This window comes from Salvelinus namaycush, chromosome 38 (assembly GCF_016432855.1).
Source record: "Salvelinus namaycush isolate Seneca chromosome 38, SaNama_1.0, whole genome shotgun sequence".
Taxonomy (NCBI): Eukaryota; Metazoa; Chordata; class Actinopteri; order Salmoniformes; family Salmonidae; genus Salvelinus; species Salvelinus namaycush.
In genome coordinates, this window is record NC_052344.1 from 21202 (window position 1) to 165380 (window position 144179).

General features: G+C 42.3%; 1 protein-coding gene across 1 annotated transcript; it reads left to right on the forward strand.

The window, feature by feature from the left end:
- Positions 1-3125: 3125 nt before the first annotated feature.
- LOC120032059 (DENN domain-containing protein 2A-like) lies at positions 3126-63058 on the forward strand. Its single transcript, XM_038978003.1, has 20 exons — positions 3126-3440; positions 4505-4575; positions 15802-17124; positions 17250-17317; positions 17401-17498; positions 17808-18023; positions 19045-19138; positions 19229-19279; positions 19424-19635; positions 34695-34804; positions 36414-36483; positions 48920-48997; positions 49156-49296; positions 49541-49689; positions 57802-57979; positions 58125-58166; positions 58312-58420; positions 59896-60150; positions 60234-60320; positions 60459-63058. The coding sequence occupies exons 1-20, from the start codon at positions 3348-3350 to the stop codon at positions 60488-60490; spliced, it is 3477 nt and encodes a 1158-aa protein (XP_038833931.1). The 5' UTR covers positions 3126-3347; the 3' UTR covers positions 60491-63058.
- Positions 63059-144179: the final 81121 nt, after the last annotated feature.

Genomic DNA, 144179 nt, shown 5'->3' on the forward strand with positions numbered 1-144179 from the left:
AACAGAGACATTGCAAACCTCTGCAAATATTGCAAATAGCTCTCTGACAGCAACTACAACTATCTTCGCACTCTAATCAAACTGTTAGGACAACCTAAGCTTAGCCCCTATCCTATCCTACCCTCGTAACTCCTTCATCCACCTCAGGTAACCGCAGACTTACTAAGGCTATGGCGGCCTGGTACGACTGCCTCCTCTTGAAGGACAGGACCCTGACAGATTACGAGAAGGAAAAGCTGGACCGTGTGAACGTGAGAGCCGACAGCGCCGAAGGTGGCGATGTGACTATAGGCCCAACGGACAGTCTCTTCACCAGACCCATGTATGTGCCGTTAACGCACTACCACCATCTCGACGCCCTGTTAGCCATCATGGCGTGCTACGTCTCCCCGAGAGTGAAAAGTTTGTGCGACTATCCCGTGAGACATGTTCACATTGAACCAAGGCAGCTGCTCCATCACGCATCACAATCCCCCGTCAAGTCAGCGAGGAGAGGAGAAGAGTAAGCAAAGTATAGATGCGATAAGGTTAAAAAGAGAACATCACCATCCTATTCACACTACACACACACAAGTGGAAAGACACTGATCCAACCTGGACATGGTCCCCATAGCCTTATGTGGCCAGTGACCACAGCCATTGACGGAACAGCCAGCCCTCAAGACATGGACTCCACTGCCAGCTACCAAGACCTGAGGCTCATTTCAAATCGTTACACATTCACTGTACAGCATGTACTGATGAGACAGAATATGAATAAAAAGCTCAACAGCCTTTCTCACAGTTCAGTGCCTGTTGTTACATTGACTATTCATCTCTACCCCTACACCTGTCTTTCAGTCATTACTATGCAAGGCATACCTCACAGTGTTTCATATCCCCCATAGGATAGACTGTGCACTCCCAGCACTTACACAGACGAGGGGTAGCACTATGCATCACTTGCCCAACTCTATTTCAGGTACAACTTAGTGTTTACATTGGGATGGAAATGTAGCACATACCCCTGACAGACATGGTGAATTAGTCAGCCCTAGCAAGCAACTCCCGAATGCACTCTGTGAGACTGAGACAGAGTATCATATTGTAGCCTAAGCCAGGTGCATATATTATAGACACAGAGATATTTAGCCAGAGACTAGGACAGTGTGTATGAGAGACAAACCAATAGACAGGGGCGAAGTGCAGCCACTATCACCTACATAGGACGAAGAAGGACATGAAACCAACAGTAGGGGGGAGCGACGGGAAGGTACATGCCGAAACACACCGGGTGACAGGATGGTTATGATTACTATAATGCTCACCAGACACAGTGGTCCTAACCAAAAGATATGTTATTTCTATAGTTTTACAATACTTTTGGAAATAGTTAGTTGATAATCGGGGACAGCCTGTCACTTCGCACACAGGGCCCTTGCCCGTAATGTGGCGTGTGTGAATTCTGGGGCAGGATGTTTGACTAGTATCCACTTGGTGGTAGTGTGGTACAAGTAATAAATGTAATAATTATAGATTGGTAGCCCCGATTTGAAATTCAACTTTGTATTTGAAAAGCAGACAAGTAGGGGCAGATCTTATATAGCAGACATTATTTTCTGTAAAATGTTGCGAAAGGGGTCAAAAGAGCAGTTGTTTGGAAAGTTTCAAAAACACATGTTAGTGCATTTAGTAAAACTGCTGTAACGTAAGTTTCATACTGAAAAAAAAAATTCCACATTTGACATGCAAAAGTAGAAGACGGATTTAATCCAAAATATTTTTGTCTAACTCTTTGGTTTAGTGGTCAAATTGATAGTTGTTTTGAAATGAATGAATCTGCTAACTTCTGACATGTTTTACAGAGGCTTGAAAGACAGGCGATGGGTTACGAAAATAGCTCTAGTTAAAGATTGGTAGCCCCGATTTGAAATTCATTCCAAACAACTATCATTTTGACCACTAAACCAAAGAGTTATACAAAAATATTTTGGATTAAATCCTTCCTCTACTTCTGCTTGTCAAATGCCGAAACATGTTAAACCATTTTAATGAATTTGTGCAGATTTTTTTTCATATTCGTGACCCAGAAACGGTGACTCCGGACATACCAAACTAGCAAAATTCTGGAAAGGCCTAAATAAATATTTTCAAAACTATTTCATAAAAAAGTAAAAAAACATTTTTCTCATATTCGTGAGCCAGAAATGGTGGCCTTCTGTATAGGCCTAAAAAAAGATTTGTAAAACCATTTGAATGAATTTGTGCAATTTTTTTTTCATATTCGTGACCCATGCTGAAATGGCGATATTCTGGCAAGGCCTAAAAAATATATTTTAAAACCATTTTCACGATTTTTTATTTATTTTTTTCATATTCATGACTCCGGTCATGCCGAACTAACGACTATCCGGATAGGCCTAAAAAAAAGATTTTAAAAACTATTTCAGGAAAATGGGAAAAAACATTTTTTTCATATTCGTGACCCAGAAATGGTGACTCCGGTCATGCCAAACTAGCGACATTTCGGAAAGGCCTAAAAAAACGACATTCTGGATAGGTCTAAATAAAATATTTTATAACCATTTTCACGAAAAAGTGCAGATTTTTTTTCTTCATATTAGTTACCAAGAAACGGTGACTCCGGTCATGCCGAACTAGCGACATTTCAGAAAGGCCTAAAAAAAATATGTTAAAACCATTTTCACAAAAAAGTGCAGATTCTTTTTTTCATATTCGTGACCCAAAAACGGTGACTCCGGTCATGCCAAACTAGCGACATTCTGGCAAGGCCTAAAAAAATATATTTTAAAATCATTTTCACGTAAAAGTAGTATTTTTTTTCATATTCGTGACCCAGAAATGGTGACTCCGGTCATGCCGAACTAGTGACATTCCGGATAGGCATAAAAAAAGATTATAATTTTTTTTTTTAGGCCTATCCAGAATGTCGCTAGTTCGTCATGACCGGAGTCACCGTTTCTGGTTCAATGATCTGGCTTAAGATGAGAAGTGGTGGCGAGGAACCAGAACTTTCAGTTAGCTGGGAAGGGACCATTGTGTAAGAGTGGGAGGGGTCTGCAGCTATAGTGGGAGAGCGAGCTTAGGAGAAAGGGGTCAGCTATTCCTTTAGGATACATGGCAAATAAAGCATATAGAGGGAAATACTAAATCAGACTACTAAAGCCTTGGAGCTGCGTTGGACTTAATGCAACCTTTGAGATACACGTCTTCATAATAAGCCCAGAGATATTTTCCACAGTGTGTGAGAGATGATTGATGACTAGTGTTGGAGTCGTGGGAAAGGAGAGGCAGATCTTAGTATGACAATATAGAGAGGAGTTGACCTGCTTGTGATTGAGGATGTTATGGATAATGATGCTGTTGTATCAAGGGTCACTAATGTGGAAATGAGCTCCTGTTCCACTTGTAGACTCACAAGGTCTGTGCAACAGAGAAAGGTAAGGACGACTTGATGACTACTTGTACATTGGCTGAGTTTTATAATATTGTATTAATTTCTTGTCCTGTGTCAAAATTCTAGACCTCTACAAGGCTGATGAACGATAATAATGTGATATTATGTATGTCCTGCTGTATATCCAGAAGTTTGTGAACCCCTGGTGATTTTTCATCTTATCTACGACATAGTATACAGCATCAAATCACATTTTATTGTTCACATACACATGGTGGGAGTGTAGCAAAATGCTTGTGCTTCTTAGTTCCGACAGTGCAGTAATATCTAACAAGTAATCTAACAATTCCCCAACAACTACCTAATACACACGAATCTAAAGGGGTGAATGAGAATATGAACATATAAATATATGGATGAGCGATGGCCGAGTGGCATAGGCAAGGTGCAATAGATAGTATAAAATACAGTACATTCATATGATATGAGTAATGTAGGACATGTAAACATTATTCAAGTGGCAGATATGCAGTCTAAAAGGGGCTGCTTGGGAAACTCTACCCAAGATCTTCTCAGAGGCCAGTGAACTGAGAGACAACGCCCTGAGACCCGAAAGACAGAGACAGAGTTGACTCTCATAGAGGAGCGAGCTGGGTGGTTAAAACATTAATATTCGCCATTGTGACAGTGACGGGGGTTAAAAAGTATCAGTACTCCCACTCCAATAGTGATTTGTGACTCAAATGTTTTATTTGTGTGCTGACTTAGCCCCTCATGGGATCTGAACTACTTTTGTCATGGTTTTGTATGAGACTTATGTGGCTGTGCAATATACTGTAGGAAACCAGATGTGAGATGTGAATGAGAGGTGGAAAATCAGTTATAGGATATTATTCTTACACTGATCCAGTCTCACTGGGACAGAGATGCCTCCACTCTAGATGTCTGGCTAGGGATTTTATGGGCTTCATAGACATATCTACATGACTCTAGAACTAGGATTAAGGGAATCCAAAATATCTGATCTCTCTCTCTTTCTGCTGTATCCCTTTGTGTGTAACTGTAATTTAAAACGTGTCTCTATCTTCCTGTCTCTCTATCTACAAGTGTATGCTGAGAATGGAGTTTGCTAGCAGGATGACTGCAGGGCAGGACTGCCTTCACCAAATTGTCAACAAGTGAGTATGATGAGAGTGGGGACCTGTAATGTTGGGGGAATATTTATGGGTCCATTGAAAAAAAGATCACCAAGAAGATCATGGTTACAACGTAAAGTGGTTACCTTTAAGCCATACTATTCTTTCAACTACTAATACATTTCCCAATTCAAAACCCTCAACACACATACAACTAATTCAGTTTCTCTTTAATTAACGACTGTTACGTTTTTATTTGGGTGCAGAATGCTTACTTCCTCTATTTGCTTATTTCCATCTAAAACAAAACATTTTTAGATGTCTCTGGTCCAAGTGGCTCTGGTCCAAGTATGTGTTTGTTTACTGAAGATCTGTGAGAAGAATATGGTCAGTCACAGGCCTGTCCTCATGACATCTATGCTACCGCCAGCCTAAAGACCCTGACTTTCCCATCAATGACTGAACAGACTGGAATGTTCCTTAACTTCTTATGGCTGCAGGGGCAGTATTGAGTAGCTTGGATGAAAGGTGCCCAGAGTAAACGGCCTGCTCCTCAGTCCCAGTTACTAATATATGCATATCATTATTAGTATTGGATAGAAAACACTCTGAAGTTTCTAAAACGGTTTGAATTATGTCTGTGAGTAAGACAGAACTCATATGGCAGGCAAAAACCTGAGAAAAAATCCAAACAGGAAGTGGAAATTCTGAGGCTGGTCGAGTTTCAACCAAGATTCCATTGAAATCACAGCGAGATATGAATGAGTATTCGCTTCCTACGGCTTCCACTAGATGTCAACAGTTTGTAGAACTTTGTCTGATGACTCTACTGTGAAGGGGAGCCGAATGAGAGGAGAATTAGTCACCACTGCCATGAGGTGAACATTCTTTGACCATGCGCGTTCACATGAGAGGCAGCTCCGTTCCATCGCTCATCTGAAGTCAATGTAATTCTCCGGTTGGAACGTTATTCAAAATTTATTTTAACAACATTCTAAAGATTGATTCAATACATCGTTTGACATGTTTCTACTGACTGTTACGGAACTTTTGGACATTTCATCAGGTTTTAGTGAACGTGCTTCGTGACTTTGGAAATGTTTACCAAACGCGATAACCAAAGTAGCTAATTGGACATAAATAACGGACATTATCGAACAAATCAAGCATTTATTGTGGACATGGGATTCCTGGGAGTGCATTCTGATGAAGATCATCAAAGGTAAGGGAATATTTATCATGTCATTTCTGGTTTCTGTTGACTCCAACATGGCGGCTAATTTGACTATTGTTCTGAGCTCCGTCTCAGATTATTGCATGGTTTGCTTTTTCCGTAAAGTTTTTTTGAAATCTGACACAGCGGTTGCATTAAGGAGAGGTATATCTATAATTCCATGTGTATAACTTGTATTATCATCTACATTTATGATGAGTATTTCTGTTGAAACGATGTGGCTATGCAAAATCACTTGATGTTTTTGGAACTAGTGAATGTACATTTTTTTATATAAATATGAACTTTATCAAACAAAACATACATGTATTGTGTAACATGAAGTCCTATGAGTGTCATCTGATGAAGATCATCAAAGGTTAGTTATTAATTTTATCTCTATTTGTGCTTTTTGTGACTGCTATCTTTCGCTGGAAAAATGGCTGTGCTTATTGTGGTTTGGTGTGACCTAACATAATCATTTGTAATTGCTTTAGCTGAAAAGCATATTTGAAATCGGACACTTTGGTGGGATTTAACAACAAGATTACCTTTAAAATGGTATAAGAAGTTAATTATGGCTGCAATCCCGTTAACGGGATCGATATGACAGCCAGTGAAAGTGCAGGGCTCCAAATTCAAACAACAGAAATCTCATAATTAAAATTCCTCAAGCACGCAAGTATTTCACACCATAATAAAGATACACTTCTTGTTAATCCCACCACAGTGGCCGATTTCAAAAAGGCTTTACAGCGAAAGCACCACAAACGATTATGTTAGGTCACCGCAAAATCACAGAAAAATACAGCCATTTTTCCAGCCAAAGACACAAGTCACAAAAAGCAGAAATAGAGATAAAATGAATCACTAACCTTTGATGATCTTCATTAGATGACACTCATAGGACTTCATGTTACACAATACATATATGTTTTTTTCGATAAAGTTCATATTTATATCCAAAAACTTCAGTTTACATTGGCGCCATGTTCAGAAATACCTCCAAAATATCCGGAGAAATTGCAGAGAGCCACATCAAATAACAGAAATACTCATCATGAACTTTGATGAAAGATACATGTTTTACATAGAATTAAAGATAAACTTGCTCAACCGCTGTGTCAGATTTCAAAAAACTTTACGGCAAAAGCACAATATTCAATAATCTGAGAACAGCGTTCAGCCACAAAAGGAAGCCATACAGTTACCCGCCAAATTGTGGAGTCAACAAAAGTCATAAATAGCATTATAAATCTTCCCTTATCTTTGCTGATCTTCGTCGGAATGCACTCCCAGAACTCCCACTTCCACAAGAAATGTTTGTTTTGTTCAGTAATGTCCATCATTTATGTTCAAACAGCTACTTTTGTTAGCGTGTTTGGTAAACAAATCCAAAGTCAGGAAGCGCGTTCACTTAAAGCAGACGAAATGTCAAAATGTTCCGTAACAGTCAGTAGAAACATGTAAAATGATGTATTGAATCAATCTTTAGGATGTTTTTAACCTGTTTTGGCTCAAGGGGCAGTATTGAGTAGCCAGATAAAAGGTGCCCATTTCAAACGGCCTCGTACTCAATTCTTGCTCGTACAATATGCATATTATTATTACTATTGGATAGAAAACACTCTCTAGTTTCTGAAACCGTTTGAATTATATCTGTGAGTGAAACAGAACTCATTCTGCAGCAAACTTCCTGACAGGAAGTGGAAAGTCTGAAATTGAGGCTCTGTTCCAGGGGCTGCCTATTAAAGTCCTTGTTATTTATTAGTTTAGATGGACTTCATACGTCTTCCACTAGATGTCGACAAGGAGTGAGAGAAGAAATGAAGTGTGTAACATGATCTGGACTCGAATTACAGCCCATGGAATGACGTGTGCCCCATTTCCTGTTTTCAGGAAGGCGCGGAGAGGGACATGGATTTGCCTTTTGAAAAGCTGTCGTTATAGGCGACTACTATCTCCGGCTTTGATTTTATTTGATACATGTGACCATATCATCGTAAAGTATGTTTTTTCAATATAGTTTAATCAGATTATTGAATTTTTTTTCGGGAGTTTTGCCGTCTTCCGTTCTCTTCCGTTTGTTGACATGGAGAGATTCGTGCCACTTGGCTAGTGTGCTTGCTAAATAGAGATGGTAAAGAGTCCGTTCTAAATCCAAACAACGATTGTTCTTGACAAAGGACACCTTGTACAACATTCTGATGGAAGATCAGCAAAAGTAGGAAACATTTTATGATGCTATTTCATATATCTGTCGTACATGTGAACTAGTCGTCGGCGCCCAGCTTTTGGGTACTCTAGCTATACCGAAGCTGTATGCTGTAATGAAGTTATTTTTTAGAATTCTAACACAGCGATTGCATTAAGAACTAATGGATCTATCATTTCCTATACAACATGTATTTTTTAGTTATGTTTATGAATAGCTATTTGGTCAGAATATGTGTGTCAGAAAAAGTGTCTGAAAAAAATCCGGATGTTGTGGGAAAAAGTAGCTAAGTTAGCAGAATGTATAACCATTGATTTCAGCTCTAAATATGCACATTTTCGAACAAAACATAAGTGTATGTATTATAGAATAACTATCTTCAAAGTAATGACTCGGGACGTCGGGTTTGATATGAAAGCTTCTTTTAGTAATAATTCTTGATCACGTTACATTTAACAACTTTAGATTCTACAGAGCAATGCCAGTAAGATGCTAGCGCAAAGGAACCATCACCTGTTAATTGCACTTAACTAGCGCGTTCACTCTCTACTTCCTGTTGCAAGGCATTCTGGAACTTGCAGTCAAAAGCGTAATTCAATACTAACCAATACAATTACATATGTAAATAACTGTAAAGAAATATCTTTAGATACAGCTCAATGAATTAACTTAAACATTAACTCTGTAACACATTAAAGTTACAACATCCTCCCCCCCCGATGAACAACTTTGTTCATCTAGATCTCTAGGCAGTATATCAACTGAATAGGTCTCCTCAACAAAGTCCCTGAAACAGTACGAACTGAACATGATCTAACTAGGCCATCTCGGCCTGGAAACAGTTCCTCAATCTTTCCTAGTTTCCAGGTTTGTCTGGGTGTGTTATCTTCTCCTATGAGTACAACGTCACCCGCTTTCAGTGGGGTGGGCTGTGGTGTATCACAGCGGTGTGCTGACTTTAGATCCAGCAAGTAGTCTCTTCGCCAACTGTTCCAGAAGCTGGTCACAAGTCTCTGCCTGTACTTCCATCTGCGTGTCGTGTCCTCCTTGTTTAGCGTTGGGTTCTGAGTGTCAGCTGGAAATGGCTTTGGAGGCAAAGAGGTTAGTCGTTTACCCACCAGGAAGTGTGCTGGGGTCAGGGGTTGTGGTTCATCCACTTCATTGTGCACGAAGGTCAGAGGCCTAGAATTTAGAATTGCTTCAACCTCTGTCAGGACTGTGCACATCTCTTCAAAGTTGAGTGAAGCTCTCCCAAGAACCTTTCGCAGGCATGTTTTCACTGACCTGACAAGTCTTTCCCAGAATCCGCCCCACCAGGCTGCTTGCTCGGCGATGAACCTCCAGGTGATGCCCCTTTCTGAGAAAAAAGCCAAGAGTTGGGGCTCTTCGATTGCCTTCCACAGCTCTTTCAAGTCCTGATCAGCTCTCTTGAACGTTTTTGCATTGTCTGAGTAGATTACCTTGCATAATCCTCTCCTTGAGATGAATCTTTTTAGAGCTAACAGGAATTTCTCTGTGGACTGATCTGAGACCAGTTCCAAATGCACTGCTCTGGTTACCGCACAAGTGAACAGTGCAATGTATGACTTCTTCACAGACCCATTTTCTTTTACATAGAGCGGTCCTGCAAAATCCACACCTGTGACTTCAAATGGTGGCGATTCAGTTATTCTGTCTTTTGGTAAAGGCACAGTGACCCGGTGTCCGGCTCTTGCCTTGAATCTTTTGCACACTATATATCTTGCCACTGTGCTCTTGACTAGCTGCCTAGCACGCAAGATCCAGTATCGCTCTCTGATTTGTACTAGAGTGTCTCTTGCTCCAGAATGCATCACCTTCTCATGGTGGTACTGTATCAGCATTTCTGAGTATCTGTACTTGTTGGGCAGAACCCATGGGTGCTGCTCTCTGAATGTGAAGCTGGACTGTTGCAGTCTTCCTCCTACACTGAGTAGTTCGTGTTCGTCCAGGAACGGTTTCAGTTCTCTGATTTTACAGTCATTGTTTAGGCTTTTTCCTGCCTTCAGTAGTTTGATCTCCTGTCCAAAACTCTGTTGTTGTGTTACCTTAATCCAGTACTTTTCTGCATCGAACAGTTCGTCAGCAGTCAGTTCACCTTGTATCTTTATGGTTGTACGAGCATTGGCTATGAATCTCTTTATCCAGGCGGTGACTCTGAACACTCTTTTCAGTTTGCTGTACCTTTCAAGCTCCAACACAGGTTCAGTGATTGCTGTGCTGTTTGCTGCGAGTTGTACAGTAACCTGGCAGCTGGACTTGAGTTCTATATTCACCTCTTCCGGAACCTTGTTATCATCAGTCTCTTCGGACTGATTGGGTGATATCAGAATTCTGGGTCCATTCCACCATAGCTCGCTCTGTGTCAAGTTTTGAACAGTTTGTCCTCTTGTAGGGAGGTCAGCTGGATTAGTTTTCCCTTCAATATGTGACCATGACTCTGGATTGGTCAAGGACTGGATCTCCGTCACTCTGTTCGCAACAAACTGTTTCCATTTCTGAGCTGAGCTGCAAATCCAATGCAGCACGATCATCGAGTCTGTCCACATTTGGATCTGTTTTTCTTCCAATTTCAGTGTGGTCATCAAGTTGTTTGCGAGTCTCGCTCCAATCACAGCTCCCATGAGCTCCAGGCGTGGCAGCGTCATTTTCTTGAGTGGGGCTACCCTGGACTTGGATGCGACTAGACTTGTTGTTTCCCTGCCTTGTGATTCACCTTGCAAGTAAGCTACTGCACTGTAAGCCCTTTCACTTGCATCACAGAACACGTGTAGTTTCAGAGTGTGGCTATTCTGTGGCCGCATGTCTGTTCTGTACCACCTTGGTATGGTGAGCTGGTGTAACTGGGGTAGTTCTGAACACCACTGTTGCCATTCTCGTGTCAGATCAGATGGTAATTCTTCGTCCCAGCTGAGTCCCCTCTCCCACATTTCCTGGAACATGCACTTGATCCTGATGGTGAAGGGAGTTAAGAAACCAAGAGGGTCGAAGATACGTGCAGACGACTGTAGAACACTTCTCTTTGTGTTTTCCTTTTGCTTTAGAATGCTCAGTAGCGGCCTGAGATCAAACACAAAGTCATCCGTTTCCGGTCTCCATACTAAACCTAAAACCTTCAGCACTAATCCTTGTGTTTCTAGCGTCAACGGGTGGTCAGTTGTCGTACTCTCCTCCCATTTTGTTTTTAATTCAGGAGAGTTGGTCATCCACTTGCAGAGGTCCATGCCTGCAATCGACAACATTCGCTTTGCAGTTGTTGTCACAAGGTAAGCCTCTTCAACATTGCGTGAACTTGCAATGAAATCATCTACATAGAGTGACTCTCTCAGTATCTCTACAACTTCTGGTTGTTCTGTTTCATATTGTTTCAGGTGCTTCCTGATTGTAGCTGCCAGCAAAAATGGACTTGGGGAAGCTCCAAATACCACTCTTTTCATCCTCAGCACACGCAGCTCCTCTTCATTTTCTCCCCTTGGTGGGCCTGTGAGCCATAGAAATCTCACGGCGTCTCTGTCTCTCTCTGCTAGGGATATCTGCAGGAAAGCTTTCTTGATGTCTGCCATGAATGCGATCTCATGTAGTCTGAACTTTATCAGAACGCTGAGCAGATCCGGATTCAGGTTCGGTCCTGTGAGTAGACAGTCATTGAGGGATGGACAGCCATCTTCATGGGACGAGGCATCAAACACCACTCTCAGTTTTGTTGTCACCTTATCTTCTCGGAGTACTGCATGGTGAGGTAAGTAGTATTTTACGTTGTCTGCACTTGATGCGTTGTCCTTGGGCACGTCCTCTGCCATATCCTGTTGTAAGTAGTCCTCTACCACTTCATTGTATCTGCTGTACAACGTCACATCCTTCTTCAGTCTTTTCTTCAGACCTTCAAACCGTTTCTTGGCGATTCTATAGTTGTCTTTGAGTTCTGGCATTTCTCGTTTCCATGGCAACTCCACGTGGTATCGACCATCTTTGAAGGTGGTTGTTTCCTCGAACCTCTGTAGAGCCTCAGTTTCCTCTGGGTTCTGTGTTTTCTCGCTTATAATACCCAGAGACTCAAGCTCCCAGAATGCATGCAGTTGTTTGGAGACTAGTGTGTCTTCAAGTGGGATGAACATGCAAGTTGCCTCGGCGACACTTGACATGAACACGGGTCCCTGCACCGACCATCCAAAGGTGCTCTCTAAAGCAACCAGCGTCTCCGTCAGTCGCTCCACTCTGCCTGATACTATCTGCCAGTAGTAGTCTGCTCCTATCAGGACAGAGAGTTCAGGATCATTGTCATCTCCTGGAAAGTCTGCGAGCTGCAGTCCTTTTCTATTGAGCTCATGTCGAATCTGTTCACCAGGAACCTTCATCACAGCTGTGCACACTTGTGGGGTTTCAATTGCCTCTATCTCTATTCTCTGCTGTTTGTCCCAGAAATTCTCCAAGATGACTTTCACTGTGTTGCGTTGGGACGTTGCTGGGGCAGAGGAGCCAAACGTGTGAAGAGTGAGTGCCTCTTGTCTGATTACTGGTAGCTTCAAGCCCTTCACAAGGTTTTCATGTATGAAGCTTCTCTGACTGCCTCCATCTAGTAAGCAACGAGCTATCTTCCTGCCCGATGGGCCTTCTACCCATGCCTTTGCCGTTTGTAGCAACACAGTGTTCTGTCCATCTGGTTTCATCTTCACTGAATGGGGAATAACTGAGGAAACAACAGCATCTGCAGAAACAGTAGGGGGTTGCACCTCACTCCTCTTACTGGTACACACAGCAATGTGATGTCTGCTTCCACATGTTGCACATGACACATCTTTGACTTTACAGAATTTTGCTATGTGTCTCTGTCCTAAACATACAAAGCATCTTCCCATTTTCTTTAGTTTCTCTTTGCGTGCAGCAATATTGTGGTCAGGGCAGTTTTCTGATTTGTGGTCTGCACTGTCACAGAATAGACCGTTTTGTTCCTTCTGGCTGGCTGTATGCAGTGCTGCAGCAGAGGGCATGTTGGGTCTTTTTGTTTTCATTTCATTGGAGAAGCATGACTTGTTCCATGGTTTGCTCTCTTTCTGTTGGTTGCATGATCTTGTCATTTGTAGCGCTCTCTCCCTGCTCTGAACCTCCTTCTGTAGGAAACTGATCATCTCAGACACTTTCCATTCATCATCTACTCCCCTCTGACGACTATAGTCAAGAGCTATGTCCTCTGGAATCATCTGCAGTAAGATTGGGCATAGTAGGCTTCCATAGGTTTCTGACACTACACCCAGTGATTCCAGGCTCCTAATCTGAATTTCACATTCATCATATAGCTGCCTCAATGCATTTAGATCAGAGGATTTCTTCACAGGGGTGAGATTCAGCAGCTTTGACATATGAGCACTAATCACAAGATCTTTCCTTCCAAATCTGCTCTTGAGTAGAGCGATTGCATCATCATAGTTACTGTCTGTTAACATCAGTCCTGCTACTGCCTTTGCAGCTGGTCCAGTGAGATATGTTTTCAGATAGGTAAACTTCTCTTTATTACACAGTGAATCATTGTTGTGAATAGCAGTCTCATACTGGCTCCAAAACTCCTGCCACATACTGACATCTCCATAGAATGTCTCAATAATCAACTTTGGTAGCCTTACTGATTGTCTCTGTGATCTGTTGGAGTTAGCGTCACTCACCCGTGCTGGTAGTGGATTGAGATCCTGGTTTTTCTTTATCACTCGTTGTGCACGGCTCTTCAGCATGATCACGCGCTCTTTGTAATCCTCCGTGCATGCAATCTCTGCCTCCAATCCGTCCAATGGGGTTAACTGTTCAATTCCACGATCAAGTTCAAACAAACTGTTCTCCTTAGCTAACAGCAATTCCAACAATGTACTCAAGTGATCGGTATCCGGATTTGACTGGGTTATTTCCACGTCAATCTGATTCAAAATCCGTGTTGTGGCACCTCGAATGGTACCCCGCTTTCGTCTCATTCTTTCGGTTTCATGCCGACGTTCCTCCTCAGCCATTTCAGCTGCTTCTTCGTCGCAGCTCATATCCCGGGTTTCGGCACCAAAATATAGAATAACTATCTTCAAAGTAATGACTCGGGACGTCGGGTTTGATATGAAAGCTTCTTTTAGTAATAATTCTTGATCACGTTACATTTAACAACTTTAGATTCTACAGAGCAATGCCAGTAAGATGCTAGCGCAAAGGAACCATCACCTGTTAATTGCACTTAACTAGCGCGTTCACTCTCTACTTCCTGTTGCAAGGCATTCTGGAACTTGCAGTCAAAAGCGTAATTCAATACTAACCAATACAATTACATATGTAAATAACTGTAAAGAAATATCTTTAGATACAGCTCAATGAATTAACTTAAACATTAACTCTGTAACACATTAAAGTTACAACATGTATAACCTGATGTTATAGGACTGTCATCTGATGAAGAATATCAAGGTTAGTCAAAAATTATATATCTTTTACTGGTTTGTCACGATCGCTAACTTTTACTGCTGGGGAAGGGCTTGTGTTTCTGGCTATTGTGGTAAGCTAATATAACGCTATATTGTGTTTTCGCTGTAAAACACTTAATAAATCAGAAATATTGGCTGGAATCACAAGATGCCTGTCTTTCATTTGCTGTACACTATGTATTTTTCAGAAATGTTTTATGATGAGTAATTAGGTATTTGACGTTGGTGTCTGTAATTATTCTGGCTGCTTTCGGTGCAATTTCTGATTGTAGCTGCAATGTAAACTATGATTTATACCTGAAATATGCAAATTTTTCGAACAAAACATAGATTTATTGAATAACATGTTATAAGACTGTCATCTGATGAAGTTGTTTGTTGGTTAGTTTGGTTGGTTCTTGGTTAGTTAGGTTGGCTTTGTGCATGCTACCTGTGCTGTGAAAAATGTCTGTCCTTTTTTGTATTTGGTGGTGAGCTAACATAAATATACGTGGTGTTTTCGCTGTAAAACATTTTACAAATCGGACATGTTGGCTGGATTCACAAGATGTGTACCTTTCATATGCTGTATTGGACTTGTTAATGTGTGAAAGTTAAATATTTAAAAAATATATATTTTGAATTTCGCGCCCTGCACTTGAGCTGGCTGTTGTCATAAGTGTACCGACACCGGGCTGCAGCCATAAGAAGTTAACATAAATCTTCAATAATGTTCCAACCGGAGAATTCCATTGTCTTCAGAAATGCAATGGAACAGAGCTCCCTCTCATGTGAACGCGCATGGTCAGAACATGGTTAGCTCATGGCAGACCTTACTCATTCCTCTCTCCTTCGGCCCAGTAGAAGCATCAGACAAGGTTCTAACGACTGTTGACATCTAGTGGAAGCCGTAGGAAGTGCAAACTGACCCATATCCCACTGTGTATTCGATAGGCGATGAGTTGAAAACCTACAACCTCAGATTTCCCACTTCCTGGTTGGATTTTTTTCTCAGGTTTTTGGCTGCCATCGTAGTTCTGTTATACTCACAGACATCATTCAAACAGTTTTAGAAACTTCAGAGTGTTTTTTATCCAATACTACTAATAATATGCATATATTAGCAACTGGGACTGAGGAGCAGGCAGTTTACTCTGGGCACCTCTGGGCACCTTTTCATCCAAGCTACTCAATACTGCTCCTGCAGCCATACGAAGTTAAATGAGTCTTTTTATGTTGACTAAATAGAGAATTTGAGGTCTACAACATATTTAAAGTCTATTTTGCCTGAATTGAACATTCAAGGTTGTGTTTGAGGTCTAAAAGTTTTAGTTGCCTGTGTTAATATGGGTTTGTAGCCGTTGTGTTGACTACCATTTGGACTGATATTTCAGACCACTGCATCGTGACCTGCTGAAAGGGGACAGTGCACCTACAGACCCTAACAACAGGCAAGGGCAGTGCCAGGACAGGGAGGGGCAAACCGAGATGCCCCTCATCTCCCTAGACAACCTGAACAACAAGCTGGAGGTCCCAAGCATAACTATGCAGGCTGAGAGGAACACCTTGGCTGGGGGAAGAACACTCTCCAAACCTCCCCATGCCACCATCAAAGACAAGATCTCAAAGTGGGAAGGAAAGGAGTCTTCCCCATTCCCAACATTAACAACAGCTACAACTACGCCCACACAGAGTATTGTGGAAAGAACTGACTCCTTAATTAAGAGTGATTCCAAACCCACCATGGAGGACTGCAAAAGACCAACCAGCAGGGAGAAGCAGAAGAACAATGGGAAGGAGAACATAGGAAAGGCTGGGGATTCAATACATATCTCCCCAACAGTCCCTACAGTTCCTCTTGGGAAAATAACAGAATCCCTGAAAAAGATTGACGCCAGACCCACCATGGAGCACTGGAGTAGACCAGCCAGTAAGGAGACACATCAGAACCATGGGAAAGATAATGTAGGAATGTCTGGGAATTTGAGGAATACCTCGCCTGTGGGGCCTGTAAAGGACACTACTGTGAAAATAACTGAATCCCTGCAGAAGAAGGATGTCAGACCCTCCGAGGAGCAGCATAAAGGACACTGCAGCATGCTGGCCAGCAGGGAAAAGCAGCAGAACCTTGGGAAAGCGATCATAGGAAGGGCTGGGGTTTCTCGGCCTACTGTGGAGCCTGTGAAGGAGCAGGTGATGGGGATGCTGAAGAAAGACAACGGTAGGAGACTGGTGGAGCAGAGAGCTGTCTTCACTCTCTTCAAGAAGCTGGAGCAGACCATGAGGGAGGAGAACCCCAGCAAGAGTCCTCTAGAGCTACCTGGAAACTACTTCTGCCCTCCTAGCAGAGATGCACAAGTAGAGGCCAAGAGAAGAGAGATAGAATCCATTTTAGGAACATTGGACGCTGACCAGATGTTTGGGGAGTCAAGGCAAGGTGGGCAAGAGGGACGAGACCTACAGAATGTGTACACAGAGCCAGGGTCACCACCCATAAACCCGGTCCCCAAACCCCAGCGCACCTTCCAGCAATGTACCTTTCAGCATCTCTCCAAATTTGAAGCGAGGACCCGCTCATTACCGAGACATGGGAAAGGGCAGAGGAATCTGCCCCCACTGCCTTCCATCTTCCCTCCACCTCTGTCCAACCAGCCTTCCCCCAACATCTACAGGAGACCCAGAACAGACAGACAAAGAGATAGAGACAACCCCAAGAGGTAAAATAGCCATACAGAACAGACAACACTAAATTCACACTAACAGTAATTAATTCACTCTCATATAAACATACACACAATATATTCTAATTATTTTCCCCTTTCTTTCTTTTGTTCCTTCACAGGAAATCATTTGAGTTCGAGGACATTCCATCATGTCATCCACCTTATCATCATTATGAAATTATTACAGGTGAAGAATAAAATACTGATCGATCACAAATAATATTTGAACCTAAATTCAATAGTGTTTAATTATCTTTGGTCTTTCTGCAGACTCTTCCAAGGAGAACCCATATGAGGACATTGAGGTATCCAGTCATTGCTCATCACAACCTTCTCTACCTTCCTCTCCTGGGTCAGAATGCTCCAAGGTACATAACACTGTCTTAATGATGACAACATATGTCATCAACAGTCATGACAGTTTGTGTCAGTGTAGCAGATGGGGATATGTGATGCTCACTCCTCAGCCTGAAGAGTCCACATGCGCTGTTAGAAAGCCAGCTTTTCGGTGGCATGACTGGGTAAGATGGTCACGTGTGTTTGCGGGGCAGAGATCTGGGTTTGAGTTTTATGAGCCAAATCAGGAGGTACTCGCTAAGCAAGCAGTGTGATGTCCTTAACATTAGCTAATGACTTTACTTCACAGATTGATCTGATTATTTTTAATCTCTGTGCAGATCTCCAGGCCTGGTTTCTTCAGACAGAACTCTGGTGGGAGTTGCAGTTTCAAGCTTCCAGATCTGCGTAAGACCAACCACCACCGTAGTGATAGTGGAGGAGTAGCATCTCCCCCCCGGCTCAGCCCCCCGTCCACCCCTCACAGCGCAGATGAGCTGCCCCACTGGCTGTCTGGAGGAGATTCCTATAACCCCGCCTGCAGGAGGATACCAACAGTAAGAGACTGTGGGGGAATCTCAATAGTCTTAAGTGGCTTCATCTCCTCTCCTCGTTTCCTCTCCTATACACTGAGTATACCAAACATTAGGAACACATTACTAATATTGAGTTGCACACCCCCTCCCCCCTTTTGCCCTCTGAACAACATCAGTTCATCGGGGCATGGACTCTACAAGGTGTCGAAAGAGTTCCACAGGGATGCTGGCCCATGTTGTCTCCAATGCTTCCCACAGTTGTGTCCAGGTGACTGGATATCCTTTGGGTGGTGGACCATTCCTGATAAACATGGGAAACTGTTGAGTGTGAAATACCCAGCAGCATTGCAGTTCTTGACACAAACCGGTGCGCATGGCACCTACTACCATACCCCGTTCAAAAGGCACTTAAATATTTTTTTTGCCAATTCACCCTCTAAATCGCACATATACTACACAATCCATATATCAATTGTCTCAAGGCTTAAACATCCTTCTTTAACCTGTCTGTGTCACGGCCGTGAAAAGAAGTGGACAAAGGTGCAGCGTGGTGAGCGTACATTTTCTTTTATTTAATAAAAATGACGCCGAACTAAACAATAAACACTACAAAAAAACAAACCGTGAAGCTAAAGGCTATGTGCCCTAAACAAAGTCAACTTCCCACAAACACAGGTGGAAAAAAGAGCTACCTAAGTATGGTTCTCAATCAGAGACAACGATAGACAGCTGCCTCTGATTGAGAACCACACCCGGCCAAAGAAAAAGAAAACATAGAAATAAAGACACTAGAAGGCCCACCCTAGTCACACCCTGGCCTAACCAAAAGAGAGAATAAAAACCTCTCTATGGCCATGGTGTGACAGTCTGCTCCCCTTCATCTACACTGATTAAAGTGGATTTAACAAGTGACATCATCAAGGGATCATAGCTTTCACCTGGATTCACCTGGTCAGTCTATGTCATGGAATGGCATTCTTAATGTTTTGTATACTCTGTGCATATCCAATATTGATATTTCTAACATTCATTCTTCCAACAGGATGTGCTTAAAATCAACAGCATCTTCGAGGCTCGTGTTGGAAAGAAACATCTGAGGAGGGTCTATCACATTGCTGAGACCAGCTCAGGGAGAGGTGAGTGTGAGATTCTTTCAACCCCCAAAACTTGATTAACATTATTTTAATGCTCTCCATTTTGTAACACTTTTTTCATTTTTGTTGCAGTCACAGATGAAAAGACTGACTCAGAGAGTGAAACAGAGGACAGGGTTAAAGGTACTATGTGACCAACTGACATCTTTCACATTTCCATGAAGTGCTTCTGTCAGTATCAAATTAATATTCCCTTTATCTACCCCTCTCCTTCATTACCGTTGCCTTTCCTTCCTTTCCTTCCATACCCTCCTTCCGCTCTCTCAGCCCATCGGCAGCGTCTGTCCTCAGTCCAGTCTATCCTGAGCCAGCCGGCTGAGGGTCAGTACTGTAACAAACACAGCTCTCTGGACCTCAACAGGAATCTGAAGGAGCTACATCAACGCCAGCTCTTTGAGTACTTTCTGGTTGTGGCGCTGCACAGCACCAAGGCTGGCGTCCACTACCTGCCGGAGGTCACACAGCATTTTCCCCTCAAGGTGAGGAGAATGAAGGAGTTTGAACATGGAGCTGCCGTCTTAGAGGCTCCTGCTGTTTTTAAAATAATTGTCTATGCTGATCTTAGATTTTATTGCACATAATGTCTCCGCCATAATTTCCTATGACCGAAAACAGCTTCTGGACATCAGAACAGCGATCAATAACCTGCATACAAGGCCCTCCCTTGCCCTCCCTTTGGCAAATCAGACCATATCTCGATCCTCCTGATTCCTGCTTACAAGCAAAAAAACTCAAACAGGAGGTAGTGTGTTGTTTACCTCGAAGCGAGCGTAGTTCAATATGGAAGTGGTCTGACAAAGCAGATGTTAAATTACAGGACTGTTTTGGTATAGCACAGACTGGAATATGTTCTGAGATTTACAACATCAGTCACCAGCTTCATAAATGAATTCATCGACGTCGTCATCCCCATTGTGACTGTATGTACATAACCCAACCAGAAGCCATGGATTACAGCGAACATTAGCACTGAGCTAAAGGCTAGAGCTTCCGCTTTCAAGGAGCGAGACATTAATCAAGACGCTTATAAGAAATCCCACAACGACCACCGGTGAGCCATAGTTCAGGCAAGGCGCCAATACAGGACCAAGATCGAATCCTACTACGCTGACTCTGATGCTCATTGGAAGTGGCCATGAAATGCTTTGAAAGGCCGGTCATGGCTCACATCAGCACCATCATCCCAGACACCCTGGACCCACTCCAATTTGTGCACTGCCCCAACAGTGATGAGGGGTGGTTGTTTGACCGTGGACCCATAGCGGATGCAGGCAATGAGGCAGTGATCGCTGAGATCCTGACTGAAAACAAAAGATGATCATCCACAGATGATCTCTATTGCACTCCACATTGCCCTCACCTACCTGGACAAAAGGGTAAATACCTACATAAGAATGCTGTTCTTTGACTACATCTCAGCATTCAACACCATGGACCCCTCCAAGCTCATCATCAAGCTCAGGACCCCGGGACTGAACACCTTCCTGTGCAACTGAATCCTGGACTTCCTGACGGGCCACACTCAGGCAGTGCGGGTAGGGAACAACAGATCCGCCACATTGACCAACACAGGGCCCCTCAGGGGTGGGTGCTTAGTCCTCTCTTGTACTCCCCGTTCACCCAGGGCTGCGTGGCCATGCACGACTCCAACACCATCATCAAGTTTACAGATGACATGATGGTGGTAAGACTGATAACCGATGACGATGAGGCATTCTTTAGGGAGGAGGTCAGAGAGCTGGCAGTGTGGTGCCAGGACAACCTCTCCCTCAACATCAGCAAGACAACGGAGCTGATCGTGGACTACAGGAAACGAACGACGGTGCGAGCACGCCCCCATCCACAGCGATGGGGCTGTAGTGAAGCGAGTCGAGAGCTTCAAGTTCCTCTGTGTCCACATCACTGAGGAATTAACATGGTCCACATACACCCCACGCAGTTGTGAAGAGCGCACGTCATTAAAAGACTTGGCATGGCCCCTCAGATCTTTGAAAAGTTCTACAGCTGCATCATTGAGAGTATCTTGACTGGCTGCATCACTGCTTGGTACTGCAACTGCAAGGCACCTGGCCGCAAGGTGCTACAGAGGGTGATGAGCACGGCCCAGTATATCACTTGGGCTGAGCTCCCTGCCATCCAGGACCTCTACACCAGGCGGAGTCAGAGGAAGGCCCAAAGAATTGTTAGACTCCAGCCACCCAAGCCATAGACTGTTCTCTCTGCTAGCGCAAGGGAAGTTGTACCAGTGCACCAAGTCTGGAACCAACAGGACCCTGAACAGCTTCTACCCCCAAGCATAAGAATACTAAAACAAGACTGCTAAATAGCTAATCAAATGGCTACCCGGACTACCTGCATTGACCCTTTTTTGCACTAAATCTCTTGCACTGACTCTATGCACACACACTGAACTCTACCCACACACTAACACATACTTACGCTGACATCCTAACACTTACATACACACACACACACTACATATGCCCACACACATACAGTGCCTTCAGAAAGTACTCACACCAGTGGCGGCTCCTCAGAGGAGGAAGGAGAGGACCATCCTCATCTGTGAATTTCATAAAAATTCAAATTGTAAAACAAATAAAAAGTTATAATTTTTTGTTTAAACTATACGAAATATAATCACGTCACCAAATAACTGATTAAAACATTATTTTGCAAAGAAGGTCTACAGTAGCCTCAACAGTACTCTGTAGGGTAGCACCATGGTGTAGCCAGAGGACAGCTAGCTTCCGTCCTTCTCTGGGTACATTGACTTCAAAATAAAGCCTAGGAGGCTCATGGTTCTCACCCCCTTCCATAGACTTACACAGTAATTATGACAACTTTCGGAGGACGTCCTCCAGCCTATCAGAGCTCTTGCAGCATGAACTGACATGTTGTCCACCCAATCAAAGGATCAGATAATTAATCTAGAACTGAAAGCACAAGCTACAGCTAGCTAGCACTGCAGTGTATAACATGTGGTGTAGTTGACTCAAAGAGAGAGAAAGAACAGTTTTGAACAAATTTCTTTGTCAAATATAAAATATTTGAATGTCAAATATAAAATATATTAGATTTTTTTAACACTTTTTTGGTTACGACATGATTCCATATGTGTTATTTCATAGTTTTGATGTCTTCACTATTATTCTACAATGTAAAAATAGTAAAAACAAATTATAACAGTACACAATACAATCGAGGTGATGGCGTTGAAAACGCTTTTGGCTGTTAATCTGCTTCTGTTCTGTAGGTGGCACTGTGTGCTCTTTTTAAATGGTGGGTCCCAATCTCTCAAAGGCCCTAAGACCCAGGTGGACGGGGGGGTCTGCCAGTCACCGGGACGACAACATGAGATAGGGGGAGGTTTTAGCGGGTGGAAAAGTCAAGAACGATCGGAGGTTTTCTGAGTAGCAGTGCAAATATCATGGTACCGCTATATGGACACTCAATCATCATGGTACTTTTTAATGGTACATTTACAAACACCATGTATAATGGTGCCGAAGGAGAAGGCTGCCATCTTATCGGCTCTTAACCAACCATGTCCTTTTGTTCGTTTTTTTGCGTTGTTCGTAACTTGTTTTGAACAGGATGTTGCTGCAACCGTCTCTTATGAGAAAAAAAAGCTCATGGACATCAGAACTGCAATTGCTCACCTCAAACTGAAAGAAGAGTTCTTCTTCAATGAGTCAGATGGGAGGGATATAATACAAACACCCGACCAGGCCCAGATCCCCGTTATTAGCTGGAGAAAGATTTCACTGAAAGAGATCATGGTGTTTTGTGAGGATCAGGCAACGAGTGGCTAATCTTCCTTTCGTCCTGCTAGCTAACGTTCAATCGCTGGAAAATTGGACGAACTGAAAGCACGTTTATCCTACCAACGGGACATTAAAAACTGTAATATCTTATGTTTCATCGTGGCTGAACGATGGCTCTAAGAACATACAGCTGGCGGGTTATACACTATCGGCAGGACAGAACAGCAGCTTCTGGTAAGACACAGGGCGGAGGCCTATGCATTTATGTAAACAACAGCTGGTGCATGATATCTAAGGAAGTCTAGAGGTTTGCTCACCTGAGGTAGAGTATCTCATGATAAGCTGTAGACCACACTATCTACCTAGAGAGTTTTCATCTGTATTTTTCGCAGCTGTCTACATACCACCACAGACCGACCCTGGCACTAAAACCGCAGTCAATGAGCTGTATACCGCCATAAGCAAACAGGAAAATGCTAATCCAGAGGCGGCGCTCCTAGGGGCCGGAGACTTTAATGCAGGGAAACTTAAATCAGTTTTACCAAATTTCTATCAGTAGGTTAAATGTGCAACCAGAGGGAAATAATTCTAGACCACCTTTACTCCACACACAGAGAAGTATACAAATCTCTCCCTCGCTCTCCATTTGCCAAATCTGATCATAATTCTATCCTCCTGATTCCTGCTTACAAGCAAAAATGAAAGCAGGAAGCAACAGTGACACGGTCTCTAAAAAAGTGGTCAGATGATGCAGATGCTAAACTACAGGACTGTTTTGCTAGCACAGACTGGAATATGTTCTGTGATTCTTCCCATGGCATTGAGGAGTACACCACATCAGTCACTGGCTTTATCAATAAGTGCATCGATGACGTCATCCCCACAGTGACTGTACGTACATAACCCAACCAGAAGCCGTGGATTACAGGCAACATTTGCACTAAGCTAAAGGCTAGAGCTGCCACTTTCAAGGAGCGGAACTCTAACCCGGAAGCTTATAAGAAATGCTATGCCCTCCGAAGAACCATCAAACAGGCAATGCTTCAATACAGGACTAAGATCGAATCGTACTACACCGTCTCCGACCCTCGTCAGATGTGGCAGGGCCTGCAAACTATTATGGACTACAAAGGGAAGCACAACCGCGAGCTGCCCTGTGACACGAGCCTACCAGACGAACTAAATAACTTCTATGCTCGCTTCGAGGCAAGTAACACTGAAACAAGCATGGGATTATCAGCTGTTCCAGACAACTGTGTGATCACGCTCTCCGCAGCTGATGTAAATAAGACCTTTAAACAGGTCAACATTCACAAGGCTGCAGGGCCAGATGTATTACCAGGACGTGTACTCCAAGCATGCGCTGATCAACTGGCAAGTGTCTTCACTGACATTTCCAAACTCTCCCTGTCTGAGTATGTAATACCAACATATTTCAAGCAGACCACCATAGTCCCTGTGCCCAAAAACACTAAGGCAACCTGCCTAAATGACTACAGACCCGTAGCACTCACGTCCGTAGCCATGAAGTGCTTTGAAAGGCTGGTAATGGCTCACATCAACACCATTATCACAGAAACCCTAGACCCACTCCAATTTGCATACCGCCCAAACAGATTCACAGATGATGCAATCTCTATTGCACTCTACACTGCCCTATCCCACCTGGACAAAAGGAACACCTATGTGAGAATGCTATTCATTGACTACAGCTCAGCGTTCAACACCATAGTAACCTCAAAGCTCATCACTAAGCTAAGCATCCTGGGACTAAACACCGACCTCTGCAACTGGATCCTGACGGGCCACCCCCAGGTGGTGAGGGTAGGTAGCAACACATCTGCCACGCTGATCCTCAACACTGGAGCCCCCCAGGGGCGCGTGCTCAGACCCCTCCTGTACTCCCTGTTCACCCACGACTGCATGACCAGGCACGACTCCAACACCATCATTAAGTTTGCAAACGACACAACAGTGGTAGGCCTGATCACCGACAACGACGAGACAGCCTATAGGGAGGATGTCAGAGACCTGTCCGTGTGGTGCCAGAATAACAACCTATCCCTCAACGTAACCAAGACTAAGGAGATGATTGTGAACTACAGGAAAAGGAGGACCGAGCACGCCCCCATTCTCATCGACGGGGCTGTAGTGGAGCAGGTTGAGAGCTTCAAGTTCCTTGGTGTCCACATCAACAACAAACTAGAATGGTCCAAACACACCAAGACGGTCGTGAAGAGGGCACGACAAAGCCTATTCCTCCTCAGGAAACTAAAAAGATTTGGCATGGGTCCTGAGATTCTCAAAAGGTTCTACAGCTGCAACATCGAGAGAATCCTGACTGGTTGCATCACTGCCTGGTACGGCAATTGTTCGGCCTCCGACCACAACGCACTACAGAGGGTAGTGCGTACGGCCCACTACATCACTGGGGCTAAGCTGCCTGCCATCCAGGACCTCTACACCAGGCGGTGTCAGAGGAATTCCCTAAAAATTGTCAAAGACCTCAGTCACCCCAGTCATGTTATCTCTACTACCGCATGGCAAGCAGTACCGGAGTGCCAAGTCTTGGACAAAAAGGCTTCTCAACAGTTTTTACCCCCAAGCCATAAGACTCCTGAACAGGTAATCAAATGGCTACCCGGACTATTTGCATTGTGTGCCCCCCAACCCCTCTTTTACGCTGCTGCTACTCTCTGTTTATCATATATGCATAGTCACTTTAACTGTACATTCATGTACATAATACATCAATTGGCCCGACCAACCAGTGCTCCCGCACATTGGCTAACCGTGCTATCTGCATTGTGTCCCGCCTCCCACCACCCACCAACTCCTCTTTTACGCTACTGCTACTCTCTGTCCATCATATATGCATAGTCACTTTAACCATATCTACATGTACATACTACCTCAATCAGCCTGACTAACCGGTGTCTGTATGTAGCCTCGCTGTTTTTATAGCCTCGCTACTGTATATAGCCTCGCTACTGTTATTTTTCAGTCTTTTTACTGTTGTTTTTATTTCTTTACTTACCTATTGTTTACCTAATACCTTTTTTGCAACATTGGTTAGAGCCTGTATGTAAGCATTTCATTGTAAGGTCTACCTACACCTCTTGTATTCGGCTCACGTGACAAATAAACTTTGATTTGTTTTGATAGGCTCAATCAAGCTAGTCGTCTTCACTACTTTCTTATGTCCTTCTCGCTGGCACCAAAGGTTTAAAACGTGTTGATAGGATACAGAATGTGGTCGGACCATCAAATAATTGGAATATACATCACTCTTACAGAATTTCCACATGGGCGAGGATATTGGAAATGTAATCAAAGGCTATTGGATGACTTGTTTTTAACCAGGACAGAATAATTTACAACTGACTTTCCCAACATAGCATAGATACAGCAGATCCCATTATTGTATGGGACACTTTTAAATGTGTCTTTAGAGGTCATGCAATTCAATACTCATCTTTAAAACAAAAGCCATTTAGGTCAAAAGAGTTCATATTAACAATGGAAATAGTACAGATAGATATAAAAAAAAAAGTCTCAGAGACACAGAACTTTTTTTAGGAAAAACTAAAAGAACTGGAGGAACTTAATTCAAGAAGATAAAATATAATATACACTGCTCAAAAAAATAAAGGGAACACTTAAACAACACAATGTAACTCCAAGTCAATCACACTTCTGTGAAATCAAACTGTCCACTTAGGAAGCAATACTAATTGACAATAAATTTCACATGCTGTTGTGCAAATGGAATAGACAAAAGGTGGAAATTATACGCAATTAGCAAGACACCCCCAATAAAGGAATGGTTCTGCAGGTGGTGACCACAGACCACTTCTCAGTTCCTATGCTTCCTGGCTGATGTTTTGGTCACTTTTGAATGCTGGCGGTGCTTTCACTCTAGTGGTAGCATGAGACGGAGTCTACAACCCACACAAGTGGCTCAGGTAGTGCAGTTCATCCAGGATGGCACATCAATGCGAGCTGTGGCAAAAAGGTTTGCTGTGTCTGTCAGCATAGTGTCCAGAGCATGGAGGCGCTACCAGGAGACAGGCCAGTACATCAGGAGACGTGGAGGAGGCCGTAGGAGGGCAACAACCCAGCAGCAGGACCGCTACCTCCGCCTTTGAGCAGGAGGAGCACTGCCAGAGCCCTGCAAAATGACCTCCAGCAGGCCACAAATGTGCATGTGTCAGCATATGGTCTCACAAGGGGTCTGAGGATCTCATCTCATCTTGGAGTGTCATCTGATGAAGATCATCAAAGGTTAGTGATTCATTTTATCTCTATTTCTGCTTTTTGTGACTCCTCTCTTTGGCTGGAAAAATGCCAGTGTTGCCAATCATTTGGTGTGCTTTCGTCGTAAAGCCTTTTTGAAATCGGACACTGTGGCTGGATTTAAAACAAGTTTATCTTTAAAATGGTGTTAAATACTTGTATGTTTGAGGAATTTTAATTATGAGATTTCTGTTGTTGAATTTGGCGCCCTGCACTTTCAATGGCTGTTGTCAAGTCGATCCCGTTAACGAGATCTCAGCCATAAGAAGCTAGCTTGCTAGCTAAGTCCAATCAAAGCTATGCTAGATATAGCGTGATTTGACGTCATTTTATCTGTTGCCAATGAGCCTTCTTGGATTTGCACTTCTAATGTAACTCTATTGCAGCACCCAAAGGGCTTGAATTTTTGAGCTCACCGTATATTTTGCGTTGATGTAGTGTGCCCATGAATGACAGAACACTGAGCCAATCACAGCGCAACTAGAGAACATTACCAACCCCTATGCTCAGTATTTTCCGTTGGCTGCCCCACCACCATAGAAAGCACTGAGCTGGGCTGAAACACCTGCATTTTGGAGCTGCCTTACTCAAGAAAGCAAAAAAGATACCTTGTTTGCATGCGACTTTATTAACTCAATTGTTTTTTGTTTTTACATTGTTTGCAAACTGATATTTGACAAATCAATTTAAATCAAATCAAATCAAATGTATTTATATAGCCCTTCGTACATCAGCTGATATCTCAAAGTGCTGTACAGAAACCCAGCCTAAAAACCCAAACAGCAAGCAATGCAGGTGTAGAAGCACGGTGGCTAGGAAAAACTCCCTAGAAAGGACAAAACCTAGGAAGAAACCTAGAGAGTAACCAGCCTATGAGGGGTGGCCAGTCCTCTTCTGGCTGTACCGGGTGGAGATTATAACAGAACATGGCCAAGATGTTCAAATGTTCATAAATGACCAGCATGGTCAAATAATAATAATCACAGTAGTTGTTGAGAGTGCAGCAAGTCAGCACCTCAGGAGTAAATGTCAGTTGGGTTTTCATAGAGCCATTAAGAGTATCTCTACCGCTCCTGCGGTCTCTAGAGAGTTGAAAACAGCAGGTCTGGGACAGGTAGCACGTCCGGTCAACAGGTCAGGGTTCCATAGCCGCAGGCAGAACAGTTGAAACTGGAGCAGCAGCACGGCCAGGTGGACTGGGGACAGCAAGGAGTCATCATGCCAGGTAGTCCTGACGCATGGTCCTAGGGCTCAGGTCCTCCAAGAAAGAGAAAGAGAGAATTAGAGAGAGCATACTTAAATTCACACAGGACACCGGATGAGACAGGAGAAGTACTCCAGATATAACAAACTGACCCTAGCCCCCCGACACATAAACTACTGCAGCATAAATACTGGAGGCTGAGACAGGAGGGGTCAGGAGACACTGTGGCCCCATCTGATGATACCCCCGGGCAGGGCCAAACAGGAAGGATATAACCCCACCCACTTTGCCAAAGCACAGCCCCCACACCACTAGAGGGATATCTTCAACCACCAAATTACCATCCTGAGACAAGGCCGAGTATAGCCCACAAAGATCTCCGCCACGGCACAAACCGAGGGGGGCGCCAACCCAGACAGGAATATCACGTCAGTGACTCAACCCACTCAAGTGACACACCCCTCCTAGGGACAGCATGAAAGAGCACCAGTAAGCCAGTGTCTCAGCCCCTGTAATAGGGTTAGAGGCGGAGAATCCCAGTGGAGAGAGGGGAACCGGCCAGGCAGAGACAGCAAGGGCGGTTCGTTGCTCCAGAGCCTTTCCGTTCACCTTCACACTCCTGGGCCAGACTACACTCAATCAAATGACCCGCTGAAGAGATAAGTCTTCAGTAAAGACTTAAAGGTTGAGACCGAGTCTGCGTCTCTCACATGGGTAGGCAGATCATTCCATAAAAATGGAGATCTATAGGAGAAAGCCCTGCCTCCAACTGTTTGCTTAGAAATTCTAGGGACAATTAGGAGGCCTGCGTCTTGTGACCGTAGCGTACGTGTAGGTATGTACGGCAGGACCAACTCGGAAAGATAGGTAGGAGCAAGCCCATGTAACGCTTTGTAGGTTAACAGTAAAACCTTGAAATCAGCCCTTGCCTTAACAGGAAGCCAGTGTAGGGAGGCTAGCACTGGGGTAATATGATCAAATTTTTTGGTTCTAGTCAGGATTCTAACAGCCGTATTTAGCACTAACTGAAGTTTATTTAGTGCTTTATCCAGGTAGCCGGAAAGTAGAGCAGTGCAGTAGTCTAACCTAGAAGTAACAAAAGCATGGATTAATTTTTCTGCATCATTTTTGGACAGAAAATTTCTGATTTTTGCAATGTTACGTAGATGGAAAAAAGCTGCCTTTGAAACAGTCTTGATATGTTCGTCAAAAGAGAGATCAGGGTCCAGAGTAACGCCGAGGTCCTTCACAGTTTTATTTGAGACGACTTTACAACCATCAAGATTAATTGTCAGATTCAACAGAAGATCTCTTTGTTTCTTGGGACCTAGAACACGCATCTTTGTTTTGTCCGAGTTTAAAAGTAGAAAGTTTTCAGCCATCCACTTCCTTATGTCTGAAACACAGGCTTCTAGCGAGGGCAATTTTGGAGCTTCACCATGTTTCATTGAAATGTACAGCTGTGTGTCATCCGTATAGCAGTGAAAGTTAACATTATGTTTTCGAATGACATCCCCAAGAGTTAAAATATATAGTGAAAACAATAGTGGTCCTAAAACGGAACCTTGAGGAACACCGAAATGTACAGTTGATTTGTCAGAGGACAAACCATTCACAGAGACAAACTGATATCTTTCTGACAGATAAGATCTAAACCAGGCCAGAACTTGTCCGTGTAGACCAATTTGGGTTTCCAATCTCTCCAAAAGAATGTGGTAATCAATGGTATCAAAGGTAGCACTAAGGTCTAGTAGCACGAGGACAGATGCAGAGCCTCAGTCTGACGCCATTAAAAGGTAATTTACCACCTTCACAAGTGCAGTCTCAGTGCTATGATGGGGTCTAAAACCAGACTGAAGCATTTCGTATACATTGTTTGTCTTCAGGAAGGCAGTGAGTTGCTGCGCAACAGCTTTTTCTACAATTTTTGAGAGGAATGGAAGATTTGATATAGTTAGTAGATAGTTTTTTATATTTTCTGGGTCAAGGTTTGGCTTTTTCAAGAGAGGCTTTATTACTGCCACTTTTAGTGAGTTTTGTACACATCCGGTGGATAGAGAGCCATTTATTATGTTTAACATAGGAGGGCCAAGCACATGAAGCAGCTCTTTAAGTAGTTTAGTTGGATTAGGGTCCAGTATGCAGCTTGAAGGTTTAGAGGCCATGATTATTTTCATCATTGTGTCAAGAGATATAGTACTAAAACACTTAAGTGTCTCTCTTGATCCTAGGTCCTGGCAGAGTTGTGCAGACTCAGGACAGCTGAGCTTTGGAGGAATATGCAGATATGCAGAAGAGGAGTCTGTAATTTGCTTTCTAATGATCATGATCTTTTCCTCAAAGAAGTTCATGAATTTATTACTGCTGAAGTGAAAGCCATCCTCACTTGGGGAATGCTGCTTTTTAGTTAGCTTTGCGACAGTATAAAACTTTTTTGGGGGATTGTTCTTATTTTCCTCAATTAAGTTGGAAAAATAGGATGATCGAGCAGCAGTGAGGGCTCTTCGATACTGCACGGTACTGTCTTTCCAAGCTAGTCGGAAGACTTCCAGTTTGGTGTGGCGCCATTTCCGTTCCAATTTTCTGGAAGCTTGCTTCAGAGCTCGAGTATTTTCTGTATACCAGGGAGCTAGTTTCTTCAGACAAATGTTTTTAGTTTTTAGGGGTGCAACTGCATCTAGGGTATTGCGCAATGTTAAATTTTTGTCCTCTGACGTTCTTGGGTAGGCAGAAGGAGTCTGGAAGGGCATCAAGGAATCTTTGTGTTGTCTGAGAATTTATAGCACGACTTTTGATGCTCCTTGGTTGGGGTCTGAGCAGATTATTTGTTGCGATTGCAAACGTAATAAAATGGTGGTCCGATAGTCCAGGATTATGAGGAAAAACATTAAGATCTACAACATTTATTCCATGGGACAAAACTAGGTCCAGAGTATGACTGTGGCAGTGAGTAGGTCCAGAGACATGTTGGACAAAACCCACTGAGTCGATGATGGCTCTGAAAGCCTTTTGGAGTGGTTCTGTGGACTTTTCCATGTGAATATTAAAATCACCAAAAATTAGAATATTATCTGCTATGACTACAAGGTCCGATAGGAATTCAGGGAACTCAGTGAGGAACGCTATATATGGCCCAGGAGGCCTGTAAACAGTAGCTATAAAAAGTGATTGAGTAGGCTGTATAGATTTCATGACTAGAAGCTCAAAAGACGAAAACGTCATTTTTTTTTTTGTAAATTGAAATTTGCTATCGTAAATGTTAGCAACACCTCCGCCTTTGCGGGATGCACAGGGGATATGGTCACTAGTGTAACCAGGAGGTGAGGCCTCATTTAACACAGTAAATTCATCAGGCTTAAGCCATGTTTCAGTCAGGCCAATCACATCAAGATTATGATCAGTGATTAGTTCATTGACTATAACTGCCTTTGAAGTGAGGGATCTAACATTAAGTAGCCCTATTTTGAGATGTGAGGTATCACGATCTCTTTCAATAATGGCAGGAATGGAGGAGGTCTTTATCCTAGTGAGATTGCTAAGGCGAACACCGCCATGTTTAGTTTTGCCTAACCTAGGTTGAGGCACAGACACAGTCTCAATGGGGAAAGCTGAGCTGACTACACTGACTATGCTAGTGGCAGACTCCACTAAGCTGGCAGGCTGGCTAACAGCCTGCTGCCTGGCCTGCACCCTATTTCATTGTGGAGCTAGAGGAGTTAGAGCCCTGTCTATGTTGGTAGATAAGATGAGAGCACCCCTCCAGCTAGGATGGAGTCCGTCACTCCTCAGCAGGCCAGGCTTGGTCCTGTTTGTGGGTGAGTCCCAGAAAGAGGGCCAATTATCTACAAATTCTATCTTTTGGGAGGGGCAGAAAACAGTTTTCAACCAGCGATTGAGTTGTGAGACTCTGCTGTAGAGCTCATCACTCCCCCTAACTGGGAGGGGGCCAGAGACAATTACTCGATGCCGACACATCTTTCTAGCTGATTTACACGCTGAAGCTATGTTGCGCTTGGTGACCTCTGACTGTTTCATCCTAACATCGTTGGTGCCCGACGTGGATAACAATATCTCTATTCTCTCTACACTCGCCAGTTTTAGCTTTAGCCAGCACCATCTTCAGATTAGCCTTAACGTCGGTAGCCCTGCCTCCTGGTAAACAGTGTATGATCGCTGGACGATTTGTTTTAAGTCTAATACTGCGGGTAATGGAGTCGCAATGACTAGGGTTTTCAATTTGTCAGAGCTAATGGTGGGAAGCTTCGGTGTCTCAGACCCCGTAACCGGAGGAGTAGAGACAAGAGAAGGCGCCGCCTCCGACTCGCTGCTTAATGGGGAAAACCGGATGAAAGTTTCTGTCGGCTGAATGAGCGACACCGGTTGAGCATTCCTACAGCATTTCTCTCCAGAAGCCATGAGAAAGTTGTACGGCTGCGGGGACTGTGCGAGGGGATTTATACTACTATCTGTACTTACTGGTGGCACAGACGCTGTTTCATCCTTTCCTAAACTGAAATTACCCTTGCCTAACGATTGAGTCTGAAGCTGGGCTTGCATCACAGCTATCCGCAATTAGAAGGCATCATGTGAATGTTACTACTTAGCTTCAGCTGTTGAAGGTGCTGACGAACCATGTCCAGATAAAGCGTCCGGAGTGAAAAAGTTGAATGAAAAAAAAAGTTGTGAGGGAAAAAACGAAAAAAATATAAACGGTAATTAAAAAGTAAAAACACCGTAAAGTTGTCAGGTAGCAAAGTAAGGTTGGCAACAAAACGCACAGCAACACGTCTGCAAGTTGCCTGGTGGTGACCTATGTGACAGGTATTATTAATAAAATGACATGCAAAACAGGCAACAAAAATATATATTATTATTATTATTATATATACGGTCAAAAGTTTTAGAACACCTACTCATTCAAGGGTTTTTCTTTATTTTTTTTACCTTTTTCTACATTGTAGAATAATAGTTATTAAGACATCAAAACTATGAAATAACACATATGGAATCATGTAGTAACCAAAGAAGTGTTTTAACAAATCACAATGTATGTTATATTTCAGATTCTTCAAAGTAGCCATATTTTGCCGTAAAATGTATATAGGTTCAGAACATTTGTGAAACAGCACAGTTGAAAATATATGGAAAATAGACATCAAAACTGGATGGTCTTCAGAGATAACTAATGTAAAATAATGTAAAATATACTGTGTCCGTGAAATTTATATAGAATGTATATATGCAATATTAAAGCTGATCCACCCCCCTTTAAAGATACTGTTTTATTTTTCATTAATGTTCATTAATCTTCTACTTTGACATTAAAGAGTATTTTGTGTAGATTTTGACAAAAAAATTATTAAATCCATTTGAATCCCACTTTTTAGCACAATAAAATGTGGGAAAAGTCAAGGGGTGTGAATACTTTCTGAAGGCACTTTATAGCACGTGCACGCACACACTCATACTGACGTCACAAACACGCACGTACACACACACACACACACACACACACACACACACACACACACACACACACACACACACACACACACACACACACACACACACACACACACACACACACACACACACACACACACACACACACACACACACAAGCTGCTCCTACTGTCTATCATCTATCCTTTTGCCTAGTTACTTTATCCTCTACCTACAGTATATGTACATAGCTAACCTTAATTACCTTGTACCCCTGCACATTGACTCGGTACTGGTACTCCCGGTATATAGCCATGTCACTTTTGTCTTTATTATTATTCACTGTGTATTTATTCCTCGTGTTACTATTTACATGTTTTATTCTATATCTTTATCTTAACTCTGTATTGTTGGAAAAGGACCAATAAGTAAGGCTTTCACTGTTAGACTACAACTATTTTTTACGAAGCGTGTGGCAAATAGAATGTGATTTGATTTGAGTGCCTGGACAGAAAATGTGTCCTGACCTAGTCCCTTCTTCTTTTCGATTTGCAGATATAAAATTATGCTGCACAGAAATTGCACTTTGGGGAGTATAAAAATGTTCTGAATTTTAAAGTGACAGGATAGTTAGCAATCTGTCGATGGTTCTACTTAACCTTCCAATTGTCTTAGCATTGGGTAATCCTCTGAGATCTGCAATGGGTCTTCAGGAAAGTGTTTAGAAATTAAAGGCTAAGTGTTGATTTCGGTCGCGATTAGACTCGGTTTTTGATGGATTTCGTATTTTGACCCAGACTTATGCTGTTTTGTCCTGCTCTGTCTGCAGCTGGAGCGGAGCTTCAAGTTCATGAAGGAGACAGAGGACCAGCTAAGGATCATCCCCCAGTTCTGTTTCCCTGATGCTAAGGACTTGAAGCCAGTAGAGAACTACCCCAGGTCAGCAGGATCACACTCATAATGAACTAATCTAATATAACCTACATGTCTTTGTAATCATACACAGTTCTAATGTTTGAGAAAAGCACTTTATAGATAGAATGTATTTAGCTATTTATTATGGATCTGTACCATACTTTACTCTTATTAACCTCATAAACCAAAATACTGACCTTGGAGACTATGTGGCCCAGTAAACATTACGCCATTGGCCCCATGTCGGTATTCAGTGGGCAAGGTGGGCACGGGGCTAGCCCACAGCAATCCAACAACGTCCCAACACACTTAGCCCACACCAGCCCCAAACGGGCTATTCCACAACAAGCCCAACACAGGGTAGCCTACACCAACCAAACAAAGGTTATCCTACACCCATCCCACATCAGCCCAACATGGGCTAGCCTACACCAATCCCAAATCAGCCCAACACAGGCTAGCCAACACCAGCCCAACACAGGCTAGCCCATGCCAAGCCCACACCAGTCCAACACAGGCTAGCCTACAAAAGCCCAACACAGGCTAACCTACAACACCCAAACACAGGCTAGCCCACTACAGCCCAACACAGGCCAGCTCACACCAAGTGGCTCATTTCAATATTTATCGGGCATGGTTTGCACACAGTTCTTTTCGGGCAAATTTATAGTACCTGTCCTGTGAAAATCTCACTTTTAAAAGTTCATATAATGTTAACTCATAACAAAATAATGTTGTTGACTCATCCTATACATCCTATGTATTTGTGGCCAAAGCATACATTGGAGGGGGGAAAAAACACTTAAAACATCTCAAACTTGTATCTCAAACAGACCACTTAAAAATGCTTGCCATTTTGTCATAGATGAGCTGGCCAATCAGCGGTCTACTCACAGAAAAGCAGCTTTTTAATTAATTCAACTTTTATGAAAGGAAAATTATTTCACTCATACTGTAATTAATTATTGGTCATATTTCATAAAAATCAGAAAACACTGGACAGTGACTTTATGTTCTGTTATGTGAAGAGACATTTTTGGGGAATCTTGTACACTGCCAAAGATGAGGTCTATAAAATTACTTAAATAAGTGCCAAATGTGATATATGAGACACTTAACAGTTTCTCTTGTAAAAATATACTTTGAAAGCAACATCTTGGTCATCCATGATCCCTTAAATACCTTTAAGTCTTGACAATTATGCAATTTATGCATTGAAATAAAGTATAATTAATTAATTATAAATAAATATATTCCTATGAAATTGCAACAGCGTATTGGCCTAATGTGGGCAGCTTACATGGGGCCAATATTTTTGTCCGCATTGGGCCCACATCGTTCTAATATGGACATGTTTGCTGGGAAAGGACAGGCTTATTTCAGGCAAAGTGAGGGCTGCCCTCACCAGATATGGGCTGCCCACATTGGGTCACACTGGGCCAATGCCTTGGAGGCCAACGTGGAGCTGTTGAGCAAAGGCACATTGGCCCAATATGGGGAGTCAGCATGGAGACAATATGTTTGCCTGCAATGGGCCCACATCATACCAATGTGAACATGTTTTCTGGGGGGTTTATATCACAAACCAATAAGCATATTATACATACATTTATTGTATTTTATTTTTCCACAGTGAAATGTTCTCTTTTGTTTTGACTGGCGAAGATGGAAGCAGGAAGTTTGGATACTGTCGTCGTCTACTGGTACATTTTGCATGTATTCCTTCAGTACACATATACACTACTTGACCAAAAGTGTGTGGACACCTGCTCATTGAACATCTCATTCCAAAATCATGGGCATTAATATGGAGTTGGTCTGCCCCTCCACTTGTCTGGAAAGGCTTTCCACTAGATGTTGGAAAATTGCTGTGGGAACTTGCTTCTATTTAGCTACTAGAGCATTATTGAGGTTGGGCACTGATGTTGGGCGATTAGGCCTGGGTCGCAGTCGGTGTTCTAATTCATCCCAAAGGTATTTGATGAGGTTGAGGTCAGGGCTCTGTGCAGGTCAGTCAGTTTCTTCCTCATCGATCTTGACAAACAATTTTTGTATGGACCTCGTTTGTGCATGAGGGCATTGTCATGCTGAAATAGCAATGGGCCTTCCCCAAACTGTTGCCAGAAAGTTGGAAGCACAGAATCGTCTAAAATGTCATTGTATGCTGTAGCGTTAAGATTTCCCTTCACTGGAATTAAGGGGCCTAGCCTGAACCATGAATAACCGCTGCAGACCATTATTCCTCTCCTTTACCAAACTTTACAGTTGGCACTATGCATTTCGGGCAGGTAGCGCTCTCCTGGCATCCGCCAAACCCAGATTTGTCAGTCGGACTGCAAGACAGTGAAGCGTGAATCATCACTCCAGAGAACGCGTTTCCACTGCTACATAGTCCAATGGTGCTTTGCACCACTCCAGCCGACGCTTGGCATTGTCCACGGTGATATTAGGCTTGTGCCCGACAAACAGTTCTTGTGCTTATGATGCTTCCAGAAAAAGTTTGGAACTTGGTAGCGAGTGTAGCAACAGATGAATGTTATGTGCTACGTGCTTCAGCACTCGGTGGTCCCATTCTGTGAGCTTGTGTGGCCTACCACTTTGTGGCTGAGCTGTTGTTGCTCCTAGACATTTCCATTTCACAATAACAGCACTTACAGTTGACCGGGGAAGCTCTAGCAGGGCAGAAATTTTATGAACTGACTGGTTGGAAAGGTGGCATCCTATGACGGTGCCACGATGAAAGTCACTCAGCTCTTCAGGGCATTCTACTGCCAATGTGTGTCTATGGAGATTGCATGGCGTGTGCTCGATTGTATACACCTGTCAGCGATGGGTGTGGCTGCAATAGCCAACTCCACTAATTTGAAGGGGTGTCCACATACTTTTGTGTATATCTATAGTGTACCATACAGACAGACAGAGTCACGGACAGGAAGTGGTTATCTATGATGTTGGCTGAGTAAATAACCATGATACTGCAAATAGAGATGGACTGGTGGGAAAATGTTATTCCCTGAGATGGATTCAGCGTAAATATGTGTGTGTATGTGTGCGCTTATGTGTGTGCTTTACTGTGTGTATAGTGTTGTAGATGCTTGTGTGTTGTTATTTTTGTGAAAACATCCTCAGTCTCTTTCACCCTGCTGAAAAAAACAGCATAGACCAGCATACATTTCAAGCTGGTCAGTGCTGGTCTATGCTGGTTAGTGCTGTTCAGATGCTGGTCAAACTGGTATGACCAGCATGGTCTAACTGGTCAAGCTGGTCTGATCAGCATGGTCTAGCTGGTTATGCTGGCAGACCAGCCTTCATTGTGTTTTCGCTTGTGACCAGCGTTTGTTGTGTTTTTGCTGGTGACCAGCCTTCGTTGTGTTCTCGCAGGTGACCAGCCTTTGCAAAAACCAGCATCAAAACACATTATGCTGGCCAGCCAGAGTGGATTTTCGCAAACTACATTCAGAATAGAGAGCAATAGTAATTGCTTTTTTTTGTAGGCACTAACTCCGCCATGGCTCGTTGGCCAAAGCCTATGGGGAAATTTATGTTTTTTTGTAGGGTTTTTGAAAAAACACGGAAAATAAGATCTGTGGTAAACTCAGGCTTGGGAGATCTTATGCATTTCGTTCTATGAGATCATCTTCATCAGCTGACAGCACTTGTGAATTTTGAAGCATTTTGAAATCAAAGCAACCACATAAAGCACATAATGGCTTGAAAATTCATAAAGGTAATGTAATTTTTGGGGCTCCTGAGTGGCGGAGCGGTCTAAGGTACTGCATCTCAGTGCTTGAGGCGTCACTACAGACACCCTGGTTTGATTCCAGGCTGCATCACAACCGGCCGTGATTGGGAGTCCCATAGGGCGGAGCACAATTGCCCCAGCGTCGTCCTGGTTTGGCCGGTGTAGGCCATCATTGTAGATAAGAATTTGTTCTGAACTGACTTGCCTAGTTAAATGAAGGTTAAATAAAAAAAGGTAACTGATATTATTTATTAGATTGAGCCTGTGATAAAGGTGAACTGCACTGACTGATTCTGCATGTGTTTGTTCCGGTGCTCATTAAGAAATGCAGTGGTTATTACTGAAGCCCAAACGGGTTGTCTTTGGAGTGTGGTTTAATGTCGGTGTTTCTTAGGTCTGTCTTTGCCATTCAATCACAACAAACAAACAAGGGCAGTAGTGAGTAACTTAGTGACAGCGAGGTAAGCTATGCTAGCTTTGTTATGGAGTTAAGTTTTGAAGTTGAGGACTTCTCCTTACTGACTCGCCATCAGAAGATATTCTTGTTTTTAGCCAACTTGACAGCAGCTAGCTAGCTAGCATAGCTTGGGGATAGCTAGTATATCTAGGTAGCTGATATTTCTCTGTCAAATCACAGTTATGCCAAGATAGCAAGAAGTACCAGCGTCTGGAATGTGTTTCATGAGGCACTCGTTCTACAACACCTTGCTACTAAAGTAAAGTAAAGACATGTTACAGTGGAAACAATATCAACTGCCAACACAATATTCTACAACTGGCTAGTTACACTTTACCTATCAAATGAAAATAAGTTGTGGGTAGAGTACAACGATAGACAGAACAAGGATTATATCTGTGGTTATATTCTACACACAATTAAAATAAGTTTTGTGCACCAAATTCACCATATTCTTTTTTCATCTTCAACATAGAAATGCTACCAAAAATAACTTACTGAAACTTGTTACAAATGACGGAGTCATCCATGATTCACCAAACTATATTTTGAAAGAGGAAGCAAAATTACTTTAAGCATATGTTTTCGTTTCATACTCCTCCATCTCTACTAACCGAAGTTAATTGTATGGATTTTTTTCTATTAATAATGTAAAACTAACAGCCTTACAGAAAGACTCAGGTAAAGGCCAAATTACAGATGAGGAACTTCTTGATGCAATAGCAAAAGTGTGCAAAGCTGTCATCAAGGCAAAGGGTGTCTACTTTAAATAATCTAAAATCTCAAATATATTTTGATTTGTTTAGCACTTTTTTGGTTACAACATGATCCCATATGTGTTATTTCATAGTTTTGATGTCTTCACTATTGTACTACAATCTAGAACAGTACAAATACACGTTTGACTGGTACTGTATATCTTCCATTGCCGATACAGATACTGTAACTATCATAATTTTGTCTCTTAGTTGTCATCGTTTCGTATGGTGTCCCATATAAGACAGTTCTCTGACATGTTTGAAGAATACACAGGGTCTAGTTTGGAAGTTTTTTATATTTTTATTTCACCTTTATTTAACCAGGTAGGCCAGTTGAGAACAAGTTTTAATTTACAGCTGGGACATGGCCAACATAAAGCAAAGCAGTGCGACAAAATCAACAACACAGAGTTACACATAAACAAACGTACAGTCAGTAACACAATATAAAAATCTATGTATGGTGTGTGCAAATGAAGAAGAGTAGGGAGGTAAGGCAATAAATAGGCCATGGAGGCGAAATAATTACAATTTATCATTAACACTGAAATCGACACCTACACCACCCGATGTCACAGGAAGGCCATAAAGATCATCAAGGACAACAACCACCCGAGCCACTGCCTGTTCACCCCGTTATCATCCAGAAGGCGAGGTCAGTAAAGGTGCATCAAAGCAGGGACCGAGAGACTGAAAAACAGCTTCTATCTCAAGGCCATCAGACTGTTAAACAGCCACCACTAACATTTAGTGGCCGCTGCCAACATACTGACTCAACTCCAGCCACTTTAATAATGGGAATTGATGGAAATGTATGTAAAAATGTATCACTAGCCACTTTAACACAATGCCACTTAATATAATGTTTACATACCCTACATTACTCATCTCATATGTATATGTATATACTGTACTCTATAGCATCTACTGCATCTTGCCATCTTTATGTAATACACTTTAAACTATGCCACTTTATGTTTATATACCCTACATTACTCATCTCATATGTATATACTGTACTCTATACCATCTACTGCATCTTGCCTATGCCGTTCTGTACCATCACTCATTCATATATCTTTATGTACATATTCTTTATCCCTTTACACTTGTGTGTATAAGGTAGTAGTTGTGGAATTGTTAGGTTAGTTTACTCGTTGGTTATTACTGCATTGTCGGAACTAGAAGCACAAGCATTTCGCTACATTAACATCTGCTAACCATGTGTATGTGACAAATAACATTTGATTTGATTTGATTTGATGATTTGATTTGATAGTTGTGCAAATGATGATGTGCAAGTTGAGACACTGGGGTGCAAAAGAGCAAAAGGATAACTAGCAATATGGGGATGAGGTAGTTGGTGTGCTATTTACAGATTGGCTGTGTACAGGTACAGTGATCGGTAAGCTGCTCTGACAGCTGATGCTTATAGTTTCATAGGGAGATATAAGACTCCAGCTTCAGTGATTTTTGCAATTCGTTCCAGTCATTGGCAGCAGAGAACTGGAAGGAAAGGCGGCCAAAGGAAGTGTTGGCTTTGGGGATGACCAGTGAAATATACCTGCTGGAGCACGTGCCACGGGTGGGTGTTGCTATGGTGACCAGTGAGCTGAGATAAGGCGGGGCTTTACCTAGCATAAACTTATAGATGACCTGGAGCCAGTGGGTTTGGCGACGAGTATGAAGCGAGGGCCAGCCAACGAGAGTGTAGAGGTCGCAGTGGTGGGTAGTATATGGGGCTTTGGTGACAAAACGGATGGCACTGTGATAGACTGCATCCAATTTATTGAGTAGGGTATTGGAGGCTATTTTGTAAATAACATCACCGAAGTCGAGGATTGGTAGGATGGTCAGTTTTACAAGGGTATGATTGGCAGCATGAGTGAAGGATGCTTTGTTGCGGAATAGGAAGCCAATTCTAGATTTAACTTTGGATTGGAGATGTTTGATGTGAGTCTGGAAGGAGAGTTTACAGTCTAACCAGACACCTAGGTATTTGTAGTTGTCCACATATTCTAAGTCAGAGCCGTCCAGAGTAGTGATGTTGGACAGGCGGGCAGGTGCAGGCAGCGATCGGTTGAAGAGCATGCATTTAGTTTTACTTGTATTTAAGAGCAATTGGAGGCCACGGAAGGAGAGTTGTATGGCATTGAAGCTCGCCTGGAGGGTTGTTAACTTCTCTGGGATAGGTGGGACGCTAGCGTCCCACTTGGCATAAATCCAGAAAAAATGTAGCGCGCCAAATTCAAATATATTACTATAAAAATCAATCTTTCATGAAATCACACAAATTAAGACACCAAATTAAAGCTACACATAATGTGACTCCAGCCAACATGTCTGATTTCCAAAAGGATTTACGGGGAAAGCACACCAAACAATTATGTTAGCTCAGTACATAGCCACAGAAAAACACAGCCATTTTCCCAGCAAAAGATAGTAGTCGCAAAAAGCAGAAATAGAGATAAAATGAATCACTAACCTTTGATGATCTTCATCAGATGACACTCATAGGACATCATGTTACACAATACATTTATGTTTTGTTCGATAATGTGCATATTTATATCCACAAATCTCGGTTTACATTGGCGCCATGTTCAGAAATGCCTCCAAAATTTCCGGAGTAATTGCCGAGAGCCACGTCAAATAACAGAAATACTCATCATAAACTTTAATGAAAGATACATGTTTTACACAGAATTAAAGATACACTTGTTCTTAATGCAACCGCTGTGTCAGATTAAAAAAAAAACTTTACGTAAAAAGCACACCATGCAATAATCTGAGACGGCGCTCAGATTTAACAACATTTCGCCGTTGGAGTCAACAGAAATACGAAATTACATCATAAATAATCCCTTACCTTTGATTATGTTCATCAGAATGCACTGCCAGGAATCCTAGTTCCACAATAAATCGTTGTTTTGTTCGATAATGTCCATTACTTATGTCCAATTAGCTACTTTTGCTAGCATGTGTAGTACACGTGCCCAAACGTTCGCGCAGATGCAGGCAAACGTCGGACGAAAACTTCAAAAAGTTATATTACAAGTCGAATAAACTGGTCAAACTTAGTAGAGAATCAATCTTCAGGATGTTGTTATCATATATATCCAATAACGTTCCAACCGGAGCATTCCTTCATGTCTGTAAAAGTTATGGAACACAAGGCGATATCATGAGGAATGCGCATGACCAAGAACTGGCAATCTGCCAGACCAATGACTGAAACACCTCCCATCCGGCCCCACATCACACTAGAGGCTTCATTCAGCGTTCTACAGACTGTTGACATCTAGTGGAAGGCGTAGGAAGTGCAAACATATCCATATATTACAGGGAATTGAATAGGCGATGACTTTAACCTTTTCTCAATAGGGGGTGCTGTTTGCACTTTGTAATAATTTCGTTCCCAAATTAAACTGCCTCGTACTCAATTCTTGCTCGTACAATATGCATATTATTATTACTATTGGATAGAAAACACTCTCTAGTTTCTAAAACCGTTTGAATTATATCTGTGAGTAAAACAGAACTCGAGTTGGAGCAATTTTCTGGCTGTTCTGAGGTCGGTTTATTAATTTGCATGTATTCTATTGGTTGAGATGCACTGCATACGCCTTCCCCTGGATGTCAGCGAATAGTGAGAATTGGAATGGAGTTGCTAGGCAGATCTGAGGCCTTATAAATGGGCTGGCAACGTGGTGTCCTCTCCTTTTTCCCTTCGCCATGACGCAAGAAGGACCTCAGGATGGCGTTCTAGAAAGCTCCCGTTATAGCCCTTAGATATATCCGGCTCTGATTTTATTCGATATAGGTGTTAAAGACATCATAATGTTGTTATTTTAAACCGAGTTATATCAGTTTATATCAGTATATTGCGATTTTCGGGTATTTATTTGTGCTGCGTTCTAGGGAGTTGGGCACGTCTTGCCCACATGGCTAATGTTTACTGCTAATTCCAAAGTTGAAGGCGACAATCTACAACCGAGCAACGATTCTTTTGGAAAAAGGACAACTTGCCGAAGATTCTGATGGGAGCTCATCAAAAAGTAAGAACTATTTATGATGTTAATTCGTTGTTCTGTTGAAAAATGTAAAACTCATATTCCGCCATTAATTTCAGTGCGGTCTCGCTTTAACGCACGCTGTATGTCGTAGTAACGTTAATTTTAAAAATCTAACACAGCGATTGCATTAAGAACTAATGTATCTTTCATTTGCTGTCCAACCTGTATTTTTTAGTCAAGTTTAAATTTAGTTACTGATTAGATTAGGTGCCTCTCCCAAGATTTCTCCCGACATTTTGTTGGCAGCTTGGCTACTATTCTCATTGTATAACCACGATTTGTGCCGCTAAATATGCACATTTTCGAACAAACTCTATATGTATTGTGTAATATGATGTTATAGGACTGTCATCTGAAGAAGTTTGAGAAGGTTAGTGAAAAAATTTATATCTTTTGCTGGTTTATTCGTTATCGCTATTGTTGGCTTGAATCAATGCTGTTGTGTGGTTGGCTATTGTAGTAAGCTAATATAATGCTATATTGTGTTTTCGCTGTAAAACACTTTAAAAATCTGAAATATTGGCTGGATTCACAAGATCTTTGTCTTTCATTTGCTGTACACTGTGTATTTTTCAGAAATGTTTTATGATGAGTATTTAGGTAATTCACGTTGGTCTCTGTAGTTATTCTAGTTGCTTTGGTGAGAGTTGTGATGGTGGCTGCAATGGTAAACTATGATTTATACCTGAAATATGCACATTTTTCTAACAAAACATATGCTATACAATAAATATGTTATCAGACTGTCATCTGATGAAGTTGTTTCTTGGTTAGTGGCTATTTATATCTTTATTTGGTCAAAATTGTGATAGCTACCTATGCAGGAAAAAAATGGTGGGAAAAAAAAGTTGTGTCTTTTGCTATCGTGGTTAGCTAATAGATTTACATATTGTGTCTTCCCTGTAAAACATTTTAAAAATCAGAAATGATGGCTGGATTCACAAGATGTGTATCTTTCATCTGGTGTCTTGGACTTGTGATTTAATGATATTTAGATGCTAGTATTTACTTGTGACGCTATGCTAGGCTATGCTAGTCAGCTTTTTTACTGATGGGGGTGCTCCCGGATCCGGGATTGTGTGCAAGTAGAAGTTAACATAGACCAGTCTCAGAATTCTCACTTCCTGTTTGGATTTTTTCTCAGGTTTTTGCCTGTCATATGAGTTCTGTTATACTCACAGACATCATTCAAACAGTTTTAGAAACTTCAGAGTGTTTTCTATCCAATAGTAATAATATGCAAATATTAGCATCTGGGACAGAGTAGGAGGCAGTTCACTATGGGCACGCAATTCATCCAAAAGTGAAAATGCTGCCCCCTATATCAAAGAAGTTAACACAGTGTCCAAAGAAGGGTCAGAAGTATACAGAATGGTGTCGTCTGCGTAGAGGTGGATCAGAGACTCACCAGTAGCAAGAGCGACATCATTGATGTATACAGAGAAGAGAGTCGGTCCAAGAAATTGAACCCTGTGGCACCCCCATAGAGACTGCCAGGGGCCCGGACAACAGACCCTCCGATTTGACACACTGAACTCTATCAGAGAAGTAGTTGGTGAACCAGGCGAGGCAATCATTTGAGAAACCACGGCTGTCGAGTCTGCCGATGAGGATGTGGTGATTGACAGAGTCAAAGCCTTGGCCAGGTCAAGGAATACGGGTGCACAGTATTATTTCTTATCGATGAGGGTTAAGATATCGTTTAGGACCTTGAGCGTGGCTGAGGTGCACCCATGACCAGCTCTGAAACCAGATTGCATAGCGGAGAAGGTATGGTGGGATTCGAAATGGTCAGTAATCTGTTTGTTGACTTGGCTTTCGAAGACCTTAGAAAGGCAGGGTAGGATAGATATAGGTCTGTAGCAGTTTGGGTCAAGAGTGTCCTCCCCTTTGAAGAGGGGGATGACCGCAGCTGATTTCCAATCTTTGGGAATCTCAGACGACACGAAAGAGAGGTTGAACAGGCTAGTAATAGGGGTGGCAACAATTTCAGCAGATAATTTTAGAAATAAAGGGTCCAGATTATATAGCCCGGCTGATTTGTAGGGGTCCAGATATTGCAGCTCTTTCAGAACATCAGCTGACTGGATTTGGGAGAAGGCTTGGGCGAGTAGCTGTGGGGGGTGCAGTGCTGTTGACTGGGGTAGGGGTAGCCAGGTGGAAAGCATGGCCAGCCGTAGAAAAATGCTTATTGAAATTCTCAATTATAGCGGATTTGTCGGTGGTGACAGTGTTTCCTATCTTCAGTGCAGTGGGCAGCTGGGAGGAGATGTTGTTATTCTCCATGGACTTTACAGTGTCCCAGAACCTTTTTGAGTTTGTGTTGCAGGAAGCAAATTTCTGCTTGAAAAAGCTAGCCTTGGCTTTTCTAACTGCCTGTGTATATTGGTTTCTAGCTTCTCTGAAAAGTTGCATATCACGGGGGCTGTTCGATGCTAATGCAGAACGCAATAGGATGTTTTTGTGTTGGTTAAGGGCAGTCAGGTCTGGAGAGAACCAAGGGCTATATCTGTTCCTGGTTCTAAATTTCTTGAATGGGGCATGCTTATTTAAGATGGTGAGGAAGGCATTTTTTTTAAATAACCAGGCATCCTCTACTGACGGGATGAGATCAATATCCTTCCAGGATACCCCGGCCAGGTCGATTAGAAAGGCCTGCTCGCTGAAGTGTTTCAGGGAGCGTCTGACAGTGATGAGTGGAGGTCGTTTGACCGCTGACCCATTACGGATGCAGGCAATGAGGCAATGATCGCTGAGATCTTGGTTGAAAACAGCAGAGGTGTATTTAGAGGACAAGTTGGTTAGGATGATATCTATGAGGGTGCCCGTGTTTACGGCTTTAGGGTGGTACCTGGTAGGTTCATTGATAATTTGTATGAGATTGAGGGCATCAAGCTCAGATTGTAGGATGGCTGGGGTGTTAATAAGCATGTTCCAGTTTAGGTCGCCTAGCATCACGAGCTCTGAAGATAGATGGGGGGCAATCAGTTCACATATGGTGTCCAGAGCACAGCTGGGGGCAGAGGGTGGTCTATAGCAGGCGGCAACGGTGAGAGACTTGTTTTTAGAGAGGTGGATTTTTAAAAGTAGAAGTTCAAAATGTTTGGGAACAGACCTGGATAGAAGGACAGAACTCTGCAGGGTATCTTTGCAGTAGATTGCAACACCGCCCCCTTTGGCCGTTCTATCTTGTCTGAAAATGTTGTAGTTAGGGATGAAAATGTCAGAATTTTTGGTGGTCTTCCTAAGCCAGGATTCAGACACAGCTAGGTGTTCCAGTTTGGCAGAGTGTGCTAAAGCAGTGAATAAAACAAACTTTGGGAGGAGGCTTCTAATGTTAACATGCATGAAACCAAGGCTATTACGGTTACAGAAGTCATCAAAAGAGAGCGCCTGGGGAATAGGAGTAGAGCTAGGCACTGCAGGGCCTGGATTCACCTCTACATCACCAGAGGAACAGAGGAGGAGTAGGATAAGGGTACGGCTAAAAGCTATGAGAATTGGTCGTCTAGAATGTCTAGAACAGAGAGTAAAACGGCGATAAAATAGCTTCAAGGAATAATGTACAGACAAAGGTATGGTAGGATGTGAATACAGTGGAGGTAAACCTAGGTATTGAGTGATGATGAGAGATATATTGTCTCTAGAAACATAACTGAAACCAGGTGATGTCATCGCATATGTGGTGGAACTGAAAGGTTGGATAAGGTATAGTGAGCAGGGCTAGAGGCTCTACAGTGAAATAAGCCAATAAACACTAACCAGAACAGCAATGGACAAGGCATGCTGACATTAAGGAGAGGCATGCTTAGTCGAGTCATCATAAGGGTCCAGTGAGTAGAGGTTGGTTGGGGTCACGGCGATTCAGACAGCTAGCCGGGCTATCGGTAGCAAGCTAGCATAGGATGGAGGTCTGTGTTTTAGCCACCTCGTGCGTTTCCGTCGGTAGATTAGTGGGGTTCCGTGTGGTAGAGGGGATCAATCCAATTGGCAAAAAAGATATAGTTATAGTGACCCAAGAAAAATTGTCCGATAGACTTATTCAGATAGCAGCCGATAAGACAGCTAACGATTAGCGGGCCGCAGATGTGCGTTCAGGTAACGTCGCGACGGAGGTGCCAGTTGGATAGCTCCCTCGGGCAGATAACGTCGGTAGTCAGTCGTGAAGGCCCGGTGGGGCTCCGCATTGGCAGTAAAACTGGTCCGGATAGGTGATTGTAGCCCAGGAGTGGCTGATGGAACTCTTCAGCTGGCTAGCTCCGGAATAATTGATGTTTGCTCCGGGATTGACGTAAGCCAATAGTCACACGGGTAGCAGCTAGCTAGCTGCGAAATCAAGGTGTAAATGTCCAGAGCTTGCGGTTGAAATCCGGGGATAAGGAGAAAAATAGGTCCGGTATGTTCTGGTCTGAGTCGCGTTGTACAAAAGTGGCGATAGATTATCGAGCTAAAGGAATAGCTGATGACCACAAACCGTGGTTAGCTGAAATACTAACGTTAGCCAGTAAATTGGGTAGCTTCTGGCTAGCTTCAGCTTAGCTTCTGGCTAGCTTCTGGCTAGCTTCAGGCTAGCTTCTGGCTAGCTTCAGGTTAGCTTCTGGTTAATTTCTGGCTAGCTTCTATTGTGGATTTTCAGATTTGAGGTAAATAATACATTTTTTTTGTAATTGGTGAGGCGGGTTGCAGGAAAGTGTTTTGAAGTTGAGTTTTTGGAAAATAAAATATACAAAAGATATGCGAAGAAAGGTGTAAATATATATATATATATACGGGACACGACAAGACAAGGACAAAGGACGTCTGACTGCTATGCCATCTTGGATGAGACCATATATGGTTCTATGTAGAACCCTTCTTGCTTTCCAAAGAATCCATCGTGCCTTTCAAAGAATCATCAGAAAACCCTTTCCTCCAAAAACAGGTCTTATGATGTTAAAGGCTCTAGGTAGAACCCTTTGCCTTACAAATAATTATTCTCTTCCAAAAAGGTTTATTCAGATCCAAACGGTTCTTGCAGATGCTGGGGGTTTTACAGCAGGGACACGGCTTAGTTTTTCCTAGAGGGGCTATGACAAAGCATTAAAATATCCTCTTCTCGTCTCCCAGCCCAGTGGGAAAGGAAAGCGTCTCCCTGAAGTCTACTGCATCGTCAGCCACCTGGGATGCTTCCACCTCTTCTCCAAGGTATAGTGTACTGTACTTCAGCCTCCTGGTTGCCACCTCTCATCCTGTTTCCCATCAAGCGCAGGATTCATGTTGGCAACTCTTCCATTGTTGGCCCATCTCTCTAACGTCTAGGCTACCTGCTGATCTCTCTGTCCTGCCGTGTGTGTGTGTGTCAGATCCTGGATGAGGTGGAGAGGAGGAGAGCCCTGTCTCCAGCCCTGGTCCAGCCCTTCATGAGGGCCATTATGGAAGCTCCGTTCCCTGCTCCTGGCAGACCCATCACCATTAAAACCTTCCTGCCCGGATCTGGTACTGCGGTAGGTCCTTGATTTTACGTTTGTCGCCAAAGAAGACTTACAATAATATTACATACAGATGCCATGCAAACTGTTTGAGTTGAAGTTTTCTATGCTGCATCCGTTTTGTATTACTTAGTAAAATATGTCTCACTCTCCATTCACTTTGTCTCTCTCTCCTCTTCTCGTTCTCTTTCTTTCCATGTCACTGCCTGTCTGTTTCTCGCTCCCCCCTTCTTTCTACCCACCCCTCCACCTGTCTCAGGTAATGGAGCTATGTCGTCCGTCTGACTCTCGTCTGGAGCATGTGGACTTTGAGTGTCTCTTCTCCTGTCTGAGTCTGCGTCTGCTACTCAGGGTCTTTGGTTCTCTCCTGCTGGAACGTAGGGTCATCTTCACTGCAGACAAACTCAGGTGTGATGCCATTAGCCTGATAGGCTACTCAGCTACTGTATGGCAAAGTTAATAAGTAGAAAACAAAACAATTTGATGTATTATTTGACAATTATATTTTATTTCAAAGCATCCCCAAAGAGGGTAGTGAAACTGGGACTGTGGATTTTATAGCTGAGAGGAAAGATACAAAACAGAATAAACAGAGAAAATAAAATAGTGGCTCAGCCTCATGGTTCAAATGTTTTTCTTCAATGTGACAGGGAGATAATGAGTGATGCCTGCTGTTGTGTTGATTCTGTCCCTTTTAGAAATTGTTTATTTCTCTTTGGAAAAAGCCTGTGAGAGCCAGAGATGAATAGGGCCACTGGGGTCAGTGTAGTAGAGAAGAGGTACGCAGAATGGAATGACATTCAGAGCTGGGTTCCCCAACTGGTGGCCCACGGGTGATTACATTGATGGACATAAAAGACTGTAAAAGACTGTAAAAACAAAAGCAAATCAGCTTGAAGTTATTTTAATTGAGGAAATCTGTTCCAAAGTATTCCCACACATAATAGAGAGATATACACTGAGTATACCATACATTGCACACACATCCAATGCTTCCCACAGTTGTGTCAAGTTGGCTGGATGTCCTTTGGGTGGTGGACCATTCTTGATACACACGGGAAACTGTTGAGCATTAAAAACACAGCAGGGTTACAGTTCTTGACACAAACTGTTGCGCTTGGTTTGTCTTTCCCACACACCCTCTGAAAGGCAGATATACACAATCCATCTCAAGGCTTAAAAATCCTCCTTTAACTTTTACTGCCTCAGAAACCCGGATCCGGGAGCACCCCCCACCACCCCCCCACTGACTAGCATAGCTAGCATAGCGTCACAAGTAAATTGTAGCTTCTAAATATCATTAAATCACAAGTCCAAGACACCAGATGAAAGATACACTTCTTGTGAATCTAGCCACCATTTCTGATTTTTAAAATGTTTTACAGGGAAGACACAATATGTAAATCTATTAGCTAACCACGTTAGCAAAAGACACCATTTTTTTTACTCCACTATTTTTCCACTCCATCACCAGCTATCACCAATTCGACCAAATAAAGAAATAAATAGCCACTAACCAAGAAAAAACCTCATCAGATGACAGTCTGATAACATATTTATTGTATAGCATAGGTTTTGTTAGAAAAATGTGCATATTTCAGGTATAAATCATAGTTTGCAATTGCAGCCACCATCACAAATCTCCCCAAAGCGACTAGAATTACTACAGAGAGCAACGTGTATTACCAATTTACTCATCATAAAACATTTCTTAAAAATACACAGCTCACAGCAATGGAAAGACACAGATCTTGTGAATTCAGACAATATTTCAGATTTTCAAAGTGTCTTACAGCGAAAACACAATAAATCGTTATATTAGCATACCACATTTGCAAACGTTACCCGAGCATTGATTCAAGGCAAAATGAGCTATAGCGTTATCATCACCAAAATACATTAATTTTTTCACTAACCTTCTCAGAATTCTTCCGATGACACTCCTGTAACATCATATTACACAATCCATATAGAGTTTGATCGAAAATGTGCATATTTAGCGGCACAAATCGTGCTTACACAATGGAAATAGTGTCCAACTACTCAAGCAATCTGCCCGGCGCCATCTTGAAAATACAACTATTTTTATCGAAAACTATTCATAAACTTGACTAAAAAAATACAGGTTGGACATGAAATGAAAGATGCATTAGTTATTAATGCAACCGCTGAGTTAGATTTTTAAAATGAACGTTACTACACATACAGTGTGCGTTACAGCCAGACTAGTGCCGCAATAATGGCGTCACTAGTCGCCATTATTGAGTTTACATTTTTCCACATAAAAACGGAATAACATCATAAATAGCTCTTACTTTTCGACGAGCTTCCATCAGAATCTTGGCCAAGTGGTCCTTTGTCCAAAAGAATCGTTGCTTGGTTGTAAAACGTTGCATTCAACTTCTGATATAGCAGCTAACAATAGCTAACAATAGCTATTTTGCCCCAACGTGTCCAAATCCTCAAGACGCAATACTGAGGAAATTCCGAAAAATAGCAATATACTCGCATAATCTGATATAACTCGGTTTAAAATAGCTTCGTTATGATGTTTCTAACACCTATATCGAATTAAATTACAGACGGATACATCTAAGGTTGATAACTGAGCGTTTGAAAATGGCATCCTGAGGTCCTTCTCTGCGTAATGGTCAGCGTCGAAAAGAAGGCGCACCTCACTCCTTGGCCTTTTATAAACTCTGAGAGCTACGTAGAAAGCCCATTCCACTTCTCATTGGTTACTGACATCCAGGGGAAGGCGGGTGCAGTTCATGTCGTTCCATAGGATACACACAGACCTTTAAAACTGATCTGAGACCAGAGCTTCGCTCTCAGACCTTCGCAGTACCTGTCATGGATTTCGCTGTAGAAAGAGTTCTGGGTCACCCACAGACATAATTCCAACGGTTTATGAAACTAGAGAGTGTTTTCTATCCAATAGAATTAATAATATGCATATTGTACGAGCAAGAATTGAGTACGAGGCAGTTTAATTTGGCAACACCCAGAAAAAAAAAATGCTAACTGCTCCCCCTATTGACAAAACCGGTCTTCTCCGCTTCATCTACACTGTTTGAAGTGGATTTAACAAGTACCACCAATAAAGGATCATAGCTTTCACCTGGATTCAACTGGTCAGTCTATGTCATGGAAAGAGCAGGTGTTTTGTATACTCAGTGTACGTGATCGTATACAAATGTAAGCAAGTTTGAAATGATTGGGTTTTAGTCAAATTTTATATCTGCTTGGGCTACTTGTGGTCAATTTCCAGTCTACATATTATTTGTAATTATGTTCCGGCCCCCTGACCATCCACTCAAAATCAAATCAAATGAAATGTCATTGGTTACATACACATATTTAGCAGATGCTATTGCGGGTGTAGAGCAATGTTTGTGTTCCTAGCTTCCTAGCTCTGCAGTAGTATCTACCAATTCACAACAATACACACAAATGTAAAAGTAAAAGAATGTAATTAAGAAATATATACAGTGGCTTGCAAAAGTATTCACCCCCTTGGCATTTCCCCCCTTTGGCATTTGTTGCCTTACAACCTGGAATTAAAAAAGATTTTTGGGGCGTTTGTATCATTTGATTTACCTTTCGCTGCAATTACAGCTGCAAGTTTCTTGGGGTATGTCTCTATAAGCTTGGCACATCTAGCCACTGGGATTTTTGCCCATTCTTCAAGGCAAAACTGCTCCAGCTCCTTCAAGTGTGATAGGTTCTGCTGGTGTACAGCAATTTTTAAGTCATACGACAGACTCTCAATTGGATTGAGGTCTGGGCTTTGACTAGGCCAATCCAAGACATTTAAATGTTTCCAAATAAACATCTTGAGTGTTGCTTTAGCAGTATGCTTAGGGTCATTGACCTGCTGGAAGGTGAACCTCCTTCCCAGTCTCAAATCTCTGGAAGACTGAAACAGGTATCCCTCAAGAATTTCCCTGTATTTAGCGCCATCCATCATTCCTTCAATTCTGACCAGTTTCCCAGTCCCTGCCGATAAAAAACATCCCCACAGCATGATGCTGCCACCACCATGCTTCACTGTGGGGATGTTGGTCTCGGGGTGATGGGTTTGCGCCAAAAAGCTCAATATTAGTCTCATCTGACCAGAGTACCTTCTTCCATATGTTTGGGGATTCTCCCCCATGCCTTTTGGCGAACACCAAACGTGTTTGCTTATTGTTTTCTTAAGCAATGGCTTTTTTCTGGACACTCTTCTGTAAAGCCCAGCTCTGTGGAGTGTACGGCTTAAAATGGTCCTATGGACAGATACTCCAATCTCCGCTGTGGAGCTTTGCAGCTTTATAACCTAACCCTGATCTGTACTCCACAACTTTGTCCCTGACCTGTTTGGAGAGCTCCTTGGTCATCATGGTGTCGCTTACTTGGTGGTGCCCCTTGCTTAGTGGTGTTGCAGACTCTGGGGTCTTTCAGAACTGGTGTTGTGTGTGTGTATATATACTGAGATCATGTGACAGATCATGTGACAATTAGATTGCACACAGGTGGACTTTATTGAACTAATAATGTGACTTCTGAAGGTAATTGGTTGCACAATATCTTATTTAGGGGCTTCATAGCAAAGGGGATGAATACATATGCACGCACCACTTTCCTGGTTTTTATTTTTTTTAAGTAATTTTTTTCACTTCACCAATTTGGACTATTTTGTGTATGTCCATTACATGAAATCCAAATAAAAATCCATTTAAATTACAGGTTTTAATGCAACAAAAAAGGGAAAATACCAAGGCGGATGAATACTTTTTGCATGGCACTGTAAATATTAGGATGAGCAATGTTTGAGTGGCGTTGACTAAAATACAGCAGACAACAGTAAATACATATGAAATGAGTAACCCAGTACGTAAACATAATTAAAGTGGCTAATCAAATTTTATTTGTCACATTCACTAGAATACAACAGGTGTAGACCTTCCCTTGAAATGCTTACTTACAAGCCCTTAAGAAAATATTAACTAAAGTAAAAAAGCAAAAGTAACACAATAAAATAAAAATAACGAGGCTATATACAGGGGGTACTGATACTGAGTCAATGTGCGGGGGTACAGATTAGTCAAGGTAATTTGTACATATAGGTAGGGGTAAAGTGACTATGTGTAGATAATAAACGGCGAGGAGCAGCAGTGGAAAAACAAAGGGGATGTCAATGTAAATTGTCCGGGTGGACATTTGATTGATTGGTCAGCAGTCTTCATGGCTTGAGGGTAGAAGCTGTTAAGGAGCCTTTTGGACCTAAACTTGGCGCTCCGGTACCGCTTGCCATGCGGTAGCAGAGAGAACAGTCTATGACTTGGGTGATTGGAGTCTTTGACCCTTTTTTGGGCCTTCCTGTGACACTGCCTAGTATATAGGTCCTGGATAGCAGGAAGCTTGGCCCTAGTAATGTACTGGGACGTACGCACTACCCTCTGTAGTGCCTTACGGTCGGATGCCGAGCAGTTGCCATACCAGGCGGTGATGCAAATGGTCAGGATGCTCTTGATGGTGCAGCTGTAGAACTTTTTTTATTTTACCTTTATTTAACCTTTATTTAACCAACTTTTTGAGGATCTGGGGACCCATGAGAAATATATTGTGGGCCCTCTTCACGACTGTCTTGGTGTGTTTTGACCATGATAGTTCTTTGGTGATTTGGACAACAAGGAACTTGAAACTCTCGACCCGCTCCACTATAGTCCTGTCAATATTAATGGGGGCCTGTTCAGCCCTCCTTTTCCTGTAGTCCACGATCAGCTCCTTTGTCTTGCTCACATTGAGGGAGAGGTTGATGTCCTGGCACCACACTGCCAGGTCTCTGACCTCCTCACTGTAGGCTGTCTCGTCATTGTTGGTAATCAGGCTTACTACTGTTGTATCGTCTGCAAACTTGATGATTGAGTTAGAGGCGTGCTTGGCCATGCAGTCATGGGTGAACAGGGGGTACAGGAGGGGGCTGGAGCATGCACCCTTGTGGGGCCCATGTGTTGAGGATCAGCGTAGTGGAGGTGTTGTTTCCTACCTTTACTACTTGGGGGCGGCCCGTCAGGAAGTCACGAACACAGTTGTACCGGGCAAGGTTCAGACCCAGGGCCTGAGCTTAATGATGAGCTTGGAGGGTACTATGGTGTTGAATGCTGAGCTGATGTCAATGAACAGCATTCCGACATAGGTGTTCCTCTTGTCCAGATGGGATAGGCAGTGTGCAGTGCAATGGTGATTGCATCATCTGTGGATCTATTGGGGCGGTATGCAAATTGAAGTGGGTCTAGGGTGTCAGTTAAGGTGGAGGTGATATGATCCTTAACTAGCCTCTCAAAGCACTTCATGATGACAGAAGTGAGTGCTACGGGGCGATAGTCATTTAGTTTAGTTACCTTTGCTTTCTTGGGTACAGGAACAATGGTGGACATCTTGAAGCAAGTGGGGACAGCAGACTGGGATAGGGAGAGATTTAATATGTCTGTAAACACTCCAGCCTGCTGGTCTGCACATGCTCTGACGATGTGGCTAGGCATACTGTCTGGATGGCAGCCTAACAAGGGTTAATACGCTTAAATGCCTTACTCACGTCAGCCATGGAGAACGAGAGCCCAAAGTCCTTGGTAGTGGACCACGTTGGTGACACTGTGTTATCCGTAAAGCAGGCGAAGGTGTTCAGCTTGTCCGGGGGCAAGATGTCGGTGTCTGAGACATGTAATCCGTGATTGTCTGTAGACCCTGCCACATACGTCTGGAATCTGAGCTGTTGAATTGTGACTCCACTTTGTCTCTGTACTGACGTTTTGCCTGTTTGATTGTCTTACAGAGGGAATAATTACACTGTTTGTATTCAACCACATTCCCAGTCACCTTGCCGTGTTAAATGCGGTGGTTCACGCTTTCAGTTTTCCGCGAACGCTGGTCAGACCAGCGTTGAATAGACCTTAGCACGGGTACTTCCTGTTTGAGATTCTGCCTATAAGAACGGCAGAGCAGAATGGAGTCGTGATCTGATTTTACCGAAGGGTGGGCGGGGGAGGGCCTTGTAGCCATCCTGGAAGGGAAAGTAACAATGGTCAAGAGTTTTTGTAGTGCGAGTACTACAGACAACGTGTTGATAGAACTTCATTAGTGTTTCCCAGCTACAAGGAATAAATATGACACCACACTTTCTCACCAGTGGTGAAAATACTCAAATACAAACTTTTTAAAGAGCAACTGATGGCAATAAACATCTTCTCTGGTACAAAATGGCCTATGTGTCATTAATATGAGTCATTAAAATATATTCTAAATATATTCAAAATTGACTACAAAGTTTAAATATATAAAACAGAGATTTGCGAGATATTTAGGAGAGAAAAAAATTGTCACAGAATGAAGGGTAACCATTAATGTTTTTTGGGGGTTGGGTTTATTTCAATCCTGCTCACATGCCCGCAGCACCCAATTAATCATCAATTTGGAGCGCAGCTGCATGCGACCCGAACGTATTGCCCATGTACATTACACAATGTACATGGGACAATATTTTTCAATGTCAATAGCTTCAGATTTCAATGACTTAACCTCAAACCAAATATCAATTTAAAAATGCATATATAAAGATTGAAAGCATGTAGCCCTTTCCTGCAGTCAAATGACCAAAATAATAAACTTTTTTTTTTATCCGGTGTTTCTATGTCAAACAGTTTTGTTATAGTTCAGTCTTCTGTGATCTATATAGTGTAATATTGGAATGCAAACAAAAAATGGAATACAAATCAACTCTATATCTGACATGGTACAGGTGTTTTCTTTTTTTTAAGCCCATAACCATGTGTGTGAGGTGTATACTTTTGTTTCAAAGTAGATTTGTTTAAGACTACCAAGAAACACTGTGACCCTGATTTAGCCCACTGCAGTAAAAGGCTATTAATGAGACAACTAAAAGGTGTGCAACTATTTACATTGTGTAATTTATTGATGGTCCCTAACTTGCCTCGGAGCTAGACGTCCAAGGTCAAACCAGCTCTGCCACGGTCGCACACCAGCAGACTGAAGCTAATTGGCAAAATAAGTTGTCTAACCTAGGCAACTTCAAGACAGGTTAGACTGTTTAAAGTTAGTCTTTCACCCTTCCAGATAACTCTATACTGTTTTTTCACAGTGAATGTACAAACGCTTGCCACATACGAACACACACACACACACACACACACACACACACACACACACACACACACACACACACACACACACACACACACACACACACACACACACACACACACACACACACACACACACACACACACACACGAGGTCACCCACATTAAACCAAACCCCCAAGACAACTTTCATTTGGCTACGGTCGTGGCTGCTGCATTTCTTAATGAGCAAGCTAAAAAACTAGGCCAAATCATGACCCTTTTTTAGTATGCAGCAAAGAATACAGTGAGTATATCATGAAACCTGTTGTGATTCAACTTGAAGGATAACTAACTAACTGTTTTAACTTGAATCACTTACCATTTCTTTTCTCTGCAGTACTCTGTCTCAGTGCTGCCATGCGGTGGTGGCTCTACTCTACCCGTTCACCTGGCAGCACACCTACATCCCCGTACTGCCCCCTGCGATGCTGGACATAGTGTGTACCCCCACCCCCTTCATCGTAGGGCTACTGTCCAGCTCCCTCCCTCAGCTCACAGAGCTACCCCTAGAGGAGGTGAGAATACAACCCCTGTCTGGTGGTCGAATCTCAACAGGAGAATATATGTACTGTAGATATGTTTTGGGGTGCTGTAATCCTTCAAAGGAATTGAAGTTTGATGGCCAGGACTCACACCCTGTCTGCTTTCCCTACTCTACAGGTGCTGGTGGTTGACCTTGGAAACAGTCGCTTCCTCAGACAGGTACTGTTTCTTCACTGATTACCCTGAAAGACACACATTTAGCCTAGTTCTGGACTCAAATGCAGCTTCATTGAGTACACTTCATCTAAGTCTATGATATTTAGCTAATCATGTATACTGTATTTCTCTTGAATTTCCATGTCAGCTGGATGATGAGGACTCTATCCTGCCTTCTAAACTCCAGTCAGCCCTAGAGACAGTCCTGGAGAGGAGGAGAGAACTGGCGCCAGAGCGAGGAGGAGACGGTCTTAATGGTACAATTATACTGTTGCGATAACCCGCGCAACTGCTGCAGTAGAGAACCAGAGAGAAAATTGTCTCCTTTGATTACTTGTGATTGGCCGACGACAACAACAACAAGCTACACACGCCATTTTTGTGAAAAACCTGAGCAGCAGCATAAAATGGCACTAGCATCTGGCTCTGTGTGCCGTGGCAAACAAGTTAGGAGATCAATGGAAGATGAACTAAAATGACGGAATTAAAGTTAATGAGAAGGATAGGCTACAATGACCAAGAGCCAACAGGTAGGCTGCTACTTAATACTCTGAATGGAGTTGTTGTAATTGTGTAGGATGGGCAAAGAGCAGCCTATGTAGCCTCAGTTAGCCTACCCTACTAGCTAGGTAGCTAGTTTACGTAGCTTTTCTTCTGGGTTTGATGCAGTCAAAACAGTTACTATGTAATCAGATTGATGATAAATAACCTAGCTTTGGCAGCTAGAAGTTAGTAACTAGTGTGATTCAGCTTGGTTGCTGCTGTCTCTCTCCCTTCTCCAAGCTGCCTGCACCTCACGCTACTTACACACACTCCATGCACAGCGCCTCCCCCGCCTGCTGCTAGAATACCTCTCTCCCTCGGGTCCCGGCTTGTGCATTAACAGCTTAAGTTAATAGCCTACCTTAACTTCAGTTAAACGCTGAGTCTCAAATAGCCGACTGTCCCTAATAGCCGGGCAACGGCACACATTTCAGCAAATAAACGCCTCTTTCAAATAAACAACGGCAAGTAAGAACTGCTGAAATGCACAGTCAAAGAGGAGAATAAATATTCTGTCAAGGAAACTTATTTTTCCTTCTCGAAATAGAGGCATATTAAGACAAAAGAAATGTGACCGTGTGTAAATGATAACGCATTAGTGCAGGAAATGATAGTCCTCTGTGGCTCAGTTAGTAGAGCATGGTGCTTGCAATGCCAGGACCAGGAAAAAAAATTATCCACTCACTCCTGTAAGACACTCTGGATAAAGCATCTGCTAAAAGACAAAAATGTAAATTAAGAAATTGATAAAAATTCTGCAATGAAACAATTAAGTATGCACATTTGCTAAACCTGTGTGCATTAAGGATATAGATGCCTGACTCAAATAGAAGCGTGTCTCTAAGTGCCTGTTGTGTTTAGTGATTTAAGCAAATAAACACCAGGCTATTAATATTAGTTTTCGCTATAAGTCGGTAAAAATTGACTTTTCCTCTGGTTCCCTCACTTGGACAGCTCAGATCAGGTCTGGTCTGGACAGGTCTATACAGGGCTGGGTCTGGTTGTCCTCAGTGCCATTTGGACCGGGTCTCTATGTTTATTTATTCAGGTAGGGTCCGTGGAGGACATCCCCCGGGTCCATTTCAGAACTGGTCAAACTTTTTAGACCCTCGAGACCATTAGTTTGAGGTAGACAGACCAGTGTTTGGACTGTAGCAATTTTGACTCTCTCTCTCACTCTCTCACACAGACTCTGGCCACCTCAGCACCGTTGTGTCCGAGGCCTTTGTGCGTTTCTTTGTAGAACTCGTCAGCCACTATCCGCTCTTCATCACCCAAAGGGAGGTTGAGGCCTCCTCCCCCATCCCCTCTTCCTTCCAACGCGAGTCCTTCCGTAAGTCTGTGTCGTCTAAGAGTCTGAGGCAGTTCCTGGAGGTCTTCATGGAGACACAGATGTTTGGACTGTTCATCCAGGAGAGAGAGCACCACAGACAGGCACTGAGAGGTACGGGTCAAAGTTCAGATTCAAAGTTCTAAAGCTTTATTGTCCAACTTTAGATAACACAAAGTGTGTTTGTTTTTCTACAGGACTGTTTGATGTGAGGTTGCATGAGTATTTGGACTCAATTCATGGTAATGAGCATCGCAGGGTTAACAAGTTCCTCAAAGGACTGGGTAAGGATTACAACATTACATTGGAGAGTATGAACTGAGTGTTAATAGAGTGTGAGAAGACAAGCTGCTGCTCATATTGTTTAAGTATGTACCTGTGCTAAAAGGTGGCATGTTTTTTGTGGGTTTTTTTACCTCCAGGAAATAAAATGAAATTCCTGTCCAAAAAGTGATCCCCTCTTCGACCGATAATCTGTTAAACCAGTAGTCTACAGCCAGATGAAGATGGGACTGGACACATTAATGACTGAAGAACCAAGAGACCGACTGACAATGAGTTTGTTGTGACAGAGGCCATGTCTAGACTTGACAGTTAATGCAGTTTTTGTATTCTGATCATGGAATTTCGAATAAATAATTACATTTTATATAACTGTATTTAATCAGGGGGAAACGCATTGAGACCTAGGTCTCATTTGCAAATGTGCCCTGGTAACAATACAGAAATACAATTATACACTATTTAAAACACCAAATTTAATAAATAGAAAATATTACATAAACAATCAAACAAAAACAAACACATTTATATATAAAAATCCCCAGCCTTTCTCCTAAATTGACCCAGAGACAACAGTACATTCAAATGATTATTCCACACGATAGGGGCCTGGTAGGAAAAGGCAGATTTACCCAACTCTATGGATACACGTGGAGTCTCCAGCAGTAACCAACCCTGTGACCTAATGTTGTAATCCGCATTTCTATATTTCAACAATGCTGTTAAGTAAATTGGTAGTTTATTGAGTAAGGCTTCATAAATAAAAACAGAATAACGAAGTGACCTACGTGTTTTTAGCTAGGTCCAACCAACTTTATGATAAAGGATGCAGTGGTGAGTGTCAAAACTGTCAGATGTTATAAAACATGTGCTATGATCAATTGTGTCCAAGGGCTTCAAAACACTGGTAGCAGCATTCATGTATATAATATCACCATAATCTATAACAGGAATAAATGTAGCCTGAATGATCTGTTTTCTACTATTTAAAAGAAAGGCTGGCCCTATTCCTATTAAGCCCAACTTAAATATTAATTGCTTGATTAACTCGTCAACATGCTTTTTAAAAGATAGCATGCATCTACACCTACATTTAAATGTGTCTACCGTGTCCACATTGTGTTCTGGCTTGCATTTATGAGGCCAGCAAACGTTCCTCACACGCTAGAAACATAGTTCCTCCAACGTTATAATGAAAAGGTAGCTATCTCTGAACACAATCAGACCACCTGTCTTTTCAATCCGATCCTCATATTCTGATAGCAGAAGTCGCATGTAAGTGTCAAGTGTAGACATGCCCTCAGGGACACATGAAGCCTGCAGTGTGTACATGATAGACTCAACAGAGATAATCCTGTATACTGGGAGACTATATAGCACAGCCTGTAGAGAGACTGGTATTGTACTATATACTGTACTTATCCAGTCTAAATTATCCAAACTGCATTTAAGAGGCCACAGGAGGGCAGTAGTTCATTTGATTTTAACATGGCACTACAGTGTATGTATAATGTAATTGCTATGAGTATGGTTGATTTGATGAATACAGATACTTTGCCCTGACCATTGTTCTTGTGAATGAGACTCTGACCAGGACGCAATCAGATTGAGTGTTAGCCAGCATTGACCGATATCCACATAGCAAATGTATTGGTGGTGTTGGAGGTGTAACTGCAGAATGAGCTGACATATCGGTGAGCGGCTGCTCGCGTGTCACAAACCACTCCATTATTTATTATACCTATTGCGTTAGAAGTTCAAAACGGCGCTAGAAAGTGAAGGATCATCTATCGATCTTCGAAATAATGACTCTCAAATGTCAAACCATTGATGTTAGGCTAATGCATGTTGTCATGTTAATTTGGATTCGGAGATTTATGCCTATCAATATCATTTTAGTGTTTGGACTTGTAAAGTGGCTGTATGGGATTTGTCCTGCTGCCCTCTGACTGGAGAATTATTTGCGGACAAAACCAACGGCTTTTGTTTCCCTTGAATTCCTTTGTTTATTTCTGTGTTGTGTACAATACATGTCAGTACAGTGAGGGTCTAAAAAACGGACAACTTAAAATCTACTGTATGAAGTTGAAGATGCATACTCATTCCTAGCATGCATGTTTGTCAGCCTACATGTTCAACAGGCTACCTATATTTAGCTAGCAGGCTTAAAGTTGGCAGGAAGACGTCTATGTGGCAGACTGAAGCTGTGCTTGTTTAGGATGGCAGAAAGGCAGGGCATTATGCCACATTCATGTTAAGTTGGAAACTCAGGAACTCTGAGTTAAAATGAACGTAAGTTATTTGCGTAGAGCCTCCTATTGGTTGATTCTGGTATCTCCCAAGTGGGAAACTCGGGATCCAACTCTTCCTGCTAGGTTTGCAAGTCGGAATTTTCAGAGTTTCCGACATGACATGAATGCCGCATTAGCCCTGGATGGGTTATGTCCAGGTCCAACACGACAGCTGTATGGACATCCATCAGCTGTCACCCCATGGACTCTCCACCTCTCCTCTCCTCCTACTCTCCAGAAACATGGACAGTCCAACACCTATCCCCAGCACCTTCCCTTAGCACCTACTACTTCAGTGGTTGGAGTCCTGATTTGGAACTGGATATGTTTTAGTTCCAATGCGCATTGAGACAGAAACAGTTGAAAGGGTATTAGGTTGTTTCACAGAAATAGATGGCATTGGTATTCATAAACCTTGGAATGTGTTTGGTTGGAACTTAAAATTAAAAGTTTATAGTCTAACATTATGTTCTGGGCTTTGAGTCATTGAAACACAACAGATCCTCAGAGAGGATCAAATACTTCACTAGGGGAAAGCATTACATAACACAGCTGCTGACTGCTGAGTATACTGTTGTATTGTCTCAGCCACACGTCTTTACCCTTTGCCCGGTGAGCCAGCCTGTATGCCCCAAGGACATCCACATCAACACAACAAACTCACAGCCACAAGTTTGCACCGTAAAGCTGTCAGAGTATAACAAAAATTAATCGTACCATCAAATCAGACAGTGACGTCCATTACCTTGCTGCAAACTCCTCCCAGGATCCAATGAAATATCACAATAGTTTGAAGAAGATGAATCATCTGTTGAAAGAAGTCTGTTGACAGATGTTTGCCTCATTCCAGGATAAAATTATCTCTCTCTATAGCAGCCGGGTTGCTACCTGGTTATTCTATCCAATGCAGCACACCTGCAGTGCAACCACCTGTCTGTTTGTCAGTATGTCAGTTGTGGATTACTAACAAGGACTCCTGGTTCTTAATGCAATGCTAATGACCTGTTACTGAGGGCTCAATACAACATTAATACAGATGGAATTGGTTGTGCTGGGGTTTAGCCATGTGTAGACTACTGAGCTATAATATGGTGGCCAACATGTCTACATGTATGACATTCCTGTAAAAACTGAGCTGGTATTCACCCTTGACATGTATGATATTCCTTTTTTTTACCATTCATTTGTAACATTGGAAAGGAATTGAACAGTTTTAAAAAAGAAAGCGGGCTGTAAGCAACAAGGGCCACCAACTCAGTGCTATACAAAGCACACTATTACAGCCCATTAAAAGCACATTACAAAGGCATCCTATGCTGCTCCTGCTATACCAGAGATTTTCCACAGCCAAACTTTATTTCCAGAGTAAAGTCATAGGGTGCGGAAGAGCCTTGCTCAAAAGTTGTGCACTATGAGGAGAATAGGGTGCCATTTGGTATGCAGATTACTTAATTACTTGATTTATAAAGGGAGGTAGGGAAGATAACTAATCTACAACTACTGTATGATCAATCAATTACTATTTTATTGAATCTCTCTGTAGTGAATTGTACATTAAGTATGTCTTACTGTGTCTTGGTATGTACTGTTGCCCTCTTGACTGGCCCAAATAGCCAACCAATCAGCCTGTTACTAACCCTTAGTAAACATTTGGGGATAAAATTGTGTTTGAGCAGATGCAATGCTATTTTATAGTAAACAAATTGACAACAGACTTTAAAATCAAATCAAATCAGGCTCTAACCAATAGTGCAAAAAAGATATTAGGTGAACAGTAGGTAGGTAAAGAAATAAAACAACAGTGAAAGACAGGCTATATACAGTAGCGAGGCTATAAAAGTAGTGATGTACATGTAGATATGATTAAAGTGACTATGCATATATGATGAACAGAGAGTAGCAGTAGCGTAAAAAAGGGGTTGGGGGGACACACAATGCAAATAGTCCGGGTAGCCATTTGATTACCTGTTCAGAAGTCTTATGGCTTGGGGTAAAAACTGTTAAGGAGCCTTTTTGTCCTAGACTTGACACTCCGGTACCGCTTGCCATGCGGTAGTAGAGAGAACAGTCTATGACTGGGGTGGCTGGGGTCTTAGACAATTTTTAGGGCCTTCCTCTGACACCGCCTGGTGTAGAGGTCCTGGATGGCAGGCAGCTTAGCCCCAGTGATGTACTGGGCCGTACGCACTACCCTCTGTAGTGCCTTGCGGTCGGAGGCCGAGCAATTGCCAGGCAGTGATGCAAACAGTCAGGATGCTTTCGATGTTGCAGCTGTAGAACCTTTTGAAGATCTCAGGACCCATGCCAAATCTTTTTAGTTTCCTGAGGGGGAATAGGCTTTGTCTTGTCCTCTTTATGACTGTCTTGGTGTGTTTGGACCATTCTAGTTTGTTGTTGATGTGGACACCAAGGAACTTGAAGCTCTCAACCTGCTCCACTACAGCCCCGTCGATAAGAATGGGGGCGTGCTCGGTCCTCCTTTTCCTGTAGTCCACAATCATCTCCTTAGTCTTGGTTACGTTGAGGGATAAGTTGTTATTCTGGCACCACCCGGCCAGGTCTCTGACCTCCTCCCTATAGGCTGTCTCGTCGTTGTCGGTGAACAGGCCTACCACTGTTGTGTCGTCAGCAAACGTAATGATGATGTTGGAGTCGTATTTAGCCACGCAGTCGGGGGTGAACAGGGAATACAGGAGGGGACTAAGTACACACCCCTGAGAGGCTCGGCATCTGACCGTAAGGATCAGCATGGTAGACGTGTTGTTGCCTACTCTTACCACCTGGGGGCGGCCCGTCGGGAAGTCCAGGATCCAGTTGCAGAGGGAGGTGTTTAGTCCCAGAGTCCTTAGGTAAGTGATGAGCTTCGTGGGCACTATGGTGTTGAACGCTGAGCTGTAGTCTATGAACAGCATTCTCATTGTGCAGTGGTGTAAAGTACTTATTAAAGTACTACTTAAGTCGTTTTTTGGGGTATATGTACTTTACTATTCATGTATTTTTGGCAACTTGTAATTTTACTTCACTCTATTCCGAAAGAAAATAATGTACGTTTTACTCCATACATTTTCCCTGACACCTAAAAGGAAAAGGAAAATTGGCCAATTCACAGGAAAATTGTGCAATTCACACACTTATCAAGAAAACATCCCTGCTCATCCCTACTGCCTCTGATCTGGCGGAGTCACTAAACACAAATGCTTTGTTTGTAAATTATGTATGAGTGTTGGAGTGTGCCCCTGGCTGTCCGTCAACAACAAAAACAATTGTGGCATCTGGTTTGCTTAATATAAGGTATTTTAAATTATTTATACTTTTACTTTTACTTTTGATACTTAAGTACATTTTAGCAATTCCATTTACTTTTGATACTTAAGTATTTTTTAAAACCAACTACTTTTAGACTTTTACCCAAGTAGTATTTTAGTGGGTGACTTTCACGTTTACTTTAGTCATTTTCTATTAAGGTATCTTTACTTTTACTCAAGTATGACAATTGAGTACTTTTTCCACCACTGGTGTGTGTGTGTGTTTGTGTACGTGCAGGTACTGTATGTAACTGCATGAATACGTTGAGTTATCATCCACAGCAAATAAAACACCATTTAGCCTCATCATTACACCAGTAGTCTCAAGAATTCCTACATACGCCAAAAGCAACAAAATCTAATACATGATTACAAATTAAAAGCCACAGTGATTATAACGCCATACAGTATAGCCTACTGTGACCTCCTATCTGCACAAAGGATGCCTTTTACAGTAGTGAAACATGACCGGACCAGACCTGCGAAACCACTCTATTAGACAGTACTGACAGCTTTACAGGGGCTAGTGTGATATAAAGCAGCATGACTGACATGATTACAGTCAGACCATAATGACACGTGTTTTTCAATTATCATCAGGCTTGTTGCCTGGCTGTCAAATAAGGACATATTACGGGAGGCTATAAAGTAGCATACTGTATTTACCCTACACACTCACACTGGCCAATAAGACTCTGAAGTAAGTTATTTTAACATTTAACATACTTGTAGTTTAATTTAAATTTAAGTCTGTCAAATGTAAATGCAAGATATTCAAATATATATATTTTTAACATAGCTGGACTGTCCGCATGCCAGGTGTTCATACTTGTTGAGAGAGAAGCAATATTTGCAGAGAGAGAGAGAGAAAGAGAGAAATAGGGGCAAAGAGAGATTGAGAAAGGGATAGGGAAGAGAAAATTATACAGTACCAGTCAAAGGTTTGGACACACATAATCCATTCAAGGGTTTTTCTTTATTTTTACTATTTTCTACATTGTAGAATAATAGTGAAGACATCAACACTATTCAAATAACACATATGGAATAATGTAGTAACCAAAAAAAGTGGTAAACAAATCAAAATGTATTTCATATTTTAGATTCTTCAAAGTAACCACCCTTTGCCTTGATGACAGCTTTGCACACGCTTGGCATTTCTCTCAACCAGCTTCACCTGTAATGTTTTACAACAGTCTTGAAGGAGTTCTCACATATGCTGAGCACTTGTTGGCTGCTTTTCCTTCAATCTGCGGTCCAACTCGTCCAAAACCATCTCAATTGGGTTGAGATCAGGTGATTGTGGAGGCCAGGTCAGCAGATGACCTGGCCTTTGGGGCGGCAGGTAGCCTAGTGGTTAGAGCGTTGGGCCAGTAACCGAAAGGTTTCTGGATCAAATCCCTGAGCTGACAATATAAAAATCTGGCATTCTGCCCCTGAACAAGGCAGTTAACCCTCTATTCCCTGGTAGGCCGTCATTGTAAATAAGAATTTGTTCTTAACTGACTTGCCTAGTTAAATAAAGGTTGCACATGCATCACTCTACTTCTTGGTCAAATAGCCCTGACACAGCCTGGAGGTGTGTTGGGTCATTGTCCTGTTGAAAAACAAATAATAGTCCCACTAAGCGCAAACCAGATGGGATGGCCTATTGCTGCAGAATTCTGTGGTAGTCATGCTGGTTAAGTGTGCCTTGAATTCAGTGGAAGGGACAAATCAAATCAAATTGTATTTGTCACATACACATGGTTAGCAGATGTTAATGTGAGTGTAGCGAAATGCTTGTGCTTCTAGTTCCGATAATGCAGTAATATCTAACAAGTAATCTAACAACTTCACAACAACTACCTTAATACAAACAAGTGTAAAGGAATGAATAAAAATATGTATATAAATATATATGAATGAGCGATGGCCAAACAGCATAGGCAAGATGCAGTAGATGGTATAGAGTACAGTATATACATATGAGATGACTAATGTAGGGTATGTAAACATTATATAAAGTGGCATTGTTTAAAGTGGCTAGTGAATTATTTTTACATAAATGTTTCATTATTAAAGTGGCTAGAGATGAGTCAGTATGTTTGCAGCAACCACTCAATGTTAGTGATGGCTGTTTAACAGTCTAATGGCCTTGAGATAGAAGCTGTTTTTCAGTCTCTTGGTCCCCGCTTTGATGCACCTGTACTGACCTCGCCTTCTGGAAGATAGCGGGGTGAACAGGCAGTGGCTCGGGCGGTTGTTGTCCTTGATTATCCTTTTGGCCTTCCTGTGACATCGGGTGGTGTAGGTGTCCTGGAGGGCAGGTAGTTTGCCCCCGGTGATGCGTTGTGCAGACCTCACTACCCTCTGGAGAGCCTTACGGTTGTGGGCGGAGCAGTTGCCGTACCAGGCGGTGATACAGCCCGACAGGATACTCCTGATTGTGCATCTGTGAAAGTTTGTGAGTGTTTTTGGTGACAGGCCGAATTTCTTCAGCCTCCTGAGGTTGAAGAGGCGCTGCTGCGCCTTCTTCACCACGCTGTCTGTATGGGTGGACATTTTCAGTTTGTCCGTGATGTGTATGCCGAGGAACTTAAAACTTTCCACCTTCTCCACTACTGTTCCGTCGATGTGGATAGGGGGCTGTTCCCTCTGCTGTTTCCTGAAGTCCACGATCATCTCCTTTGTTTTGTTGACATTGAGTGTGAGGTTATTTTCCTGACACCACACTCCGAGGGCCCTCACCTCCTCCCTGTAGGCCGTCTCGTCATTGTTGGTAATCAAGCCTACCACTGTAGTGTCATCTGCATACTTGATGATTGAGTTGGAGACGTGCATGGCCACGCAGTCATGGGTGAACAGGGAGTACAGGAGAGGGCTGAGAACGCACCCTTGTGTGGCCCCAGTGTTGAGGATCAGCGTGGCAGATGTGTTGCTACCTACCCTCACCACCTGGGGGCAGCCTGTCAGGAAGTCCAGGATCCAGTTGCAGAGGGAGGTGTTTAGTCCCAGGATCCTTATCTTGGTGATGAGCTTTGAGGGTACTATGGTGTTGAACGCTGAGCTGTAGTCAATGAACACATAGGTGTTCCTTTTGTCCAGATGGGAAAGGGCAGTGTGGAGTGCAATAGAGATTGCATCATCTGTGGATCTGTTTGGGCGGTATGCAAATTGGAGTGGGTCTAGGGTTTCTGGGATAATAGTGTCGATGTGAGCCATTACCAGCCTTTCAAAGCACTTCATGGCTACGGACGTGAGTGCTACGGGTCTGTAGTCATTTAGGCAGGTTGCCTTTGTGTTCTTGGGCACAGGGACTATGGTGGTCTGCTTGAAGCATGTTGGTATTACAGACTCAGACAGGGACATGTTGAAAATGTCAGTGAAGACACCTGCCAGTTGGTCAGCACATGCCCGGAGCACACGTCCTGGTAATCCGTCTGGCCCCGCAGCCTTGTGTATGTTGACCTGTTTAAAGGTCTTACTCACGTCGGCTACGTCGGCCTCAGTGTTGCTTGCCTCGAAACGAGCATAGAAGTGATTTAGCTCATCTGGTAGGCTCGTGTCACTGGGCAGCTCGCGGCTGTGCTTCCCTTTGTAATCTGTAATAGTTTGCAAGCCCTGCCACATCTGACGAGCGTCGGAGCAGGTGTAATATGATTCAATCTTAGCCCTGTATTGACGCTTTGCCTGTTTGATGGTTCGTCGCAGTGCATAGCGGGATTTCTTGTAAGATTCTGGGTTAGAGTCGCGCACCTAGAAAGTGGCAGCTCTACCCTTTAGCTCAGTGGGAATGTTGCCTGTAATCCATGGCTTCTGGTTGGGGTATGTATGTACAGTCACTGTGGGGACGACGTCCTCAATGCACTTATTGATAAAGCCAGTGACTGATGTGGTGTATTCCTCAATGTCATCGGAAGAATCCCGGAACATGTTCCAGTCTGTGATAGCAAAGCAGTCCTGTAGTTTAGCATCTGCTTCATCTGACCATTTTTTATAGACCGAGTCACTGGTGCTTCCTGCTTTAATTTTTGCTTGTAAGCAGGAATCAGGAGGATAGAGTTGTGGTCGGATTTACCAAATGGATGGCGAGGGAGAGCTTTGTACGCGTCTCTGTGTGTGGAGTAAAGGTGATCTAGAATTTTTTTCCCTCTGGTTGCACATTTAACATGTTGATAGAGATTTGGTAGAACTGATTTGAGTTTCCCTGCATTAAAGTCTCCGGCCACTAGGAGCGCCGCCTCTGGGTGAGTGGTTTCCTGTTTGCTTATTTCCTTATACAGCTAACTGAGTGTGGTCTTAGTGCCAGCATCTGTCTGTGGTGGTAAATAAACAGCCACGAAAAGTACAGCTGAGAACTCTCTAGCAAGTAGTGGCCTGCAGTTTATCACAATATACTCTACTTCAGGCAAGAAAAATCTAGAGACTTCCTTAGATTTCGTGCACCAGCTGTTGTTTACAAATATGCACAGACCGCCCCCCTCGTCTTACCGGAGTGTGCTGTCTATCCTGCCGGCGCAGCGCGTATCCTGCTAGCTGAATATCCATGTCGTCATTCAGCCACGATTCCGTGAAGCATAGGATATTACAGTTTTTGATGTCCCGTTGGTAGGATATTCGTGATCTTACCTCGTCTAGGTTATTGTCCAATGATTTCACGTTGGCGAGTAATATTGACGGTAACGGCAGCTTTCCTAGTTGTCTTCTGCGGGTCAGGACGAGGCATCCGGCTCTTCGTCCTCTACGTCGCTTCCTTTTGCGAATAATTGGGATGTCTGCCCTGTGGGGTGTTTGGAGAATATCGTGTGAGTCCTGCTTGCTGTTGTTGTTGTTGAAGAAATCTTCGTCTAATCAGAGGTGAGTGACCGCTGTCCTGATTTCCAGAAGCTCTTTTCTTCCGTAAGATACGGTTGCAGAAACATTATGTACAAAATAATTTACAAATATCGCGGAAAATTGGTTAGGAGACCGTAAAACGGCGGCCATCTCCTCCGGCGCCAATTAGGTTTTCAAGAACAACCCTGCTGTAAAAGAAAGAACCAATTAGGATTTTATTGGATTTAATTATAATGACATTTTGAATCTATATCTTCATCCTGTTTGGCAAGTGGGAGATAATTTGGCTAATAATTGTTTTATGACATCATTCCTGACCAGCCAGGTCACCCGTGATACAAGTCAGTGTTCAACATCCAACCCCTCACCTCAGAGATAATGGCACCCTCCGCACCTGGGCCATCCCAAGCCATTAGTGGAAGCTGCTGAGCTGTTCCACATCTGCAGGGGGTGTCAGGTCAAATTAACGCTGACAGGAAGTGCTGGGAAGTCCTCTCTTCACACAGTACAGACTACCTACACTTAGAAAAAAGGGTTCCCAAAGGGTTCTTTGGCTGTCCCCATAGGAGAAGCCTTTTTGGTTTCTACCTGGAACCAGAAACGGTTATCCTATGGGGACAGCTGAATAATCCTTTTAGGTTCTAGATAGCAAAAACATTTCTAAGAGTGTACTAGCCATCTCGAAAAAATGCTGGGTTAAAAACAAGCCAGCGCTGAGGAAATAAATATTAGACAGAACACACGTTGGGTTATTTTTGACCCAGCCAGTTGGGCACTTAGTGCTCTATTCAATCAGATCTGCTTAAGCCTGAGATCCTGAGTGAAATCGACGAGTACCAACAGCTTTATGCTTTGGAGGAACAACATACTCCATCATGGAAAGATCCAACCACCTCACAAAATAACTTTAACCCAACAAAAAAAATAAAAACGATTAATCTACAGACATGGACGATTTACTTACCAGGTTTACTTTGAGGTAGAGGCTAGTGCTCTGGCTGGAATCCATGCAACACTGGAAAAGTTGTGTGAGGAGTTAGCAGGGCTAAGGGGGATTTGGAGTTCAGCCAGAGTGAAATTCTCACGCTCCAAAGAGAAAACAAGACACTCACAGCCAAGGTAAAAATCCACGATTCCAACATGGATTGTCTACTCAGGGAAAACAGGGTGATGAAGGAGTCGCTACTAGACATACAAAGTCGTAGCATAAGTGAAAATCATTTTTTCCCTGCGATTTCTGAGGACGCATCCAATAATCCAGAGGGCGCGATCAGAGAATTCATGCAATCCGCCTCGAAACTTCCTATAGAGACTGTAAACAAGGTGGCTTTCCACCGAGTACACAGACTTGGAGCTTGGAGCGACTAGACCAAGGGTCCCCGACCGATCATCGCAAAAGTTGAACTACCTACAAAAGGAGCTGATCAAAAGCAGGGGAAGGGAGCTTAATGGGACCAAATTCAGTCTCAATTACCAATTTCCAAGGGAGATAAACGAACTTCGTAAGAGACTGTACCGATACAAAGACAACAAGGGAAGGATGGTACATTTACATTTAAGTCATTTAGCAGACGCTCTTATCCAGAGCGATTTACAAATTGGTAGTCGTGCCTTTATCATTGTGGGCAAACTCTTTATAGGGGGCGGCAGTGTAGCCTAGTGGTTAGAGCGTTGGACTAGTAACCGTAAATGTTGCAAGTTCGAATCCCCGAACTGACTTGCCTAGTAAAATATAAAAATAAATAGATTGAAAGCAATTCCGAGACAGCTCCATAACACCGTGGCTGTACTAAAATCTACAGAGACTTCATGTTACTAAAAAAAAGAAGGTATGGGAACTATAAAAATATCTGAACATTGATGATGCAACAATGATGGTGATATAGTATGGATTACAATTATCATCATGAATATTAAGGCTATACGCACTACATGTTACACACATAGACACTCAAACATGCAAATTAGCAGAGTTATTATGTATTTGGACATCACACATTATACTCTTATACAGACATCGTACACACTCTCACTATATCACATCCAATATCATACACATCAACCTACTCAGATTTGCTACACACATAATATCTTGTCTCAATTTTCTAACATCTGTGGCATTGGCTCACAGGCAAACAGGCAAGGGAATAAAATAAATATCGCTAGAACCTATTTCTTGAATTCTAAATATCAAACATTTGAAAGCTCTAGTTTTGACCTTCATAATACCTCTGATGGCAGTAACTTTACAAGCACTAATTATGGTCAATCTAGACTGAAAAAAGTATCTAGTTGTGGTAAGGGGTGAAATAAGTATAGCCAGTTATAATTGTAACGGTTTAGCAGATTATAAAAAAAGAAGATCAGTCTTTACATGGCTCAAGGAAAAGGAATATAACATATACTGTTTACAGGAAACTCACTCTACATCCTTAGATGAAGTTGCGTGGAAAAGGGAATGGGGTGGTGAAATCATTTTCTATCATGGACAAAGGAACTCAAAGGGTGTGATGATATTAATTAACAAAAATTTCGATCGAAATGTGCAAATAGTCAGGAATGATTCGCAAGGAAGGTGGATCCTTTTGAATATGAAAGTGGACGAAAAAAACTTTTGTCTCATTAATCTTTATGGTCCAAATCAGGATGATCCACACTTCTTCGAAAACATTTATACCAATTTATTGAATTTACAGGCAACAAATGATCTAATCATTATGGTGGGAGACTATAACACAGTGTTAAGTACCTCAATGGACCGTAAAGGTAATCACTCTACAAACTATCATCACCGTGCCCTTAAGGAAATCACAAATATTATGGACACATTAGAAATAGGCCAACCCTCTAGGCGCACTTGGAACGGAACGCCTTGACAAACTCGTCAAAAACTTCCTCACCTTTGTCCGCGTTCCAGGTAAGCCCAAAGGACACTGAGACGTTCTTAACTGATATAGAGGACACCTTGGATGGCTACCCGAACACTACAGGTTCTGAAAGGCATTACATGTTGAAGCGAACGTCGAATAGACACGTGACAAGGTTCATTCGTCGAAAACAGCAACACGTGCAAAACGATTACGCTAAACTTGCCACGGCTTTGAAAATAGAATTCAGTGGTTCTGTGACTCGCAAATACGACAGCTCGCTGGCTAACACTGTCAAACAAGCTCGGAATGAACACCCACAAGCACACTATCATCGGCTTCGTTCAGCTTACTTTGGCCTACTCACTGAAACAGAAATGGAAGAGCTATTACCATTCAAACAAATGTTTCCATGTTGGTTTGCCAATCTCAGACCTTGCTAGCACAGCTTTTGAGGCATCAAAAGTATGCAACGCTAAGAGCCTTGAAATCTCGGGTTTCAAGATTGAACAGGAGCAGTCACTCCAGTTAGAGGGTGCATTCTCAGGTATTGGAGCATTGAGAGATGACGCACAACAGCGGTTTCTACCACGAAACCACGATACCAATCCCTGCCGTGGTCAAAATAACTGTAAAGTACGTTGCCAGCGAAAATGACTAGCACTAGAAAACCTGATCGCTACGTTTTGGTACCCAACCCACACAAAGTGTCAGAGCACAAGGGTAACAAGGGTAACAAAGGGTTCAATGACAATCAAAACATACACCGATGTTCTCTAGATGTTCTAGTACGTGAAGTGCTAAAGCGAGGAACGTTTGAGAAAGTTGAAAAAGGTACGTCACTATGACTAGACGTGGAATTGCCGGACAACAGGTCCGCTGGAATTAACACCCTTAGCAAGGATGTAAACAATCAAATAACTCCCGCTCTGACTCGAGACCCTGTCCAGGGCCCGCTCGGTCAAGAAACAAGCCCACAGGCTTTGTCTATAGACAAATGTTGCAAAGCAAAATGTAAAAAAACATTGCGATAGCCATTTCCACTCGAACCCGGATGAGTCGATCTGTCTTCACCATGAACACAAATGACACATCACGTCGTTACGAACAACCACTCCACTTTGTGGGCACTTTGTGGGCAACTCAAAGTTGCCATACCTGGATTAGAACTGGAGGACTGCTTCCCCGTTATGCGCTATTGATTCGGGGTCGACAACATCGCTCATCTCTCAAACGTTGTTCAATGATCTGAAATGGACTTTGAACAAAGCTAAACGTTTATTAAAAATGGAACAATGCAACACTACACTGAGATTTCACTCAGACTACCTCGCCTCTCACATTGAGACTCATGCTGAAACTGTCCTTCCAAGACGTATCGCTTGTTCACTTAGAGCAGACTTGATGGATCATTGGATGCCACTAATGGATTGGAAAACCAACCAAGTATGTTCACAGGTAACCGTGCCGTCTCCACTGACCACACTGTCTTCTCCTACCGCTAGGGTTAACCCAGTCATCCACAAGTGGTATCTTTCGGCAACACCCCTTGGGGAAAAGACGTTTCGAAACCTCTTGATGTAGAATCTGACCCAAGGAGATATTACAATATCTCGTCACATTCAATCAGCAAACCTGATTGATTATTATGTTCATGATTTCGAGCCAGCAGTCTCTGTGAATGAGCAACTTCCCTCCTCCTTGGAGTCATGCGATGCTGTAGCTGAGATTAACGTATCTTGTCCTTCGGACATTTCCACAAGCACTGCGGACATCCCAGGAATAAAAGCATCAACTTGCAGAGTGGACTCTGCTTCCAATGTTATATTTTCTCCTTTGAGGGGGACTGAAACCCCTTACAATGAAACTAACAGCGTCAGTCCGCAACTGACCTGATGACTCCCACTGGTGAAACGCTGTGCGATATTGCAGAAAGATATCCGTATCTCAGTTCGCAGGTACTGGAACGGTTGCCACACGGGGATTCTGTGGTGACTGCCAGGCCACGACAGCCACTAAGCGTTTTACAGCACAAACACTGGGAGATTTGGCTGAAAGGTTACAGCCAATCTAATAACAATGTGGCTGCTGACAGCTCGTACAAAGGGTCCAAACTTTTCATTTGTGCCTCGGACACCACCAACCGCTGGTGGGGGGGTCCCGAGACACAAAGGGGGGGAATACTAGCCCAGACCCACGATGAGCCTCGTCGAGGCTGGTGGGGGAGGGGGGTCGAGACTACATGCAATACCATACGAGACCGCCGGAGCAGGAAACAAATCTAGTTGTAAACTTCCCCACGAGAACAGAGAGGAGTGGACAAGCCCCTCAACAGGGATAACCTTTTGAATGCATACGAGGTATCACTGAGGTGTAAATAAGTCCAGTGGACTTTCCACCTCCAAAAACAAATGGTAACAATAGCCCTTCCTTGCCATGTGTAGTCTGCACTACAATGCAACTAGTAAAATGCTCTAATCATGTGTTCCGGTAGGATAACATTTTGGAATAAAATGGTCCCCTTGGGTACTAGTACCAATGCCAGCAACAGTCAGTACAGCCACAATCAGTAAGAAGGTTAGAGACCTAACAATTTTAATTGCCATTGATAACAGCAACAAAGGAGTTAGTAGTCACTCATATTGGAACACTTGGAAGGGAATCTCCAAAACACTCTTTTGATGGTCAACACACATGCCACTAATAAATAGAACCCTCTTTTCAGGATGAAAGTTATTAGAAGTCATGAACCATGTTCACACCGCGTTTGACTAGTTCACTGCTAGTCAGGTCCCCTTAGCATATGACTTGAGGTTGGCACCGACTCTTACTGACACACGGTCATTGGCACAGAAAATATCTGATGAAGTTAGACTCATTCTGAACAGGACACTTTCCCTTGGCATGCACGCTTGTGTAAGCATAAACGCACATGTACAACGGAACATTTAATGAGGATTTAGGCTAGGATCACTTAAGGGTTCGAGCAAAATACCAGCCTTGGTAGTTGAAAATTTACCCTGAGGCCTTTGACTCTCCAACTACTAAGTTTCTCCTCAGAGGTCCATAGGTCATTGTGTAGACTGTCTGAAGCTTGTGCATTACAGCTGTAGACTTATCATGTCGTAACTTAGGATAGTGCCCTAAGCAACACACCACTAAGTAGGAACACCCTAGATATGACAGACACAATACCATGATATAGTAATTTAGCCAAGACCGTGGACATACTGTATATAGAATACAGTCCAATTAGATGATTAAGGTGTGGTAATTATATTTTGTATATATTTTGTTTGTGTTTTTGTTCATTTTTGTTCCATTTCCTTTGACACTTAGGAAGTGATAGAGCCACAAACAAGTTCCCCATACAACCACCAGTTAGTGCCACAACGCCACTCATTTGAGGAAGAAATGTAATCACGTATTATTGTGAGGGTTGTGCGTTGCTAACATCGGCCTAAAGTACTGCCTAGATCTACCAGTCTGGACAAATTGTCACACCCTGATCTGTTTCACCTGTCTTTGTGATTATCTCCACCCCCCTCCAGATGTCGCCCATCTCCCCCATTATCCCCTGTGTATTTATACCTGTGTTCTCTGTTTGTCTGTTGCCAGATCGTTTTGTTTTGTCAAGCCTACCAGCGGTTTTTCCTCTGTTCCTGTCTCTTGATTGTTCCTGTTCTCTAGTTTTCCCGGTTTGACCTCTGTCTACCCTGAGCCTGCCTGCCGTCCGGTACCTTTGCCCCACCTATCTGGATTATTGACCCACCTGTCCTTGACCTGTCTTTTGACTGCCCCTGTTGCATTATAAAACTGTTGTTAATTCGATGTTTTCAGCATCTGGGTCTTACCTTGAAACATGATACTGATATGAGGTAATGATTAATAAGTGACTGTTAAATATATAACTTATAAATCTTTAGAGTTTAATTCGGGAGATGGTAACTCTATAAACAACTTCTTCTTTGTTACATGATTAATTTAATTGGGTAACAATTAAACATAGTTAGTGGATTGAATAAATAACAGTCTTCAGATTAATGAAAGTCACATCACGACAGCAGTGTTATTAAGGCTTTAAACCATTGTAAATATTATTCCGAAATTAGAACGCTCCGGCTGGAAAGGGTTAACTCTGCAATTTACTAAAAAGAAAAGGCACCCTGGAAAATATGCAAATTACACTTTACACCATATTGTTTTAAAACAAAACCTCAAAATGATTTACTGTAACACTACAGGTGTAAATGTCTTTCACTGAGAAATTGTAACAGCGTCAGCACTAAGCAGTGAGTCCAGTTTACTCTAAATCAAGTGTTATGTTGCGTATTACTTTACAGTAGAGCTATGCAAACCCCACAATTGAGTTCCTTTGAACAGTTTAAAAGTATAATGAGGAATACTGCAACAGAGTTAAATCTTTAACACCTTAAAAAGTGTTATTTTAACACCAGTACAGTGGGACTCACACATTCACTGAAAATAGTGTACATTTTACACTTTCAGTGTTAAATGTACACCATTGATTTTGCTTTGTGGCTGATATGCCACTCAAATGTTCAAACAATGACTGAATGAATTCTATAATTATTTTATGATAAAGCACCTGACCTCATTTTGCGTGTGTTCAGTTTGACATTGACTACACTTTAAACAGGAACAAATAAGTATTGGAGCAGCTAGTGATTTGCACCACTCGCTTTGATCTTCAAAAGAAAGCATTGGGTTCAACATGTTTTCAGAATAATGCAAAATCTGCTATCTCATGCATGAATCACAATATTGTTGAGTGTGTTTGAATCTGCTTCCGAAGTGCAAAAGACAAACAGTTTGAAAGGGAATAAGGGCCACTAAATAGACAATTCCCCTGGGATAATCTTTTCATACATGACCAAGGTTTTCAACAGGAAAGCTTCTTGACTATTTCCTTAAATGCATTTCCATATAGTTAGGCGTTGATACTCATTCTTTAATACTAGTTTTGATATTCCAAGTATCCTTTGGTAAATTAGCCATAGCAAAATTAAAGCAGGACCTGGCAACAGAGAACCGCAATAATGGTATTTTGGTCTTTGATGAAAGTTCCCTTAGTGTTAATTTCAGTGACGTGTTCAGTAAGACCCTCAGAATGGTACTATAAACAAGCTTCTTAGGCACAGAGAGGAATTTGTGAGTGATCTCTTATCAGAGGGGTGGTCAAAACACATCGATCGGCCCCTCACGTGCATGGGCACACACACGCACGTGTATCCTCACCCATGAAAGTCTTAAGACTGGGGGCAGGGGGGAGGGTTTCCTGCATTATTGTGTGTGTTTGGGGAAGTGAGAGAGGTTGGTGCAATATCGTGACCTAGATACCATCTGAGAAACAGGGTGCGTCCCAGATGGCAACCTATTGCCTATATAGTGCACTAATGGGTGGCAGATAGCCTAGCGGTTAGAGTGTTGGGCCAGTGACTGAAGGGTTGCTAGTTTGATTCCCAAGGTGCAAAATATGCTGATGTGCCCATGAGCAAGGCACTTAACCCTAATTGCTCCAGGGTCACTGTTTTTCACACCCTGGCCTGTGAACCCAGTCAGGGATAGTTGGCATATGCAACAACAACAAAAACATTTCCAATTCACATATGAAATTTGACAAATATGAACACCCACCAAATTATTATTATTACTGCTTTTAAAAGTAGTGCACTCCATAAGGAGTAGGGTGCCATTTGGGACCACCATTTATTATGAATTTTATTATTATAGCTTTTAAAAGTAGTGCACTCCATAGGGAATAGGGCTGTGTAAGGGCTATTTGACCAAAGAGAGTGATGGAGTACTGCATCAGATGACCTGGCCTCCACAATCACCCGGCCTCAACCCAATTGAGATGGTTTGGGACGAGTCGGACTGCAGAGTGAAGGAAAAGCAGCTAACAAGTGCTCAGCATATGTGGGAACTCCTTCAAGACTGTTGGAAAAGCATTACAGGTGAAGCTGTTTAGAGAATGCCAAGAGTGTGCAAAGCTGTCATCAAGGCAAAACTGTTATCGAGGCAAACGGTGGCTACTTTGAAGAATCTAAAATATATTTTGATTTGCTTAATACTTTTTTGGTTAATACATGATTCCATATGTGTTATTTCATATTTTTGATGTCTTCAATATTATTCTACAATGTAGAAAATAGTACAAATAAAGAAAAACCCTTGAATGAGTAGTTGTGTCCAAACTTTTGACTGGTACTGTACATGAAAGGGTTTCGGTGTGGGAAAGAGAATCTAAAGGTTAAATTCAAAACCTCTGCAGAGACAGAGTCCACACAGTTCATAGAGAAAGAGAGAGAGGGATAGAATAATGTAATCAACAGAAAAAGTTTTGAATCGAGGATTCTCTGACAAATATGGTCTTTGACACGCTTCCCAAACAAGAACTCTTCCAAGCCTGGAGTATTTTCACGTGGGCTCCTCATCATTCTTCATTAATATTTCTCTTCTTGGCAGGAACCCGTATCCAGGGTGACTTGCATAGCTTACATTTTTACGTATTGTGTGTTTACGCAGCTGCCCTACTTCTCTGAGCTGGTTCTGGTCAAGTGTGTCCGTGCATATTTCCCCCTTCCAGTCGTCCTGTGCCATCTGGTTGCTGTGTGTGGCTGTGCCTCTCTGGCTGGACTATGCATGGACTGTGAATTTATGGTTGAGGAGGTTAGAAGGTAGCGGAGGGTGGGTTGGGGGTTGGTGGAAGGGGATGCAGATAGAAAAGTTTGTATGGTGGGATTTTAACATTTGCAAAGTGTGAAACACCAAGTCTGCGACATAGTCTAATACCATTCACCCAGTGACCATGTGCTGTCATCATTCGCCATGGTCAACATATGGCTGATGGTTTGTCTTCTGCTCTTAGGACTCCATATGGATGCAATAAGAGATGCCCCATGTCTGTCTCCAGGCATCTATTATACATAACATACTGCAGTATCTCTGTAGTGTCAGATGCTGAAGTGTATGTCCATATAATGACAGATGCAGTCCCAGCTCCTGCTCCTTAGCCCTAAGATTCATACGGGTTAGAAATATAATCCAAAGTTCATTCAAGTCCACATATTGAAATCAGTTGGTTTTTCTACACTTCATTAATAGAAAACACATTCCCAATCAGGAATAAAAAAAAATACCTGCAGTATTCTGTTGGAAAGTGAAAAACTGTGGAAACATCTGGACTATGCCTGGCTTGGACCTGACTCTACTGTGTGGAGGCCCTGTATTGTGAGGCCAAGCTAACTGCTCTGCCCCACTCACAGGCTGCTGACTAAAACAGACAATGGGCGATCATGTTACAAGCCATGCACCATGATGCTCATCAATATGGAAGGATCCTCAACTGTCTGCCTGTCTAAAACTGTCTAAAAAAGAGAGAAATTCATCTCCCGACCAGGTCATGCCCAATAATCGCTGAGACGCTCAACAACCGTTAAGCCTGCCCTTCCCCGTCTTGAGGAGTCGCAGGTCACCGTAGATGTATTATGTATCCCAAAAGGCACCCTAATCCCTATAGTTGTCCCGCGTGCTCCCTCTCCGGCCTCTAGGTCACCAGGCTGCTCGTTATGGCGCACACCTGTCACCAGCGTTACGTGCATAATGACACTCAACTGGACTCCATCACCTCTTTGATTACCTGCCCTTTATATGTCACTCCCTTTGGTTTCTTCCCCAGTAGTCATTATTCCTGTTTCATGTCGGTTCACTGTTTGTGTTTATTGTTTTGTTAATTTATTAATTAAATGTATTCACTCCCTGAACTTGCTTCCCGACTCTCAGCGTACATCGTTACAATAGTGCACTACTTTTGACCAGAGCCCTATAGGTTCAAAAGTAGTGGACTATATAGGGAATACGGTGCCATTTGGGATTTACAGGCCATAGATTAGAAAGATGGAAATTAGATATTAACTTTCCTCATTAAAAATCACTTGACGATGTCTGTATGTCTCTCTGTCTGCTGGTATTGTACCTAGGCTATGTCCCAGCCCACTGAGCCTTTTCTTTGTCTAACAGGAAACTGTCACCCAAACACACATACACACATGCACACACACACAAACACGTGTATGGACGCACACACGCACATGCATGCATAAATATACAGATGCAAGCTTGCAAGCACAAACACACGCATGCACGCACACGCACATGAGCACACACGCACACACACACACACACACAAACACACTCCTGTCTGCCATTGAACTATATGATTTGGCACAGCTGTAATAATAAATCAAAGGATTACAGGTTGTTTAGGGCAGAGAGAGGAAGGGATGAAGGAGGGAGTAAAGAAGAGGAGGCAGCCCCACGTTCAGACGTGTTGAAACAGTAGCTAGCAACGGGTTGGTTGACAGGACGGGAGTTTTTTTTCTCTCTCTAGACAAGGGTGGAGTTTTATTGCTCTGAAACTAGACCTTTAAGAGACCTCTGAGAAACTAGCCTCTCTTCCCAAAGGTGGGTGGCTTAATGACCTGTGGAGTTAGTCCTGCTGTCTCAAAGATGTGATGCCCTCAGAGAAAGGAGAAAATGTACAAAATGGAATTCAAATAATTGAACCGATGTTAGTCAATTAGTTGTTTAAAAAACAATAATTAACTGAAATTAGGCTAAACGCTCAGCACTACAGAGAAGACAGGGAAGAAACAACAATGTAGCTATCTCTAGGCTGCTATACATTCTGTATTTATTTGGTTTGCCATTCTATAATTTTTCATGGAATTTTAGTGGTAAATAAATATAAATATAATTCCAGAAATAGTTTTACCAGCTTCACGTATTCTCAAATAAAAAAAAGTGAGGGAGCGCCACTCCTCTGTGCTCGGGAGCACTACACCCCTGGTGCACATGCACCTTTGATAAATGAGCCCCCTGCTTAACCTTGCTGCTGCCAATGGATTAATAGTAGTTTCACTCTACTTCTTCACTGGCCAGTCTGATTACACAACCTGCATGCATCAAACACCTTTATTCAAATTCCATATGGGAAAATATTCAACAAGTTTCTTCCATGTCTTCCTGGAAACTGGGAAAAGCTGGGAAGGGTAACTAACATGTGTGTGTGTATTATCCCAGGGACTTAAGTTTAACTTTCATCTCACAGAAATACCAAAACAATCCCCTGCCATAAAACTCAAATTTGGCTCACCACCATATGAAGATGCATGCAGTTGTGTAAAGTACTTAAGTAAAAATACTTTAAAGTACTACTTAAGCAGTTTTTGGGGTATCTGTACTTTACTATTCATATTTTCGCCAACTTTTACTTTTACTTCACTACATTCCTAAAGAAAATAATGTACTTTTAACTCCATACATTTTCCCTTTCAACCAAAAGTACGCATTACATTTTGACAGGAAAATGGTCCAATTTGCATACTTATCAAGAAAAATTCCCCGGTCATCCCTACTGCCTCTGATCTGGAGGACTCACGAAACGCAAATGCTTTGTTTGTAAATAATGTCTGAGTGTTGGAGTGTGCCCATGGCTATCTGTCAATAAAAAAAATTAAGAAAATGGTGCTGTTGTCTTTGCTTAGTATTGTAATGAATATCCAGGGAGAAAAATTTATAGATTCACATGCAGAGCGCAGCAGGTGTTTATTTCAACCTTCACATAAGGCAGAAATCGTGGTCACAGGCAGGCAATGGCCATACACAGGTAGGCAAACAGGCAGGTGAATCAAAACTAGGACTGAAGGCTAACTGGTTCTCACAAACGAGCTAGGACAAGGCTTAGTAGAGTCAAAACGAACAATACCTCATAAAGGCACAAACAGAATGAACTGAACTAAATAAGAAGCTGATGAGACCAGGTAACTAACACAGGTGAAATCAATGAACAAAAATGAAAGACAGGGCTACGCTCAAGAACACAACGAAACAGAACACAAGGTTGACTAAGAAAATAAATACAGAACCTTACAAAAATCAGGAATTAGAAATGATTTATACTTTTACTTTTGATACTTAAGTACATTTTAGCAATTCCATTTACTTTTGATACTAAAGTATATTTAAAACCAAATACTTTTAGACTTTTACTGGGTTACTTTCACTTTTACTTAAGTCATTTTCTATTAAGGTATCTTTACTTTTACTCAAGTATGACAATTGAGTACTTTTTCCACCACTGGATGTATTTCTCCCATGAGTGCCTTAAAGGGAAATTACTGAGTGCTATAGAAGGCAGATAGAAATACAGTTTTTTTTGCCCACTTCTCACTGGAAACACAAGCGCGCACACGCACGCACACACACACACAAACACACACACTCAACTCAGCCGTGCTGTGGTCCAGGACTAGTAATTCAGCGTCCCCATGCTTTTATAAGGCTGTCTGCCAGAGGAGGGAAGTGAATCAGCCCTGGGCCTACCTACTCTTGTGTGTGTGTGTGTGTGTGTGTGTGTGTGTGTGTGTGTGTGTGTGTGTGTGTGTGTGTGTGTGTGTGTGTGTGTGTGTGTGTGTGTGTGTGTGTGTGTGTGTGTGTCAGCCCTAACTACGCATCCCAACAATATAAAACAGTTCTCACAGAGCAGCTGTGTCTCAGCTATGCCACCCAAAATCATTGCAGTCATATTTTCTGTTTATTTGTCTTGCCCTCATCTCTGGCATGATGGTGTGTGTTGACTGGCAATATTTATCTTGAGTGTTAAGATATTTAGATTTTTAGAGAGACTTCTATACAAGTTTGTGCTTGAGTGTTGATTAGTGTTGATTCCCTGAGCTCTATTGAGATGGCAGCAGGCCTTGGTATCCATGGATATGTTTGATTAACATACAGTTAATACATAGAGTTAATGTATTCTGTAGCATCCTTGTGCTGTTTCTGTGATTGGGAGTCTGGGAGTGAGTTTACACTGAGTACAAGGTTACATTCCCTAAACTGATGACATCACTCTATGGGAGCAACAAGGTCTCATGAACTCTCTCTCTCTCTCTCACACACACACACACAACTACACTGTTAGGGAAACAGGAAAATCATAGTATCTAGTCATAACCCATTACCATTGTCATTTGTCATCTATGTCTTCCTCATCATGGTCAAAGGATGAGCAGGATGTTATGAAGCCCATAAAGATCAATGAAGAGCACATCAGTGACATCAGTGGACTCATCCTTTGCTGTCAATGACAGTGAAGTGAAACATGTGGACTGTGTCCCAAATGGCACCCAATTCCCTTTATAGTGCACTACTTTTGACCATGGTCCATAGGGCTCTGGTCAAAAGTCATGCACTATGTAGGGAATAGAGTTCCATTTGGGACACACATGATCAAAGAAGAGAGGAGTGTTATAATTGGATGAGTATGTCTTTAAAGGCATCTTATCCAATATTTCTGTAACCAAATTCTTCTGATAATAGATTTTAAAAGGGTAGGTGTTGACTGGAAGCCTACTGAACTGCCATAGCTTTCAGGCCTATAGCTGTTTTGTTTCCCTTAGGAAAGTTAACCAGGAAGAAAGAAAGAAATTCTGTTTTGTAATTATGCCCAACTTTGCACTACTAAAATGGTTCCCCTATGGCGTTGCTCTCAAGAACGTTATTTGGTTCCAACTTGCACCTTTATTTTTAAGAGTGTAGCTACCAGCAGGCCTACAGTAGAGTACAAACAGAGCTTGATTAACTTTGAGTAAAATAGTATTAACCAGAGAAAGGTTTTAGTTAAATAATTGTTGAATAAAGTATAAATGTACCTTTATTTCTCTACTAACATGCAGAGAATGAAGGACAATAGCTGTCCTAGCAGAAAGAAAAAAAAGTCAGGTTATTCTTCTCTGCACCACTTTCGAAAACAACACTCAGACCACTTGAGAATACGCCAGGCTTGGAAGAGCTTTGTTTGGCACGAATTCCCCTGCACAGAGAATCTGGAAGCGTGCCAAAGACAATATTTGTCAGAGCAGCCTCATTTGAAAATCTCTCTCTCTCTCTCAGCCTCATTTGAAAATCTCTCTCTCTCTCTCAGCCTCATTTGAAAATCTCTCTCTCTCTCTCAGCCTCATTTGAAAATCTCTCTCTCTCTCTCAGCCTCATTTGAAAATCTCTCTCTCTCTCTCAGCCTCATTTGAAAATCTCTCTCTCTCTCTCAGCCTCATTTGAAAATCTCTCTCTCTCTCTCAGCCTCATTTGAAAATCTCTCTCTCTCTCTCAGCCTCATTTGAAAATCTCTCTCTCTCTCTCAGCCTCATTTGAAAATCTCTCTCTCTCTCTCTCTCTCTCTCTCTCTCTCTCTCTCTCTCTCTCTCTCTCTCTCTCTCTCTCTCTCTCTCTCTCTCTCTCTCTCTCTCTCTCTCTCTCTCTCTCTCTCTCTCTCTCTCTCTCTCTCTCTCTCTCTCTCTCTCTCTCTCTCTCTCTCTCTCTCTCTCTCTCTCTCTCTCTCTCTCTCTCTCTCTCTCTCTCTCTCTCTCTCTCTCTCTCTCTCTCTCTCTCTCTCTCTCTCTCTCTCTCTCTCTCTCTCTCTCTCTCTCTCTCTCTCTCTCTCTCTCTCTCTCTCTCTCTCTCTCTCCTACTTTCTACTTATATTTCAAACAAGATGGTTTATCCACGAATTCTGTATTTTGGATCGGATTGCAATATATCTACTACAGCACGGCATCTATGTTTATGGTTAATGGCTTCCAAGTTCTCTAGTGTTGCAGCACGGAAAGGACTGGTTGTAGGGACTAACTGTGACAGATATAATCTTGACCTGGTTTCCTCCAGAGTCTCGCCTGTCCCCTTTATTGCCCAAAATATTGGTTTAAATAAATGTTAAAAGAATATATTAAAACATGTTTCCTCATCTTTCTTATATCTCTCAGATATAGGAGAGACACTTCAGAACTTCCTTTTGATATTTTGTTGGGACTGTCTGTTGTTCCATGTAGTGAATATGTGATTCAATGCGTTTGTATAGGCTGATAGCGGTAAGGCCAAAAATATTGTTTCATCAAATATATATGTATATATTTTTAGGATAATTCAAACGCTCCTAAAATTCCAAATGAAATAGTTGAATGATCCTTGGAATGACCTTCTTAAAACAATTACATGTGGCTTAGTAGAACCCCCCTCCCCCGGCTTAGATAGGGCTTAGACTCTGATGGGTTAATGTTCAAAGTCTCTGCTCTGTGTCAACCCATGGTAAAATAATAGTACGTATGAGGCAGGAAAGCTTGGTACAGTACAGGATGAGTGCTAAAAAGTGAGGAGCTGATTTTGGACTTCAGGACACAGCAGAGGGAGCACACCCCCATTTCCTCTGTCACGTTCGCTGGAATAAATGTCGGACCAAGGCGCAGCGGATGTTGATTTCCACATTATTTATTAGAAAGTGAAACTTAGCAAAGACAAAAACAAATAAACAATAAATTAACAACGAACCGTGACTACAGAGATGCTACGTGCACTAACTCAAAACAATATCCCATAAACACAGGTGGGAAAAACAGCTACTTAAATATGATCCCCAATTAGAGACAACGATACCAGCTGCCTCTAATTGTGAATCATACAAATCAACAACATAGAAAATAAACTAGAACACCACATAGAAATAATTAAAGTAGATCACCCCCAGTCACGCCCTGACCCACTTCACCATAGAGAAACAATGGCTCTCTATGGTCAGAGCGTGACATCCTCGGTGTATACATCACTGACAATCTGAAATGGTCCACCCACACAGACAGTGTGGTGAAGAAGGCACAATAGGAGGCTGAAGAAATTCGGCTTGGCCCCTAAGACCCTCACAAGCTTTTACAGACGAACCATTGAAAGCATCCTGTCTCAGACTGTCACACCTCCAGGTATGGCAACTACATTGTCTGCTACCACAAGGCTCTCCAGAGGGTGGTGAGGTTAGCCCAATGCATCACCAGGAGCACACTGCCTGCATTTCAGGACATCTACTGCACCCGGTGTCACAGGAAGTTCAAGAAGATCTGAGCTAAGGCCTGTTCACCCCACTGTCATCCACAAGACGACGTCAGTACAGGTGAATCAAAGCCGGGAAAACACCTTCTATCTCAAGGCCATCAGACTGTTAAATAGCCATCACTAGCCTGCCTTCACCCAGTACCCTGCCCTGAATTTAGTCACTGAAACTAGCCGGCTACCACCAGGTTACTCATCCCTGCACCTTAGAGGCTGCTGCCCTATGTACAGTTGAAGTTGGAAGTTTACATACACCTTAGCCAAATACATTTAAACTCAGTTTTTCACAATTCCTGACATTTAATCCTAGTAACAATTCCCTATCTTAGGTCAGTTAGGATCACCACTTAATTTTAAGAATGTGAAATGTCAGAATAATAGTAGAGAGAATGATTTATTTCAGCTTTAATTTCTTTCATCACATTCCCAGTGGATCAGAAATTTACATACACTCAGTATTTGGTAGCATTGCCTTTAAATTGTTTAACTTGGGTCAAATGTTTTGGGTAGCCTTCCACAAGCTTCCCACAATAAGTTTGGTGAATTTTGGCCCATTCCTCCTGACAGAGCTGGTGTAACTGGGTCAGGTTTGTCGGCAACCTTGCTCGCACACGCTTTTTCAGATCTGCCCATACATTTTCTATAGGATTGAGGTCAGGGCTTTGTGATGGCCACTCCAATACCTTGACTTTGTTGTCCTTAAAACTTCTTAGGGCTGCGATCCCGTTAACGGGATCGATTTGACAACATCTGGGGAAATTTCAGAGCGACAAACTAAAAATACAACATCGTAACATTAAACATTCTTGAAAATTCAAGTGTCTTACATCCTTCAAAAGATTAGAATCTTGGTAATCAAACTGCGTTTTCTGATTTAAAATAGCTATTACAGAGAAAAAATGCCATGCTTTTGTTTGAGAAGAGCGATCAACAACAACAAACTTTTTCCGCCATGACAGGTTTGACACATTCACATCTGAAGGTAAAATTATGACTTACATTCTGATATCTTGCTCTTATTTCTCCTCCTGAGGGTCCCAGTGATCAAATGAAGTGTCGTTTTCTTTGATGAAATCCATTTTTATAGCATAACCACTTGTGTCGTGAATTCCGTCTCTATCAACTTTTGACGAAACATTCGAAGTAATTACATACACTAAACAATCATTTATCTAGTCATGGTTGGTTTCATTGCAATCCTCTGGATGTTTGTAACACAGCCATACGTGTTCTTTTTGCGGGGTGTATTGACCGAAAGGAACTGATTTGAAGACAATGAGCAATGACCTCATTGCGCAACAATAATATTAGCAAAGTTTCGTTGATTGACTGTATTTCTGCCCAATGACCACTGATCTTCTTGAAATCTAGCTTGGTAGATAGCCAATGAGCTGAGGTAAACGCCAGTATGTGATGGTTATGGGTTAGACCACCAGCCCTTGTTAGTAAACGCAAGCGTAACGAACTTCATTTGCCATTGACGATCAGACTTGTTGCAGGCAAACGCGATACGCACAACAGTATTTTGTGAAGAGTATTTTCAACAATTTCATAGAAAACATCATGGCGAATAAATCAGGAAAAGCGAAGTCAAAATCGAAGGATACAGATTTGCACCAAAACTTAGGAGAAATAGATAGGGAAAGTGAGACAGATTTGTGGCTTGAAGAATCTTTGAGTGAGCATAGTTTTGACTCAAAGACCGAAGAGATGTTTCTGCAAGGAGAGGACATAATTCTGGACTGGTAAGTGCTAATGCTGTTGTTTGAAATATAAGTAATTTGATATTTTTTTAGCAAAAATATATACAGATATATATATTTTCTTTTGCAATTTATAGAAATATAATCAGTAATGAAATGTGTGATGAAATGTGTAAGTACACATTGGCTATACATAGTGTGTGTGTATGTATGTGTATGACTCATAACCTGTGTGTGTGTGTGTGTGTGTGTGTGTGTGTGTGTGTGTGTGTGTGTGTGTGTGTGTGTGTGTGTGTGTGTGTGTGTGTGTGTGTGTGTGTGTGTGTGTGTGTGTGTGTGTGTGTGTGTGTGTATATATATACACTGCTCAAAAAAATAAAGGGAACACTTAAACAACACAATGTAACTCCAAGTCAATCACACTTCTGTGAAATCAAACTGTCCACTTAGGAAGCAACACTGATTGACAATAAATTTCACATGCTGTTGTGCAAATGGAATAGACAAAAGGTGGAAATTATAGGCAATTAGCAAGACACCCCCAAAAAAGGAGTGATTCTGCAGGTGGTGACCACAGACCACTTCTCAGTTCCTATGCTTCCTGGCTGATGTTTTGGTCACTTTTGAATGCTGGCGGTGCTCTCACTCTAGTGGTAGCATGCGACGGAGTCTACAACCCACACAAGTGGCTCAGGTAGTGCAGTTCATCCAGGATGGCACATCAATGCGAGCTGTGGCAAAAAGGTTTGCTGTGTCTGTCAGCGTAGTGTCCAGAGCATGGAGGCGCTACCAGGAGACAGGCCAGTACATCAGGAGATGTGGAGGAGGCCGTAGGAGGGCAACAACCCAGCAGCAGGACCGCTACCTCCGCCTTTGTGCAAGGAGGTGCACTGCCAGAGCCCTGCAAAATGACCTCCAGCAGGCCACAAATGTGCATATGTCTGCTCAAACGGTCAGAAACAGACTCCATGAGGGTGGTATGAGGGCCCGACGTCCACAGGTGGGGGTTGTGCTTACAGCCCAACACCGTGCAGGACGTTTGGCATTTGCCAGAGAACACCAAGATTGGCAAATTCGCCACTGGCGCCCTGTGCTCTTCACAGATGAAAGCAGGTTCACACTGAGCACATGAGCACATGTGACAGACGTGACAGAGTCTGGAGACACCGTGGAGAACGTTCTGCTGCCTGCAACATCCTCCAGCATGACCGGTTTGGCGATGGTGTGGGGTGGCATTTCTTTGTGGGGCCGCACAGCCCTCCATGTGCTCGCCAGAGGTAGCCTGACTGCCATTAGGTACCGAGATGAGATCCTCAGACCCCTTGTGAGACCATATGCTGACACAGGCACATTTGTGGCCTGCTGGAGGTCATTTTGCAGGGCTCTGGCAGTGCACCTCCTTGCACAAAGGCGGAGGTAGCGGTCCTGCTGCTGGGTTGTTGCCCTCCTATGGCCTCCTCCACATCTCCTGATGTACTGGCCTGTCTCCTGGTAGCGCCTCCATGCTCTGGACACTACGCTGACAGACACAGCAAACCTTTTTGCCACAGCTCGCATTGATGTGCCATCCTGGATGAACTGCACTACCTGAGCCACTTGTGTGGGTTGTAGACTCCGTCTCATGCTACCACTAGAGTGAGAGCACCGCCAGCATTCAAAAGTGACCAAAACATCAGCCAGGAAGCATAGGAACTGAGAAGTGGTCTGTGGTCACCACCTGCAGAATCACTCCTTTTTTGGGGGTGTCTTGCTAATTGCCTATAATTTCCACCTTTTGTCTATTCCATTTGCACAACAGCATGTGAAATTTATTGTCAATCAGTGTTGCTTCCTAAGTGGACAGTTTGATTTCACAGAAGTGTGATTGACTTGGAGTTACATTGTGTTGTTTAAGTGTTCCCTTTATTTTTTTGAGCAGTGTATATATATTCCATGTCAGATATACAGTATATCACAAAAGTGAGTACACCCCTCACATTTTTGTAAATATTTGAGTATATCTTTTCATGTGACAACACTGAAGAAATGACACTTTGCTACAATGTAAAGTAGTGAGTGTACAGCTTGTATAACAGTGTAAATTTGCTGTCCCCTCAAAATAACTCAACACCCAGCCATTAATGTCTAAACCGCTGGCAACAAAAGTGAGTACACCCCTAAGTGAAAATGTCCAAATTGGGCCCAAAGTGTCAATATTTTGGGTGGCCACCAACATTTTCCAACACTGCCTTAACCCTCTTGGGCATGGAGTTCACCAGAGCTTCACAGGTTGCCACTGGAGTCCTCTTCCACTCCTCCATGACGACATCACGGAGCTGGTGGATGTTAGAGACCTTGCACTCCTCCACCTTCCATTTGAGGATGCCCCACAGATGCTCAATAGGGTTTAGGTCTGGAGACATGCTTGGCCAGTCCATCACCTTTACCCTCAGCTTTTTTAGCAAGGCAGTGGTCGTCTTGGAGGTGTGTTTGGGGTCGTTATCATTTTGGAATACTGCCCTGCGGCCCAGTCTCCGAAGGGAGGGGATCATGCTCTGCTTCAGTATGTCACAGTACATGTTGGCATTCATGGTTCCCTCAATGAACTGTAGCTCCCCAGTGCTGGCAGCACTCATGCAGCCCCATACCATGACACTCCCACCACCATGCTTAACTGTAGGCAAGACACACTTGTCTTTGTACTCCTCACCTGGTTGCCGCCACACACGCTTGACACCATCTGAACCAAATAAGTTTATCTTGGTCTCATCAGACCACAGGACATGGTTCCAGTAATCCATGTCCTTAGTCTGCTTGTCTTCAGCAAACTGTTTGCGGGCTTTCTTGTGCATCATCTTTAGAAGAGGCTTCCTTCTGGGACGACAGCCATGCAGACCAATTTGATGCAGTGTACGGTGTATGGTCTGAGCACTGACAGGCTGACCCCCCACCCCTTCAACCTCTGCAGCAATGCTGGCAGCACTCATACGTCTATTTCCCAAAGACAACCTCTGGATATGACGCTGAGCACGTGCACTCAACTTCTTTGGTCGACCATGGCAAGGCCTGTTCTGAGTGGAACCTGTCCAGTTAACTTTTTATGGCTGCAGGGGCAGTATTGAGTAGCTGGATGAAAGGTGCCCATTTCAAACGGCCTCGTACTCAATTCTTGCTCGTACAATATGCATATTATTATTACTATTGGATAGAAAACACTCTCAAGTTTCTAAAACCGTTTGAATTATATCTGTGAGTAAAACAGAACTCATTTTGCAGCAAACTTCCTGTCAGAAAGTGAAAAATCTGAAATCGAGGCTCTGTTCCAGGGCCTCCCTAATCATTTGCTTGAAATCTATTAGTATACATGCACTTCATACGCCTTCCACATGTCAATAGGCTGTGAGAGGTGAAATGGAGTGTATAGCTATTTCTATGGTCAAAAGAGAGAGCTTGGAATGACATGACCCCAAATTCCTTTGTTCAGGAAGGCGCAGGAAGTACATCAGCATTGGCTTCTGAAAAGCTTTTGTTATAGACGGCTAATATCTCCGGCTTTGATTTTATTTGATAAATGTGACAATATCATCGTAAAGTATGTTTTTTCAATATAGTTTTATCAGAATATTGAAATTTTTTCGGGAGTTTTGGCATGTTCCGTTCGCTGCGTTTGTTCACGATGGACAGCTTCGCGCCACTTGGCAAGTTTTGCTTGCTAATTCGAGAGGGAAAAAGGACATTCTCAAACCAAACAACGATTGTTCTGGACGAAGGACCCCTTGTGCAAGATTCTGATGGAAGCTCAACAAAAGTAGGACCCATTTATGATGTTATTTCCTATTTCTGTCGAAAATGTGTTGTGTTTTCCGCCTTGATTTTTGGCGCTGTCTCGCTATAACGTAAGCTGCATGTCGTACTAAAGTTATTTTTAGAATTCTAACACGGCGATTGCATTAAGAACTAGTGTATCTATCATTTGCTGTACAACAAGTATTTTTTAGTAACGTTTATGATTAGTTATTTGGTCAGAATAGGTGAGTGTCAGAAATATATCCGGAGATTCTGGAAAATATTTGCTACGTTTTCACAATGTATAACCACGGATTTCAGCTCTAAATATGCACATTTTCGAACAAACCATATATGTATTGTGTAATATGATGTTATAGGACTGTCATCTGATGAAGTTTATGAAGGTTAGTGAAATAATTAATATCTTTTGCTGGTTTTGTCGCTATCGCTACTGTTGCCTTGAATCAATGTAGTTGTGTGGTTGGCTATTGTAGTAAGCTAATATAATGCTATATTGTGTTTTCGCTGTAAAACACTTAAAGAATCGGAAATATTGGCTGGATTCACAAGATGTTTGTCTTTCATTTGCTGTACACCATGTATTTTTCATAAATGTTTTATGATGAGTATTTAGGTATTTCAATTTGGTCTCTGTAATTGTTCTAGCTGCTTCGGTGCTATTTCCGATTGTAGCTGCAATGTAAAACTATGATTTATACCTCAAATATGCACATTTTTCGAACAAAACATAGATTTATTGTATAACATGTTATAAGACTGTCATCTGATGAAGTTGTTTCTTGGTTAGTTTGGTTGGTTCTTGGTTAGTTTGGTTGGTTTTGTCTGTGCTGTGCTTTTTTGTATTTGGTGGTGAGCTAACAAATATACGTGGTGTTTTCGCTGTAAAACATTTAAAAAATCGGACATGTTGGCTGGATTCACAAGATGTTTATCTTTCATTTGCTGTATTGGACTTGTTAATGTGTGAAAGTTAAATATTTCTAAAAAATATCTTTTGAATTTCGCGCCCTGCACTTGGACTGGCTGTTGTCATATGTGTACCGACACCGGGCTGCCAGCCATAAGAAGTTTATGCTAACTGCTGTATGGTCTTGGCCACCGTGCTGCAGCTCAGTTTCAGGGTCTTGGCAATCTTCTTATAGCCCAGGCCATTTTTATGTAGAGCAACAATAATTTTTTTCAGATCCTCAGAGAGTTCTTTGCCATGAGGTGCCATGTTGAACTTCCAGTGACCAGTCAGTATGAGGGAGTGTGAGAGCGATGACACCAAATTTAACACACCTGCTCCCCATTCACACCTGAGACCTTGTAACACTAACGAGTCACATGACACCGGGGAGGGAAAATGGCTAATTGGGCCCAATTTGGACATTTTCACTTAGGGGTGTACTCACTTTTGTTGCCAGCGGTTTAGACATTAATGGCTGTGTGTTGAGTTATTTTGAGGGGACAGCAAATTTACACTGTTATACAAGCTGTACACTCACTACTTTACATTGTAGCAAAGTGTAATTTCTTCAGTGTTGTCACATGAAAAGATATACTCAAATATTTACGAAAATGTGAGGGACGTACTCACTTTTGTGATATACTGTATATATTTTCAATTTTTTATTAAAATGGAATGGATTAGAACAGCAAACACACACATGGCCACTGCGCCCGCTGCTCCACTCCACCCCATTTCCATATGAAATAGCCATTGGATGCTGTTGGGGGGAGGGCAGGCCCACAACAATGGCCGGAGTTGAATGGAACAGCACTTCACCATAGTGACTGTGTTTCCTCTGCTCTATACAATACATATCTGTTTATTTTACGTGATTAACCTTTCTCGCCCAGGGGTTCCGCTAGCGGAACACCCACAACATTACGCTGAAAAGGCAGCGCGCGCGAAATTCAAAAATATTTTTTTGAAATATTTAACTTTCACACATTAACCTGTTTGGCGTGCAAGCCCGACGTCGGTACACTTATGACAACAGCCAGCTCAAAGTGCAGGGCGCGAAATTCAAAATATATATTTTTTAAATATTTAACTTTCACACATTAACAAGTCCAATACAGCATATGAAAGGTACACATCTTGTGAATCCAGCCAACATGTCCGATTTTTAAAATGTTTTACAGGGAAGACAAAATATGTAAATCTATTAGCTAACCACGTTAGCAAAAGACACCACTTTTTTTACTCCAACAGTTTTTTACTCCATCAGTAGCTATCACAAATTCGACCAAATAAAGATATAAATAGCCACTAACCAAGAAACAACTTCATCAGATGACAGTCTGATAACATATTTATTGTATAGCATATGTTTTGTTCGAAAAATTTGCATATTTCAGGTATAAATCATAGTTTACATTTCAGCTACAATCAGAAATTGCACCGAAAGCAGCCATAATATTTACAGATACCAACGTCAAATACCTAATTACTCATCATAAAACATTTCTGAAAAATACATAGTGTACAGCAATTGAAAGACAGGCATCTTGTGATTCCAGACAATATTTCCGATTTATTAAATGTTTTACAGCGAAAACAAAATGTAGCGTTATATTAGCGTAGCCACAATAGCCAGAAACACTTGGACGCCGACGACCAGTTCACATGCATGACAGATATTAGAAATAGCATCATAAAATGTTTCTTACTTTTGGTGATCTTCCGTCAGAATGTTGGACAAGGTGTCCTTTGTCCAGAACAGTCGTTGTTTAGATCTGGAACGGCACATTTCCCTCTTCATTTAGCATGGGCACTTGCCAGGTGGCACGGATCTCTCCAACGTCAACAAAGTCAGAGAACGGAACACGGCAAAACTCCCGAAAAAATTTCAATAATCTGATTAAACTATATTGAAAAAACATACTTTACGATGATATGGTCACATGTATCAAATAAAATCCGAGCCGGAGATAGTTGTCGTCCATAACGGCAGCTAAACAGAAGGCAATCCCACTGTCCAACTGGCGCTGCCAAGAGTACCGGAAATGAGGGACACGTCATACAAAGAGCTTGTATTCCAATTCAGATGAAGATAAACACAAAATTTCTTCTCTCACAGCCTCTTGACATCCAGAGGAAGGTCTATGAAGTGTACGTAGACTCTTACGTATCATGCCCATGTATAGGCAGGAAGTTGAACAGAGCATCGATTTCAGACATTCCACTTCCTGGTCAGGAAATGTGCTGCAGAACGAGTTCTGTTTCACTCAGAGAAATAATTCAAACGGTTTTAGAAACTAGAGAGTGTTTTCTATCCAATAGTAATAATAATATGCATATTGTACGAGCAAGAATTGAGTACGAGGCCGTTTGAAATGGGCATCTTTTACCTGGCTACTCAATACTGCCCCTTGCAGCCATAAGAAGTTAACAAGTCCAATACAGCAAATGAAAGATAAACATCTTGTGAATCCAGCCAACGTGTCCGATTTTTAAAATGTTTTACAGCGAAAACACAACATATATTTATGTTAGCTCACCACCAAATCCAAAAAAGCACAGGCATTTTTTCACAGCAAAGATAGCTTTCACAAAACCCACAAATAGAGATAAAATTAATCACTAACCTTTGAACATCTTCATCAGATGAGTCATATGACATCATGTTACACAATACATTTATGTTTTGTTCGATAATGTGCATATATATATTAAAAAAATCTCAGTTTACATTGGCGCGTTACGTGCAGTAATGTTTTGATTCCAAAACATCCGGTGATTTTGCAGAAATACTCATAATAAACATTGATAAAAGATGCAAGTGTTATTCACAAAATTAAAGATAAACTTATCCTCTATGCAACCGCTGTCAGATTTCAAAATAAACTTTACGGAAAAAGAATAATCTGAGAACGGTGCTCAGAGCACAATCCAGGCAAAGAAATAGTCGCCATTTTGGCGTCAACAGAAGCTACAGAAACACTATAAATATGCACTTACCTTCGAATAACTTCATCAGAAGGCACTCCCAGGATTCCCAGTTCGACAATAAATGACTGAAAAGTTCCATAAAGCCCATCATTTAGCCACTTGTTGTTAGCATGTTCAGCCCAGGAATCCATTTTCATGACGCACGAGCAATCCCTCCAGACAAAAACTCAAAAAGTTCCGTTACAGGTCGTAGAAACAAGTCAAATGATGTATGCAATCCATATTTAGGATGTGTTTAACATTAATCATCAATAAGGATCCAACCGGAGAATTTCATTGTCTGAAGAAAGAGCATTGGAACGAGAGCACTCTCTCTGGCTCGAGCGCAAAATGAGACTGAGAAATTCTGAAGACCACTCAGTAAAATAGCTCCAATGAGCCCCTCCTTTATAGTAGAATCATATAACCAAAATCTAAAGACGGTTACATCTAGTGGAAGCCCTAGGAGGTGTTTGCTTATCCATAACTATATGGGGTATCATTTGGCACTGTTTTGAAAATCGAGTTCTCACTTCCTGTTTGGAAGTCTTCTCAGGTTTTTGTCTGCCAAATGAGTTCTGTTCTACTTACAGACATAATTCAAACTGTTTTAGAAACTTCAGAGTGTTTTCTATACAATAGTACTAATAATATGCATGTATTACCTTCTGGGACAGAGTAGGAGTAAATTCCGTTTGGGCACGCAATTTGTTCAAAGTGGAAATGCTGCCCCCTGTCCCTATGAAGATTTATACAAGGCTCATACCTTGCTGTCTCATACCTTGCTGTGATTAACTGTGGGTAGTTAAGCAACATAGAAAAATGTTATGCTAGCAAGGAGAAAACAACAAAATCTAACCTAATGGATAGAATGAAAATATAGCTACAATGATTTATGTGTTTTCACTATAGTGCTGTGTGAGATGATCCTGATCCAACTCATCTTGGGTATTAATAATAGTATTCCACTGTATCGCTCTCTATCTATCCATCTATCTTGGAACACTGTCTGACTCAGCCTGACCTGACCTTACTGCAAGTCACACACGCGCACACACACACACACACACACATACAAACACACATGCACACATGCAAACACACATGCACACACACAGTCACATTCTAACGCAATTCTAAAATTATTTTAAGCCTAAACAAGTGAACTACCGGTAGAGTATTTGGTCCCTCCAGGATTTGTTGTCATATTTGTGGGCAAGTGAGCCAGCCATCCTTCCTTCCACCAGCAAAACACTTATTCTTTCCTGATTTGTAAAGCCAGCTGTTGGCAACGTTCTCTGTGTTTTTGTCCCAGACATGCAAGAAGTCCTGTCTGCCAGTTGGTTCCACATGCTCCGTCCCAATCGAACAATCAGAGTATAGCTCAGGTCACAGCGGCGGCCAAACAGGGAGCGGTTCCTCTGAGAGTGTACAGACAAAGAGGAGCTCAGACTCACGTGAAGCCCCTGTTAGTAAGGAACTCAGAGAACATGCCTGTTAAATTAAGTCAAAAAACATTAGAAGTAGTGGTGGGGCTGAGGATGCGGCCTAGGGTGGCAGTTGGGGCTGGGCTTTGTGCCTGGGTTAGGGAGGAGAGGGTATAGACGGACAGTAGTCTATGAATTATACTATAACCCCTATATATTTCCAGTCATCGTCCATTAGTCACTCTTTCCATACAAGCATAACACATTACGGTGACTTTCTATTTGATTAATCAATTACAGGTACCGGAGAAGAACCTAATAGGGTTCTTCTATTTGACCCTTCTCTGATTCAATTTGATTATTTAGTTATCCAAGGTAACTGTTTTCCTCCCTAGAGGAAGGAGAGTTATTTTTAACCTATAATAATTAAATGTACCTGGCCTCTCAATTATGTGTGTGTCCGTTCATGTGTGTGTCGGTGAATGTGTGTGTGGTAAAAAAAGGTGCGATCTAGAACCTAAAAGGGCTCTTTGGCTGTCCCCATATGAAAACCTTTTGAATAACCCTTTTTGATTCCAGGTAGAACACTTTTAGTTCAAGGTAGAACCCTTTTAGGTTCCACGTAGAACCTTTTCCACAGAGGGTTCTACATGGAACACAAAAAGTTGTACCTGAAACCAAAAAGGGTTCTCCTATGGTGACAGTCAAATAACCCTTTTTTCAAAGAGTATACAGCGAGAAGTACTTATGTCTGTCTGTTAGCGTCCTTATTAAGGGTATTTTATGAGAGCTTATGCAGGTATTCCCAAATTGGGGTACGCGTAAATTATAATAATATGTATTTGTTAAAAAAAATAAAAAAAACATTTTCTAACAGCCCATTTTTATTTTCCAACGGGGTTATACATTTGGGTGAGGTTTTTTTCTTGACTGAGTAGCCTCGTTTCACTGCCAAAAATAAAAATAAACCATCTAGTGTTCAGCAAAATAACAACACAATGTCAAATGCAGGTAGCCGTGTCAAATAATGAACATCCAATCACATAAACCACTACTTTCTCGCGGGAATTCCACTAACGGTCCGTATGTAGCCAAACGTAGTTGCTGCTCATTCCGTTTGATTGAAAATTGATAAATGGTTAAAAAAAAGTAAGGCCCGCATCCATAGAGACACATACCAGCTCTACTGGTAGTAGTACTGCTACTACCAGCAGTACGACACCTGCACCTGTCGACGACACAAGTTGTTCTGCTTCAACGAGCACATCCAATGCTAGCATCAGTAATTCTAAATTTGTTGTTAGCCCAGCTAGCATGGACACTGACAGCTGTGAATCTGATGCAGCCGAAAAGCACCAAACAACAAACAGGGATGTTGGACCATCGAAGAGATGCAAATATGTTGAGAACTACATTGATTTGGGAGTAGTGCCTTTCCTCAGAGTGTGTTATATGTGCAAAAGTACTATCTCAAAACTCGATTAAACCTTCACTCTTGCGCAGACATTTAGAAACAAAACATGCCAATTTAAAAGATAAGCCAAGGGAGTTTTTTGAGCTAGAATTAAGACGACTTTCGAGTAGTAAGACATGTATCAAAGCAACAGATACCAATAATAAGAAGGGTCTAGAAGCGGCTTATATGGTGAGCCACCGAGTGGCTAGGAAAGGCAAGCCTCATACTATTGTGGAGGACTTAATTATTCCTGCTGCCGCGGATATGGTTGGGACAATGCTGGGGGAAAAGGCCAAAAAAACTATACAGACAACATTGTTTCACGACGCATCAGTGACATGGCAGGAGATGTCTTGAATCAATTACTGCTTCACATACAAGCCAGTGAATTCTATGCATTACAGCTGGATGAGTCAACAGACGTGGCGGGCCTGGCACAGCTCCTGGTATATTATGTTTATGGGGGGTCAATTAAGGAAGACATCCTCTTCTGCAAACCACTGGAAACAGGGACAACAGGAGAGTATATTTTTAAAGTACTGGACAGCTTTGTGACATCAAATGGATTTTGGTGGTCAAGATGTGTTGGTATTTGTACTGATGGTGCAAAAGCCATGACAGGGAGACATAGTGGAGTGGTAACGTGCGTGCAGCATCTTGCTGACAAGGGAATGCCTGACAGCTTGAAAGATGTTTTGGACACTACAGTGAAAATGGTTAACTTTGTTAAAGCAAGGCCCCTAAACTCTTGTGTATTTTCTGCACTATCCAATGATATGGGCAGTGACCATGTAATGCTTTTACAACATACAGAAGAAATGCACTGGTTATCATTGACACGTTTTTTTTTAAATTGAGAGACAGGCTTAAAGTTTTCTTTACTGACCATCATTTTCACTTGTCTCACCGCTTGCATGATGACGAGTTTCTCACACGACCTCCCTATCTGGGTGATGTTTTTTCTTGCCTGAATGATCTGAATCTAGGATTACAGGGACTCTCCGCACCTATATTCAATTTGCGGGACAAAATTGAGATTACGATTAAGAAGTTGGAGCTCTTCTCTGTCTGCATTAACTTCTCTAGGGTATGTGGGACGGTAGCGTCCCACCTAACCAACAGCCAGTGAAATTGCAGGGCGCCAAATTCAAAGCAACAGAAATCTCATAATTAAAATTCCTCAAACATACAAGCATTATACACCATTTTAAAAATAAACCTCTCGTTAATCCAACCAAAGTGTCTGATTTCAAAACGGATTTACGGCGAAAGCACACCTTGCGATTATGTTAGGTCAGTACATAGCCACAGAAATACACAGCCATTTTTCCAGCCAAAGAGAGAAGTAACAAAAAACAGAAATAGAGTTAAAATTAATCACTAACCTTTGATGATCTTCATCAGATGACACTCATAGGACTTCATGTTACACAATACATGTATGTTTTGTTCGGTAAAGTTCATATTTATATCCAAAAATCTGAGTTTAGGCTGGACGCTACTGTCTCACTTGGCCAAAAGCCAGAGAAAATGCAGAGCGCCAAATTCTAATTAATTACTATAAAAATCAAACTTTCATTAAATCATAACATGAAAGATACCAAATTAAAGCTACACGTGTTGTGAATCCAGCCCCCCAAAAAATCTGAATGGTTTGTCCTCGGGGTTTCCCCTGCTACATAAGTTCTGTTATACTCACCGACATGATTCAAACAGTTTTAGAAACTTCAGAGTGTTTTCTATCCAAATCCACTAATAATATGCATATCTTATCTTCTGGGGATGAGTAGCTGGCAGTTTAATTTGGACATGCTTTACATCCAAAATTCCAAATGCTGCCCCCTACCCTAGAGAAGTTAACAAGGACAACACACAGGTCTTTCCATCACTGTATAATTTTTGGTGTGCAAATTAACTCAAGTTCAAGCTCATGTCAAATGTGATCTAGCGAAGCACCTGAGTGAGTTTGGTGCGCAATTACGCAGGTACCTACCCAAAACGGACGACACAAACAACTGGATTCGTTATCCCTTTCATGCCCTGCCTCCAGTCCACTTATCGATATCTGACCAAGAGAGCCTCATCGAAATTGCAACAAGCGGTTCTGTGAAAATGTTATTTAATCAGAAGCCACTGCCAGATTCCTGGATTGGGCTGCGCTCAGAGTATCCTGCCTTGGCAAATCGTGCTGTTAGGACACTGATGCCCTTTGCAACCACGTACCTATGTGAGAGTGGATTCTCGGCCCTCACTAGCATGACAACTAAATACAGGCACAGACTGTGTGTGGAAAATGTTTTAAGACTGAGACTCTCTCCAATACAACCCAACATTGCAGAGTTATGTGCATCCTTTCAAGCATACCCTTCTCATTAACCTGTGGTGAGTTATTCACAATTTTTGATGAACAAATAAGGTTTTATATGTAAGATGGTTAAATAAAGAGCAAAACTATTGATTATTATTATTATTTGTGCCCTGGTCCTATAAGAGCTCTTTGTCACTTCCCCACGAGCCGGGATGTGACAAACTCACACTCATTCTTATGTTTAATAAATGTATCGTATAGTGTGTGTGTGGCAGGCTTACAATGATGGCAAAAAACAACATTTGAGAGTGCACTGACCCTGGTGCTAGAGGGGGTACACAGCTGGAGGGTGAATGTTTGAAGGGGTACGGGACGATAAAAAGTTTGGGAACCACTACAGTTCTTTTCTCTCTCACTGGGCATTACGGGATCATCAGAAGGCATCTGATTTCAATGTTCTATGGCATGTGATTTAAAGGCAAATCAAATGATTCATGATCCATATCCTCGGGACCTCTGACAGTACTAGTTTAATCTAGAGGTCAAGAAAACAAATCCCTATGTAGTGCACTTTAAACGGAACATGGTGCCATTTGAGAGGAATTCTTAGACTTTGGAGTTTTCTAGACAGGTAGTTCCACATCACGTGTCATACTTGAATATTTATACTATTTTATACCCTTCACAGAAAGAGTCCTGAGAAAATGTAAGGGCAATGCTTTAAAGGTTTTAATTCATGACCTATGTGAGGCTTCTCTCTCTCTACAAGAGTTAAGGACGCAGTTCACTGACATTTTTGTTGGATTGAATGTGGACTACTAAACAAGGTTTAGATTGGTCTCTAAAACTGAATGCATTTCATATAGGCCGCTTTTAACATAATTACTTGATTCTGTGCTTTTTGTCATGCTCTGTTCTGTTCTGTCTGCACTGAATATAGCGTGTCAAGCAGGTTTGTTTCACTTTTTTGTTTAGTTATAAAAGGATGTCATAACATGACCTCATGAATGAGGACACAAAACCACAAAAGAAAGAAAGTGAAACCTATCTTGACTTTTCTGGTACTGCACTTTTCTGCACTGAATATAGCGCTTCAAGCAGGTTTGTTTCGCTTTTGTTACTACTGTTGTCAAGCTAAAAAATCTAATGCCAGGAGCTCACGTTGTGTTTTGTTATAAAAGAACATCATAACATGACCTCATGAATGAGGACACAAAACCACAAAAGAAAGAAAGTGAAACCCATCTTGACTTTTTTGGTACAGATTTGCAAGTCATTGTTCTAATGATGACATAATTAATGTGTAAAGGTTAGAGTCAATGCAATAATGAACGTTATTGAGCACAAATCATTTTCCACATTACGATTTGTTCATTCATTGTTGTAATAATGATGACAGAATTCCGGTGTGAATATTAGAAGTAAATGAGCCTCATAAGCATATCAATGCAGCAATTAAAGAACAAGTCATTTACCACATCTATGTGCCTGCATGCACAAACCATGGGAATAAATCACAAGCGTATATGACAGATTGACAGTCTAGAAAAAATTGTTGGTAGTCATTCAGGAGTAAAAGTCAGCCAAGTAATACATGACTGTTTTAATCAAGCGTTCCATACATGTCCTGTGTGACTGTTTGAACCTTCTATACGGTTCCTCAACCCTCTCCACCCCTGTTTTCTCCAGCTCTGACTCTTGGTCAGCCTCCAACCAAAGCACAATACTTTTGTCTACTGCAATTTTTCCACCAGTATCACACAGTAAGGAGTTAGTCCCAAATGGCACCCTATTCCATATTTAGTGCACTACTTTTCGCCTGGGCTGTTAGGGCTCTGGTCAAAATGCTTAAACTATAGGGAAATAGAGTGCCATTTGGGATGCAACCTACACTTGTATGATTTCACCCAGACTCATTCAGACTGGTTCTGTCACGCGCTGACCATAGAGTGCCCTTGGTTCTCTATGGTGTTTCGGTCAGAGTGTGACTAGGGGGGTGTTCTAGTCATTGTATTTCTATGTTGGTGAGTTGTATGGTTCCCAATTAGAGGCAGCTGGAAATCGTTGCCTCTAATTGGGGATCATATTTAGGTAGCCTTTTTCCCACCTGTGTTTTGTGGGATATTGTTTTTGTGTTAGTGTTTTGCACACTACAGTTTTCACGTTTGTAGTAGTTTGTTTATTGTTTTGTTTAAGTTTCACAGTAATAAAATATGTGGAACTCAAATCACCTGCCTTGGTCCGTCTCTCATCACAACCGTGACAGAATATTCCACCAAGCAAGGACCAAGCAGTGTGTTCATGAGGTAAAGGAGTTTTGGACATGAGAGGAGAGACCCTTCCTTGGCGGGAGTCGCAAAGGACGCAGGAAGGACAGCGACGACGCTGGGGACCGCGGCCACAGAAACCACAAGATTCTTTTGGGGGGGCACGAGGGGTGGTCGACTGAGCAGCGGGGAGTGCCAGAGCCCACCTGGGAGTCGATGGAACAGTGTGAGGAAGGATACCGGAGAGAGGGGTTAGCTAGGAGTATGCGGCAACGCAGGCGTTTGGAGGAGCGTGTCATCAGTCCGGTGAAACCTGTGCCGGCTCCAGGCACCAGGCCTCCAGTGTGCCTCCCCAGTCCGGTACGTCCTGTGCCAAATCCCCACACTCGTCCTGAAGAGCCAGAGACCGTCAGGGAGGCAATGGATAAGTTGGTAGAGAGAGAGATGAGAGAGATGTTGGTCAGGTGTGTTCTGCGCAACATTCGACCTGAAGATCCTGTCAGCAGTCTGGTGCGTCATGGGCCAGCTCCCCGCACTAACCCTGAAGTGCGTGTCACCAGTCTGGTGCCACCTGTGCCGGCTCCACACACCAGGCCTCCAGTGCGCCTCCCTAGTCCGGTACGTCCTGTGCCTGCTCACCGCATTCGCCCTGGAGTGCGTGTCACCAGTCCGGTGCCACCTGTGCCAGGTCCACGCATCAGGCCTCCAGTGCGCCTCCCCAGTCCGGTACGTCCTGTGGCAGCTCCCCGCACTCGCCCTGAAGAGCGTGTCTCCAGTCCGGTGCAACCTGTGACGGCTCCACGCATCAGGCCTCCAGTGCGCCTCCCCAGTCCGGTACGTTCTGTGCCTGCTCCCCGCACTCACCCTGAAGTGCGTTTCACCAGTCCAGTGCCACCTGTGCCGGCTCCACGCACCAGGCCTCCAGTGTGCCTCCCCAACCCGGTACGTCCTGTGCCGGCTCCACGCACTAGGCCTCCACTGCGCGTCTACAGTCCGGAGCTTCCAGCGACGGTTCACAGTCCGGAGCTTCCAGCCGACGGTTCACAGTCCGGAGCTTCCAGCCGACGGTTCACAGTCCGGAGCTTCCAGCGACGGTCAACGGCCCGGAGCCTCAATTGACAGTCAACGGCCCGGAGCTTCCAGTGACGGTCAACGACCCGGAGCTTCCAGTGACGGTCAACGGTCTGGAGAGTCCAGGCACGGTGTCCAGTCCCGCTCCATGGCAGGAGCCTTCCTCTGCGCCGGTGCCCAGTCCAGGCACGGCTTCCAGTCCCGCTCCAAGGCAGGAGCCTTCCTCTGCGCCGGTGCCCAGTCCAGGCACGGTGTCCAGTCCCGCTCCAAGGCAGAAGCCTTCCTCTGCGCCAGTGCCCAGTCCAGGCACGGCATCCAGTTACGCTCCAGGGCCGGAGTCTTCCTCTGCGCCAGTGCCCAGTCCAGGCACGGCATCCAACCCAGCTCTATGGCCGGAGCCCTCCTCTGTGCCGGTGCCCAGTCCAGGCACGGCATCCAGTACCGCTCCAAGGCCGGAGCCTTCCTCTGCGCCGATGCCCAGTCCAGGCACGGCGTTCAGCCCGGCGCCATGGCTGGATTCGGGGTCTGGGTGGGGGCTACGACCCGCACCGGAGCCGCCACCGACACTAGGCACCCCCACTACCCTCCCCATTTGTTTTCAGGTTTTGCAGCCGGAGTCCGCACCTTTGGGGGGGGGTTACTGTCACGCCCTGACCATAGAGAGCCCTTGGTTCTCTATGTAGACACAGGAGGCAGATGGTTGGAGTCTTACAATGTTTATTAATCCAAAAGGAGTAGGCAAGAGAATGGTCATCGACAAGCAAAAGGTCAAAACCAGATCAGAGTCCAGGTGGTACAGAGTGGCAGATAGGCTCATGGTCAAGGCAGGCAGAATAGTCAGGCAGGCGGGTACGAAGTCAAAACCGGGAAGTCAAAACCGGGAGGACTAGAAAGAGGAGAAATGCAAAAAGCAGGAGAACGGGGAAAACGCTGGTTGACTTGAAAACATACAAGACGAACTGGCACAGAGAGACAGGAAACACAGGGATAAATACACTGGGGAAAATCAGTGACACCTGGAGGGGGTGGAGACAATCACAAAGACAAGTGAAACAGATCAGGGCGTGACAGAAATAAAGTGTCTCACGGGATTGAAACCCCTACTGTTTTCCTGAGTCGCATTGTTCTCGAAACACCCAAATATGTTATCTCTTGTTTCGCCAGTTGTACTTTACCATATAATTCCTTGTGACCCTGCTCTACCACATAGTTTACTAATGTGAGTTGTTTGGAATATGATATGAGTTTCTTCTCTTTTCACGCCAATAACAAATTCACTACATTTTGTATCAATACAGAACCCTCAAATCTACACCCTTTAGCAATTGTTTAAATGCAGCGTGAAACAAAGTTTGACTATTCATAACATAATTTGTTCTCTCGCCCATTTATAGTGCCAATTTTAATATGTTACCTAATACCCACTGTCCCTGATTCTCACAAGGATTAATCAACCCCAAAATCTGCTAAGGAGCAGGGTTGATCCAGGCTCTCTGACCTCACATAATACAATACATTTCTTGCCTCACACGCAAGCTAACTGGCTAAAATTGGCTAGTTTGCTAGCTAACGTTACTTCCAGACACAAACAAGAATACATCTTCACTCTCCATTCTACTGACCTAGCAGAGCTGGTTAGGCTTTTTCACATTTATTCAAAACGTTGGTGACTGTGACTGTGCTGTGCTGCTGGCAATAATTAAAATTACGTTATTTCCCTAACGTTTACTGACACCGGCCATATTCAACCGGCGTTGAGCATTGGTAAATTCATCAGTTATTCTGTGCTCTGGTACATTCAGACAACTGCTCTGAAATCCAAACAATAGTCTGAGCGAATTTACTAAGTACCCTATTTAACAATGTCCAATTAGACTGCATTTAGCTAAGCTAAGAATGACGTGAATAGTCAAGTCAACAAACGCTGTGTAGTTGAATAGCATATAGGTAATATACTAGCTCGATGCAATGATATACTATGCAGTTCATAAAGATAGCGAAAGCAACACATTTGTCATACTTAGTTAAAACAAATAATGTATATTTTAAGACCAATAAGCATACTACATACTCAAATGACTTCACAATAGTATGGTTAGTGCGATTACGCTGATAGAACGCTATCATCAATACGCTGGGTTATTGAGCTAATGATTCTTCTTTTATATCATTGTACCATGTCACAATTGCATCCCTGAATTTTCCTGTCATCAGGGAAATTTTGACGAATTTTATCCATGACTATTTTTTTCCCATATTCGAGCAAAATTGGTAGAATGCTTGTGCACTTCTATTAGTATCTTTATGGCTTTGCTTTAGCACATCTTCTATGATGTTTATTTCTGCTCCACTCTCATCACGGTTTTAATATATTGATGAAAAAAAAACAAATTACGCTTTGTACTAGGTTATAAGTTACGTCGAAATTCCACCTTCATGGACTTCATGGAAAAAGGATTTATTCAGTAAATATAGCAACTCATCCCTTACTGTGAAAAACACATTTTCAGGCCTTAGGGACAGTTTTCTCTAAATGTATTTCCCTGACAGAAAAAATCACATAAGCGTTTAGACAGTCATATAATGCTTTAACCTTATCTCTATCAAATGATCCATAAAGACCCTACGTACCTCTACGTATGGATTGTTTAAGTTGCATCTCATTATATTCCCAGTATTACTTTATCAAATCTCAAGTAACCGATTACACACACTTGAATTTCTCATTAACAAAATGTTCATGTCTTCACAGAATTAATATATAACGTAGGTACTCACATTAATGAATCACTCCGTTTCCAATGACTCTTCAGCCATACACTCCCAGCGGAACCCAAAAACTTTATTTTCTCGGACGCTGCCCTATGGGAATAATTATCCACATGTATGCTCAACGGTTCCTAGACTTGCTCTACTTTCTAAAATAACATCTAGCACTTAATAATACAACCCCATGATATTCTATGATGGGCAGTGTTGAACGGACCCCAAGATAACGCTACATATTTTATTATCCAAATGTAAGATTAACACTTATTTCTACCCTCACGTCCAAACAGTACTGTTCCCAAAACATACTTCCCTCACACACTCTCGTATCACATTCACAGAAAAACACAGAGGGGAATGAGACGGACAAGGAAAACCAGTTAGCGATGTTTTTAGATTTCAAAACCCTGTCTATATAAACAGGGAAACCCATACCATTATTAAAATATTGCCTAATTAGTGGTCCCACAATGGTGGGTTATGGGTCCCACAATGGTGGGTTATTTCCCAGTATCCACACTGGGAAATCGCCTCCTGCGAATACTATGGTATAGATTTTATTATGCATATCCAAATGTGCCAAACCATCTACAGAGAACCCATGTCTGCTATCTAATTATGTAACACGGTCCCAAAAAAATCCAACCTTACCTCATATTGTCTAAGTATCAGGTATAACAAAACACTTACAATAACACCTAACATTAGTAACCCAGGGCAAACCTGTTTACCTCATTTAACAAAACATTTGATCAATTACATACACGTTCAAATTTGAACTTCAAGTCAGATGCCCTCACAAGGCGTCACCTGCACTATAGTCCCTCATTCAATGAGCTTCACCAAGCCGAGTATTCTCACAAGATTACACACGCTCTAGTCCTTCACTCTACATTAACCTCACCAGTCCTACTGTGATCAACCCAGTACCATGGATCTGGACTTATGGTTTAACAATTATGCCCAAGGATACCTCACTTAAGAACACTCTTATCAACTTTATTCAGTTCTGCTAGTCACCTCAGCTGTGGCCCTCTTAATTAAGGAAGACCTCTCTCTGAGCGTACCCTCAACAAGGGCTTTTATTTTATTTATTTTTAAATTTCATCACTTGTTGATAGATTGTCCAAGCCTACCTCTCTCAGTACTTGGTCCGAGATCTGGTATCCACCTGTGCCCGCTACCTCTCAGATCATAGGCAGGTCCAGCGTAGTTTACCCTGAGATACCAATTTCTGATCCCCTGTGCACAGTTTACCCAGATCTTCAGGAGCGGTGAAGTTGCAGTTCCCATCCTCCTCGCCAAAAATATTGTGGAAAATCAGTACTGAGAGAGACTTGGTCATTTCTTCAAACAATCGTCTTCATTTAATATTGATTAATTATTGCAATAATGAAACCAGTCTGCCTGTCACAATTCCAATGGTGAAATGAAGGAGTCAGGTGCAGAGAGCAGGGTAGTTCCGAGCAAGTGGAATTTATTATTTCAACCAGAAATAATCTATGAGACGGCTACGCCACACAACAAAGGGCGCGTCAAAAAATACAGTCCAACATAAATTAGGACAGAATCCACTATATAAATCACCACCACAAAAAACAGAATAACAAGCCCGCACAAAAGTCGGCGGGCCAACTGGGTTTAAATAACACCCTAACCCTAAACACAAAACAGGTGTAACCAATTAGACAAACCTAAATGAAAACAGAAAAGGGGATCGGTGGCAGCTAGTAGGCCGGAGACGACGACCGCCGAGCGCCGCCCGAACGGGAAGAGGCACCATCCTCGGCGGGATTCGTAACACTGCCCAACAGTTTTGACTGTTGAGCTGAGCAGCCTAGCCTTTACAGACAAAGCACAGTTTTTATATAGCTGAGACCAAAACTGCTTAGTCAGTAATTTCTAACCTTCCCATAACCCATCTACACAAAATGGTGTACATCTTGTCCATGGAATGCCAGCTTTTAGGTTTAACACCAAGTCATTGTCAGATCAAGCTATCTCTAGCAGACTAACTGCAGGAAGCTAGAATGGAAACCATCTCTTTACAGAAACACAGAATTAAACAGAAATGTCCAATTTATTAAGTATTAATTGCTAACCATTAATATCAAACAAACCAGGTAAATATGTCATTTTTCTATTATAACAGTCCCATAATATCTCTCTCTCTTTCTCTCCTCTAATACTTCACAGCGAAGCATATTCACAGACTCATTTTTGCTCTCTCTCCTTCCCATTCTCTCTCCCTTTTTCTCTCTCCCCTTCTCCCTCCCTCTCTCCCTCTTCTCTTTCACAGCTCTCTGGTGCCAGGCACTCCTCGGTGGCTGCTTACAGTCGTGCGGCCAGCATATTGAATTATATTAACCAATTGTTACTAATCCACAGGCATTAATGGATGAGTTGAAGTCGCGTGTGCCGCCTGTGGTTCAGACATTCCCCGCACCAAATGTTTTGGAGAGGCTCTTAACTGTGTCTCAAATGGGCACTGTCAAAAGTAATGCACTATATAGGGAATAGCTTGCCATTTGGGACACTTCTGCTGCCGGCCTGACACGAGCCCACCATGCCACTCCACTCTCTCCCGGGAAAGCAAAACTGAGACGGAGGAAAGGAGGGAGAAGGAGAGAAGGTGGAGGGGTGAGAGTGAGGGAGAGAGGAAAGGGAAAAGGAGAGGGAAAGAGAGAGAGAGAGGGAGAGAGAGAGAGAGAGAGAGTAGAGGCAAGAGGAGAGAGAGAGAATGAGAGGGAGAGGGAGAGTTAGTGTGTGAAAGAAATAGAGACAGACAGAGACGGAGACGGGAATCAGGTCATACTGGGCCATGAATCAGGACTAGGAGGTAAACCACCTCAAGTGTTCTTGCGTTCTCTCCTCCTTTCTCTCTACCTCTCATCACATCTCACGCCACAGCCACATAGGCTCCTTCCTTCTAGCCAGCCAGAAGTATCATTTACTGGGCTATTTCTGAAAGATTTACATTATGTCAGGTACATTTATTCTGTAAACACCCATGTTCTCCCCACCTCCACCCCCTCTATTTTCTGAAGTTTCAAATGATTTGACTCTGGGCATATGAAAAGGCATCCCTTACTGAGCATATCCATATTTAGGCCTAGTTATCTTAATTTAGACCTTTTCTTTCTAAGAGTTGAATGTTGATGTTAAAAGGGATACTGTTTAGAGAAGTGTGTAGTTAGTGGGATGGTGACATCGTCTGACATCACTCCATGTGAGTTATTCCTGAACTAGGGACCTGACGAGGAAAGACTGGGCCCAAGATCAACCTCAGAGCAACCTTCCTGTCCTGTAGCCAGGATTGAAAAAATTAGTAAACAGACATGTAGTGAGATTGTTCTCCAGAGAAATTGACTGTAAGTCTAGGATCTGCCTATAAATCCTTCTGGATAAAGTAATCTGCATACTAAATGGCCAAAATATAAATGTAAACTTTCACGTCTGTAAATAACCACCATCCATTTGCCCAGCCAGCAGGGTGAAATGAGTAGCTAACTGGATTCTATGGTGCCTCTTCTCTGACTGATGTGCATCCCAAATATCACCCTATTCACTATATAGGGAATAGACTGCCATTTGGGACAAATCCTGAGTCTTCCTGTCTCTTTACCAGCCCACAGACAGGCGCTAGCTAGGCTAACCACTAACCACCACATCACATGTAGCCTATAAACACAACGCCATGTCTTCACCCTACCCTAACCCAAGCAACAATGTACTCCAGCCTCCACCAGAACAGAACACTCCACTGCACATTTCCCACTCTTTATTTTTATTTTTTCTCAAATAACAAGGCCTGAAGCACTTGGCAGGGTTGTGTGCTGCTCCACCCTGCAGATTATATGGTCAAGGAGCCAGAGTTTTCTACATTAACAAATGAGAGGATTTGCTGTGTTCTTGTTCTGCATTGGTTGAGGTAGTGTCTGTGGGTGCATCTCAATAGTCTACCATGGCTTCCTCTTCTCGTCTACTCTCCTTCAATCTGCACTGGTCACAAAACATAGGATAGGTGGTGGATGCCTTAATCGTCATGGACTTGCATTCACCAGCCAACCCACACATCAATGTAGATGAAGGAAGGAGATGAGGAGAGGAAGCCATTAAACTATAGACTACGTAAGATGCCGCACCATATTCTATTTTATTATTTTCTATTAGCCATTCTTGTCTATTCTATAAACCATTTTATAGTCTATCCATTTAGATGCACCCTTTGTTCGAGTGTATTTGTCACGACTTCCGCCGAAGTCCCTCTCCTTGTTCGGGCGGTGTTCGGCGGTCGACGTCACCGACCTTCTAGCCATCATTGATCTATTTTTCATTTTCCATTGGTTTTGTCTTGTCTTTCTACACACCTGGTTTCAATCCCATCAATTACATGTTGTGTATTTAACCCTCTGTTTCCCCTCATGTCCTTGTCAGAGATTGTTTGTTGTATGTAGGTGTTTATTGTTATTTTCTGGTGTGTGACGAGTTTTGCACCCTCTATTTGTTATTTTGTATACTTCCGTTTTCAGAGGTTTTCATGTTTATTAAACAGCTCCGTTTTTACCAAGTTTATTCTCCTGCGCCTTACTTCCCTGCCACCAGCACGCACCACATTACAGTATTATAGCATTCCATGGATGGTTTGTAATAATGGGCAAATTAACATGGCACTTCCAGGTTACCGTTCCAATGTTATGGAAGGCTTTAATTGTCACGACTTCCGCTGAAGTCGGCTCCCCTCCTTGTTCAGGCGGCGTTCGGCGGTCGATGTCACCGGCCTTCTAGCCATTGCCGCTCCATTTTTCATTGTTCCATTTGTTTTGTTTCCCGCACACCTGGTTTACATTCCCTTATCACACTTCATATATATATATTCCTCTGTTCCCCCCATGTCTTTGTGTGGAATTGTTTTGTTTTGTGTTTATTGTATCGCGCCAGTCTGGTTTTTCACCCTGGGCATTGCCTGTACCCTATTTGGGGAATTATTGATGAACCTTATTGTTATATTATTGACAGTATTTTCCACTTGTCACTTTTGCCGGTTGGCTTGAGTTGTAGCTGTTTGTGCCCGTCTGTTTGTTGTTCTTGGCTAATAAAGTGTCACGCCCTGACCATAGAGAGCTTTTATTCTCTATGTTGGTTAGGTCGGGGTGTGATTTAAGGGTGGGTTATCTAGGTGAATTATTTCTATGTTGGCCTAGTATGGTTCCCAATCAGAGGCAGCTGTTTATCGTTGTCTCTGATTGGGGATCAAATTTAGGTTGCCATTTTCCCATTGTGCTTTGTGGAATCTTGTCTTTGTTTAGTTGCCTGTGAGCATTATTTATAGCTTCACGTTTCGTTTGTTCGTTTTGTTGTTTTGTTCTTTGAAGTTTTCTATTCCATAATAAAGGATGGAAACATACCACGCTGCATCTTGGTCTACTTCTTATGACGAACGTGACATAAAGTCGCCTGATCACCTATTCTCTGCTTTCCTGCACTTGACTCGAATGACCAGCAGCAAAAACACTGACATTAATCATGGGCCAATAGTACTCTGTGTGTCACACACACACACACACACACACACACACACACACACACACACACACACACACACACACACACACACACACACACACACACACACACCACTGTTTGCTCCTGGTGGTTTCCTTGTAGGGCACGGTTAGGGAGGGTGACATCATGACATCAAATATCAAACAGCGCTCTCTACCTTGTGGTCTCTCACCCAGACAGACCAAGGAGGTTGTGTTTGCTTTGCTTTGCTCATTGTGTGTATTTGCGATGGGATTGTATGGGATGACTTCATAACTAAATCATTGGAGCAACTCTTTTAATCCTCACGCCATTGATTCAGTGTGTATAAATTAGGTGATGTGAGAGTGTGTGTTAGCGAGCTTGCCTGCATGCCTTTTTGAGTGTAACAAAATGTTGGTAAACGAGCTGTTTAAATTCCTACAGAGGTATAGAAACTCAGACTGAGGTATGTGTGTGCGGTGTAGAATCTCAGAGAGCCCTAATGAGCCCGTAGCGTGAGTGAGACAGGTCTGTGGCTTGTGTTTGTTTGGTTTGCCTCAGCCTAGAACATTTACATCTGACGGCTGTCATCATTGAGGAGTGATTTAACGATATAGTTAGGCATCTTGCACAGAGCTAACTAATCCAGGGAAAACTCAAACAATGCCTGGCTGCTCACACCCTATAGCTGTCATGGTGTAAACTAGTGAACCATTGTCACACCCTGACCATAGTTTGCTTTGTATGTTTCTATGTTTTGTTTGGTCAGGGTGTGATCTGAGTGGTCATTCTATGTTGTATGTCTAGTTTGTCTGTTTCTGTGTTTGGCCTGATATGGTTCTCAATCAGAGGCAGGTGTTAGTCGTTGTCTCTGATTGGGAACCATATTTAGGTAGCCTGTTTTGTCATTGTGGGTTGTGGGTGATTGTCTATGTTAGTTGCTTGTGTCAGCACATTTCTTATATAGCTTCACGTTCGTTGTTCGTTTATTGTTTTGTACAGTTTGTTCAGTGTTCTCTGTTTGTTAAATTCATGATTAACACATACCACGCTGCATTTTGGTCCTCCGATCCTTCCAACTACTCCTCCTCAGACGAGGAGGACGACGAGCGTGACAACCATTGAACTCACCAAATCATCTTCATAATTTTGTAATGGCAGGTTTTTAGGATAAGTGGTAACCTCAGTTCTTAGGGAAGTGTGGAACTTGGTTAGAACATGCGTACAAACGAATGCATCTACACACGTAGGCTACATGTTCACACACACACATACACGCACACACTGACACTCTCACAGAAAACTGACACAAATTCACAAACACACACAAACACACTCTGCATGTGCTTGCTGTTCTTTGTGTGACCTCATTCCTGAGTACATGCTAACCTATATACAGCACATTTGGAACCTTGTCTTGGTTCCAGTTTAACTCAGGGCAGCAGCATTGCCACCATCAGCATATTTTGAATGGCTGGGGTTTACAATCTAACAGCATCTGTGAAGACAACATGCTTGTGTATTTTTACACGCTACCATAAAAAACGTAAACTAAGGCATACAATGCAGTTGTTTTGGGGGGGTTTCAGTCCAATTTGAATAATAGAATTCCATTTGTTTGTGTTTATCTGTTACCTAACTAGGTGTAACTTACAATGAACAGTTACAGTGCTGTTACAGTGTAGTGATCCATTTTGGGAGAGTGGTATTTTCACTGTCAAAGGCCTGACATATTATGGACCTTATTAATCATGAATAAATAATTTATAACAGTGTTTATGAATTGATCAAATGTTGTTTATAAATAGCTTACTAACATTTCAAATGTAGGAATAATGCTTAACATATTACGAATAAACGATTTACTAATCAATTATAAGTGCTTTATTACAAGGTGTTATTATAAAGTGCTACCATGTTTTAAGCTCACTGACCACTTGTCTCTGGCCTGACTGATTTGACCCTGCCTGAGGTGGACATGTCCAGGCATGTTACAGCAACATGCCCTAACATGTTGCTGTGGGTAACATTGCTCCAAGTCAATTGGCCTACATGACAATAACATACTCCAGTACATGAGACAACTCATGTAGCACAATCCCCAGCCCTTGTGAATGATCACATAAGCATCTCAAGTCTTTCACACTTTGAACTGATAATACAGCTGAAGTGGCTAACCCAATATTACTCGGAACCATGTTTTCCTCTTACATGACCTGAAAATCAAGTGTAGCGATTATAATTCCATGAACACACAAAATAACACAAGTCATCTCAACACTCACAGAACAGGTTCTAGGCCTACTGACACAGAAAACCAGTTAACAAACCACTCTCCATATGATAGTAAGGAGGTTGTTTTCATTTCAGTTCTGTCCACACCCCATCCTAGTAAGATGTTGAAGAGACTTTCCAGAATCTCGTAAACTCCCGTTGCTCAGCCGTGTGAAGCACCTAGTATTATTCAGATTCAGAAATAGCTTTATGATGTGAGTGTGTGAGTGATGCTAAGAATTGTTCCCTGGCCTAGGTGTCTGCTGAGCTAATAAGGCATTTTGAATGAAGTACAAGTCGATACTGCACAGAGTGGGCTCATCGGGATTTTAGAAAAAGAGAGAGAGAGAGAGAGAGTAGAAAGAGGGAGACACAAAGAGACAGAGAGAGAGAGCGAAAGACAGAAAGACAGAGACTTGCTCCCTTACAGTGCCTTCAGAAAGTATTCACACCCCTTGACTTATTTCCCATTTTGTTGTGTTACAGCCAGAACTAAAAATGTATTACGTTTAGATTTTTGGATCACCTATCTACACACAACACCCAATAATGACAAATTGAAAACATGTGTTTTTTTCATTTGTGCAAATTGAAAATGAAATATAAAAATATATATTATTCACACCCCTGAGTCAATACATGTTAGAATCACATTTGGCAGCTGTGCGTCTTTCTGGGTAATTCTCTAACAGCTTTGCACACCTGAATTATACAATATTTGCACTTTTTTATTTTTTTATTCTTAAAGCTCTGTCAAGTTGGTTGTTGATAATTTCTAGACAGCCATTTTCAAGTCTTACCATAGATTTTCAAGACAATTTAAGTCAAAACTGTAACTAGGCCACTCAGGTAAATGCAATGTTGTCTTGGTAAGGAAGTCCAGTGTATATTTGGCCATGTGTTTTAGGCTATTGTCAAGTTGAAAGGAGAATTCATCTCCCAGTGTCTGTTGGAAAGCAGACTGAACCAGGTTTTCTAACAGGATTTTGTGCTATATTCCGTTTCCTTTTTTAAAAACTCCTTCATCCTTGCCTATGACAAGCATACCCATAACGTGATACAGCCACCATTATGCTTTAAAATATGAAGAATGGTACTCAGTGATACTATCAAGGCACAAGGCGAGACCCAAATGCAGACACAGGAGGCAGATGGTTGGATTCTTACAATATTTATTAATCCAAAGAGGTAGGCAAGAGAATGGTCGTGGATAGGCAAAAATGTCAAAACCAGATCAGAGTTCAGGAGGTACAGAGTGGCAGACAGGCTCATGGTCAAGGCAGGTAGAATGGTCAGGCAGGCAGGTACAAAGTCCAGAAACAGGCAAGGGTCAGAACTGGGAGGACTAGAAAGAGGAGAATGCAAAAAGCAGGAGAACGGTAAAAACCCTGGTTGACTTGGAAACATACAAGACAAACTGGCACAGAGAGACAGGAAACACAGGGATAAATACACTGGGGAAAACAAGCGACACCTGGAAGGGGTGGACAGGTGAAACTGAGCGTGCCCCAAACAAAGCGTTCCCCAAACAAAGCGTGCCCCAAACACGCTTTGTATTCAGGACATAAAGTTAATTTCCTTGCAGGGTTGGGAAGGTTACTTTCTAAATGTAATCTGTTACAGTTACTAGTTACTTGTCAAAAATTGTAATCAGTGATGTAACTTTTGGTTTACCCAAACGCAGTAACGTAATCTGATTACATTCTGTTACTTTTAGATGACTTTCCCCTTAAGAGGCATTAGAAGAAGACAAACATGTATGTTACCAATTGAACGACATCTATTGCAGGATAAATCAATGTTAAAGTTTACATGGCTGGCCAAATTTGGATGTTAAATTTTACTTTAGGGTTTGTTATGTAGGCTTCTTCGAACCCATCACTTTCTACTACATATAAAAATACGATTAAATTATATCTTTACATTATAAACCAAATTCTATCAGAATTTCAGTCATTCCAATAAATGTTATACCCCTTGATATTCAAGAACAAGACTTGGAAATATGGAAGTACAGATTAGCCCAATTGTTTTACCTGAGCATGACCACGAAACTAAGGACTTATTAGTCAGCCCTACTCTGTTGTTTATGCATTTATGCATCCATGAGTGCAGCATTTTAAAATAAATGCTGCGCTCATGGAATGGCATGCTTTGAGCACTACTGAAAAGTGCTATTTACATGTGAAAAATTAATGCCATATGCTGCATTTTCTATAGGCCTATTGTTTACCTTTTAGTTGGTGACACTTTGATATCTTGATAATGTGCAGATGTTTAAAGAACAAATCCACAGATGAAACAACAACAAAACGGTCGCCCCACCTCTGTTTTGGTAAAACGCTGAGGGATAAGCCTGGACAAATGTAACCACTCTCAGATTAATAGACAGAACTATGGATGCAAGGACTGACCATCCATGATATAAAAATGATTGTTTTAACCATGTTATGAGGCTATTCAGTGTTTGTTTATATTTACAATGTTTACAAACATTGGAATAAAACAAGCTTATATGTTGGGTTCTCATGGAGTGTGACAGTTGAACTAAACTCATGAGGGATTTCTAAGCTGTATTCTTCAAGAATCAATGGATATATGTGTATGTATATAATTTATAAATCCAAAAATGGATGTAGCAACTACAGATTGCCCCTTTTAAGTCTATCAAAAGTGTGCAAGTTTGAGCATGTGTCCATTAGGCCTATGGATTATTGTTTTTTATCAGCATGATAAAAGCCCCACTTTATTCCATAGGCTGTGATCCGCACTATACAGTTGTTGCAAGAACGCATTTTTCACTGGCTGTCCACTGGTTTCAAAAACAATGAATGATAGGCAGCTTAAACTTCTTGAATTCAACCATTATTGGGTTCAAATACACATTTAGATTTGTGAACAGCCATCCACAACAACCACAATCCGTAAGGCGCAAATAGCTAAATGAGAGAGCAGCAGTGTGATTCACATCAATGCGCTATGTAGATATCAATACTAAGTGATATCCGTATCGCCGTAGACTACAACACTGCTGTCATCCTTACCTCCAAGCATTTATTCAAGTTGGATAATCTTTGGATGCCGACAGCAGTCACACCATTGGAAGACATAGCTTGGACTGTAGCCTACAAAACCCTATTCCTGCAGTTTTCCCGCAATCCATAAAACACATTTGGTGTGTCATCATAGTGGTCTCTGACTTGTGGTCAGACTCGCTCAGGTGGAACATACTTAAACTTGCGCCTTTTTTCAATGCTGATTTGAATATTGAGAAAACAGAGAAGTGTCAAAGATTGTTTTTTGCAAACATACTTTCTGAATTTAAAAGTAATCCTCGAAGTAATCATCTAGTTTTTCAAAAGTGTCTGTAATCTAATTACAATATTTTTTGCTGGTAACGTAACGGATTACAGTTACTGTTTTTTTTAAATCCCTTACATGTAACGGATTACATGTAATCCGTTACTCCCCAACCCTGTTTCCTTGCCACATTTTTTTTGCAAACAGGATCCATGTTTTGGATTATTTTTATTTTGTAAAGTTTTCCTTCTTTTCACTCTGTAATTTAGGTTAGTATTGTGGAGTACCTACCATGTTGTTGATCGATCCTCAGTTTTCTCCTAGCACAGCCATTAAACTCTGTAGCTGTTTAAAAGTCACTATTGGCCTCCTGGTGAAATCCCTGAGCGGTTTCCTTCCTCTCCGGCAACTGAGTTTAGAAGGACACCTGCATCTTTGTAGTGACTGTGTGTATTGATACACCATCCAAAGTGTAATTAATAACATCAACATGCTGAAAGAGATATTCACGTCTTTTTTTTTGACCCATCTACCAATAGGTGCCCTACTTTGCGAGGCATTGGAAAACCGCCCTGGTCTTTGTGGTTGAATCTCTGTTTGAAATTCACTGCTCAACTGAGGGACCTTACAGATAATTATATGTGTGGGGTACATAGATGAAGTAGTCATTAAAAAATCATGTTAAACACTATTATTGCACACAGAGTGAGTCCATGCAATGTATTATGTGACTTGTTAAACACATTTTTACTCTTAAACTTATTTAGGCTTGCCATAACAAAGGGTTTGAATACTTATTGACTCTTTGTAAATGTTCAGTTTTTCATTTTTTACTAATTGTAAAAATGTCTAAAAACAGAATTCCACTTTGACAATATGGGGTAATGTGTGACACACAATCTCAATTTAATCAATTTAAAATTCAGGCTGTAACACAACAAAATGGGGAAAAGGGCTGTGAATACTTTCTGAAGGCGCTGTATACTTAGCAGGATGTTTTTAATAAGCATTACGTAGCCCCATGTTGTGGTCAGAAGTTTCTGCTTGATTTTTCTTACTTAAGAAAGATTTGGTGGAAAAAAGAACAAGCAGGTTAAAAATTACCCTCACGAAACCACGATTGGCTAAGAATTACCCCGACAATAACCGCGATTGGCTGAAAATAGACTGGAAGGCTATCATTAATGGAGTTAAGATTTGGTCATCTGATTTAGATCTGAGTCAGGAGCGTTTAAAGTATTTCGGAGTGTGCCCTTTGCCATGCTGTTATTTCTAGCTAAGACATGTCTGTTTCTTGTATCTCAGCTGCTTCTTTTATTCGAAGGGTTCTTGGATCTATGGTTCCTTGTGTGTTTTGAATCATTTTCAAAAACCCTGTTTAGGACTACTTGGCCTAACTGGGTCTGCAACCCTGTTCATACTTCTTTTCAATGTACAGTGTATTTATAACATCTCTTTCTTTCTCACACATATACACAACTGACACACACCTGCCATTTGGCACATCCATTGAGATACCTGCTATGTGGTGGATTTGCTATTTTGTGAACTGAAGAAACAAGTGGCCAGTTCTCTGTTAGAAGACAGCAACAGTCACCATGACGGACAGTCAACAAACATCAAGTGGGCCTTGGAACTTCTCCCACCTTTTTTGTCTTCATTTGGAACTTTCCGACCACTGTTTCCCAATTCCAACACAATTTCAAATGCCATCATCAAGTGGAAGGAGTGGACACCCAGTTGGTGGGAATATACTGTAAACTTAGAGGTTAACAGAAAATAGCAAAATAGGCTTAGTCAAGGGCATAGATCTTCTGAAAACAAAATGCGGCAAGTGTAACTGTACATTTACGGTAAAGCACTTTATACTGAGGTTTGGCTGAAGAGTTCACTCTGGGATTATCCTCATGTGAACCACAGACAGACACAGATAATGGAGGTGTGACTCATGATTGAGATCGAGAACCTAGCGTGACAGTGATAAAGATAGAGTATGATGTATGCTTCTCCTCAGCGGAGAGGACTTAGGAGGAGAGGTTAGGAGTGGCCCTCGTTTGGCTGTCTGCCTGTTCACTCTGACGAGGAGAGACATTCTAATCAGGTGTGCTCTCACGCACGACTAGACCAGGATATATCAGCTGGGAGTACATCACCACATGGAGGGAGCAGCCAGGAGCTAGCCTCATTTCACTCCCATACATTCTACTGCCTATCTGTTCATAGCATGTCTCCCTCAGTTCTGCACACCAGCAGAACAACCTCCATAAAATGTTTGGCTATTGTATGTTGGCTTTGTATTGTATTGAGGTATGGTGTATACTTTTTTCCTTTTAATAGAAAATGTGTTTGAAGGCACTCTGTTGTGGAAATAAATTGAAAGTATGTCGGGGAAGGTGGGGTGGGGGGGTTATGGGGGAGGGGAACAAAAAGGGTGAATGTCTTGTCTTACATTTTTTGTGAATCAAAATATGTTATATAAAATCAAAAATAACAACCACCATAGGGCTGGTGTAAGTTATATACAGTACATTGTCTTTCTTCTACAAACTGGCATTGAGATGAATTAAAAAGTGCACTGTACTTTTCTCTGTACGTTTTACATCATCTCTTACAGAGGTGTTGTTGTTACAGTTTACAGCTGATCCTAGCCAGTACATCCTACCATCCTCCATCCATAAGGACTCTCTATCTGTGGCAGTAAATGGGCCCAAGGCCACTGTAGCAGACAGAGTATGTTGCCCAAATGGCACCCTATTCCCTACATAGTGCACTACTTTTGACCAGAGCCCAACTACTTTTGAACAGAGCCCTAATCTACTGTAGAGATAGCCTGCAGAGTTCTGTCATACTATCCAGGTCTGTGCCCAAACAATTCGGCGCTTCTATTTTTAAAAATACACCTTTCCAGAAAGAAGTCTCTCACCGCTGCTGCTTGTTATAGACCCTCTTCAGCTCCCAGCTGTGCCCTGGACACCATATGTGAATTGATCGCCCCCCATCTATCTTCAGAGTTCGTACTGTTAGGTGACCTAAACTGGGACATGCTTAACACCCCGGCCGTCCTACAATCTAAATCTCACACAAATGATCAAGGAATCTACCATGTACATCCCTAAATCCGCAAATATGGGCATCCTCTTAGATATCATCGTGACCAACTTGCCCTCCAAATACACCTCTGCTGTCTTCAACCAGGATCTCAGCGATCACTGCCTCATTGCCTGCGTTTGTAATGGGTCCCTTTCTAATCAACCTGGCCCGGGTATTGACCTCATCCCGTCAGTAGAGGATGCCTGGCTGCTCTTCAAAAGTGCTTTCCTCTCCATCTTAAATAAGCATGCCCCATTCAAAAAATGTAGAACACAGAAGAGATATAGCCCTTGGTTCACCCCAGACTTGACTGCCCTTGACCAGCACAAAAACATCCTGTGGCATTCTGCATTAGAATCGAATAGCCCCTGCGATATGCAACTTTTCAGGGAAGTCAGGAACCAATATACTCAATCAGTTAGGAAAGCTAAGGCTAGCTTTTTCAAACAGAAATTTGCTTCCTGTAGCACTAATTCCAAAACGTTTTGGGACACTAAAGTCCATGGAGAATAAGAGCACCTCCTCCTGCCCACTGCACTGAGGATAATGAAACACTGTCACCAACGATAATTTTACGATAATCGATTATTTCAATAAGTATTTTTCCACGTCTGGCCATGCATTCAACCTGGCTACCCGTACCCCGGCCAACATCTCAGCACCCCCTACAGCAACTTGCCAAAACACCCCCCCCCCCCCCCCGCTTCTCCTCCACCAAAATCCAGACAGCTGATGTTCTGAAAGAGCTGCAAAATCTGGATCCCTACAAATCAGCTGGGCTAGACAGTCTGGACCCTCTATTTCTAAAATGATATTCCGAAATTGTTGCAACCCCTCTTACTAGCCTATTCAACCTCTCTTTCGTATCGTCTGAGATACCCAAAGATTGGAAAGCTGCCGCGGTCATCCCCCTCTTCAAAGGGGGAGACACTCTAGACCCAAACTGTTATAGACCTATATCCATCCTGCCCTGCCTTTCTTAAATCTTCGAAAGCCAAGTTAATAAACAGATCACCGACAATTTCGAATCCCACCGTACCTTCTCCACTATGCAATCTGGTTTCCGAGCTGGTCATGGGTGCACCTCAGCCACGCTCAAGGTCCTAAACGATATCATAACCACCATCAATAAAAGACAGTACTGTGCAGCCGTCTTCATCGACCTGGCCAAGGCTTTCGACTCTGTCAATCACCGCATTCTTATCGGCAGACTCAATAGCCGTGGCTTCTCAAATGACTGCCTCGCCTGGTTCACCAACTACTTCTCAGATAGAGTTCAGTGTGTCAAATCGGAGGGCCTGTTGTCCGGACCTCTGGCAGTCTCTATGGGGGTGCCACAGGGTTCAATTCTTGGGCCGACTCTCTTCTCTGTATATATCAATGATGTCGCTCTTGCTGTTGGTGATTCTCTGATCCACTTCTACGCAGACGACACCTTTCTGTATACATCTGGCCCTTCTTTGGACACTGTGCTAACAAACCTCCAACTGAGCTTCAACGCCATACAACACTCCTTCCGTGGCCTCAAACTGCTTTTAAATGCTAGTAAAACTAAGTGCATGCTCTTCAATCAATTGCTGCCCGCACCTGCATGCCCATCCAGCATCACTACTCTGGACGGTTCTGTATTAGAATATGTGGACAACTACAAACACCTAGGTATCTGGTTAGACTGTAAACTCTCCTTCCAGACTCACATTAACTTCTTTCAGCTAGGGGGCAGAATTTTTTTGGGGTGAAAAATAACGTTCCCAAGGTAAACTGACTATTTCTCAGGCCCAGATCGTAGAATATGCATATCATTTACAGATTAGGATAGAAAACACTCCAAAGTTTCCAAAACTGTCAAAATATTGTCTGTGAGTATAACAGAACTGATTTTGCAGGGGAAAACCTGAGGAAATCCAACCCGGAAGTTCCTTCTTTTTTTTCATCCCTGTTTCATTGCCTGACCCTCTTCCATTTAAAGGGGTATCAACCAGATTCATTTTCCAATGGCTTCCTCAGGCTGTGACCAGGCTTTAGACATAGTTTTAGGCTTTTATTTTGAAAAATGAGCGAGATTTATCAAAACGAGTCAGGTGTCCTTTGATTAGTTCCTGCGTGCGAGAGGGGTAGCTCGACATTTTCTTTCTCTCTTTTATTGAATAGGTTACTGTCCGGTTGAAATATTATCGATTATGTATGTTAAAAACAACCTGAGGATTGATTATAAAAAACGTTTGACATGTTTCTACAAACATTACGGATACTTTTTGGAATTTTCGTCTGCCTTTCAGGAATGGAACGAGGCTGTGGTTTTCTGAACATAACGCGCAAACCAAATGGCGGTTTTTGGTTATAAAACTTATTTATCGAACAAAAATAACATTTATTGTGTAACTGGGAGTCTCGTGAGTGCAAACATCCGAAGATTATCAAAGGTAAGCGATTAATTTTATTGCTTTTCTGACTTTCGTGACCATGGTAATTTGGGGCTAGCTGTTCTTACTGTTTTGTCTAGTGATTGATAAACTCACAAACGCTTGGATTGCTTTCGCTGTAAAACATATTTTAAAAATCTGACACGATAGGTGGATTAACAACAAGCTAAGCTGTGTTTTGGTATATTTCACTTGTGATTTCATGATTATAAATATGAATTTGGCGCTCTGCAGGTTAGCGGTTGTTGTTGATAAATGATCCCGGTAACGGGATCCGTGCGTCAAGAAGTTAACAGCTCCCCGACCAGCTGTTAGAAGCCTGTTAGTGCCACTCCCCATAACCGAAACGCCATTTGAGAGGATAGCGATGGCTATCATGGGCCCACTACCCAAATCCGCCAGAGGGAACCAATACATTCTGGTCATTCTAGATTATGCCACTCGCTACCCAGAAGCCATTCCCCTTCGGACGATGGCTTCCAAAAATATCGGCAAGGAATTAGTGCTCTTGTTCACCAGGGTAGGGGTTCCAAAGGAGATCCTTACTGACCAGGGGACCCCCTTTATGTCCCGCCTTATGGCAGACCTTGTAAATTGTGGCAGGTGAAACAGTTGAGGACATCGGTTTACCATCCTCAGACGGACGGGCTGGTTGAGAGATTCAACCGTACCCTGAAGTCAATGCTCAGGAAGGTAATCGATAAGGATGGGAAAAGCTGGGATTGCATGTTGCCGTGTCTGATGTTTGCCATTAGAGAGGTTCCTCAAGCCTCCCTTGGGTTTTCTCCCTTTGAGCTGGTATATGGGAGGCAACCCCGGGGAATCTTAGACATCGCCCGGGAAACCTGGGAGCACCAATCCACCCCGTATACTAGTGTCATAGAGCACATCACGGCAATGCAAGACAGGATAGCCACAGTCATGCCCATCGTCAGGGAGCACACGAGACAAGCACAAGAGCACCAGCGGCACACTTATAACTGGCAGGCTACCCTGAGGGAATTTCCCTCACAGTATCGGTCACTCCCAGTCTAGTCAGAATCTCTCCCTTTAGTTTATCGTAATCCTGTGCATCTTTCAACTCCAGGTCGAAATACGCTTTTTGAGTGTCCCCTGTCAGGTATGGTGCCAGAAGCCCTGCCCATTCTTCTTTCGGCCACTTCTCCCTCTCTGCCGTCCTTTCGAAGGTGGTAAGATATGCTTCCCCATCATCCTGCGTTGTCATTTTTTGAAGAAAATGATTGGCCCGCCTCTGGGTATTTGCAGCTGGTAACTGAGCCCCAATTTGGTCCGCTACCCCCTTTAGGCCTTCTTAACTCCCGGGTGTTTCTCTCTTGCTCTTCTCTGAGCAGCTGGTTGGTGCGGTGCTGGACCTGTAATGTGGAATAGGGTGCCATTTGGGATGCAGACAGACAGAGCTCTATATGCCCCGGGCAGCGATATCGGAGTGATATGGATTTTATTAGCACTGTCTGACTCTGATACCGGTGTGTACCCTGTTTGCAAGGGATCATGGGATACGTTTTGGTCCCTCGCCCAATTCCCACTGACAACACACGTCACGCTACTTTAAAAAGTTTAAACACTTTCGTCATGCAACAGCACGGTAGATATATCCTCACATATATATTTTCTTGGAATGCTGTTGAGACTTGGCACAAGATTCCTAAGTTACATCACCTCCACCCACATCCACCTAGAGTAGATGTTATAGTTGACTGGAAAAAAATAACTGTGGCTATCTGTTTTCTATGTCTTCCTGGTGCATAGTTTAGAACTGAGTGGTGACAGCGGTTTACCTGTCTGTCTGTCTTCTACCAGAGCAGACACAGGATTTGGAGGGAAATAATTTGGGTTGACTCACTGTCCTGTTTTGGACTGTAGTGTTTTCAGAGATGCATATTAAATGAGTGTGTGTTTGTTTGTGTCTGTATGTGTCTAAGCGTTTGTGAGCAGCCACACCTCTCATAGAGACACAATAGACACTGTGCCAAAAAGTGGTTACTTCCTTATTACTATTAGTCACTATGTGATTATAATGTGCAGTGTCATTATGAGAATATTATACATTTGTTCAACATGCAACAAAGCACATATGCTTAGCGTCTAGGCTAGGCCCAAGCCTATTAATAGGTAGGCCTATCTATACCTGTAATGGCTTTCTTCCTGGGATGAAGGAGTGGACCAAAATGCAGCGCAGTTAGTGTTCAACATGTTTAATATAACAAACTGTGAACACTTACAACAATACAAAACAACAAACGTGACAACCGAGACAGTCCTATCTGGTGCAGAACACAAACACAGAGACAGGAAACAACCACCCACAATCCCCAACACAAAACAAGCCACCTATATATGATTCTCAATCAGGGACAACGATTGACAGCTGCCTCTGATTGAGAACCATATTAGGCTGAACACAGAAACAGACAAACTAGACACACAACATAGAATGCCCACCCCAACTCACGCCCTGACCATACTAAACAAATACAAAAACAAGGGAAAACAGGTCAGGAACGTGACAATGCCTTCCCTGGTACAGTGGCAGTTATTAACATTATTTGCATACCTCAGCTCAAGTGATTAGAGGCTATTGAAATGCTCACTGTACATTTGCATATGAGAATGAATATGATAATTTTGAAAACATAACTTTCCATTCAGCAAAACCATTCTATATTGAATAGAGTCAAAGACCCTTTGCAGACATCTGTGTGTGTTGGAGGGATGAGTAAGATAGCACCATTTGCCCTGTTAATGGAAAAAAACTTTGCTTTTGCTACCATGCAAGAAATTATAATGTCTTGCTTGTTCTCAGAGAATGAATGATGTTGAGATGTGTAACTGAAACATTGGTTGAAAGGGATATTCTCAGTCTTATTTTAAATGTTCAATTGTATTGTATGCCTGTATCCATTTATTTGTGTATTACCCAATATTGTACTGAAGACGCAGTTAATCCTGGACTAATCCTGGACTGTTTTACACACCCAAAGAGATGTGTTTGGTTTAAACATCCGGTCTGAATAATACTAATATCAGACATTACACACTGTCTAAGACCACACTATAGACTTAATTTCCTCATTGGATGCAACCAATATCCTGCAGGTCTGAAAACAATTACCATGTGTCTAGTCGGAAACACAGACATGAGCTCCTATACTGTCAATAGTCTTTGTAAAGTGTTGAATACCTTTTAAGTGCTCCTACTTCAGATCAGATATTTACTCTTGAGCATCCTAAAGGCTGACTGTCATGCGTGAGCGCTAACACACTGTAAACAGACAGAGACGGAGACGGAGACGGAGACGGAGACGGAGACGGAGACGGAGACGGAGAGGGAGACGGAGAGGGAGAGGGAGAGGGAGAGGGAGACGGAGACGGAGACGGAGACGGAGAGGGAGAGGGAGGCGGAGAGGGAGAGGGAGATTTTTTTTTTTAAATGAATTTACCAAATGGGACAAACATCCAATCGAAATACTGCATGCAGAGTTTTGCAAGACTGTATTGCAAGTACAAAGAAAAACTCCAAATAACGCATGTAGGGCAGAATTGGGCCAATACCCCCTCCTCATTCGAATAGAAAAAAAGAGCCATCACATTTTACAACCATCTAAAAACAAGTGACCCCAAAACATTCCATCACACAGCTCTACAATGTCAAGAGATGAAACAAGAGAAGAGTCCCCTCAGCCAGCTGGTTCTGAGGCTGTTCACCAACCCAAACCAACCCCATAGAGCCTCAGGACAGCCCTCAGAAAATCTGGCCCAACCAAATCATCACAAAACAAAAAGAAAAATATATCACCTATTAGAAAGACACCACAAAAAATCTAAGTAAACTTAAATGCTATTTGGCTCTAAACAGACAGTACATGGTGGCAGACTATCTGACCACTGTGACTGATGGAAAACTGAGGAAAACATTGACTAGACTCAGTGAGCACAGTCTGGCTATAGAGACCGGTCACCACAGACAAACCTGGCTGCCCAGAGAGGACAGGCTGTGCTCACTCTGCTCCAGGGGAGAGGTAGAGACAGAGCTGCATTTCCTATTACACTGTGACAAATACTCAGACCTAAGAGAATATTTCTTTCCCAAAATTATAATTCAATACAAAGAATTTGAAACTATAAAAGATTAAGAAAAAATCTAATATTTATTGGGTGAAAAGCCAAAATGTGCAGTTTTAGCAGCCAAATATGTGTCCTCCTGCCACAACCTGAGGGACAGCCAGTGAAAAGTAATGTTGATAATATTTCCCGTTTTGTTTTGTCTTTCATACCAGGTCAGGTCTACTACCATTGCTTTAATGTATTGTTGTTCTGATTAATATTGTTGTTGTAGTTGTTGTTAACATGTCCACTACTACTATTATTATTGCTGTTGGTCCCACCATTTATTTATATATAAATATATATATATTTTGTATATATACATATATATTTGATTTTTCGATATGTATACTTTGACAATGTAAGTAATAATGAACATGCCATGTCAATAAAGTCAATTGAATTGAGAGAGAGAGAGAGAGAGAGAGACCCAATTCAGAGCTCTGAAAGACGGAGGGAGAGAAAGAGATTACATTTGAAGAAAATCTAGATAAGATCAGAAATCTAATCAAATTGTATTTCACCGAATACAACAGATATAGTAGACCTTACCATGAAATGCTTACTTACAAGCCCTTAACCAAGAATGCAGTTAAGAAAATAAGAGTTAAGAAAATATTTACCAAATAAACTAGCCATGAAAAAGTAACACAATAAAACTGTAGTAAAGAGGCTATATACAGGGGGTACCAATACCGAATAAATGTGCAGGGATACAGGTTAGTCAAGGTAATTGAGGTAATATGTATATGTAGGTAGGGGTAAAGTGACTATGCATAGTCACTTTACCCCCACCTAATAAACAGCGAGTAGCAGCAGTGTAAAGGGGAAGGTGGGTGCAAATAGTCCATGTAGCCATTTGATTAATTGTTCGGCAGTGTTATGGCTTGGGGCTAGAAGCTGTTAAGGAGTCTTTTGGACCTAGAATTGGCGATCCGGTACCGCTTGCCGTGTGGTAGCAGAGAGAACAGTCTATGAGTTGGGTGGCTGGAGTCTTTGACCATTTTTTGGGCCTTCCTCTGACACTACCTAGTATATAGGTCCTGGATTGGCAGGAAGCTTGGCTCCAGTGATGTACAGGGCCGTACACATTAACCTCTGTAGCGCCTTACAGTCAGATGCCAAGCAGTTGCCATACCAGTCAGGATGCTCTCGATGGTGCAGCTGTAGAACTTTTTGAAGGATCTGAGGACCCATGCCAAATATGTTCAGTCTCCTGAGGAGGAATAGGCGTTGTCATGCCCTCTTCACAACTGTCTTGGTGTGTTTTGACCATGAAAGTTTGTTGATGATGTGGACACCAAGGAACTTGAAGCTCTCGACCCGCTCCACTACAGCCACGTTAATGTGAATGGGGATGTGTTCGGCCCTCCTTTTCCTGTAGTCCACGATCAGCTGCTTTTTCTTGCTCACATTAAGGGATAGGTCGTTCTCCTGGAACTACACTGCCAGGTCTCTGACCTCCTCCCTATAGACTGTCTCAGACTGTCTCAGCCGGTGATCAGGCTTACTACTGTTGTGTCGTCAGCAAACTTACTGATGGTGTTGGAGTCGTGCTTGGCCATGCAGTTGTGGGTGAATACAGAGAACAGGAGGGAACTAGGCACGCAACCCTGAGGGGCCACCGTATTGAGGATCAGTGTGGCAGATTATTGTTGCCTACCCTTACCACCTGGGTGGTGGCCCATCAGGAAGTCCAGGATCCAGTTGCAGAGGGAGGTGTTTAGTCCCAGGGTCCTTAGCTTAGTGATGAGCTTTGTGGGCACTATGGTGTTGAACCCTGAGCTGTAGTCAATGAACAGCATTCTCACATTGGTGTTCCTTTTATCTACTAGGAAAGGACAGTGTGGAGTGCAATTGAGATTACGACATCTGTGGATCTGTTGGGGCAGTATGCGAATTTGAGTGGGTCTAAGGTTTCCGGGATGATGATGTTGATGTGAACCATGACCAGCCTTTTAAAGTACTTCATGGCTTCAGACTTGAGTGCTATGGGGCGGTAGTCATTTAGGCAGGTTACCTTGGCGTTCTTGGGCACAGGGACTATGGTGGTCTGCTTGAAACATGTAGGTATTACAGACACGTTCAGGGAGAGGTTGAACATTTCAGTGAAGACACTTGCATGTTGGGGTATTTTTTACTTAACCTCTTTTCTTAAAACTGTCTTGTAAGTAAGGTCTACACCTGTTGTATTCGGCGCATGTGATAAGTACTATTTTATTTTATTTGGTCCACGCATGCTCTGAGTACACGCCCTGGTAATCCGTCTGGCCCCGCGGCCTTGTGAATGTTGACCTCTTTAAAGGTCTTACATCGGCTACGGCGAGCGTGATCACACAGTCGTCTGGAACAGCTGGTGCTCTCTTGCATGCTTCCGTGTTGGTTGCCTGAAAGCGAGCATAAAAGGTATTTAGCCGATCTGGTAGGCTCGCGTCACTTGGCAGCTCGCGGCTTTGTAGTCCTTAACTTCTTATGGCTGGGGGGCAGTATTGAGTAGCTTGAATGAATAGGTTGCCCAAAGTAAATGGCCTGCCATAATATATGCATATTATTATTAGTATTGGATAGAAAACACTCTAAAGTTTCTAAAACTGTTTGAATGATGTCTGTGAGTATAACAGAACTCATATGGCAAGCAAAATCCTGAGGAGAAATCAAAACAGGAAGTGAGAAATCTGAGCTTTGTATGTATTCACCAGAGTCCCCAATGAAATCCCCTTGAGATATTAATGATGTTGCACTGCCTAGGGGTTCCACTAGATGTCAACCATCAATAGAAATTATAATGAGACTTTTATGGTGTTGTGGGAGTGAATGATAGCAGAATCTTTCAGGTGTCTGGCAGTCAGCCATTTTCTGATCACGATTATTCCTCATGGTACCCACTTGCGTTCCATTTCTCATGAAGACAAGAAGGAATACTCCGGTTGGAACTTTATTGAAGCTATATGTTAAAAACATCCTAATGATTGATTCTGTACTTAGTTTGAAATGTTTCTTCGACCTGTAATATAACTTTTTGAAGTTTTTGTCCGATGTAACGCTGACCAGAATGAGCGTTTGGATATGTATACCAAATGCGCTAACAAAAGAAGGTATTTGGACATAACTAACGGACATTATCGAACAAAACAAACATTTATTGTGGACCTGGGATTCCTGGAGTGCTTTCTGATGTAGATCATCAAAGGTAATCAAAGATAAAGGAATATTTATCATGTAATTTCTTGTTTATGTTGATGTCAACATGGCGGCTAATTGTGACTAATTCTTCTGAGCGCCGTCTCAGATTATTGCATGGCTGGCTTATTCCGTAAAGTTTTTTTGAAATCAGACACAGCGGTTGCATTAAGGAGAGGTATATCTATAATTCCATGTGTATAACTTGTATTATCATCTACATTTATGATGAGTATTTCTGTTGAATGATGTGGCTATGCAAAATCACTGGATGTTTTTGGAACTAGTGAATGTAACGCGTCAATGTAAACTCATATTTTGATAAATATGAACTTTATCAAACAAAACATACATGTATTGTGTAACATGAAGTCCTATTAGTGTCATCTGATGAAGATCATCAAAGGTTAGTGATTAATGTTATCTCTATTTGTGCTTTTTGAAACTCCTCTCTTTCACTGAAAAAAAAAATGGCTGTGTTTTTCTGTGGCTATATGTGGTGACCTAACATAATCGTTTGTGGTGCTTTTGCTGTAAAGCATATTTGAAATCAGACACTGTGGTGGGATTAACAACAAGAATAGCTTTAAAATGGTATGAGATACATGTATGTTTGAGGAATTTTAATTATGAGATTTTTGATGTTTTGAAAATGGCGCCCTGCACGTTCACTGGCTGCTGTCATATCGATCCCGGTAGCGGGATGCAGCCATAAGAAGTTTAATAGTTTGCAAGCCCTGCCACATCCAACGAACGTCAGAGCCGGTGTGTGAGAATTCAGTCTTAATCCTGTATTGACTCTTTGTCTGTTTGATGGTTCGTCTGAGGGCATAGCAGGATTTATTTTAAGTGTCTGTATAACGGTCCCGCTGCTTGAAAGCGGAAGCTCAAGCCGTAAACTCATTGCGGATGTTGCCTGCAATCCATGGCTTCTGGTGGAATATGTACGTACGGTCACTGTGGGGACGACGTCATCGATGCACTTGATGAAGTCAGTGACTGAGGTGGTATACTCCTCAATGCCAACGAATGAATCCTGGAACATATTCCAATCGGTGCTAGCAAAATAGCCCTGTAGCTTAGCATCCGCGTAATTTGACCACTTCTGTATTGAGCGAGTAACTGGTACTTCCTGCTTTAGTTTTTGCTTGTAAGCAGGAGTCAGGAGGATAGAACTATGAGCAGATTTGCCAAATGGAGGGCGAGGAAGAGCTTTATACCATTTCTGTGTGTGGAGCAGTGGCGGTCAGTGTCGTTTAAGATGAGGGAGGATGTTGTTTTTTTCATGAGCATGGTCTTATTTCTGTTACATCATATTCAATGACTCTCATTCATATTTCATTCACCCAGTTCAATGTAACAGTGATAGATTTAGGCTACTACATGATACTCAAATTTTCCCTATACCCATCATGAGGTTGCTACAACCTAGCCTATGAATGAAAGTTTACTGTAGGTACACAGTTTGAGAGACAAATTTGACGTCACAGACAGTGACATTCAATACTGCCTTGCACACTCTTGACTGCATCTAGCTGATATAGGGTGTAATCATTTGTCCAACCGTTGCAAACGAGAGAGTTTCTATTGGACAAATGCAGGTATGTTTATCCCTGTTTTAATCCATTTGCTTCCGTTTAAAAAACATTTTACAACAGAATCGGCGGAATGAATACACCCCTGATCACGCTTAAACACAGTTCACTTTCATAGCAGCCCCTTTTATATTCCTTGTCGCATCTATGCACTCTCCTCCTTTCACCTTGTGGACTTCAATGCACAACACATCAGCTGTATGTAACCAGGCGGAAAAACCTTTCCAAGCCAAACCGTTACACACAGCCTACATCGTTGTCACCATATTACCTAAAGTAATGTCATAGTCAGCATAACTAATAGAAGTAACGCGTTAGTAAACCCGCTACAATCATGCAGTAACGTTACAGTGTACAGTCAGTAAGCAGTTACACCGGCGGGGCAGGTGCCAATACATTAGTAATACCAAAAGCATACCTTGACTTGGAAGAGATCCTGTGTTGTGTTTGAAAGTCATAGCCAGCTAGCTAACAGAGCATCCCTCTGTTTGAGCAGGGTGTTTCAGTAGGCTAAACTAGCAAGCTGCATTTTCTAGCTAAGTAAGTGAAACTGAAAGTGAAATAAATGCTAAATCTCTTTCTCTATTTCTCTTGCTTCTCCTTCATTTTGGAAGAAATTAATTTGTTCAAAACTGTTCAACTATTGTCTTTCTCTCTCTTTGAGTCAACTACTCACCACATTTTATACACTGCAGTACTAGCTAGCTGGTAGGTTGTGCTTTCAGCACTAGATAATTCTCTGATCCTTTGATTGGGTGGACAACATGTCAGTTCATGCTGCAAGAGCTCTGATAACTTCCGGAGGACGTCCTCCAGCCTGTCATAATTACTGTGTAAGTCTATGGAAGAGGGTGAGAACCATGAGCCTTCTAGGTTTTGTATTGAAGTCAATGTACACAGAGAATGTCAGAGTCGTGTGTATAGGTGGCAGGGAAGTCAGGCGCAGGAGAATCAAACTTAATGAAATGGAGTTGTTTAATGACTGTAAACAAAACATAACTCCAAAACTATGAATAAAAATAAAACAAAGTGGGTGCGAGGACCCGTCGCGCACCAATACAAACAACTCGAAATCTGAAATAACAAACAATCTCTGACAAAGACATGAGGGGAAACAGAGGGTTAAATACACAACAGGTAATGAATGGGATTGAAACCAGGTGTGTAGGAAGACGAGACAAAACCAATGGAAAATAAAAAATGGATCAATGATTGCTAGAAGACAGGTGACGTCGAGCGCCGAGCACCACCCGAACAAGGAGAGGCTTCGACTTCGGCAGAAGTCGTGACAGAGAAGGACGGAAGCTAGCTGTCCTCTGGCTGCACCATGGTGCTACCCTACTCTTGAGGCTGTTGAGGCTACTGTACTTCTGTGCAAAATAGTGTGTTTTAATCAATTATTTGGTGACGTGAATATGTTTAGTATAGTTTTATCTAAAAATGATAACTTTTGAAATGTTTTACAATTAGATTTTTTATGAAATTCACTGAGGAGGATGGTTCTTCCCTTCCTCCTCTGAGCAGCCTCCTTTGGTGTAGAGTAAAGGCAGTCTACAGTTTTTTATCCTCTGGTTGCACATGTAACATGCTGGTAGAAAGGAGGTAAAACGGATTTAAATTTTAAAGAACCCGGCCGCTAGGAGTGTCACTTCTGGATGAGCATTTTCTTGTTGCTTATGGACTTATACAGCTTTTTGAGTGCGGTCTTTGTCACGTTCTGACCATAGTTCTTGTGTGTTTTACTTGTTTTAGTGTTGGTCAGGACGTGAGCTGGGTGGGCATTCTATGTTGTGTGTCTAGTTTGTCTGTTTCTATGTTTGGCCTAATATGGTTCTCAATCAGAGGCAGGTGTTTTGTGTTGTCTGATTGGGAATCATATTTAGGTGGCTTGTTTTGTGTTGGGGTTTGTGGGTGGTTGTCCTCTGTCTTTGTGTTCTGCACCATACTGTCTCGGTTTTCACGTTTGTTATTTTGTATTTTGTATAGTGTTCAGGATGACAAATCAGAGCAAGATTACTGAATCTATGTACATTATTTACCTTCAGAGGTGAATGTAGCAAACCAGTTGCCATGATAAAGTTTTTTGTTGTTGTGCTCTCTCCTCAAACAATAGCATGGCATTTTGTCACTGTAATAGTTACTGTAAATTGGACAGTGCAGTTAGATGGGCAGAAAGCTTAAATTCTTGTTAATCTAAGACATGTCTATGTCCTGGAAGGTTTGCTGTTACTTACAACGTCATGCTAATCACATTAGCGCATATACCGTCCCGGTATAGGGACACTGATCTGTTATTGACATAAAGACCACCACCCCCTCATCTTAGGAGCCCCTAATAGGGCAGCCATCCCCGGCACCATTAGAGAGAGAATACTCTGACAGAACAGAGGTAACCGTCACCGAATAAGAAAAGAAGAACAGAGAGCAATAAATAAATAAATAAATAAAAGAGAATACTCTAACCGAGGTGAGTAACTGTCTCTTTCCTCTCCTCCACTCCAGTGGGCCTCTAGAACCTGTCCCTAATTAGATTGCCGCTGGCTTAATGAGTGGCCCAGTGAAGGAAAGGCTTAATAACAAGCCACGCTCCAGGACTGCCACGCAGAAGAAATGCCATGCTGCGCAGAAATACAAGTGATTGAATTTCAGTGAGTTCGCTCCATTAGTTTGCACTATATAGATGAACTTTATTTCTGTTATCGAATCAACATTATATCAGCCCCTTTTCAATGCAACAAACCAAAACAAATCTAACTTTGTAAGGTTGAGTCTGTGATTTTGTTGTAGGCAATGCCAGAGCATAACAGAGTAGAATTCTATTGAGCATTCTTTCAATCATTCACTCCTTTTCAGATCAGACCGCAAAGCCATGTGTGTATGCTCATTTGTTGATATTCTTTGCTAGTTAGAGAGTTATTAGCCCAGTTATAAATAATTATAGGTCAGCAATGGGGGGTTACTGCTTCTTAGAAGAGATGTAGGCTACATTTCAAGCCGTCTTTGAATTAAAAAATAATAATAATCTTATGTCTTAATTCAAGGGGCAGTGTTCTATTTTGAGACAGGCTTGAATATGCAAATAAGCCAAAAGGCAGAGGGATAGCCTACATTGGAGACTTACATTTCCCTCACTAACTTTAAACATCAGCTATCTGTGTAACGGTCGTCGTATGAAGAAGTTGTGGACCAAAGTGCAGCGTGGAAAGTGTTCATGATTATTTATTTTAAAAAACTGAACACTGAGACAAAAATAACAAAGTGTAACAACACGAAAAAGTTCTGTCTGGTGAAGACACAAAAACAGAAAACAACTACCCACAAAGCATCGGTGGGGGAAAGCTACCTAATCAGAGACAACCAGCTGTCTCTGATTGAGGCCCTCGATTTACAAACACAAATCAAAAGGTGTTTGTTTGTGGATAGTGAATTGCATTTGTGGATAGCGATTTACATTTGTGGACTGGTGATTTACATTTGTGGAAAGTGATTTATATTTGTGGATTGGTGATTTATATTTGCGAATACATTTGGCATGATATTGATCCCATACTAACGTATCAAAATGTGGAAAAAGGGAAGGGGTCTGAATACTTTCCGAATGCACTGTATAGAGAGAAAGAGACTTGGGTTGCAGTTATCTTCTCCTCTCTATTTAGCCAGTCATCTCCCTATCCCAGTACAGAACACAGCCGAAACCACCACCCTTGTTTGCACAGTGAATCCAGCAGTGAAGACATATGAGTGGGATAATGATGTGAGTATACAATCTCAGACCTACCATAATTATGCCCCATTATGAGCCCAGCCCACAGATAAGGTATTTATGCCAAAGAATGCCCTCATAACTCGTCTATGTAATAATGATATATTATTCATGTGTCGTGTCGTATTTGGAGAACTGTGGTATTATGTTGAACCACAATCTCCTTTGGGCTCCAAGAGAGGGCAATGTGAATGAAAGGCTAGGATCAGCAGCAGGGAGAGGCAGAGGCACAAGGCCTGCAAACTAGAGTTCTTATTTTCCTCCAGTTTGAAGTTGCTCACGTACTGTACGCACAGATGTAGTATCATCTTACTCTCCCTAAAACCTTACTAGCTTAATTTTAAAAGTATTGCTTCTCATGACTGACTCTGTATGCCGATTTACAAAAAAAAATGCCGACTACATTCTCGAACTAATTGAATCCTCTGGAATCTCTTCCCTGTTCCGTTTTAACTGAGTGTATTTATTTCTACTCAGTTCTGAAAACAACCTCTAGCTATATCTCCTTTCCAACAGTCAGCTTGTTTTGTGTGTAGGGTTAGGGTACGCTTTGTCCTTCTGTTATCACACCCTAGCACTGTGTTTAATCATCAACTACTACCTCCATCTTATCGTATGTGGTGTCATGTCTTTACTATCATTAACTGAAGACTTACTTTTTATCAAAGATTCTCTGTAATTATTATTACGCGATTAAACTGATTAATCATGTAACTGTAATTAACTAGGAAGTCGGGGCTCCAAGGAAAATATTCAGATTACAAAGTTATAATTTCCCTAATATAACTTTTCAGATATTTTCATATCTGATCAATTAGTCTTCTTAATTAATTAATTATTTACTTTACCTCACATTAGTCTCATTCCAAACGTCGTAAATTGTTGGTTATCTGCACGAACCCAGTCTTCACTATGAGTCATCCTGTAATGCCGTTCGTCTGAGGAAGAAGGAGAGGACCAAGGTGCAGCGTGGTACGTGTTCATGACTTTTAATAACACTGAACACTAGAACAAAATATAACAAAACGGAACAAACGAAACAGTCCTGTCTGGTGTAGACACAAAACAGAAAACAACTACCCACAAAACACAGGTGGGAAAAGGCTACCTAAGTATGGTTCTCAATCAGAGACAACGATAGACAGCTGCCTCTGATTGAGAACCACACCCGGACAAACACATAGAAATAGACAACATAGAACAAAAACATAGAATGCCCACCCCAACTCACGCCCTGACCAACCAAAATAGAGACATAAAAAGGATCTCTAAGGGCGTGACACATCCATACATCAATAATCTTAAATAATATCAAACAGTTGATAGTTACAAGGAAATGATAAAGGAGTTTCCCTAGTGGGCTAAACTGGCATGGCGGCTTGTTAGACAAAAGGGTAGTGGGGGTCAGATGAGAAGTCACTACAGAGTTGATAATTAGAACAATTGAAATGCTAATCCTTTGCACATGAACGCTCACTCATTCGGAAACAATTGCAATCAATATATATATTTACGCTCAGTGTGTCGTCGGGATCTCTGCTGAAAAGTTAGTTTCTGTTGGAGAGTTTCCGTCCTCTCTCTCTCTCTCTCTCTCTCTGTTGTGGTTAGAGTGGATAGTTCAGAGTGACATTCATTCACGTCATTATGGATAGGTGTTTCGGCGGTTGTCGTTCTTCGCGTTCAATGATACCGAATTCCTAGCTGCAGACAAGTAATTAATATCAAAGACTTGTTCTTACTCTGTCGATATCGATAGTCTAAGAGTTTAACCACGTGGGATGGTTAAAGATTCAGCAGTCTGGTCTCAAACCTTGGCCCTCTCGTGATTGAGAGAAATATGGTCTGGTGATAGAAAACGCGAATGGGGGTTTTATTCGGAAGGGCAGAAAAGGGCCTGTCCCAGGATGCCCGACCATAACTGTGCTCCTGGGCGGTCCTCTGATTTAGTTAAACTCAAAAGGGAATTGGAGTTTCCTTCATTAAACAGTCCAAAACCACATTACACAATTTTACAAACGTATCATCCTCACTCATTCATCTTGTACAACAATTAGATGTAAACCTCATATCTGAGGTTATTATATAAACAGCGTTATGGTAATGTGGTCCTATTGTCGCCCATGAGTTTCACCAAGTTGTAACAAACGGACCAGTTCGTAGCTGGATTCTTCACCGATATTTTATACCTTCTCCAGAACATAAATGTTGTTCGGACCTCAAGTTCTGTGAGGTGGAAGAAATTCCTTTGTTCTCTATGAAACTTCACTCTGTCTCTATACTGTGTGGCCATGAGGCAGGATCTTCCCTAGGAATTTACGAGCTCTCTGACCACAGCAGCCTTGTTGTAGGAGGCAGAGAGAGGGGGATGGGGCTTGCTGTACCCAAAGAGGGCAACGTCATGACAGTGGCGCCTTATGATGGGGCATAAAACAGACCCATGCTGTGCGTCCCAAACAGCACCCTATTCCTTATATAGTGCCCTATGGGTCCTGTTCAAAAGAAGTGCACTATATAGGAAAGAGGGGAGCTGACTGATGTATTCAATCAAGTTTATTTTATATAGCCCTTCGTACATCAGCTAATATCTCGAAGTGCTGTACAGAAACCCAGCCTAAAACCCCAAACAGCAAGCAATGCAGGTGTAGAAGCACACAAGTATTGACCTGAATGTGTGCTTGACCAGGGAATGGATGGTTAATGCTCACAGGAGATAGCCATTTTGACCAAGCTGTGGTATGAGTGTTTTCCCTAGCTACTGATTGCACTGCAATGGTTATGGTTTATGGACATGGGTTGGGGGTGAGGTTGCCATTTCTTTATCAAATCAAATCAAATTTATTTACATATCCCTTCTTACATCAGCTGATATCTCAAAGTGATGTACAGAAACCCAGCCTAAAACCCCAAACAGCAAGCAATGCAGGTGTAGAGCACCTCATCTCAAAAAAACATTGCAAAGCTGTCAAAGTTATTTTATTCTATAATCCCTATTTATACATTAGAGGTTTTAATGTAAAACATTATGCAACGTTGCTCCTTGTGTGAACTTATTTGTCAATTTAAACTTTTAGAGCGTGCTGCTGGATGTGACATTTGTCTTGTGGTTGAAATGAGACAGACAGTGTTATTTTCTGTTAGATCAGGCCTGGGCAAAGGCTGGCCCGGGGGCCGTATGCTGCCCGCGATTTGATTCAATACGGCCCGCGGAATCATGCTCAGATCACATAAAGAATTTGCGATAGTAAAGTTTTGAAAAACGTATTTGTTATCCAAAGCCCAATGAATACTCGTGTTTGTGTAATGATTTAACTCCCACTGCTAGTGAGACATTTATTTTGAAGGCACGTATAAATAACAACTGCACGAGGACAGACAGTGACTGACAGGCTGACACACGTCACAGTTACAAATAGTAGCTAACTACAAATTGCGCAAAAATGTGTTTTTCAAATTTAAAAAAAAAGAAGGAAAGTACAGTTGTGGCCAAAAGTTTTGAGAGTTTTGAGTTTGCTGCTTCAGTGTCTTTAGAAATTTTTGTCAGATGTTACTATGGGATACTGAAGTATAATTAGAAGCATTTCATAAGTGTCAAATGCTTTTATTGACAAGTTGATGCATAGAATCAATATTTGCAGTGTTGACCCTCTTTTTCAAGACCTCTGCAATCCGCCCTGGCATGCTGTCAATTAACTTCTGGGCCACATCCTGACTGATGGCGGCCCATTCCTGCATAATCAATGTTGGAGTTTGTCAGAATTTGTGGGTTTTGTTTGTCCATGGACCCAAAATATCGATGTTTTGTTCCCCGAGCCACTTAGTTATCACTTTTGCCTTATGGCAAGGTGCTCCATCATGCTGGAAAAGGCATTGTTCGTCACCAAACTGTTCCTGGATGGTTGGGAGAAGTTGCTATCGGAGGATGTGTTGGTACCATTCTTTATTCATGGCTGTGTTCTTAAGCAAAATTGTGAGTGAGCCCACTCCCCTGGCTGAGAAGCAACCCCACACATTAATGATCTCAGGATGCTTTACTGTTGGCATGACACAGGACTGATGGTAGCGCTCACCTTGTCTTCTCCGGACAAGCTTTTTTCCGGATGCCCCAAAACAATCGGAGAATGGATTCATCAGAGAAAAAGACTTTACCCCAGTCCTCAGCAGTCCAATCCATGTACCTTTGGCAGAATATCAGTCTGTCTTGGAGAGAAGTGGCTTCTTGGAACCAGGCCATCCTCAAAGTCTTTGCCTCACTGTGCGTGCAGATGCACTCATACCTGCAAGCTGCCATTCCTGAGCAAGCTCTGTACTGGTGGTGCCCCGATCCCGCAGCTGAATCAACTTTAGAAAACGGTCCTGGCACTTGCTGGACTTTCTTGGGCGCCCTGAAGCCTTCTTCACAACAATTGAACCGCTCTCCTTGAAGTTCTTGATGATCCGATAAATGGTTGATTTAGGTGCAATCTGACTGGCAGCAATATCTTTGCCTGTGAAGCCCTTTTTGTGCAAAGCAATGATGACGGCACGTGTTTCCTTGCAGGTAACCATGGTTCAGAGGAAGAACAATGATTCCAAGCAACACCCTCCTTTTGAAGCTTCCAGTCTGTTATTCGAACTCGATCAGCATGACAGAGTGATCTCCAGCCTTGTCCTTGTCAACACTCACACCTGTGTTAACGAGAGAATCACTGACATGATGTCAGCTGGTCCTTTTGTGGCAGGAATTGCAGTGGAAATGTTTTTGGGGGATTCAGTTCATTTGCATGGCAAAGAGGGTCTTTGCAATTAATTGCAATTCATCTGATCACTCTTCATAACATTCTGGAGTATATGCAAATTGCCATCATACAAACTGAGGCAGCAGACTTTGTGAAAATGTATATTTGTGTCATTCTCAAAACTTTTGGCCAAGACTGTAGACAATGAATGTAGAGAGTTCCAGCGAGAGTGGACATCGAAATATTTATTTATTGAGGTATCAGGGAAAGCTGTGTGCTTAGTGTGCAGAGAGCATCACTGTCTTGAAAGACTACAACTTGTACTGACACTTCCACACGATGTCACGATCGTCTGAATGAATGGACCAATGCTCAGCGTACTTAGAGTTCCACATGTTTAATAAATATGAAACTCACCAAAAACAATATAAAAGAAAACAAAACGTGACGTTCTGGGCTGCTCACAGGCAGCTACACAAAAACAAGATCCCACAAACAACAGGTGGGAAAAGGCTGCCTAAATATGACCCACAATCAGAGACAACGATAGACAGCTGCCTCTGATTGGGAACCATACCAGGCCAACAAAGAAATAGAAAACATAGATTGCCCATCCTAGTCACACCCTGACCTAACCAAATAGAGAATTAAAAGGATCTCTAAGGTCAGGACGTGACAGACGAAGCATGGCGAGAAATATAGGAATATGTCTTCTGAGCAGATGGCATGTGCATCGAAAGAGTTGCTTTCTCAGTTAAAAAAGCCGCAGGGACCTTTCAGAAAACTGCATTCAGAAAACGACGGAATTGCGAGAGCTAGCTATGTACTGTCCCACAACATTGCTAAACATAGCAAGACGTTCGCTGAGGGCGAATTCATTTAACAATGTTTAACTGACTCTGGAGCAATACTTTGCCCCGACAAGAAAGAGCTGTTTGAAAATGTTTCTCTGTCAAGACGAACAGTGTTGAAGACATCGCAGTGTTGAGGACATCGCAGAGAATATGGAAAAACAGTTGAAAGACAACGTAAAGCATTTCACCTATTTCTCCTTGGCCCTGGATGAGAGCAGTGAGGCACGTGACACGGCGCAGTTGTTGATATTCTTACGAGGCATAACCCCAGACTTTGAAATTACAGAGGAGCTTGCTTCAGTGCAGTCAATGAAGAGCACAACTACAGGGAAATATTTATTGTATGAGGTTAATAAGTGTGTGGCAAAGCTGGGACTGAATTTTGAAAAGTTATCCAGTGTGACCACTGATGGGTGCCCAAACTTGACAGGAAAAAACGTTGGCCTTTTGAAAAGGATACAAGATTATTGTAACGACATTCATCGGAAGAAGGTGAGGACCAAGGTGCAGCGTGATACGTGTTCATATTATTTATTCGAAACTGAACACTAAATACAAAATAACAAAAGGAATAACCGAAACAGTTCTGACAGGTGATACAAACACTAAACAGAAAATAACCACCCACAACTAACAGTGGGAAAACAGGCTACCTAAGTATGGTTCTCAATCAGAGACAATGATAGACAGCTGCCTCTGATTGGGAACCATACCAGGCCAAAACATAGAAATACAAAACCAAGACATACAAACATAGAATGCCCACCCACAGCACACCCTGACCAAACAAAAAATAGAAACATACAAAGCAATCTACGGTCAGGGCGTGACAATTATGTAGCTGAGCTAAACCGAGATCAGAAAATGATTTTCCTGCATTGCATTATTCATCAGGAGGTGCTCTGTAAATGTGTTCTGAAAATGAGCCATGTTGTGGATACAGTCACTAAAGTGGTGAACTTCATAAGGGATAAATCTTTAAACCACAGGCAGTTTGTCTCACTGTTGGAAGAGACAGAGTCGGGTCATGCAGATCTCCCCTACCACACAAACGTGGGATGGCTGAGTTTGGG

Excerpts from the sequence above, each read along its gene's own strand:
- LOC120032059 (XM_038978003.1), top strand. The coding sequence starts at position 3,348 with ATGGATAATGATGCTGTTGTATCAAGGGTCACTAATGTGGAAATGAGC. Across the intron at positions 49,297-49,540 it reads TGCCCGGATCTGGTACTGCG|GTAATGGAGCTATGTCGTCC; the intron begins GTAGGTCCTTGA and ends CACCTGTCTCAG. Across the intron at positions 49,690-57,801 it reads TTCACTGCAGACAAACTCAG|TACTCTGTCTCAGTGCTGCC; the intron begins GTGTGATGCCAT and ends TTTTCTCTGCAG.